Source organism: Rhinolophus hipposideros (assembly GCF_964194185.1).
Source record: "Rhinolophus hipposideros genome assembly, chromosome: 3".
NCBI classification, from domain to species: domain Eukaryota; kingdom Metazoa; phylum Chordata; class Mammalia; order Chiroptera; family Rhinolophidae; genus Rhinolophus; species Rhinolophus hipposideros.
In genome coordinates, this window is record NC_138049.1 from 18,338,470 (window position 1) to 18,482,648 (window position 144,179).

General features: G+C 38.0%; 1 protein-coding gene across 6 annotated transcripts; it reads left to right on the forward strand.

The window, feature by feature from the left end:
- Nucleotides 1-6,343: 6,343 nt before the first annotated feature.
- Nucleotides 6,344-120,694, forward strand: EPM2A (EPM2A glucan phosphatase, laforin). Of its 6 annotated transcripts, XM_081045155.1 has the most exons (5): nucleotides 25,883-26,312; nucleotides 55,661-55,835; nucleotides 88,862-89,103; nucleotides 115,325-115,393; nucleotides 117,420-120,694. In XM_081045155.1, the coding sequence occupies exons 1-5, from the start codon at nucleotides 26,012-26,014 to the stop codon at nucleotides 117,722-117,724; spliced, it is 1,092 nt and encodes a 363-aa protein (XP_080901281.1). In that variant the 5' UTR covers nucleotides 25,883-26,011; the 3' UTR covers nucleotides 117,725-120,694. The 6 variants fall into 6 exon arrangements, with proteins under 6 accessions (XP_080901280.1, XP_080901283.1, XP_080901281.1 ...); XM_081045154.1 differs by lacking the exons at nucleotides 25,883-26,312; nucleotides 115,325-115,393; nucleotides 117,420-120,694 and adding exons at nucleotides 6,344-6,436; nucleotides 96,861-101,744; XM_081045157.1 differs by lacking the exons at nucleotides 25,883-26,312; nucleotides 115,325-115,393; nucleotides 117,420-120,694 and adding exons at nucleotides 25,471-25,521; nucleotides 96,861-101,744.
- The last annotated feature ends 23,485 nt before the right edge of the window (nucleotides 120,695-144,179 follow it).

Sequence of the window (144,179 nt, forward strand, 5' to 3'; positions counted from 1 at the left end):
CTTCTTTTAAAAGGCAGCTCACAAAGGTGTAATATTGAAAAACAAGTGTCATCATTCAGGTTTGACCACATTATTTGATTAAAAGAAATCAAACTAGAAATGGAAACCATAATAAGTATTACATCTGTTCAAGAGTAGAATTACCCAGTGAATACTTAATTATATTAACTGGATGTCTTTTATATCAATTGATAACTTTTAAAAATTGTTACCTGTATTAGAACGAGATTGGAAATGGAGAATAGTATTGATTCCCTACAACATTCCAACAGCTTTGCAATGAAAGCTGTGATGTATAAAAATAAATTGGTTTTAATGATTGATAGTTTGGTGGGCATGAATTCTAAAGATTTTTATGCTGCATTTCAATTGTTACAAATCTGTGTTGTTCATTTGATCAGTGTTTAAGCACCATTCAGTCCTGAAAACTTGAATTGCATTCTGAAAGGTAATTGCACTGACTCACTCACTTACCTCAGATATCATTTAGTTTCCAAGGTGTCTTCTTTTTTCATGATTTACTTTAATAGTTTTTCTTTCCTTAAATATGAAAGGAAAAATGTATTTCTTGAAAAACATGCTAAGTAAAAGAAGCTAGACACAAAAGGCCACATATTGTATGACTCCGTTTATATGAAATACCTAGAATAGGCAAGTCCATCAAGACAGAAATCAGATTAATGGTTGATAGGGGCTGGGGAAGAGGGGATAGTGGGAAGTGACTGTTTAAATGGGTACTGGTTTCCTTCCAGTGATGAAAATACACTAGAACAAGACGGTTGATTGCACAATGTTGTGAACATACTAAATGCCACTGAATTGTACAACTGACTGAGTAATTGGCTTCAATGTCAATGTTCAATTTTCACCTTTTACATCTTCTTACGATGACTTGTGGCACATCTCAATTACACTTTTTAAAGGTCCGTATTTAATATCACACTTCGCAAAAAATGTATATACTTTTCAGGATTATTTTTACAGTTTTATACTTTGTGTTCCTTTTAAACAGCAAGTACAATGATATGTTGGATAAGACTAAATTAATAAATTGAACTAATGTGTACATTTTGTATTCTTTCGTGTTGTCTCATGGGAAAAACGTTTGAATCTTGGGATTGGTAGGTACTTTAATGATCATTTAATTTCTCATTTTATGTTTGGAGTGTGTTTGTTCATTCAACAAGCATTTACTGAGCACTCAGGCCAGACACTCTGGGCTTGATTCTGGAAGGTTGTGACATGCCTAAAGTTATGCAGGAGTTACTAATGCTTCCTTCCTTTCCCCTTTCCCTTCCCCTCCCCTTCCCTTTTCCCTCTCCCTCCTTCTCCTCTTCCTCCTCTCCCTCCTCCTTCTACTGTTTACCGGGTTACTATGCCAGGTACATGAACAAATGGACAAGTTCCAGAGAAGGAACTGTAGGCGGAGGTTTACTTTAAATGGTTCTTCACCTAACTCTTCCCTAAACACTTTAAAGATATGTTCTTTGGGACAGTAAAAAACACATGAACATAAATAGTTTATTACTTGAATGCATTTATTAATTTACCTTTATGATCTTGGTAAGAGGAAATTACAGATTTCCCCTGCCATCCAAAAGTAGAGGTTCCTGTGAAAACTTTCTCACCAGCCGAAGTGAAGATGCAATTACCATTAATTTATATGGAAAAATGTTGGAGCATTCCCAGATCCAAATAAATAACGTACTACCAAATCATAGTAGCAAATAACACATACAACCTAAAATAACACTATCATATGGTAAAATGATCAATACACAGCCTGTAAAAGTAAAAATACTGTATATACAGTTTTCACTTGTTAAAAAGACTGACCAATTTCTCTTTAAATATATGACAATGGAACACAGTGCTTTATACACATCTGTAAGGGCTTATACAACACAGAATGCTATTATCATTTTTCACTTTTTTTCATAAAAGCGAAAATCCTCCATATTTCTTTTGGTTAGCGGAAACAGGTACTAACATGGGTCTTGTGTAAAACTGAAGTGGTATAACAAACTTTCAAAAAGTGGGAGATACCTGTATTTTAAAACAATTATTTTTCCACTTTGTTCTTAGCAGCTGACTTTGAAAGTTATTATTTAAAACCAATGTAAAAAAAAGTTAAATTGCTTTGCAAATAACTGTACCTTTCACATCATTGGGGATATATATGCCAATTTAGGTTTGTGTATGCTCCAACTTGAATGACATTAAGTATAATTAAATGAGTATAAGTAGAATGGGGCTCATGGTGTGAACTAAACTACTATCAGGATAAACACGGAGTCAGTAAGAGGAGACTTGCACTCCAATCAATAGCTTTACTTACTGCGACAGGGTCCAAAGTCAAAGAATGGGAGGAAGGGAAATTTGATCATTTGTACTCTGACGAGTTTGTTGTGATTTTTCACTTTAGAGATTTCTTCTTTACTTCATTTTGTGATATTTCTACAATAGTTAGGACTTCTTTCCGAATAGGTTATTTGAACCATATTTTCTCTTTTTTGTTATTTCTTTATTTTTTAGAGTGCAAAATGGGAGCATGAGAGCACCTTACTGTTTTAATAGTGCAAAAGCAAGAACATACAACATTCATTTATCCGCACTTTAAATAGTCGTTTGTGTGGTGGGTAAATGCCATTTAAAAACATTTTCATTAGAAAAATCATTTATAAATCAGTTTACAGAAGATTAAAAACATCAGGGTTTTTAATACCAACTTTAGCTATAAATAACTAAAAAGAAAACAAAATGTTCCCTAGCCTGTTTTTGCTTCAACATCTATGTCTTCTCCTTGCCTTTCAGAGAAAAGACTGCATTGTAAGGCTGCCGTCTTTGGAGGAGGGCAGGGGTCAAGATCTTCCTTAACGTAACCTCTTTCCTTACAAGTCTGAGTAGAAGGAAAACCAACTTCCCAGAAATTCTCTGGTGTGTTGGGTGGAATGTAGTGGAACCGGTGTGTTGAACAGGAAGCCAACTTCTTTTCCTTCTGCTGGAATATCTGCATGATAAATTTCACATTCCTTACATGTATGTCCGAGAGCGAGAACCATATTTTCTTAATCATCACTTCACACCCTTGCGGGCTACAACACTTTGTATTCTTTTCTGTCTCTGAGCCTTTACATAGGCTTTTCCCTTTGACTAGAATGCCCTCCCCCATCTTATTTGCTGGTAAACTTCAGTTAATTGCGGAGGATCCAATTCTGATGTCATCTGTTATTTTCCTAGACCATCCCAAGCCAATGAGTCACCTATGTCCCCATTTTTCTTTTTGGATCATACCTTTTTTCATTATTCACCGACTTCACTGCCATTACCGATGTGCTAGTATCTGTACACTCTATCAGGATGGGGGCCCCTCTAGGTCAAAACGGTGTTGTATTTGACTGGATCCCTGTACCTAGCCAAGGGCCTCACACACGGATGGCCGCAGTAGGTATCTGTTGAACTAATCATAAGAAATGAATACTTCTAATGTTGTTTCAGTTAGCTTTTGCTACATAACATGCCACCCCAAAACGTCATGGCTTGGAACAAGTTTAATTAGCTCATGATTAGTTGGCTGGGTTATTCTGGTCTGGCCTGGCTTGGCTGATCTCTGCCTAGTTGGCTTACACATCCATAGTCAGCTGATGGGTCAGCTGGAGGTTAGATAACCTAAGACAGACTTTCTGACACACTGGACAGTTGGCGGGGTGTTGGCTGGGGTGATGAGAACCATTAGGCCACGTCTCTCATCATCCATAAGGCTAGCCCAGGCTTATTTACATGGTGGTAGCAAGAACAGCAGGAATAAGCCCCAACTTGCAAGCACTTTCCAAGCCACTCCTTGTCACATTTGCTAATGTCCCATTTTCCAAATGGCCAACCTCAAGCCTCATGAGATGGAGCAGTAGACTACCTCTCAAAAGGAGGAGCAGTAAAGTCATCTTGCAAATGAGTGTGTGTATGGGAGACTCATGTCCTTTGAAATCTACCCCAAATGCCTGGGAAACTTCCAAATTTGATAGTCCCTCCTCCCTTCTTTATATTTGTCTAACAAAACCCCCTGAGTATTAAAAACTAAGGCCAATTCAAAATCAGAATTATCTTCTTTTTTTTTTCTTTTTTCAAATTGGAAAGAGTAAAAAAGTAATGAATTCTTTCTCCAGAAAATTTTCATAAGTATTGCTTGAGAGAAATGGAGTCAGAATAAAAGAATTACATTCTTGAAGGCCTCTGTGTTTGGGGTTCAGGGAGGAGAGGAAGGTATCAGATGCTGTAGCTTTTCCATAGTGGTTCCGTGTGATGCAGAAATGGTGGCAAGATTTTCTCTCAAGGATACTTGCTGGAGTAGTAGTGGGCAAAAATGCAAGGCATGGAAAAACGATACCAGAGTTGGGGAGTGAGGGAAAGTTTGGGAAAGAGAACTGGGGAGGAGAAAAAAGGTTGTTTTGAGCACTATCTATGTAGCTTATGATGCGGAATCCTTGTTTTTTGGAAAAGATAAATCAAGCTCGAAATTCTTGTTCTAAAGACACTTTGGCCCATGAGTTATGTTTCCTTGAATATAACTCAAGGAAAGTATAGGGTCTGAGCCACAGGGAACACCAATTAACTTTTAGTTTAAAATTCGAATAATAGCCCTGATGATACAACATTGATGAATTAGGTGTGATGACTCAACTCATTGATGTGATGAGTTGGAGAATTTTATACCCCAAATTCATGCGTGCAGCTATGTAGTCTAGTGGCAGTGTAGTCTAGGTGAGAGAACATTCCTGTAGGCTGCTTTGACAGCTGCAAAGGGTGGGGAGCGTAACATGCTGCAAGGACGGCAAAGTGGAGACAAGACAAGGAGAGGGGCGACCAGGGTAGCACTTCAGTGGAAAGTGATTCCTTACTGTGCTTTAGTGTTTACAGGATCTGCAGTCAGGGCCCACCTTTCATTGTTCGTATTGGTCATTTGTGTATTCTTTGTTGTTTTTCTTTACTACTTTTGATAGGGGTTTATGCATTTACTATTTTTTTCAAAGAACCTACTTTGCCTTCATTAATTTTCTCCCTTGTTTGTCTACTACATGTCATTGATTTTTGCCTTTTCTCATTACTTCCTTTGTTTCTACCTTGTTTAATTTGCTCTTTACCAGCTTCTTACTGTGGAAAGTTGATTTGATTTTATTTTATATATAACATATAATTATTTATATATTATATATTATTTATATATTATATATTTATATATTACATATATTTATATATGTATATAAACATAGTTTTTCAATTACAGTTGACATACAATATTATATTAGTTTCAGGTGTACAACACAGTAGATGATTACTTTTAAATCCTTTTTCCTTTTATAATATAGACATTTAAAGATATAAATTTCCCTCTAATTACTGCCTCAGTTACACTCCATATGTTTTGATATGTTGTATTTCATTATCATTCAGTTCAAAATATTTTTGGATTCCTCCTCTGATTTTTCCTCTTATTTATTTAAAAGTTATTGAATTTCCAGATTAAGAGAATTTTATAGATAGTAGTTGTTACTGATTTCTAATTCCATTGTGTTGAGAGAATATACTCTATGATTTCAACCTTTTGAAATTTATGATGACTTTTATTTTGTGGGTCAGCTTGTGGCCCCTCTTGAAAAATCTGTGTGCACTTGAGCAGAATGTGGGTTCTGCAGTTGGGGCTATCCCATTTAGTAAATGTCAGTCAGATGTTACGTATCCTTACTGATTTCTTTTGCACTTGCCCTATCAATGATTGAGAAGGGATGTTCAGAGCTCCAACTATGATTGTGGATTTGTTTCTGTTTTCAGTTTTGTGAGTTTTTGCTTCAGGTATTTTATAACTTGTAATCGGTGTATGTCCCTTTATTATTATGTCTTCCTGATGAACTGACTTTTTTTATCTTTAGGAAATGTTCTCTTTTATCACTGGTAAAAGATATGCTATGGGAAGGAAATGATGTGGAAAATAAAGAAAAGCTAGGAGAAAGAGGATTCAGGAAGGAGGGAGTGAGAGGCAGCTTGCAATTTTTAAAAGGGATCAGAATAAGTCTCTTTAAGAATTAAATCGTGTTAACCCTTTCTGACTAGACTACATCTTAACAGATATTGTACGTATGGTACTTTTAATACTTTTTAAAACACATAATGACAGAGGATACAAATAACATGAAAAATTATACCTCCAGTTGATTCAAATCTCTCTCTCATTTAGTCATCAGCCTCAACTCGATCTTCATGAAATGTGTAATCGCAGCAACTTAGGAAAAGTGGAAGGTCAATTTGAGTTTTATATCTTTTGCTTTTGTTTTCCTCTTTCTAGTAAAGGTTCATGTGAACAATGAAATGGTAAAATTGAAGAGCATCAGGAAAGAGAGAAGAACAGCAAGAGACCTTGTCATTCACAAAATAAATATAATGTGTAAGTAACATGTACTAGTAGAATAATAAACATAAATAAATTTATTTCATTATTTAAAATTTCAAAATATGGGGGTGACATTATCGCGAATGGCAGAGTAAGGACCTGAAGTAGCATTTTCGCCATAAAAGCAATGAGAATAATGGCAAATATAGTCAAAACGAACTTTTTTTCAAAACTCAGGAAAATAACCAAAGACTTGTAACAATCCAGGGAATATTTATTCAAGAAAAATGGCTGTATCTTGGTAAGAGGAGCAAGCATTGTGGCATTTTAACTTACCTCAATCTCATCTCCCTCTCTCAAGTTCCATGGAAACCATGAAAACCAACAGCTTGCAATTGTGTTGAAAACCTGCAGTTTCGCAGCAACCATAGGGGTCAGAATGGGTTTAAAGGTTTTCCAAACACTCATTCTCAGAGAAATGTAATTATTTCATCTGGCAGTTTCCTGGAAAACTCTACTTGTAATGCATGTCTTTATTTGACTTGATTCACAGCTCACCTAATGTGAACAGCCTTCATCCAGGGGCATTTACTTTATAATTAGTGGTAGTTGTTTAACTTTGCAGCTATGTGAGACAGTAGGGCAAACAATAGTTTAATGAAAAAAATTTAAAAGGAAAAGCTAAGGACCTCTATGTCCATAGGGGGCTTTGTAAAGCTCTGATACATTATTGGGAATCTATAAATTTATGTGCACACATAGGGCTGTACGCATGCTTAGGAAAGACCTGCATACAGGTCTTTCCCTTAGATCTGTCTGACTTGGAGGCTTTGTGCAAGAAGGCTCTAATGAAGTCATGTCCCAACACACACACACACACACACACACACACACACACACTCACACACACACACAGACTTTTGAGAAAGAGTGCACCTTTCAGAAAGAACCTAGACAGTAACTCAAATCCACAAGAAGAGATAAAGTGTACTAGCAAGGGTAACTACATAGGTAAATATGAAAGACAGTAATTCTTGCTTGTAACTTCTTATTCCTCCTAAGAGACAAATGTATAAAGCAATAATTGTAAATCTGTGTTCATGAACATACAATGTATAAAGATGTGATTTATGCAATAATAACAGCACAATGGAAAGGGAGGGAAAGGAGATATATAAGAGCACAGCTTTTCTATAGATTACTTGGTGTTAATCTGAACCAGATTGTGATAAATTAAGATGATGTATTAGTTTCCTAGGATTTTCATATCCAATGACCACAAACTGAGTGGCTTAAAAAATAGGAATTTATTCTTTCATGGTTCTGCAGTCTAGAAGTTGGAAATCAAGGTGTCAGGAGCGCCACGCTCCCTCTCAAGTCTTTAAGGGAGAATGCTTTCTTGCTTCTTCAGAGCTTTTGGTGGTTTCTGACAACCCTTGGGATTCCTTGGCTTGGAGCCACCTCCCTCTGGTCCCTGCCTCTGCATAACATGGCCTTCTTCCATGTCTATGTCTGTGGGTCCTCTTCTCTTCCTACAAAGACAGTGGTCATTGAATTTAGGACCCGCCCTCATTCAGTTTGACATCCTCTTTGTTTGTCAATGAATAAACAACATGTGGTATATCCATACAATGCAATGTTATTTGGCAATAAAAAAAGAATGAAGAATTGATGCATTCTATGACTTGGTTGAACCTTAAAACACTGTGCTATGTGAAAGAAGCCAGACAAAAAAGGCTACATATTACATCATTCTATTTACATGAAATGTTCAGGATAGGCAAGTCTAGCGAAGGAAAGTTGATTAGTGGTTTCCAAGGCTGAGGTAAAAGGAATATGGGGAGTTATTATTTATGGGCATGGGGCTTCTTTTTGAGGTGGTGAAAATATTTTGTGAATGTACTAAAAAGCAGTGAATTTTACACTTAAAAGGGGTGATTTTTATGGCATAAGTTATCCTTCAATTTAAAATGTATAATATATAAAATTCACAGAGTTCATCATTAACCTAAACAGGGTTTTGCAATTTTCACCCATGCTTTATTTGATCAGATTGTGATTTGATCAACATTGTGCGTTGTAACAAACAGAAATGTTCCGAGCATTAATCTCCTGTATGTGCTTCAGACTAGACCTACCACTCACAATTTCCTCATTTATCTTTGCTTTCTTCTGCATTAAAAATTCACCCATGCGTAAAATTAAAAATAAAACAAAACTGATTACAGCGTCATAACTCATAAGCACTTTCAATAATTCATAATCATGCAGCAGTAAACTGTTCAGCAGTGATGGTCACCCATTAATAATGAGTGTGGCACAGAGATACACTTGGGTTATTTGCCATTCTCTCCACGTTGATTCTAACATCCCCTTCTTTCTCCCCTACTCCACCAAACATTTCTGGAAAGCCAGTGAGTGGAAATGATGCTTGTGTAGGGAGGAACTCTAAATGGTACATTATTGTCAAACTTTGGATTTGGGGCATTAATATCAAATTAGTTATAAGAGAGATAGGAAGTGAGAACTGGAGGACAGTGCAAGGGTTAGGTTACTGAAACATTTTCCTCCGACCAGTTCTCTGGATTCCATCTTTCTCTCCTGCCCCTTAGGAGCAGTGCTGGGGCAGCCTCCACTCTGGTGCTGCTAACAAGTGATCAGTGCAACATTCCTGTAGATCTAAAGGAGTGCTTTGGAAAGGGAAGGTGAGGAGAGTTCAACTGCGGTACTTGCAGACCATCCGGGAGATGTTAACTGGAAGGTAATTGGGCCAATCACTGTGGAGTTGAAAAGCGGTTTAGATTTGGAAGTCATCAAATCTGGTTTGCCTACAGGTGAGAAGTAAATGTGATTGTCCAGTTTGAGTGGAGAAGAGGGCCTTGGATGAAATGCTGGTGTGCCCTGGTGTGAAAGAAGAGCCCTGAGATGGAGAAGGAGCATTTATTCATTCATTTGACAAATATTTGCGTGTCTTCTCTAGATGATGAAATGAACTTGGTAATGGGAAGATGAATAAGATGTGGTTCATGCCTTGGGAAGTCTGGTTAAAGTCAGCTCCCCCAAAAAACTGAAAGGAAAAGTAGGAGGAAATAGTATAAGGGAAGATGTAGGAAGCAAGTTTTGAGTGTCACAGAGTTTGTGATAGATAAGTACCGAAAAGTATCCCAATGGAAATTAATTAGCAGCTCTCAATTGTCAGGAGCTGGCAACGTGATTGTAATGTAAACTTATTACATTTGTGCTTGATAAGTTTTAAAACTTTTTGATGCTTAAAAATCTCTAGATAAATAGATACTTACATAAGTATTTATTTTTATGTTATAGTACATACGTGGCAAAAGGAAATTTTTTCTCTCTTTTCTCCAAATTTTTTCACCTACTGGTACACACACACACACACACACACACACACACACACACACACTCCTTCCCTACTAATCCATTCAGGCTCTGGTCCATCCCAAACTAGAATATTCAAAGAGGAAATATTAGGCTTTGGCAAAGCAGAGAAAGCATTCAGATTAGGCTATAAAAAGCAGTCAATGAGTAAGGAAAATGTTTCTCTGTACCATGCTTGTCTCTCTTTGAGAACCAAAGGAACTGAAGCACCTCCCACGTAGATTCCATCAAGATATACTGTAAATTGTATCAAAGAAGGATGAACAGTAAGTAGAAGGAGATGTGAGAAAAAGAGGTTTAACGGGTGAACCTTAAGATGCAATAGTAGCATAAGTGATCCAGTGAAGACAGAAAAATCGGGGACGCAGGGGAGAGAGGGGAGAATCGCTTCAGTGATGCCCTTGAGTAGATGAGAGGAGGTGAGATCAGGTAGAGATGGAGGAGTGAGCCTTACACGGGAGGACTGGCACGCAGTATGAGAGAAGGAAGGCAGAGTGTATGAGTCCAGGTATGTTTTACTGGGTAGAGGTAGAGGTGAGAGCTTGTACAAGTTCCCTTGTGATTATATTTTCAATAAAAATGTCTTCAAGTTCACTTCTTCATATGACGCTATGTAGGTTGACATAAAAGAGCAATTTGTGTCAGAAATTTGTAGGAAGTTTAGAAAAATTACTACTTGTCTAGCGCAGTGCTTCTCAATGAGGTGTGATATTACCCCGCAGGGGACATTTGGTGACATCTGGGGACATATTGATTGGCACAACTGCAACTGGTATTTAGTGGGTAGAGGCCACTGACGCCGCTAAACATCCTACAGTGCACAGGAAAGCCCCACAAATAACTATGCGGCTCAAAATGCCAGAAGTGCTGAGGTTGAGAAACCCTGGTCTAGACTAGCAATGAGCAAACCTTTTCTTAAAGGATAAGATAGTCAACATTTTAGGCTCGGAGGTCATTTGGTTTCTGTTGCATCTACTGAACTCGGCTGTTGTGTGAAAGCAGCTACACAGTGGGCCTGCCTGCGTCCCAAAAAACTTCCTTTATGAAAGCAGGGGACCAGTTTGCTGACCCCTAGAGGAATCCTTGTCTCTTTCTGTGACCCCTGAAGAAATAGAAGCAGAGTTTGAACTACTTATAAGTAGTAACCACGATTAAAACTTCTGCATTTCTGATGAATATTGGTGCTTTGATATGCTGGCTTTGTACCTAGCTGATGCTTGGTGAATACTTTTAAACCCAGACTTAAACATTGTAAGTCAGTAAGGTACCTGTCTTTTTAGTTTAAACATTAAATATCCTCCTGTCATTTTTTTTCCCACTGAGGTATTCTCCTAGTAGCCACTGTTTCTGTCTATATCCTTGTGATTTGGGGCTGATCATCACTGCTTCTTCCTATAACTAAAGTGATCTCTGTCCTCCATCCCCAGGCTCACTGTGCTCCTAAATGCGCACACACACACACACACACACACACACACACACAGCCACGCTACATTGAAAGGTCATTATTTATTATCTTTGGTTAATTTTTCTTCTATTATTATTAATCAGCACACACATATACTAAACAGAGCATGTTTTTGCCATTTTATTGGAAAAAATAACTCACTAATTCTCTTTAGGATTTGACAATCCCAAACCTTATGATATTATAATTCAACCAAATTTAAAAGTCATCAAAATCAAATTTTCACTGGTCAGGCATTGAAACAATATTCCTTTTGCAGAACTATACAATTAAGTTTGTTACTTTGGAATTTTCAGAAATCAAGAAAAATGTGACCTAGTATCTCTTTTTAGAATAATATAAGTTTCTCAGAAATCTATCATTCTTGATTTTGGTACACTAAGTTAGTAATGTTGCCCAGAGTTCCCTTCATTTGTTATTTTTAGCTTAGCTAGCAATAAAAGAATCATATCTAGAGTCACTAGGAAATTATCTTGACATTTTTAATATTTTCCACTGAAGATATGGCTTGTGTTACATTTGGGAACTTATATGTAATTTGACTATTGAAAAAAATTTTTCTTATACCATAGTAGTTAACTTTGTATTTTTTTCTCAGCAGGACAAAAGTTTATAATGAATGTACATCTTTAACACACTACCTTTTCTTCCCAGTAAAGAATCACTTTTGATAGGCTGTGAAGAAGGAAAAATAGCTATCCTGGGTCAGCCAAAGGGTAAGAAGATTAGAGGAAAATGGTGACTAACTTATGAAAATTAAAAAGAAAGGAGAAAATGGAAGAGAATAATATTCCTGTGCATAATGGGCAATGAGAAAAACAATGAAAAAATAGTAATTTTTGAAACTTCTATTTTCAATGCATCTCGAGAAGGTTAGGTTACACAGGAGCATTTTTCCAGTGGTTTCAAGTTTTCTGCCTCAGAATAGTATCAAACTCACACAAAATGAGTTAAAAATTCATCTACCAAAGTGAACTTGTGTTATAGCAAAAATTGGATGGACTTAAGAGGCAACCAGAACAAATATCTTACCTCTGTGGATTTGGGAGCTAAATTCCTCCCACTTGCTTATTGACATTATTGTATTAATGGATACATATTTTGTTTCTAAATTGACATTGTTTAAATTGACTTCCCAAGAATGAATGAAATGCAATATTTTCAAATAGTATTTTTTTTCTTCTTAGCTTAAGTTAATTTCTTGGGTGCTTAAATATGAATAAATTTAAATTTATTTTTAGTTTAGTCATATATTTTCAATGAAGATATAGCTTCTTTTCTTAAACTAGGCCTCCAAATCTCTCTTGAATTTTTTTCATTACTTAATATCCTCACCAGTATATTTTCTGTCTCAATTAATTTAATGTCATTTGAACTGTAGCATCTTTTATGAGGTAGCAAATAAAATTGAAGCCTCTGAATAGTTTATAAAAAGTATGAGGCCTTTTGAGTCAAATTGCCTTCAGTTCAAATATCAGCTCAACCACTGCTAACTTGGAACACAGAAAAAATTCACTTCACCACTTAAGCTTCAGTATTTTAATCAGGAAAGTGAAATAACAATTTCTAGTTAGCAAAATTAAGGGGACTTTATTAGATAGTGTAACCATAGTGGAACCGCCACAAGGTAGCTCTCTTCTGTTATTATTACCAAACTATTTGAGCAAATCTAAGTATGAGGCAGTTAGACTTTTACGAAACATTTTGCTTTTTTATTCAGATTTTTTGCTTATCTAAACAATGAGATGTATTATAGACTGTTATGTACAGGTCAGACAATTAAATTTGAGAACTCATCCTAGAAAAAGTGCTCCATACCTCATTGCTGAATATCACTATGGTCACCTTTGAAGTACTCCCCTTGGGAAGCTATGCACTGATGCCAGTGCCTACTCCACCCTTCAAAGCAATTTTGGAACTCTTTTTCTGGAATGGCCATCAGAGCTGTTATCATATTAGCCTTGATGTTTCGAATGTCATCAAAATGTTTTCCTTTCAATATTTCCTTTATCTTCGGGTAAAGAAAGAAGTCATTGAGGGCTAGATCAGCGAGTAGGGTGGGTGTTCCTATACAGTTATGTGTTTACTGGCTAAAAGCTCCCTCACAGACAGTGCTGTGTGAGCTGGTACATTGTTATGATGCAAGAGCCATGTATTGTTGGCAAAAATTCCAGTCATTTTCATCTAAGTTTTTCATGCAGCCTTTTCAGCACCTCCAAATAGTAATCTTAGCTATTTGTCCAGTTGGTACAAATTCATAATGAATAATCCCTCTGATATCAAAAGTTTAGCAATATTTTTGCAACAAGTTCTCCAACTTAATTGTCAGATCTCATATAAACAAATGCTAACCCTGTGAAATTTTTTTGTGTCTAAAATAGTTTTGTTTTGCATATTTTTGCTTGTAGAAAAATTTCACACTTTCAACTTTCTAAGTATAAATTGTCAAACAGATCTTATGTAAAAGAGAACTGTTTTCTGAAGCCAGTAAATACAAGGGAAGTTAGTAAAAATTTTCCCTATTTCACTTTCTTTCCCATCGTTACTTAGCAACCAGCTCAATCTCCTTTGAATACTAAATTATCATTAAGATTTGTGTCTGTTGCTAAATTGAAGATCAAATATGCAGTAACAGTTTCCCTAAACGACACAGTTGAAACCTAGGTAATATTACCTCATTGCCAGTAAGAGACCAATGTTTTGACCTTCCTGTTGAGGGATATCATTATGTGTTGTTACTTTTGCATAATAAATTCATAATAAAGTCTCGGAGACTGGGTTGTAAGTTAAAATGTGTCATGTATCCAACCACCCCCTTTAATACTTGATATGAGCCAGTCCTCCAGAAGCATTCCTTATTTGCTCTGAGAACACACACATGAAGTGTGACATGAATACGGTAACAGTACAATTTGCTTTGCCTGGGATGGATCTAGTTTACATCTATTGTAAGTCAATTAAAACTGATTTTAACACTTCTTTTCATTCTCAAAATTGACCTGCTTTGAACAATAAGTTACATGGTGACCCTGGATGTGAAAAATTTGGAGGCAGTCCAAAATTTGGAGGCAGAGAAGAAAATAATTAAATCTAAGAAAAATAACTAAAGGAATTGGGTTTATTTACTTGTTGTAGAAAAGAGAATACTTAGGGAGATCGCACTACTTAAATATAGGAGATACTTTAAAAAGAAAAAAAATGTCTCTGCCTTCTTTCACACCCAGGGCCGCATTGAACTAAATCCTTATACTGGAGATACACTGTGTAGGAAGCAGAGATTAGCAAGATGTAACCACTGGGTCACACCCCTAGTAAAGGTTATTGTTTCCTATTTTGAATATTCTTTAAAGAACACATAGGATATTGTAGGGACAGAGTCCCAGAGAGCAGTTTCCAGGCTCTCAGCCTCACGTGGAAAGGTGCTGGCTCGGGTAGTAGATGGCCATCAGCTGTGACTAGTTGGCCATCAGCTGTTACCGGTTAGCCATTAGCCACTAATATAACTGCCGAGGCTATGTCGGTTGGTTGGTTGATTGGCAGAGAAGCAGATGGCAGGTTGCAGATCATGTGGCTGCTGCTTCCTGTGTCTCCAACCCAGCCGCCAGCGAGACTATAGTGGTATGACTCCCCTATCTATGGCTCCGTGGGTGTTCCTTTTTGGCCTCACCATGTCCTGCGTTCTTGTGCAGGGAGCGAGACGAGAGACCCAGCATGACAAATATGTTCATATTTTATGTTTAGCAATTCTACTTCTAAGTATATACCCTAAAGAAACTTGTGCAAATATATATACATCAAGATGTACATAACAGGCTGTTAATAGCTTCACTGTTTGTAATAGGACCACAGTGAAAATAACTCTTCTATCCATTAACAGTAAAATTTGAGATATTCAAATGATGAAACATGCTATAAACAAAAATTACTGAAACATATATAGTTACAGGCCACGATATGTATTTCAAAACACAATGTTGAGTGAAAGACATAAGTTACAAAAGAATAATGCAGTATGGTTTTATTTATACAAAATTCAAAAAATAAGTAAAACTTATTTTCTTAGTATGAATGCCCCAAAAGGAGATCCTCAGTCAAAGATTCAAGTTCAAATATTAAGTTGAAACTTGAAACTAGTGATATTCAATCATTTTTCACCTATAAAAATGGTAAATCTGGTTCAATCTTATAGTTTACTTGAGAGGGGAAATAGTAGTAGAAGTGGGGAAATAGATAAGAAGCATATTATCGGGTGCATTCTCAAGTCAGTTAGCACTGTGGATGACTAGCTTAATCCCATTAGGGAAACTCAAGGGACCCAGTAAAAATCACGCACCAGAATTAACTTATTTAGGGCAAAGAAGTTGAGATATTCATACACAATTCTCTGTCAATTTTTGTTGGAGAGCTGCGCCAGGGTTTGCACATGCTCCCCACAACACCGCTCTCTTCCTTGAACATCTCTAGCTTGATGGGATCAGCTGGGATATATATTCCAAAAAAGCATGTCACGTGTACCACAGGCTGGAACTGCTGCCAAGCCCTCTTTTGTTCTGGGCCCTCAACTGGTAGTTCTCTAAATTACCTAACAAATGGATTTGAGGCACAGTTCCCAAGTGTAGTTAGTATACGTTCTCCAAAATCCAAAGAGGCTAACTAATGTCTCTATGTCTTCCTTAGTTGTAGGAATTGCAAGGTACAATAACTTGTCCTTCACTCCCAAGAAGCTACGCTGGCATACCCCTGACCGCTGAATCTCTGAGCACTCTATCTGTGTTGCAGGCCCTTGAATCTTTGACAGGATTTTTTTCCCAACACGCTGTGTGTATTTGCCTTACTAGGGTATCCAGAGCATTACAACTTTTTGATCTTTAGTTCCAATTATTATGCCATCTAGTATAGTTGCTTGGTGTGCTGTTCTGAGAGATATTCGGATGATTGAGGTTCTGATGGGCTGCATTGTGATCAAGGTCAGGAAAGTTATCATAGTCCTGGGAAGACTGTGATGTAGTCTGCCATCAGTCTGTCATGATTCATATGGTTTTTGCAAGGGCTGAATTGGTGAATTAAGTGGAGCTATGATGGAGACATGCCCCTGTATCCTTGAAACTTTGAAGGGCGACACTAATCTCTGCCATTCCATCCTGGATGAGAGTCTGTCTTGCCTAAAAGGGAAGGCAGTTTGAACGAGGTCCACTATTTAACAGATGAAAACAAACAGATGAGAAACTTAAAGAAAATGGTTTTGTTTCCTTTGTTTATCAAAAAGAGGAATGGAAGCAGAGGTCTTTCTGACTCTTAAAATTCCACAGTTTCAAACACAATAGTTCTTTCTTTGAATTTTCTAACTCAGGCAATGTGGTAAACTAACTATTATGAAATTGACTGATATTAAAGGCATTCATCTAGTAAAATAAATTATAGTTTCATTTATTCTCTGCAGGAATTTCTAAATTGAATCATAGAATCAATTGCTACTCCATCTGAGACATACAAACTTAATTAAACCACATAATTTTTTCTTTCCAGGTGAACTTAGTGGTCCTACAGTGACTATATCAGAGGTAAACATTTATCGAAAATTAAAGATTCTGGAAAAACAGTCCTTTCCTGAAAGTAATATAAATCACATTTTCTAAAAAGGATGTTTTACATCCCAAAAATATTCACTTAAAAGAGCAGTCTTATATACTTAACCTATATTTCAAAAAGTTTGATAACTGAATGAGATTATTACGTTAGCCTTGCTATACTTAACATTGTTTGCCTAGTAAGCTGTGGGTGGTACACTCATATACTCACTGCTGAAGATAATGAGTAAATAGATGATAACAACTGACAATGCACTAGTTTCTGCTGCTCTGAATGAAATAGCATGACTGAGCTCACCTCTTCTTGTGGGATTAAGGCGTATAAAGTGGTTCACCTTTTGATTTCAGTAAGTTTGATAGTCTCTCTTTGAACATTAAACATGTAAGACATCTTCTTCTGTCTTTTATGTTCCATTTCTTCTTTATAGAACTACCACAACATGCTTGTCTCTTTATCCATTATTTTAATTTCAAATTGCCATATGTGAAGCATATAAGCTAAAGTGCATAATTAACCCAAAATGTAATTAAGGCAAATATATATGTTTGTAGTATAATTATGTTAGAAAACCACTTTCTGAGATCTTTATCCTTTGTTAAAGTTGCTTTACCTTAAATGATATTCTCTGAGATTTTCTGCCTCTCTGCTTTTGTCAATGCAGTTCCCTGACCTGGAATACCAGTGACCCCTCATTTCCATCTCTCTTTTGTTTTTTGTCTATTCCAAGTTCTGATTTCAAGTCTTTCAGGACCTGATATCAGACCCAACCTGTCCAGGTCCCAGGTGCTCAGTCCTCTTCTGACCTTTACGGTGACTGTCCCTCATTGTTAGCCATTGCTCTGTGACAAGTGATTGAGTATTGTTAAATTAAAAAAAAACATTTTTGTGTGTCTGCTGTAATTCAACTGTTCATGTGTATTTCTCTCCAACGACTACACCATAAACTCCTTGTGGGCAATGATCACATATTTGTTTATGAGTTCCTCATCACCGAACCCAATGCTCTATATTTCAAAAATATTTGTTTATTGTCAGGTGTGAAATAGTTGTCTTTTTTTGAAAGATTTGAAAAAAATAAAAAGGTTATACTTCCCATTCACCATGGCAAAGTGCAAATCAGTACCTTAGTATATGCTAAAGGGAGCAAATTTCCTCTTCTAGATTCTTAGGAATCAGATTTATGTGTATTTTCCTTTGAAAAGCAGAGGTTCAAAACTCAAATGACTTAAAGGGTCTGCACAAGCTGGTGTAATAATTAATTTGCTTTTTTTGGGGGGAAACAGCCTTATTGAGATATAATTTATACACCATACAAATCATCCATTTAAAGAGTACGAATCAATGGTTTTTACCGTATCACAGATTTATGCCACCATTATCACAAGTCGCTTGTAGATCATTTTCAACATTTCCCCCACAAATCCCATAACTTTTACCAGTCATTCCCTATTTTCCCCAGTCTCCCTCACCCCGAGGGAGGCACTAATCTACTTTCTATCATTGTAGGTTTGCCTATTCTGGACATTTCATTCAAATGGAATCATACAATACGTGGTCTTCTGGCTTCTTTCACTTAACATGATGTTTTCAAGGTCCAGCTATGTTGTAGCATTTATTAGTACTACATTTCTTTTTAAGGCTGAATCATATTCCATTGTTATGGATATACCACATTTTATTGATCCAATCATCAGTTGGATAGACATTTGGATTGTTTCCACTATTTGCTGTACTGAATGATGTTACTTTGAATATTCACATATAAGTTTTTATACGGACATATGTTTTTATTTCTCATGGAGGAGTGAAATTGCTGGGTCATATAGTAACTCTATTGTGGGGACAGAGTCTCAGAGAGCAGTTTCCAGGCTCTCGGCTTCACGTGGAAAGGTGCTGGCTCGGGTAGTAAATGGCTGTCAGCTGTAACTGGTTGGCCATCAGCTGTTACCGGTTAGCCATTAGCCACTAATGTAACTCCTGTGGCTGAGATAGCAAGCGCGGATTGCAACTAGCAAGTGGGGGTTAGTTGGTTGGCAGAGAAGCAGACGACGGATTGCAGCTAGCAAGTGAGATCGGTTGACAGAGAAGCAGACGACAGATTGTGTGGCTTCTGCTTCCTGTGTCTCCAACCCAGCCGCCAGCGAGAATATAGTGGTATGACTCCCCTATCTATGGCTCCGGGGGTGTTGCTTTTTGGCCTCACCATATCCCGCGTTCTTATGCGGGGAGCTGGAGCTGAGACCTCGCATGACACCCCACATGACATCTATGTTTAATCTTTTTGAGGAACTGTCAAATCATTTTCCAAAGTGGCTGTGCTATTTCACATTCTCACCAATACCACCAACAAATGAGGGTTCCAGTATCTCCATATCCTTGCTACTTACTTTTTAATGCTATTGTGAAAAACTAACAGACACACAAAAACTCGTGGAGGGTAAGGATAAACAGCAACTTGGCCTCAATTTCAAGGAGATAATTCTAGTGGGGTGGAGACCTGAAGGTCAGGAGTTCAAGCCCATCCAAAGGGAAGGCAGCCTCCAGCTTCAGTCTGTTGTGCCTTTCAAGGCTGTGGCCCCTTCTTGCCAAGTCTGGGTTTTTAAGAGAGGACAAAAATTTGGATGTTTTTTGTGAAATTATCCGATTTTTAATTTTTTTTTTGGCAACTACTTAAATAAAAGTTCATGTGTACCCGTCAGGAATGGTCTGCTGTTTTATAACCTCGGTGACAGAGAATACCAATAGTTTCTAAGATCACAGACTCATGATATTAAGTCACTGTGGTTACTGCCCTCAGAAGGACCAACAGTTGCTGCTGTTACAATGCTTCCATCCAATGCAGCACCCCCGCCCCATCCCTCTGCGTCCCATACAATGACGAGGAATTCTGCAAGCGTTTTTTTGTGTGATGGCATGGAGAATAGCACCTCGCTTCAGTGGGTCTCATTTCTAGCTGAAACTGTGTTCAGCGAAATGTGTTCAGTCAGGTTAAGAAAACTGTTTCCCTCATCCTAGCCTACTCTGGCCTCCTTTCAAGGAAGGAAGCATTAGAATTTTGGTTTCCTGTCTCACTCATTCGAGTTCCCTGAGCTACAGAAAGGCGGTGAGTTCCTGTGATTCTCCTGCTGAACTAGGTCTTAGCAGATCCCCAAAGACAATGTCATCATAGCGAACGTATGTAAAGTTTAGACTACTGTTCTGAATCTAGTTAGATGCATTTGTATTTATCCAGGCTGATAAATGTAACCTGCCAACAGCAGCAATTTTGTTAAGGATCTGTCCCAATGCGTAAAAATATTGAGATTTGCCAAACTGTGTCTAAACATTTATCATTTCAATGTTTTTATATTTTTGGAGTCAGGGCTTCAGCTTAGCGAATGCCTTTGGGGGACCTGGGAGTGGTGAAATATGTCATCCTTGGACGCTCGCCACCCCCAGGGCTTTCTAAAGATTTTCCCTGTGGTATAGGTTGACTAGGGAGTATTTGATGGGAAGGAAAAGGCATTCAGAGCAAAAGGCTTTGCAAGTGGAGCGTGGGCTGAGTTTCAGCCCCCACTGTGCCTCCGCCTAGTGCTTCGTACGGAGTATGAGCTACACGGCGATATGCGGAGCAGCTGGCCGGAGAGGCCACTGGGTCAGCCAGTCCTGGATGGAAATCCTGCTTCTGTCACTTAGTAGCTATATGACTTTAGGCAAATTAGTTAATGTTTCAAAAACTTGGGTCCTTCTCCTGTTTCATGAAGAGCATAATTATGTCATAGAACTAGGGAGAGGATTAAATAAAATATGTGAGAAAACCAGTAAGGCGTTTAGACACGGTTGGTAGATAGAAACTCAACAGATGGGAACTTTTTATTGTTATAAAACGTTGTTTAGGAAAAGTCTCCTAGACTTAGAACTAAGGGGCAAGATTTACTGCCTGTCCTACAGGCTGGGGCAGTGTCCACCTGGCCCTGTTGAGAATGATTATCTCTAAGATTATTCATGCCTTCGTTTATCTGACTGTTTACAAAGTTCCATACTGCATCTTGTAGGGCTGTATCTATTAAACATACCAGTGAATTTCTGTCTGGTAGAAGAGATAAACCCAAAGGTCACCGTTTTATGGTCCAGTAGGAAATGAATCAATTTTGTATTTAATTTAGTCATCTTCTATTATTCTTTCAGTGTCTATGTACATTGCATCTTGAATTCTTTTGGAACTATCTTTACCATCCTGCTGGTTCCCTCATTAATTTATATGAGATTCATTTGGGAAAATTATACTTTGACAACATCCACAGTGCATATTTTTGAATAGGTGGCTGGTTCCGTGACTTAAGATATGAGTACACTTTTTCTTCCTAAACTATTTCTGCATTTCCAGAGCATCTCTGAGTTCCTAGTAAGAGCTCTCGAGCTGGAGGAAGCCCAAGGCCTTTACTTAGCTCCTGATTTGTCCTTTTTTTCCTGTCGAAGGTCAATGGGGTTTCACTAAAGTTCCCCCTTTCCAGTTACCATTGACCCTTACCTTCCTCTCTGGGGGCCTCTTCTTCAACTAACTGATGAGTAAAAGAATGTTTGCCAACCAACCCTCTGCCTAACTTCCTGTCCCCATTTCAGAAACAAGCACCCCTAAATAGTTTTATGTTTAAAATATTTTGAATATAAACACATTCAATGGCTAGGAAAAATAAGGAAAGGGAAAATTACAGTGTTCAAATTCTTAAAAGCACCTGTCAGGTTTGTTCCCACCCCACTCCTGTCCTTCTCCCCGACCTCAGTCTCCATTCTCCATTTAAGTATAAATGAGCCAGCTCTGCTTTCAGCTAACCTCTTTTCTTTTTACCAAACTATCCTCAAGTTCCCTTGAGAATTTCAAATCATCCCTTCCAGTCACTACTCTTTTATTCCTAGGAGTTGCATTATCAAGCCCTCTACCCTCTTGGAGAAAGGGGTTAACTAGCCTGCCATTCAGCTTACCCCAGACCTGGGAGGATCTTTTTACAACTGAAGGAAGCCCTAAGCTGGTGTTTCTAACCTTGAGGTCCAGCCACCTGGCTTGGCCCTCTACTTTCCCTAGGAAAAGTCAGTTGAGGTCATTGCTGAACAGAAAGCCCAGGATTGACTGACCTGTTAAGGAGAAGTTCTCAACTGAGAACTGTGAGAGGAAGTGTGGATTTCACAATGCTGAGTGTTGGATGGGATGTGTAAGAGAAGGGGCAGTACGATGCTTTTGAAAAGGTATATGCCTCAGGGTAATTTTATCCTTGGAGCATTTTTAAAAACTACTATTTTTATTGTATAAGTTACAGAGAAAAAAGCATGACAAAACTGGCTGTTGGTGATGAACTGAAAATGCTGTACTTCTCTATGGCGGGATGGAGTGGGAAGTGGAATTATTGGAATCTCCTGGAGATAGGAGACTTTTATATGTACCAAAAAAGGATATGTTTTTTTTTTAATAGTTGAGAAATGTGGGGATTTTGGACAGAGCCTTGGTACAGCTCAAATCCTTCTACTGCTCCAGATTCTCAAAGGGATTTCAGGTAGTCTAACCTACAATCTTCCAACCCAGGAAAGTCAGCTGCAATACGCAAAAGATTCTAAGCTGTATTCAAATTCTCTCTGGAAGGTTTTGTTTTTGTTTTTTGTTTTTTACTCTACAAAATTGGAAATAGTATATGTGACACATTAAACTCTTAGATATGTTCTGACAAGTAATAAACTAATAGTTATAATGGTCCCTGAACTATTTGGATGAAATATGGTTTACATCAGTGGGTATGTGTACACATATACAATATTATAAGGAAAGATTTATGATGTCTCATTGACAGCGAAAGATTGCTTCAGAAAACATAAATCACAAGAAATCTAAATAATAGCTTTCCCAGAGGGGGCTTCGAAAGAATTAACATTTGAATTGGATCCTGAAACTCTAAATTTGAACTTACCCATTCTTCAAGAAAGATTGCAGTTATATACAAGATAGCACTTTAGAAATGAAACTCAAAGAAAACAAATTGATCCTTAAAATATGTTGCCAGATTTCTGTCACTCTACTGAGCTGATGCTTACTTTAAATTCAGAGTGTCCTCAATAGCATCAAGAATCTGACTTCAAATGGATTTCAGAAATAATCCCTTTAATAGATATCATAATTCTTTGAGATGTAGAAAGAAATCTTACATGGAGAACTCAATGAGGAAAAAGAGCTGGGCATAACACAGCTTAATAATTGGCAAAATTCTTCACCTTTCCTTCTTAAATCTGTGTTTCCATTACCAACAAGATAGGCATATAAAGGCATAAAATGACCATTTTCTAGGACCTGAGGTTAAACCCACTTTAAACACCAAGATATTTATGTCTTGTGGACTCATTGATAAGTTTAGATTGCCACTTATGATTCATGTGTTCCATCATTCCTAAGGATGAAATTAGTTACAGGAAACAATGACAGGAAATTATTTATTGAGAGCTAATAGAGAATAACTCATTTAAATATGTTGGGATTTAAATGCATTCTGTAAATGATTTTCCTTATTAGAAATCAAATTATATGTATATAATTTTATATGTGTATGTATACATATACACACAAACTTATATATTATATATATCTTTAACTATAAGCTAAATAGATGACTTTTAGCACTGGCTCTGTCCCTTCCTTGCTGTGGGCTATTTACTGGACCTTTCTGTACCTGTTTCCTCACATATAATAATGGGGATAACAATAATAGTTACCTCCTAGGGTTGGTGAGAGAATGAAATGAAATAATATAAGTATGAAAACCATGTGCTTGACACATGATAAGGGCTCAGTGGCTGTTATAATTTTCATGGAGAATAAATTCAAATGGTCGACAAAATATGATTGAGACTTTGCAGTATGTCCTTTCATCCAGATTTTGGTCTTGCTCTTCTTTTTAGTTGCATTTTATTTGGTACACGATGTAGCCATAACATTTGTATTACATTTAAATCCATGCCTTAAAATAAGCAATTACATATTTTGTTTAGAGACTTAAAGGGGTACTTCTGGCAGTTAAAATTACTCAATTTCTTTATGATGAGAGAAGAGGAATATTGTGTGTTGAAAAAATATATTGTTTTCTTTTTTTGTTAGTGTTTTATCTATAGAATGGTGTGAAAGAATTTCAATCTAAAAATGGAAATTTTGTTTATGGTTTCCAGAGACATGAACAACTGACCCAGGTCGGTTGATGTCGCAAAATAAGCTGAATTGAATTTTGATTGACTGGACTGTTTTATTCAAAGCTTGTCTCTGTTTGTTTTTGGAAGGCAGCTATGCTCACCACTATACCACCAACGCACACCCTCTGTTTGTTTTTGATTTTGAGAGTCTAATGGAACTCTCTTTACATTCCCTGCCCGTAAATACAGCCCACCCACCCAAACCCTTAGTGGACTGGCCTGTAGCTTGCTACAGTTTGCATTTCCTGAATTGCAATTCCTCTGCTATTCCTCAATAAACTCATCTTTTTGACAATTTTGAGCTTGCCTCAGTTTACCTCTTTATTTAGTTTGACAATGGACAGAACTCACTTTGGAAGAGCTGGTGGAAATGAATGCTATTTGGAAAGTATATAACACAGGCAGTATGGCAGAACACACGAAAGTCCTGAATTGTCAGCTCCCAGGGTCCTTGCATGGACAAATGACTCAATTTCCTAAAATTAGGCTAAGAATATTCTGTAAGAGCAGTTGGGATAAACAGACTCACATGCCACTGTGATTTAATGTCTGCTTTGCTAATGAATCAGCTGTGTTTGGCCAGCCTTCCTGTCTTCACGTTTTTGTGTTCACCCTTAAGCTTAGCAACCAACCAAACATTGAGTGGAATATTAATATTTAAGAGTAAGACATAGTATTAGTTTACTGACTGTGCCACAGAAAGACTGAGTTTTTGTGGATATTTTTGTACTTTTTTCTGTTTTACTTATGATATTCTGCGTGCACAAAATTTTGGCTTCTTCCCACACTATTTCTAAGCTTTTGAATACTGGTAAAAATATGCCTTTGTGTGTTGTTTGGTCACATAAGAGGCTGTTACGTTACAAGTTGATAAATACACAAATGTAAGAACACGAGAGCAATTTTATTAAAAAAATCAAAAAGTAACTATGTAAACAGGACGTCTGATCACCTTACATCAATGACAAAAATCAAAGCTGCCCCCAATGTAGTTTTCTTTTGATCAAATAGCCACAAACCTGTTTCTTGACACAATAATACTTTTTACGTTGAAAAAATAGTTCTGACTTTTCCTGAAAGCCTATTTTAAACAAAAGGTTTTATTTTTATGTCTTTAAAAATTATGAATGTCTCACATTTATGATCACAGAATTACAGTTTTCGTTTTGTTTTACCTTGGAATTTGAAAATATTTACTCCCAACCCCTTTTACACGTACTAAAAATATTTATTTATTTTTTCTTTGAAAAAAGAAAGTGATCAGCTGTCATTTCAGGCCTCGAATTGCACTCCACAACGGAAAAGTACTAAGAGTTTTTGTATAAGCTCTGGGCTGGGAATGGCGCCTCTTCCACCAATCAGAGAAACCTTAGAGCAGGGTCTTTCAATGAGGTCTTAACACCTTCACTTTAAAGATAAAGGATCGGAGGCCCAGAAAGAGCAAGAGACCCGTTAAGGTCCGCAGCTCTCCAGGCACTGGGTCCGGAATCGTTCCCACCTTCACTATTTCGGAGGCTGCCTTTCTACATGCCATTCCCTTTTTCTTTAGGGACCTCACACACGTAACTTCGTCGTTTGGAAAGATGCCTAGAAAACCGCAGGCCTCATGAAATATTTTCCTCCCTTTCCGAACCCCGTTTCCCTTCCTTTCGCCGCGTCCCCGGCCGCCCGGTGGAGCCGCGGGGCAGGAAGCGGCGGCTGGGCGGGGACCAGCCTGCGTCTCCGGGACAGGCGCGTGGCGGCGCCCCGTCACCCCTGCCCGCGGCCGTAGGTCCCGGCCGGGCGGAGACCGTGCCTCCTGGGCCGCGTGATGCAACCCAAACAGGTGCCGCGTCGCACGTGTCCCCGCTGGAGCCCCGGCCTCTCGCCCGCAGGCCTCTCGCCGCCCAATCGCCGCGCCCGTCTCGCGCCCCGGCCGCGTCCGCGGGCCGCGGGGACGCCGGGGATCGGGAGCCGCGCCGCGCGCCGCCATGCGGTTCCGGTTCGGGGTGGTGGTGCCGCCCGCGGTGGCCGGGGCCCGGCCGGAGCTGCTGGTCGTGGGGTCGCGGCCCGAGCTGGGGCGCTGGGAGCCGCCGGGGGGCGTGCGCCTTAGGCCGGCGGGCGCGGGCGCGGGCGCGGGGGCGCCGGCGCTGCAGGAGCCGGGCCTGTGGCTCGGGGAGGTGGAGCTGGCGCCCGGAGAGGCGGCGCAGGACGGGGCGGAGCCGGCCCGCGTGGACACGTTCTGGTACAAGTTCCTGAAGCGGGAGCCGGGAGGAGCGCTCTCCTGGGAAGGTACTGGCAGCGGGCGCCGTCCCGGGGCGCAGCGGGGACCCCGCCTCAGGCCGCCCCGTATCCCCGTTGCGTCCTTCGGGCGCTTTGCCCGTCCCACGGCCTTCGCAAGCCGCCCGGACTCCCCGGACTCCCCGAGATGACCCACCTCTGCTGGCCAGACTGTCCTCGCCAGTCGCGCCTCCGGCTCCAGACCGGTCCCTAGATTTATGTTGTGTCCCCGCCCTCCGCCCCCTTGGGTCGTCAGCCTCCGACCTCTTTCCCGCACACCCAGGACCCGGTTCCTTTCCTGCGTCGTGGCCGGTGCCCTTGGTCTCCGACACCCCAGGTGTCCTTCCTCGTCCGCGTCCTCCCTGCGCCGCTGCCCGGACTGCCTGGTGGTCGGATTTTTTTTTTTTTTTTTTTTTTTTTAAATCTCAAATCTATGACCGTGGAGGCATGCCCTGATTTCTTAAAAGTACGTGCTGGTTGAAAAAAAAAAAATCAAATAAATAGAGGAATCACACACTTTATGCCCACTGCTCACTGTCCAGTATGTGTGTATCTATGACACTTTTAAGTGTCCCTTGGTATACCGTAGATGGATCTCAATTTTTAAATGGCCACAAAATATTCTGCATGAGCCTATGTGCATTTAGGTTGTTTTCATTTTCCTCCGTCGTTAACAGTAATAGCCAAATTGAAAATCTTTGTATAGAGTTATCTTTGAGCCTTTGGACGTGTTTCTGTAGGGTAGAGTCTGAGAAGTGAACGTGTTAGGTCACAGGGTAGCCCTATTTTACATGTCAGTGAGGACTGCCAAATTACACCCTGAAAAGGTTCCTACCCTGTAGACTCCTGCTAGTGAGAAGGATGTAGGCAGCTCTTTCTTTAAATGAAATGTGCAAGGTGAAGGACTGATTGGAGTGTGTGATACGGAACGGTTGTCGAAAGCCAATGGAATGATGTCCTTTTAGAAGTTTATATGACAAAGATGGGCCATTGGGTCCAGCATGATGTGGAAACAGAATCAGCAAAGAAGATGAGTATCCTGTAATATACTGTATATTATCCTCGTTCCTCTTTTTGAACCCCACTGGGTTTTATGGTCTGGTAGCACTTATTGTCCTGCCGGAACTGGAAGGGGCCCTCCTAAGTTTATGCCCTTGTTTACAGAATACTGTTATTAATAGCAGTATATAATTATTTTTTCATAATAAAATATATTTTTAATAAAAATTAAAACGGTTAAAAAGCAAGATCTTCCCAGTCCCCTTCCTTTTCTATTTTTAGCTTTTCTGATATTCCTCCAAAAGTTCTGAATAATTTGCTAATATTGCTATTTCTCAATGTATCAACTTTAACTTTTCTGTTGTCAGATTTACTGAGTCACCATATAAATTATATTTTATTAAAATTAGACAATATCTATTGACAGCTGCTCTATAGCCATAAAATCAACCTTGATACTTGCTATGAAATATGAGGAATTTAGCTCAAGTTCATTATCTCTCTCCCCCTGCTGAATTTTATATTATTTTAAATTATATATAATTTTATGTATGTTTATTATAATATATGTAACATATATTGTTACGTTCTATATAATTTGTATTCTGTTTTGTATGTTACTTTGCCTTCCTATTTTAGATTGATAGGTTGATTCTAAGAATTCTAAGTTAACAAAGAGTGTTATGAGAAGTGATGCAAACAGTGTTTAGGAGCAAGAATTCTAGAGCCAGAATGCCTGGGTTCACTAACCATTGTGCCACCTTGGGCAAATCATTTAGCCTCATTGTGCTGTTGCTGAACTGGCGAATACATTTAAAGGACTTAGAATAGGACATATATTAAGTGTTAAGTAAGTGCTAGTTATTTTACTATTATGATTAGTAAATGATTACTTATTGCAGAACCAAGTAGTTCAAGTAGACTCATAGAAAAGGAAATATAATTCTGTGACATAGAACCTGTGCCACTTAGAAGGAAAAAGTCTTTTCTTTTTTACTGTATAAATCATGCTCAGATTTTACTTAAAATGACACCAGAATTTGTTTTACTTCATATTAGCATGGCAGTGTTCTTCTACAACTTGTTTTAAAGTTTCTAGTTATTTATTTATTTATTTTTAACAGGAGAAACACACTGATCCTGAAAATTTCCTAAGTTAATTGTGTTATTTGATGAATGCACATTACTTACTTTTTGAAAACATTTTTTTCCTTAAAGAATTGGGATTTTTATTCTAATTTTCACTAATATACAGCGTTCTGAGCATAGCTATCAGGGACTTTTTTTTTTTTTTTAATTGAACTGTGTTAGTTGTGTTGTTGTGGATTCTGTTGTTCCTCTTTCTTGAATATCTTAACAATTTTGTTGGATTGTATCCTCAAATAATTTTCTAGAAGCAGTAAATGGGAGATAAAATATCTGAGTCCTTGATGCCTGAAAATGTTTTTGTTTTGCCCTCACACGTGGTTCATTATTTGTTAGAATATTCTAGTCTCTTTCCCTTTGAAGGTTTTGCCACTGTACTTTCTAGCACCTATTGTAGTTGATAATTCTGATGTGAAAATAAAATAAGCCAATTTTTTGTAGGCAATCTTTTTTTCTTTCTCTTTTGAAGGTTTTAAACTTTTCCTTATGTTATTTCACCAGGATATATCTGAGTTTTTGTTATGTTTTTCTGTTCATACCACTTGGCAATTGGTTGGCTCTTTCAATTATAGGAATTGTTTCTTTCAACTCAGGAAAGTTTTCTATTATGTATTTCTTTGTTTTCTCCTCTCCGTTTTCTCTATTCTTTCCCCTGAAATGTCTGTTGGCTATATATTGTATCTTCTGTTTATATATTTAGCATCTCTTAACTTTTCTCTGGTATTTTCCATTTTTTTCTGCGTGGATGGGTTTCCCTGACTGTGTTTCTCAGACCACTCTCTGTTTTTTTTTTTTTATACTAGTCATTCCATAATTTAGTCCTTACACTGGACTTTTCATTCTTGGCAATCATATTTTTAATCTCCCACATTTTTCTGTTATTTTCTGATTGTTTTTATTTCCAGAACTACTTGTTCTTCCTATATGGATGCAATTTGTATTTGAATATTTCTGAGGACATTAAATTGAATTGGTTAAAAGTTGTTTTTTGTCTCGCATTAACTTTTTTTCCTTTGTAGTCAATTGAGGTTTTTTTTTTTTTTTTTAAAGATTTTATTGGGGAAGGGGAACAGGACTTTATTGGGGAACAGTGTGTACTTCCAGGACTGTCTTCCAAGTCAGGTTGTTGTCCTTTCAATCTTAGTTATGGAGGGCGCAGCTCAGCTGCAGGTCCAGTTGCTGTTGCTAGTTGCAGGGGGCGCAGCCCACCATCCCTTGCGGGAGTTGAAACCGGCAACCTTGTGGTTGAGAGGATGTGCTCCAACCAACTGAGCCATCCAGGAGTTCAGTGGCAACTCAGCTCAAGGTGCCGTGTTCAATCTTAGTTGCAGGGGGCGGAGCCCATCATCCCTTGCGGGACTTGAGGAATCCCGCAAGGCAACCTTGTGGTTGAGAGCCCACTGGCCCATGTGGGAATCGAACCAGCAGCCTTTGGAATTAGGAGCATGGAGCTCTAACCGCCTGAGCCACCAGGCCGGCCCCCACCCAACTGAGTTTTTCATGATGATTTTTTTCATCCTATGGATTTTTCTCAAATATATGGTAATCCTCGGATGGCCATTCATTTTCATGAATGAAAGATATGTTGATTAGTTTAGAGCAGCTATGCTGGTTTTCTGTTGCAATTACTTGTTTTTATCCACAATCCCCTCTAAATGGGAGGGCACTCATCGGATACTGTGTAATTTAGCATATTTTGTGAAGGGGAAAGTTTCTCTCGTTAGGGTGTATGGCTGGGGAATCAGCAGGTTCCAGGTCCCTATCACTAGTAAATTTAAAACAAAACAAAACAAAACAATTTTACTATGGGGTTCAATATTTTAGTATATTTTCTTCCTGAATGGCTTTGCCTTTTTCTTTTACCTTTCAGGTCTGTTGGGATATCTCAGTATCTGTTCTGCCTAGATCTCTAGCCCTTATCCCTATGCCAGGACCGTTTCCCAGCAAACCTTTCCCCACTATGTGTTTAGAGCACACTTATTTCATGTTGGGATAGGGTGGGTTGGAAGAAGGCAGGTGGTAAACCTTTCCTTCAGCTCTGCTCCAGGCTGGCATATGTTTATTTGTTAGGTCTCCTCTTACATATTGCACTTTTACCTAACTGCCTTCTTATTTTTTCTCATAGCACCTGTTCCTTTCCTTATACCTCTTATTACAGTATAAAATCACATTAGTTAATTGGCTTGGACTCTTTGGTTGTAAGTAGTAGCAACTGAATGTGAACCAGCCTAAAAAAGGAATTACTATTAACATATAACCAAACTCAAAGAAGCATGGGGTCCAATCTCTCCTCACTTGCTCTCTAACTCTCTCTCCCTTCCCCTTGGATTTACTTTACTCAGGCATTGGCTTGTTATTTCAAGCTAACTGATTCAACCAAGCTAGACTTCCCCATGGTGAACTCCAGGCTTACATACATAAAGCCTTTATCAGAATGTAATATAACCATATTACATTACATTAGAACCATATAGTGTATGAACCAAAAGTATAGACGTTTCAGATAGGCTTCTTTCACTTAGCAACATGATTTAAGATCTACCCATCTCTTTTTGTGGCTTGTTAGCTCTTTTGTTTTTTATTGCTGAATAATATTCCATTATAGGATGTACCACAGTTTTTTTAATCCATTCACCTATTGAAGGACATCTTGGTTGCTTTCAGGTTTGGTAATTATGAATAAAGCTGCTGTAAACATCGATGGGCAAGTTTTTGTGTAGACATATGTTTTCAAATCAGTTGGGTCAATACCTAGGATTGGGTTTGCTGGATCATGTGATAAGATTTATTTAGCGTTATAAGAAACTACTAAACCATTTTTCAGAGTGCCATAGCATTTTTCATTTCTACCAGCAATGAATGAGAATTTCTGTTGCTCCATAGTCTCATCAATGATTGATATTGTTTTTTTTGGATTTTAACTTTTCTAATAGGTGTGTAATGGTATCTCATTGTTTTAATTTGCAATTCCCTAATGATAAATGATGTTGAGCATCTTTTCATATACTATTTGCCATCAGTATATCTTGTTTAATATACAGATGTTATATTTGAATGTCTGCTCAGATCTTTTCTCCATTTTTAAATTGGGTTGTTTGTTTTCTTACTGCTGACTTTTAAGAGTTCTTTGTGTATTTTTTTGTACAAGTTCTAAAGTGATATGTGATTTGCAAAGATTTCCTCCCAGTCTGTGACTTGTCTTTTCAAATTATCTTAATAGTGTCTTTCTCAGTGCAGAACTTTTAATAAAACCCACCTTACAAATTTTTTCCTTTCATGGACTGTGTTTTTGGACCCAAATCCAAGGTCACCTAGATTTTCTCCTGTTATTTTCTCAAATTTTTATAGTTTTGTACTTTATGTTTAGGTCTATAACTCATTTTGTGTTAATTTTTATGTATGATGTAAGGTCTGTATATAGGTTCTTTTCTTTTGGTATTTTTGTATACAGACATCCAATTGTTTCAGGAGCATTTATTGAAAATACTATCCTTCCTTTTTCGAATTGCCTTTATAAAAAATTAGTTCACTATGTTTGCATTGTATGGGCTCTTTTCTAGGCTCTGTATTTAGTCCCACTGATTTGTGTGTCTCTTCTTTCACCAAAATCATACTGTGTCGATGACTTTATACTAGCTTTATACTAATCTTGAAATAGTGGAGTGTGATTTGTTTTCCCACTTTGTTCTTCTTCAGTATTGTATTGGCTCTTCTTGGACCTTTGCCTTTACAAATACATTTTAGAATCAATCTGTTATTATCCACAAAATAGCTTGTTATGGTTTTAATTTGGATTGCATTGAATTGATCAAATTTAGAAGAATTGACATCTTAATAATACTGAGTCTTTCAATCTATGAATGTGGAATTTATCTCTATTGAATTAAGTCTTTTTTGATATTTTTCCTTAGTGTTTTGTAGTTTTCCATGTGCAGACCCTGTACATATTTTGTTAGATTTATATATAAGGATTTTTTTGTACTATTTTAAGAATTATATTGTTTTTAAATTTCCGTTTTAAATTTCAATTGTTCATTGCTGGTATGTAGGAAATAAGTTGACTTTTGTGTCTATTGATTTTTGTTTGGATGTCGGACATTTTGGTTTTACATTGTTTCAAAGAGTTTGAATTTTTTTTCCTTCTGACAGTTATTTGTGGATTAGCTAGTTCCTTTAGAGGTTTATCCTGAAGGTTTATAAGGGAAGGTCTATAATAACTCTTACTGTAGGCCTAAATTAGCCGCACTGCTAAGCCAGGAGCTTTCTAGGTTCTCTACTGAATGCTCCATGTATCAAACAAGGTCTCCTCAGTCTGTTTGATGGAAACTCAAATGTGTTCCAGTTCTGTGTGAGCTCTGTATTTTTCTTGTCATTTGTTTTCATAGCTCTCACTAATTCCCCCTTATGCATCCACAGATTGGATGCAGCCAAAGAGTATAGGAGACCTTTATACAGATTTATAGACCTCTTTCTCTGCATAGCCTTAACATCTCTGAAATTTGGCTCTACAAATTCCAGTCGCTTTTTTCTAGATTTGGATTTCTATTTCCTCAATCATGAGACTATTGGGCTCAATCTTTTTGGGATCCCTTCCCTGTGTCATGGTTCAGAAATTCCCTACAGATAGAAATGCATGGCATTCATATTGTTCACTTTGTTTATATTCCTTCTCTCAGGGTTTGCAGTGCTGCACAACCTTAGTTGATATCTAAAAACTGTTGTTTCATATATTGTGACATTTTTCTAGTTGTTGCTTTTATAGGCAGGAGAAAAAGTCACTGACTGATTTTTAAAAGTTTGCAGGTAGATATTTTTCCAGCATATTTAAAAAATTGTTGCAAAGTAATTCCTGATTTTGTTGTTTATTTCTAATATTTTTAATGTACATATGTGTATATGTACATATATACCAGACACACAGAATCACACATGTAGAATATATCTTTCTTGCTAAAATGAGATTTTCTTTGAGAATATCTTTTTTCATTCTGAATTTCCTTAACTCTTAAATTATGACCTTCTGTTAAATTTTGTCCCCACCCAGCAAAACTCTGGATCAGGCTTTATAGTCTTAGATTGTAATGGCCATAAATTCAATGTTCAAATTATCATTTTTTTACAACACTCTTATTTCTGCTACACAAACTGTAACTTATCTTCATATCACCTTTTGTGCAAGAACAGTGATTGTGTTAGAGTAGAACTAATATGAAAATTTTGAATTCTTAAATAAATCATTATTACTATTTAAGAGGATTAAACATCAACATGCAACTTTATATCTTTAAGGTAATATATTAGTTTGCTAGAGCTGTATTACAAAGTAACACAGACTGGATGACTTAAACAGTAAAAATTTATTGTCTCACAGTTCTGAAGGCCAGAAATCCAAAATCAAAACATCAGCAGAGTTGGTTTCTTCTAAGGATCTGCCCTAGTCCTCTCTCCTTGGCTTGTAGATGGCTGTCTTCTCCACATGTCTTCATATCATCTTCTCTATATGTGCCTCTCTGTCCAAATTTCCTTTTTTTAATTTTTAATTTTTATAAGGACAATAGTCATTGAATTAAGGCTCAACCCAGTGACCTCATTTTAACTTGAGTACTGCTGTTAAACTTCTCTCTCCAAATAAGGTTACATTCTGAAGAACTGGGGAATCATGTCTTCAAAATACAAATTTTGGGGGGACACAATCAATCCATAAAAGACAGTAAATCTTTTCCAATATTTATTTCATTCATTAAATTGTTCTTAACAATCTAAGTTATTAGCTGCTACCAGTTGTCTTTGAGTGGAAAAACTTGCCCTGTAACTACTTCGTTATTGTCTATATTCTAGACAAAAGGCATCTCTTCTGAGGGCAGCATGAAGAGACCACTGTCCAGTGAAGGGAATAAATGTTTGGAATAAGATAAACCCAGATTAGACCAAATTCTGCCATAGACTTGTTGTATAACCTTACACCAATTACTGAACCCAGTGTGTTTGTTCCTTCCTTTCTACAAAGGAGTGATGAGCATCCCCACTGGGGTTGTTGTAAGGACTAGTTTATAAAGTGTCGAGAACAAAGTAGTAGCTATAACTTTAAAATACCCAACAGTTTTAGGTAGCTTAATCACCTCTGCCTTTCCATTTTTACTAAGATGAACTTGATTGATCTTAAAGACAATATCTGTATGTATGTTCATAGAGGCATTAGTTTTATGTTATATTGGATTATGCCATACACTGACTCCAAATTATAGCAATATTACCTGTATATTCTCGGCCATGCTGCAGCCTTCAGTAAACACTTGTACCCATTTCTGCTCATGATTCTACTTTGCACTGTGCCTTGGTGAAGACTGTGTAGGAGTAAAGGATAGATGGATATGTACTGCATTAGGGGTGTCATTCACATTCCAGCCAAATTTTGTGAATACAGTGCACCCAATTTTAATTAGATAAACTGAGTAGAAGAAAGGTCTCCTAAATGTAACCTTGGTCCTTTGTTTCATCCATTATGAAGTAAGAGTGTTTCAAGAGCACAGCTATGCTTACTACATGCAAAGGAACCATCAAAGGAGTCATTGGAAAGATGAGCTGAGACCCTTCCAACCAGTCTTTTCTCTTGACAATCTCTTACCCTCCTGTCCTCACTTTCTTTCTTCCTAACATTCATTTAATGTGTTGTTTCAGTCAAAACAACACAAAGTTTAGAAAATATTATCAAGAAGGACATTTGAATAAAAATGAAAAGCATTGTTTTCCCACTCTTGTATCAAAGCATAGTCTGCCATGTATCCAAACAAATTGTGCTGGACTAAATTATAAAACTAAAATAATCCAGGAGTAGATAGTGTTGTAGTTTCTCATTCTATCTTCCCCAATACCTGATCCTCATCCTTTGCCAAAAAGTCAATGGGAGCTGAAATGAAAATATTTGCTGCTTTTAGATGACTTGTTCATGTCACCTAGAAACAGAGTGAGGTTCTCATTTTAGGGAAATTAAAGAAAATATTGTTGCAGGCTGGCGCTGTGGGGAGGGAGAAGAGTTACGAAACTCTTTGCTTTCAAAAGGTGGTAGAACAAGTACAATCTTAAAAGTGTTCCTTGGTGTTCTTATGGAGACAAAACAATAAGCTCAATAAAGCTTTAATATAAACCAGGAGAACATATTCTGTGGTGCTTAGGAAAATATAATACATGTGGTGGAGATTTTATACTTCATTAGATATGTTTCTTTGTGTAAAGATAATGCTTATGAGTGTTTGGGATTTGAGGATGAATGAGAAAAAGATTTATAAATTGGATCTGTAGAAAGCGGGGGGAATGGAGAGCTTAATGAGGTGAGGGAAGTCTGAGGAGATTTCAGCTTTCTGGGAAAGAGACCAGTTCAGCCGGCAGGTCAAGTCTGACTAGCTGGGCTTCCAGTAGGTGTGAGAGATGGCTCTATGTCTTGGCACCAGCATTGGTTCTGGGGCTTCTGTAACAGTAAGCTCATTAAAATGTTTTGTTATTCCAACACCATAAAAATTTGAATTTTGATAATTTGGAAAATTTTCTCAGTTTTCTGCTCTGATACGATCCTGGGCTGTGTCCAACTAGCTCGGGCCTGTAGAATAGCTAGTATACACTGGAGTGAAAAGCTTAACATTTTCAAGTGCATGACCTTCATGTTTTTAAATGTTAAATCATAATGTCACATTAACATAGAGCTTTATCCTGAATTTTAGCAATTAAATTATAGAGAACCAGAGGAATGGTTACTGTGAAATGATTTTCTTTTTCAGGTTTAGTTGTAGAAAACCATACTGTTTCCATGAGCAAAGATAATTTTTACCATCATTTGCTCTCTTATTGCCATGATTTCTGGATGTTATGTTTGTAGATTTTATGAACTATTTGTACCTTTGGAATAAGTTAATATAATATTTACATTCATGTCTTTTGCCATAATTACCAATATATTACTTTCTTCACTAACTGAAATCACTAAAAATCTATGTATCTGATGAGTGCTACAATCGTACAGACCAATTTCAGAACTGGAATAATTCAGACTCACATATGCAGAAAACTGTGGGGGTTACACTGTTATTTTTGTAATCTCAGATTCAGAACTATTCTAAATGTCTTCTATTGAATTCTGAGGTTGTGTAAATACTGAATGTTGTGTAAAAAGACATTGGTTCATAGTGTAGCTTTAACACTTACTAAATCAGAATAATTATGAGGAACAGTTGAGTTATATATATGAACATTCTTTGTAAATGGGATGTACTGAAATTTTTGATTGAAGATTTTTGTCATTGGATTATTTGTTTATTATTTTTTGATAATATCTCAGCTTTTATATGCAATGAACGGGTATTCCATAAAAAAATTTTATTAAAAAGTACTTTACTCCAGTACTTTTAATGTATTTTTTTATTAAAAAATACATTTTTACACAGACTTGTCTTTACTTAATCTATTTAGAAATATGAATCTAAAATTTTTGCTTGGTAATATTTTCTTTCGATTGCGATTGAAGAGGCTTTATTATTTCTCAAAGAGATATACTTAGAATTCATTAATGAATCAATGTAATTAGGTATGGGGAATGTAGAGAGACATAATCCAAATGAAATTTAACAAAAGTCACTCTTCTAGGTAATCTGCCATTACCAAGGGGAAAAATGCCCTGAAAATAAAAATATATTAATTTCATTAAACCTCACATTTCAGTATTGTTTAAAACCTTATTTTGGTATTAGCCGTTGAGAAAGGATTTCTATTACTTTCCTTCCCTCAATTAAAAAAAATCACAACACCCTAAAACAACAACAACAACAAAACACACACACACAAAACACCCTAACATGAGAATCAGTATTTGATTCATTTATTCAGTTCATTTAACAAACAATTTTGAGGCTCAGTTATCCACCTGGAATTGTGATACGTGCTTGGATACAAAGATTAAAAACTCACAACCCTTGAGTTTAAGAAACTCATATTCTAGCTGAGAAAAAACAAAGTATGTTAATCAAGTACGGATTAGAATGGAAGTCTGAAAATCTGTGTGCAATGTAGGAACAAAGTTCATCCTGGTGGGAATTCAGGACGGGGAGGTGGGGTTTAGAGAGGGGATAATATTTTGAACTTAGTATTTAAAGAAGAATTGGATCTTTCCTATTTACTGTCTTTCTATAATTATGGAAATAAAAAGAAAACCAAAATTGTTTTTAGAAAACTGTCTGAGATGAACCCAAGAGGAAGTGGGTGCTCTGTCTTTACCTTCCACAAGTGAGAGTCATGAGTAAGGCTGGTTTTATTAAAGTGACAAAGAAAGAAGCAAAATCTGAGGATTCAAAGCACTTCAGCTTGTGTGGTAGTCCTGCGATAGAGTGGGAGGGGGGCCCTGTATGTGTGGGGGCAAGCTGTATGAGGGAGAGACTGCTGTGGGACCGCTGGTGAAGAGGGTGGGATGGGGGCGAGCTGGAGGCTGGGAGGGCCTGTGCCGTGGGGTGGGGTGGGAGGGTGGGGAGGTGGGGGGGGGTGGGGGCCAGGCTTGCCTTGTTGGGGCCCAGAGGATGTGGGCCCGGATAGCCTCCTGGCTGCATTGCTTATCTTGAGTCATCTCTGTTGGCATCTCATGTAACTCGAGTAACTTGCAAGTGAATTGTGTGGGTACAGAAGTTATTCCCCAACCTGCTTGTACATTAGGATCACCTAGGGAGCTTTTTAAAAAATATAACCAAAAACTTTTTAAAATTATAGTTGATCTAAAATATTATATTAGTTTCAGGTGTACAACATAGTGATTAGACAATTATATACCTATGAAGTGATCACCATATTAAGTGTAGTATAAGAGTAGCATCATATGGTACCGTACATGTGATAGCTATAATGATGTTTTTGACTATATTACACATGCTGTACTTTACATTCCTGTGTCTATTTTTGTAACTGACAACTTGTGCTTCTTAATCCTTTTCATCTCTTTTACCCTTCTCTTAACCCCCCTCCCATCTGGCAACCATCAGTTTATTCTCTGTATCTATGAGTTGATTTCTGTTTTGTGTGTTCATTTATTTGTTTTTTAGATTCCACATGTAAGTGAAATCATATAGTATTTATCTGGAGTTTTCTCAAAAAATTAAAAATAGAACTACCATATGACCCAGCTTTTCCACTTCTGGCCATTTATCTGAAGAAATCCAAAACGTTAATTCGAAAAGATATATGTTCATTGCATCATTATTTACAGTAATGAAGATACGGAACAAGCTAGATGTCCATCAATAGATGAATGGATACAGAAGATGCAGTACATATATACGATGGAATATTACTCGGCCGTAAAAAAGAATGAAATATTGCCATTTGTGATAACAAGGATGGGCACTGCGGGGATTATTCTGAATGAAATACACAGACAGGGAGCTTTTTAAATGCACCCACTCTTGGGTCAATCAGGGATTTACAGTATAGAGCTCCCACCATAGACCTCTCTCCTCTGTGTTACTCAAAATCGCCTTTTCTCTGTATGTTTGGAAACGTTGGGGTGTTGCAGACTGTTAACTGTTTACTGATACCCATGTCCTCTCCCCACGGGAGGACTATTCTTTGCCCCGTTGAAGAAGTATACCTTTATCTTTGTCACGTGGCTAGCTTTGGTCAATAAAACGTGACAGGAAATGATGTGTGTCATTTCCTGTTCTGCGTCACTCTTCTCTCTGCCAATAGATTACTGTTGATGATCTAAATAGTGATTGCTCTGTCTATGGTCCCAGCATGAAGATGAGGACAATGTGAAGAAGAGCCCTGAGCCAATCTGTAGTAAATCCTAGCATGGGAGAGAAGTAAAACTTTGTTTTCCTATGCCACTGATAATTTGGGGTTGTTTGTTACCACAACATGTCCCAGGCCCTAAAACAATGCCTGGCATTTGGTAAATAAATGACCTTGAGCACATCACTTTCCAATGTGTCAAACTGGAACTCTCATACTCCCCATCTTCCAGCCCTGCAGTGTGGTCCTGGGCTAGTGAGTTGGTAGCACAGGAGAGAGACGCACCATTGTCTTAAAGCAACAATTTTTCTAAAAGACATTTGAGGAAACAAAGCCACATTTTATAATTAAAATACAAAGGTATGTGATACGGAATAGAATGCTAATCGTACACAACTTTTTCAAGGAAAAATACAAGTCTTCCAAGAATTTTCAGTAGGGCACTGCTTCAAGCTGTATTCTCAAGACGCCTTGGAAATGTTTGAGAAGCTTTGATAATCTCTGAGTCTTAGTTTTCCCCCTCTATGAAATACAGGGTTTTGGACGAGAGTCGAGACGTCCAAGGCTCCGTGGTATGAGTAGGAGTGGACTGGGCCCCAGCAGCCTTGGGCTCCATTGCTTGCTTTGCTACTAAATAAACATAGAACCCTGTCAGGTCATTTAATCAGCTATAACCTCAGAATCAGGAAAAGATATACTCACACTTCTGCTATCTGTCCCACTGGATTTTTTTAAGGAATAATATTTTTGAAAGTATTTTGAAAATTATTAAGCTGTCACGCAGGGGACCCTGCTCGCTGCGCCATTTGTCGTGCAGGGTCTCAGCTCCCACTCCCCGCCCAAGAACGCAGGACACGGTAAGGCCAAAAAGGAACACCCATGGAGCCATAAGTAGGGGAGTCAAACCAATATATTCTCGCTGGCGGCTGGGCTGGAGATACAGGAAGCAGGATCTACATAATCTGCCTAAGAGCAGTCCGCGCTTGCCAGCCACCATCTTCTTGCTAGCCCCCATTCCATTCCTGCTAGCGTAGCCACAGCCGTTATATTAGTGGCCAATGGCTTACGGGTTACAGCTGACGGCCAACTAGCCACAGCTGCTGGCATCTGATCACAGTTGATGGCCATTTACTACCCGAGCCAGCACCTTTCTATGTGAGGCCGAGAGCCTGGAAACTGCTTTTTGGGGTTTTGTCCCCACATAAGCTCTTTTATTCTAATTGAAAAGTGATAGGAAATTTTACAGTTTTCAAATTTTGAAGATTGTATTTATATTATGATTCCACTGGGTGGCAGTATTTCACTTGTACTCCACTATAATTTTACTGTTTGTATATAAGGTCATAGAAAATAATTTAATTGGCATTTTATTCTCTCCCATCCTTATCTTTCCCCTTCCCCAATCCATGGTCTACCTCCCAATAAAATAATTCTGAGAAAGCATTACCATTAATTTAAAAAAGAGTTAATGACTTAAATGTGGGGACAGTCTCCCTAAGACTTAGCAATTTATCCCAAACTTCTGCTTCATCTGGGAAGTGTTAGATAGCTTAATTTTGCTCAGATGTGAGCAAATTACTTTGATGTAGGTAATTAAAGTCAGTTTAAAATCACCTACAAAAATCTTGCCATTGAGTTTTTGGTGAGTGCTTTAACAATTAATTTTTCAATAAACTTATGTAGATATTTTTGACTGATAATACTAGTGATACTTTTTAATCATATATATCGAAAGATCATAAAGTTATGCTGAATCCTTTGATGTCTAGGACATGTTGGAGAAACATTTTATCATGCTTTCATATTAGTTTACTTTGTGTCAGAATTTCTTAGAGAACAAATTCCACAAAATGAGTTAAGTAAAAAAGTATACTTGTAAAGCTTTGTATAAGTGATTACTTGCTAACTTCTGTTGATACTAAGGTTTCAATATAAGTAATAGCCTAGGTCTATTAGAATACTCTTGTCCTGTAACATGGGAAAAAATTAGAAATCTGTAGCAATGTAATGGATTGCTTGTTTTTGCTTGTAATGAGACCGTAGATGCAATTTGTAAATTGCCACAGTTAGTTACTACATTCTTTGCACGAGAAAGCTGCTTTGAAAAATTAGGCTATTGAAAAGTTGTTTATAAAACTTCTTGTACATAGAGAAATCTTTATTTTTAATTGGGTGACACTAGATAGAACATTTAAATTGTTTTGTGCGAAATAAACCTTTGCTGTTTTCAGGGAGGAAGAAAAGAAAAAGTTGTTTAAAAAATGGATGTCTAATTTTTGAAAGAAATTGAAGAAGACACAAAGAAATGGAAAGACATTCCGTGCTCATGGATTGGAAGAATCAACATAGTTAAAATGGCCATATTACCCAAAGCCATATACAGATTTAATGCAATCCCCATTAAAATCCCAATGGCATTTTTTAAAGAAATAGAACAAAAAATCATCAGATTTGTTTGGAACCACAAAAGACCCCGAATAGCCAAAGCAATATTAAAAAAAAAGAACAATACTGGAGGTATCACACTCCCTGATTTTTCCTTGTACTACAGGGCTACAATAATCAAAACAGCTTGGTATTGGCGGAAAAACAGACACATAGACCAATGGAATAGAATTGAGAACCCAGAAATAAAACCACATAAATATGGACAGATAATTTTTGACAAAGAAGCTAAAAACATACAATGGACGAAAGACAGCCTCTTCAATAAATGGTGCTGGCAGAATTGGATAGCTACGTGCAAAAGAATGAAACTGGACTGCTATCTGTCACCATGTACCAAAATTAATTCAAAATGGATCAGACTTAAGCATAAGACCTGACACAATAAACTGCATTGAAGAAAACATAGGTACTAAACTCATGGACCTTGGGTTCAAAGAGCATTTTATGAATTTGACTCCAAAGGCAATGGAAGTAAAAACTAAAATAAACAAATGGGATTATATGAAACTGAAAAGCTTCTGCACAGCAAAAGAAACTATTGACAAAATAATGAGGCAACCAACTGAATGGGAGAAGATTTTTGCAAACAGTTCCTCTGATAAGGGGCTAATATCCAAAATATACAAGGAACTCATGAAACTCAACAACAAAAAAACAAACAACCCAATTGAAAAATGGACAGAGGACCTGAAGAGACATTTCTCCAAAGAGGACATACAAATGGCAAATAGACATATGAAAAAATGCTCAACATCGCTAATCATGAGAGAAATGCAAATGAAAACCACAATGAGATATCATCTCACCCCAGTCAGAATGGCTTTCATCAACAAAACAAATAGTAACAAGTGTTGGAGAGGCTGTGGAGAAAAAGGAACTCTCATACACTGTTGGTGGGAATGCAGACTGGTGCAGCCGCTATGGAAGGCAGTGTGGAGGTTCCTCAAGAAATTACGAATAGAATTACCATATGACCCAGCAATCGCTCTCCTGGGTATCTACCCCAAAAATATAAAAGCATTTCTCTATAGAGACACGTGTACGCCAATGTTCATTGCAGCTTTGTTTACGGTGGCCAAGACATGGAAACAACCAAAATGTCCTTTGATAGATGAATGGATAAAGAAGTTGTGGTACATATACACAATGGAATACTATTCGGCATTAAGGAAAGATGATATAGGAGCATTTGTGACAACATGGATGGATCTTGAGAGTATAATGCTAAGTGAAATAAGTCAGACAGAAAAAGCAGAGAACCCTATGATTTCACTGATATGTGGTATATAAACCAAAAAGAACAAGACAATCAAATTAGAAACAAAAACTCATAGACACAGACAATAATTTAGTGGTTACCAGAGGGTAAGGGGGAGGGAGGTGGGTGATGAGGGTAAAGGGGATCAAATATATGGTGATGGAAGGAGAACTGACTCTGGGTGGTGAACACACAATGGGATTTATAGACGATGTAATACAGAATTGTACACCTGAAATCTATGTAAATTTACTAACAATTGTCACCCCAATAAATTTAATTAAAAAAAATGGATGTCTAAACTTGATTGCTATGTTAATGAAAATTTCATCTCTTTCTCTTATGGTCATAATTATGCACCACATTTTCTCTCTTCTAGTATATGGAATAATGATAAGCTGTATGCACTGTGTGCATGACATTTAAAAAAACTGGGGGGAGGATGATCCATAGGTTTTTTTCTGATTTTCAAAGGGACTTGTGACCCACACAAAGTAAAAAGACCCTGATATTTTATCATTTCATATTTTTGAAGTAGGTTTAAAAAATGCTTTAGAAGTTTTTAACCTTATCAAATATGAGTCATTTATACAAGGGGGAAAATAGAGGAATAGTGTATCTTAGTTTCAGTGAAGGACTTGAGAAAAATCTCACAAATTCTTTGTGCACAAATTAGAAAGCAACTAATAGATTAGTTAGTTGGGTTCATTGCAAGATGAGCAACTGAATCTAAAGTGCTCTGATTAATAAACCAGGAAGAACACTCGGTGAATGCAAATAGCATGTCAGGTCACTTGTCTAGGTGCTTTCCTGCAGAATTTTTGTATCAGTGATTCGGGAATCATGCTTATCCTATTTGCTGACAGGAGAAAACTGGGAGAGAGAGCTGCTGTTTTGTTTGAGAGAAGCAGTATTCAAAATATTAAGTCCCAAAGATAGGAATGAACCAACAAGAAGAAATTAATAAAGGTTGTCTTGTATTTATAATAATAACTTATTTTTTAAAAATAGAGAAATTTGTCTTGATAACAATTCAGAGGGAAAAGATTTTGGAGATTTTCAATTGGTTTAGGGAGAAGTTAGCACAGTTTGGACAGAGATTAGTCAGAATTTTAACCTAGGTGAGTTGCTGGAAAAATCAGTGGTCTTATCTTTGGAACACATGAGCCCAGGTGAAGTAACTATTACTGTGATTCTTGTCTTGAAGCATATAGGTCTGAACAAAGCTGTTGTTAAAAACAATTTGAGTTCTTTTAGTGGTTTACCTGTTTTGCAAGTTATCGTGCAGTTTTGCAAACAGGTTGGAGGCACTGGAAGAATGTAAGAGAAGAATAGTAGCTAAGAGTTGTTATTGAACACCAACCTTAGTAGGTCCCCTGTTTATCCCTTTAAATGGATTATCAAATTGAATTCTCTACAGCAACTCTCTTGTAAGTAATAAAGAGTACAACTGGGAATGGAATCTCAGTCTATATGTGGAGCCCATGATCTTAGGTGCTATAATACACTGCCTTCCAGGAGAAGAGAATTATGGAGCCAACAGATAGTGAGCGTTATCCTGAAGTGCTGCCGGCAGGTAAAGGAAGGTAAAAAACGAACCTGACAGTTAGGAGATGAGTTCATTTCAAGTTTTTTTCAGTGGAGTGTGGAGGGCAGATGTCAAAATGTAGTGCACGGAAGACTGAATAAGGAAATGAGGTGGTTCGGTGAGGACAGGGCCAGTTAGAGGAAGGATGAGGTTATGCGAGATGATGGCAGGGCAGAGACGACAGGAAAGCCAGAGGAGGAAGGATTTAGGGAGGTTCAAGGCTAGAAATAGAAGGGGGAGATTCTGTGTCCTAGCAAAACAAGCCAAACAATCAAGCACTAGGTAAATAGCCTGTTTCTCTCTCTCTCTCCCTCCCTCTCCCCTCCTTCTCTCCTTCACTCCCTCCTTTCTTCCCTCCCTCCTTCCTTCTCCTATCTCTCTCATCTATCATCTGTCTGTCTTTCTTTCTGGCAATTTTCAAGTTTTTTTAGTAAGTTAAAATGCTTTTAGTTTTGCTATTGATTTATATAAAAATAATTTACAGTTAATGTAATACATTGGGTACTTTTGAATGAAATCAGGGTAGAGACGTGAAAACTAAAGAAATGTGTTGATCTTCCACAGTGATTTGCTGGAGAAAGATGATGTGTTCCAACCCATCACAATCACCATCTGTGGTCTAATTAACATCGTTCTCTCCACTTTCCTTGGCTAACAGAATCCTGACTTATTTTGGTAGAGGTGGATGAGTCCTCATCCACCTTTAACTAGTATGGTAATCCTACTTCTTGGCTGGCAGTTGCTCTAAGGATGGCTTTGTCCCCTAGTTCTGGCTAATGAGAGGTAAGACGTCATTTGGGTGAGGCTCCCAGGAAAGCTTTCCGTTTTCTCATGAGAAGGAGCTGAGGCACTTCCCCCTTCTCCGTGCGTAGGAGTCCAGACATGATGCCCAGAGGTCACCCTCTGAATGTGAGGTGACCTGCATGCCCACAGAGCCAATGTGTGAAGTTTGGCAAAGCAGACACTTAGAAAGCACTTGTTTGTGTGTCACTAGTTCTGGGCTACCTGGCTTTGCACCTCTTTTTATGTGAGAGACAGACCTGTATTTTTAAAGTCACTGTTAGATTTCCTATTGCTTGCAACTGGACATAGTCCTAAAGAGAAGCAAAATCCTTCTTCAGCTGTTTCTTACACTCGTACATGTGTAGTTTATGGCTATGGTAAATTTTAAGATAATCTCCATAATTGACTCTTTAATTTTTACAGCCTATAATGTCTCATTAAAAGGATTTAAAACAATCTGGCTTATCAACTTCAGAAACAATTAGTCTTTAAAAATTATGTTTGACCACTCTATCCTCTCTCTCAATCAATTGGACGTTTTCTACTTTCTTTCCAGTCACTAGAGCAGTGCCTATATAATGTTCACATCAGCTGTGTCTCCGTGATGTCTATAAAATATTTTTGTCTTGGAAGAAAACAAAGCATGGAGCCATCATAGATGGATATCACATCACAACTGGATCAAACTAGATCAGTTCAGAGGAATATTTGATTAAACCATTTAGTCCACATTCTAAAAAGTCTTAGCTGAAGAGAGGTTTCATGCCCAAACATTTACTTACTGTATACAACTGCTAAAATGTATGTCTGCTGTGCTACTTGGGTTAGGAGTTAAATGTAAAATAATCTTCAATGTTCTTCAGAGTTCCTGGGATGAATCTGATTATTCTGTGTTCTTTGCATCTGACTGTTGGACACTCTTGAGATATGGCTGCTAAGGAAGATATTGTCTTCTGCCTCAGCATTATTTGACTTAAAGTACACAAAGATAGGTGACATGGGAGCTTTTGTTGTGGGCTTCAAGGTATGTCAAAGGAAGTAGTGAAATCTGGTTAGTGGAATTTGCTTTTGGTAGTGAGTCTAATACTGATATAAAAACTTTATCAGTTTTTATAGTGTGACTTGGATTTGTGTTCAGTTGATGAAACACAATGAAATCTCTAGTCAAGTCTGGAAGTACTGTGGAGAGAAAAAAATTACCTGCTGATTTAACAACCAAAGTCTAGACACTACTATAAAAAATGTTTACGTGACAGTAGGAAAATCAACATTAAAATTATTAGAGCAATTAGATAAAATTTATTGAAACGTGAATTGCATGTGACATAGAAAGTGAATGTGGTAACCAGCAAATATATCTAATTATGCAGAGATGGAGCATTTTATTATCCTGATCTTTTTGTTTGATCCCGTGAGTGATGATGTAATTAGCTACCAAAGGATTTGATCATTTCAAATCAGGTGGTCAAATCTTCAACTTCACTCTAGATTATCATCACATTGAATGAATTATTAATAATTAGTCTTGGTGCTTTGAGTCAAGCTCATTAAGTTTTAGATTTTCTCTAAAAATTACATAAGAAGGAGAGCTCTGCTACTGTACTCAATTTTAAATGGAAGCTGGGTATTGCCATTGTTTGGGATGTTTTTAAAGAGAATCATCAATCTTTGAGATGCTTCCCATTTTGAGATGTGTGTATCATCATGAATCACTAATTAATATAAATCTTCTGTATGTAAAAAATATGTGACTTAAATAATAGTTAGAGAAGTGGTAATTCTCTGCTTTTCCAGTTTATGAAATCCAGTTGTTTTGCAGTACTTGCTTTAGAATTTGATAAGTTATATGGATCTCCTGTGTGTCTGTTTTCACTCTGATTTGCACCCACCGAAATAAGCAGATTTGTTCTTATCTATTCCCTGCTTTGAATCATACCCATTCATACATTTTTGTGCTGTTTGTTATGTATCTAAAGCATATCCCATTGTCAGTCACAGTTTGAGACCCGTCCCCTCTATCACAAATCCTTTCTCAGTAATTGCTCACACAGACAGAACCATCTACTTTTTCAGTTTTCTGCATCTGTGTACATACCACAAATCTATCATAGTTTTCTTTCCTAGTGAGCCCATTGCTCCTTAAAATACACCGTAATATAGCATTCCAGTTACATACATTAAAAATGGTGCTGAATATGAAACCTGTTTCCAATCTTTGAATAATCTGTTCATGTGTCGATATCTTATAGGTTTAAAATTATTTTCATCATTTAGTTTTGTTTCATTCACTAATTGCTTTGTGTAACCTTTGTCTCATCAACAATGTCCATTCATTTTGGGGATCATGTTTTAAATTTTATTTGTCCACCTCAGTCTACCACAGGACTGGATATATAGCAAGCTCTCAATGATACTTGGTTACTGACTGGATTAAACTCTAGACTATTTCATATATGTGAGTATATTAGTCTGACTGGGCTACTATAACAAAATATCATAGACGGTGTGGCTTAAATGACAGAAATTTATTTTCTCACAATTTCAGGAAGCAGGAAGTCCTAGATCAGGGGGCCAGCAGATTTGGTTTCTGGTGAGGACTCTTTTCCTGGCTTGCTGATGGCTGCCTTCTTGCTGTGTCTTCACTTGGCCTTTCCTCTCTGTCTGCATGGAGAGAGAGGTCTCTGGTGTGTCTTCCAGTTCTTATGAGGACACCAATCCTATTGGGTTAGGGCCTCAGCGTTATGCTCTCATTTAACCCTCATTTCCTAATTACCTGAAAGTCCTATCTCCAAATACAGTCACATTGGGAGTTAGAGTTTCAACATACAAATTTTGGGAGAACAAAATTTAGTTCATAACAATGAGATATTAAATTATTAGTACATCTTTTAAGAAAAGAGCTGTTGAACTTTGCTTTTCTCACAAGTTTTTTTCCTATTATGTTTATTCAGTGTAGTTTGATCTAAGCCTCCATTTCACCCATATCTTTCTCTAATCACGGAAGTTTTTCCTTCTAATATTTTCTGTTCTCTATGGTGTGGCAGGTGTTAATTAAGTCTCCTTAAACTTCTTAACTGGAACTGATCAAGGATCTTCTGCGAGTTTCACCTAAAAGACCCCTCTGCAGGTCTGGCAGAGAGTGAATCCAAGACTAAGCTTTATTAGTAACTCCTGCTGTTCCTCTTTTCCGCACATCTCAGGCTCATCTGTGAGAGGACCAACACATCACACCTGGCTACTAAACATCTGTCTGGAGGACTTTTGTTGGTTATTTAATAGAATTTGAAGCATATGTGAATGGTCTTAACTCCTTATTAATGAGACTGAATGAGGCCATATACCCATTATGTACAAAGGTATGAGCCCATTGATAATTCTATCATGTAATTGGCGTAGGCTGTAGTGGCTCATTTTTAACTAAAAGCTGACAAGTTTATGTATTCTGTACCGATGTACAGAAAGCTTGATGCTTATGTGCCCCACGTTTCAACTTACTGTTTGCCATAAAGGTAGCAGTCACCTATAATAATCAGTTGTTTTTTTAATTTATTGGGTGACAATTGTTAGTGAAATTACATAGATTTCAGGTGTACAGTTCTGTAATACATCGTCTATAAATCCCATTGTGTGTTCACCACCCAGAGTCAGTTCTCCTTCCATCACCATATATTTGATCCCCCTTACCCTCATCTCCCTCCCCCCAAACCCCTTACCTTCTGGTAACCACTAAACTATTGTCTGTGTCTATGAGTTTTTGTTTCTCATTTGTTTGTCTTGTTCTTTTGTTGTTTTTGGTTTATATACCACATATCAGTGAAATCATAGGGTTCTCTGCTTTTTCTGTCTGACTTATTTCGCTTAGCATTTCACTCTCAAGATCCATCCATGTTGTCACAAATGTTCCTATATCATCTTTCCTTAATGCCGAATAGTATTCCATGGTGTATATATACCACAACTTCTTTATCCATTCATCTATCGAAGGACATTTTGGTTGTTTCCATGTCTTGGCCACCGTAAACAAAGCTGCATGGTGCTGGGAGAATTGGAAAGCCACCTGCAAAAGAATGAAACTGGACTGCCATCTGACCATGTACCAAAATTAATTCAAAATGGATCAAAGACTTAAGCATAAGACCTGACACAATAAACTGCATAGAAGAAAACATAGGTACTAAACTTATGGACCTTGGGTTCAAAGAGCATTTTATGAGTTTGACACCAAAGGCAATGGAAGTAAAAGCTAAAATAAACAAATGGGATTATATGAAACTGAAAAGCTTCTGCACAGCAAAAGAAACCATCGACAAAATAAACAGGCAACCAACTGAATGGGAGAAGATTTTTGCAAACAGTGCCTCTGACAAGGGGCTAATATCCAAAATATACAAAGAACTCATGAAACTCAACAACAAAAAAACAAAGAACCCAATTGAAAAATGGGCAGAGGACCTGAAGAGACATTTCTCCAAAGAGGACATACAAATGGCAAATAGACATATGAAAAAATGCTCAACATCACTAATCATCAGAGAAATGCAAATGAAAACCACAATGAGATATCACCTCACCCCAGTCAGAATGGCTATAATCAACAAGACAAATAGGAGCAAGTGTTGGAGAGGCTGTGGAGAAAAAGGAACCCTCATACACTGTTGGTGGGAATGCAGACTGGTGCAGCTGCTATGGAAGGCAGTGTGGAGGTTCCTCAAGAAATTACGAATAGAATTACCATATGACCCAGCAATCGCTCTCCTGGGTATCTACCCAAAAATATCTGAAAACATTTATACATAAAGACACGTATACTCCAATAATCAGTTTTCGACCTTGAAAGACACATACACATATATGTATGACACACATGCATGCCCACACGCACATGCGTGCGCGCGCACACACACACACACACACACACACACCGGAGCCAGATGTTTGATTCCTTATCATAATTACCCATCATGTTTGACATTTTCTGGCCCTGAAAAGTCCAGCCTCCTTGACAAATAATACTATCACATCTATTGTAGAGTAACCTCATAATCTCTAAATCTAGTTCCTGTTTTCATCATTGCTAAGTGGGCCACTGATTTGTCTTTGTAGTCATCATTATTGATCAAAACCCTTGGAGTCTTTCCTGAATTTGTTGGGTGGTTCTGTGTTGGCTTTTGACGTGGAGTTATTTTCGCTGTAACTCTAGGCATAGCACTCTTTACTATCTAAACTTCCCGTTATTTTAATGAAATATTGTATAACAGGAACTGGGCTTTGGTCACCTTTAGTATAGAATGGTTTTCATACCCTTGGGTAGTCATTGATTCCCTAATTTTCATTAGCCAGATTTTTATTATTTCTGACATTAGGATGAAGTGTTGTCTACTTATATTTAAGATTTGTGCATTCTTCTAATCAAATGAGATTTAAAAAAAGTCTTATAAAGATGCGTAAAAATGTTCTATGTGAGCCTGGAATTATTTATCATTTTATTATTAGATCTGATAGTTTTCTTTCTTAACATTGTGTTCTGTTGTGTGTATGCAGATTCTGAAGGCTTGTGAATGTCGCATAGGTTAGATTTTAACCGTGGTCTTCCTTCTTCTAATGTGTGTGTGTGTTTGTGTGTGTACTTTTAGGCCCTGTTTCTATAAATTGGGGGGCTAGAACCCTTTCTAAGGTGCTTGCAGCAGGGGAGGCTTATATGTGTCCTCCTGGGTAGCCTTGACTTCGTCTTCCCGCTTCTGCTCTGCTCAGCACACGCACCTGCGTGTGCTCCTGCTTATGTCGCTGTGTTCTGCATGAAGTCAACGGAGGCCGGAAATTCAGTTTTTAAAGATACTTTCATTAGCAGACCGTCTTCTCTCTCTCCACACAAGAAATCTGTGGGTGAGTGTAGTAGGTGACATTGAAGGTTGGAGAGGTGAATAAAAGAGGAATATTACAGAAGGGCAAACAGCTTCAAATTAAATATTGCTCTTTGGTGGTCTCATGACCTAGGTGTTTGCTTATCCACTTTACCGTCGCAATTTGCCAGATGGATCTTCTTTCTCCTCTTTCTCCACTTCACTTTTCCTTCTCCTTGGTCTTCACACTCTTTTCCCTATTCTCTCCTTCTTTGATGGCATCCACGTATTCTATGTACAATTCTGTGATGCAGGATAGTTTAGCTGTCTCCATCACGACCCTCCAACTCAGCTGTTTTCTACCTTTGCACATTGCAATTTATCAAAATGCTCAACCTGAACAGGGTCCTCCCTCTCAAAGACGCAGTTGGTTGAACAAAAATACTTTTTGTGTGTGTTTTGTTTCGTTTTTGCCTTTAGAACAGAATATCTAAATGCCAAAGAGTTGGTAATGATTATACTATATTGGTACAACTTTATGCACCAATAGCGTCTGAGGTAGTAACAAATGGAGCATGAGAGAGATCCAATTTGGGTGAATTACTGGCTAAAATTAGAGATTAGTGTTTTAGGTTCAGAATTTATGTTCATGTGCTAGCAATAAAAACTGTACAGTAATTAAACTCCAAAGAGGATAGAGTCAAGTAAAATAACATATGAATAATTGGAATTTTAAGTATTTTAAGTAGATTACACTATCCAATAGATATTGCTTGTCAAATATAATTTCAAAACTTATGACTTTATATAAAAAAATTTATTTTAACCTGAACTTTCAAACTTATAGAACTATTTAAATTAATGCATTAGTTTTGATTTTTTACATTCTGAGGTTTTTTATTTCTCTGGCCTTAATTGGAGTTCCAGAAAGCAGGACTTTTGTTCCTTCACATTTACTCACTTGATTTTAACTTACCTAACTTAAATTTTTTTCATTCAGTTTGAGATCTTTGTGATTCTTTCTAATGAAACCTTGGCATTTTGAGGGTTGTATAATGAGACTCTGGATCTTATTTACTCCTTCTGTTTTAACTGGATTCCTCTAAGACTGCACCAGCAGGAAAGTCAGGGTGTCACCTCGTTACTCAGGTTCCCCATCTAGTCTCCACTGACAACTGAAGTGATTGGACTCATTCCTACTGAGTGGGGTGGGAGTTCCAGCTCTCCACCAGGCCTCCACAGATGCCTCCGTGGCTGAGAGAGATAAATGTGCCTTGTTATCTCTTCCCACATGGCTTCCACCGACAGGGGTGGTGGGAGGGATCCCACATCTGTGGGAAGGGGTGGGCACCTTGTTACTGCTATGTGGAGGCAGAAGTCTACCTCCCTACCTGGCCTCCACTGGTACTGCCAAGGGAGGTGCTAAAAGTCTTGCTTTCTTTGACACCCCAGCCTGAGGAGGGTGGAAGTCTAGGTTCTCCACTTGCCTTTTGCTTGTGTGGGGCCACAGATTTCTTCAGTGGTGTTGGGCTGGGGTAGAGCAGTCATTGTCTAAAAGCTTTCTGCTTTGCAACTCTGCCCCTTTCCTTTATCTTTGGCTAGAAAGAACTGACTGTTGGGTTTTGTTTTGTCTCTTCTCGTTGGTAGTACTGGGTTGCTAGCTTCTTCAGATCCAAGTCTGGGATACACAAGGCAAAACTCACAAACAAACAACTCAGGGAGCTCACTACTGTGGAGTTCCTTAGTCCTCATGTCCCCGGATGGTCTGCCTTCTTCTCCTTGCCTTTTGTACTCTTCTTATACTTGTGTTTATATATATATATATATAACATCCATGTGCATTGTGGGAGGGATAGGGAAAAGTACACTTACTCCGTAGTCCCAGATACAAAAGTCCTTAAAAAGAAGACTTGTTTTATTGTTCATTTTTGCTGTTTTCTTTAAACTAAAGTCAAAACACAATGACCAGCCCTCTGAAGACACTGACTAGAAAAGAATTTGCATAACCCAGATTACTATATATGAAAGACTCCTTTAAAAGTTACCTAAAACGTGTGTGTAAAAATGAGTAATTAGAGAAAATGATTCTAGGACTGAAGAATTCTTAGAAGTTGATGTTACGTAAATAGTTTGTCATGGACATTATAATTTATGTATATTTGAAATCCTCAATAATTATATGTATTTGTTTTATCATTTAATTTGTTATAAGTCTGTTGTTTTAAATAGTGGGAGCCATCGATATTAATTCTTTTATTAAACTAAAAAAGTCATACCTGCTTTTTGTAACAAATCCAATGAATTCAGAAGAGTTTAGAGTAAAATAGTACCCCCACCCCATTTCCATTCTCCAGATGTAACTGCTCTTTACAGCCAGACATGCATCAACCCATCCAGCTTTCAGTGTGTTTATACTTTTAATCATGCCCCCCTCCCCCCCCCCCCCCCCCGGCCCGTTTCCTCCTGGTTTTCCTCTCCAGCTTCTCTTTCTGTGTATCCTTTGTAAGCTCATCCATCTTTATCCGGCTGTTAAATGTTTGAGTGCTTTCACACTTAGTTCTAGAATTATTTTCTTCTCAATCCATATTGTTTTTCTTGGGGACTCATCTATATCCTTGTTTCAATTGCCATTTACACTCAGATGACTCATAAATTTATTTTCCTACTTTAGATCTCTGGTCTGAGTGTCAAACCAATAACTCCAACTTTCTATTTGACATCCCTTTTTGGATATCCAGACGGTACCCCAAACCCAGCATGTCAAGCCAGACTGATGATCCATTCCAACCTTTTGTAGATTTCGCATCTCAGTGAATGGAACCACTGTATATTGAGTTATGTTTGCTAGAAGCTTATTGATTTCCTTTATCTTTCACCTCCCATATCTAATGGATCAACAAGTCATGTGACTTTTGCCTCCTGAATCTGCCCATTTCTTTCCATGTCTGTCTTCGGGCTTTCATCATCTCCTACCTGGGCTAATGCGGTGGTTTCTTAAATGGACTTTCTGCTTCTAATCTAATTGTGCTTGAATTAATTTTTTACTCTGTAATCAGAGAGATCTTTTCAAAATACAAATTTGGTCATGTTAGCTGCCTGCTTAAACTATTGCAATTTTTTTATTGCTCCCATGTAAATACCTAAATGTTTAACATGACTTAGCACAGTGCCTGTCATACAGTTGACACTCCAATATTGGTAATAGAATATATAGATGAACTTATGTAGTTTACAGTATTTACTATTAAAGTAGTATTGCCACACACACATCTCTGCACATATCTTTCTTTCCTCTTAATATTTCTGTTAGATATATTTGTAGAAGTGGGACTGCTAGTATAGTTTTCATCTATTAAATATCAATGTTAATAGAGCAGTTGGTGTAATGCCTTGTAGTTATCAAGAGAAAAAGAGTAGTCTGATCTAGGAATATCAGTGGTGATTTATTAAGGAAGCCATCCTGTACCTTATATGTGATGAAAGGAATTACATCCTTAAAGAATTGCCCAATTATTTAAGGATGTTTTTTTTGGAGATTTTTATGCCAAGTAACGTCAGATTAAATATTTAGTAATACATAGCAAGGAACAAGTGAGTCTAAATTTTATATTCATAACAAATGTGACTTATTTCTATTTTTATTTTGCTTATAGGTTTTTTATTAATGGCAAATTATGGAAATTAGGTAATTTAAGGAAAGGAATAATTTGAAAATGGGGTGGTGACATAAGGGCTAATAAAAATAATGATGATTTGTAATTTTCATAGAAGTAAAGATCTATTTACTATTGTAGTTGGTACTGGGCAGCTAGATTTTTTCAGAGACATATTCTTCTATCTCTGCCTCTTTTGCTCTACTCCCTGGAAAGAGGATGGTGTGTGCAGTGCTTGTGAAATAGGCAGAAAACAGAATGAAGGTATCAGATGTCTGAAAGGTGGGCAACTAGCTCTGCATTTACTAGCTCTGTGACCCTGGGCAAGCTAGTTAATCTCTGTGATACCTAGTTTCCCAATCTGAAAGCAGTACTATAACCACTGATTTACATGCAAACTAGATTGGATGTGATCATTTGTTATTTATTAATGTATTTATTTTTTTTAAATATATTGTTTAAAGTGATACTAAAACGCTTTATTACTGATTTTAGTCGTGAATTTGTGTATGAGAAAATTAAAAGTATGTAATACAGGAACATTAATGGCTTTAAGAGCTGTTTTCAGCAGCTTATCGGGCTGTAAAATAATTCACAAGAGGCTCTTAAGGCACTGAGAAGTACCATGAAATTCTGAAAGAGTTAATACGCTTTTGGAATACCCACGTACTCAAAGGGAACACAGAACTCTATGACATTCATAACTAACTTTTTTATAGATTTCTACTGTTTTCCCTTTCACTCTCGTCTGTTTATTTATACTGAAATGTGTAGATTAAGCAGCTTTATATTTTTCATCTTACTATTAATTTTGTGTCAGCTACTTTGTGGCTGTTTAAACAAAACCTTGATTTAATTGCTCTGTTTGTCATTTCTTCTTGTAGGCAATGGGCCTCACCACGACCGTTGTTGTACTTACAATGAAAACAACTTGGTGGATGGTGTTTATTGTCTCCCAATAGGACACTGGATTGAGGCCACCGGGCACACCAACGAGATGAAGCACACAACAGACTTCTATTTTAATATTGCAGGCCACCAAGCCATGCATTATTCAAGGTAAAAATAGTGCCGTGTTTACAAGCATAGAAATAGTACAAGAGGTAGCGTTAGGACAATGGAAGTATTTACTGTGTTCACAGCTGCAGTGTCTCCCTTCAGAGGGCTGTCTAGGTCTTCAGTTCTTTGAGGAGATAAATTTCTGTGAATCAGTGTGGGAGCTTTCCTGGTTCTGGATGTGAAGCACCCTTTTTATAGAATTCTTTGATTAAATGCGTACCCTGGCATCAACGTAATTTGACTGGACAGTAGTTAACCAATCTTTGTATTTAGTGGATTAAAAATAAAAACTGGATGAAAATATCCTGTATCAGTATTTATATCTTTTATGCTACTGACCAACAGTAAAACAAAAATGGGTATGACCTTATAAAATCTTATTCAAATAAACATGAGTGAAAATGTAGACATAAAACTAGATTGGATGTCACCATGTGCTCTATTACTTATTATTATATTCATTTTTATTTGTTTATTTAATTACTGTTCAAGCAGTATATACCCTATTAAAAATTTAAACCCAAGAGGATGCTAAATGTAAAGTAAGGTTCACTATACTTTGTTCCCACTCATCACACCTAACTCTATTTAAACATTTATGGTTAGTTTTTCTGGAGGTTAAATCCAAGTATTAAATAATATGCATATACTTTGTTATTAATTTAAAAATAGCTATTGATTCCCGTCTATGAGATGAGAAATTCAGTTCACTTGTACTTGTCTTCTCTTCCACTCCCAATCCGTACCAGGCTCATTAAAATGTTTTTGTTATTTAACTTAATAAAAATTCTGTTTCTTGACCCATACATTTTTGACAGTGCCTCCGATTTCCTACTGCATAAGATCAGAGATTTATTGCCCCTATATTGTCCTTCATATCTACTTCTACCTATTAACTTCTGGTTTTTTCATTACTTTTACATTTTCAAGGTTTATGGAATTTACATTTAATTTAGTATATATAAATAGTCTTTCATACTTTGATGATTTCCAGTTTCAACCAATATCCAACATATGCAATAGTATGTATATACTATTTACCGTAGAACATGCAGTGTTTGTACCATAAACAAAGAGATGCATTCTCATGTTTTTAAAAATGGTATTGTTTTGAATGAGAGAGAATTAATTATAATAGGGTTGTGATAGGTAGGAGAGAGAGAGAGAGAAGGCCAATGTGATCATAGTGTTAGGGATCAGTATTCTTCCTGGACACACCTTCCTTACCAATTCATGCTAGATGCTGGTCTTGCAGATAGGAGGCAAAGCAAGAGGAACAGATTGGTTAAGTGTGACTCATGATTTTATGGCCTGAGCAACTGGATTAATGATGTTGCTATTTACTGAGATGGAGAAAAGTAGGAGATGAGCAATTTGGAATAGGAGTTGAGATAAAAATTATGTTTTAGACATTATTACAATTGAAAAGTATGTTAGACTGTAGAAAGGTAATCCATTTAATGTGTGAAGTTTTGGGGAGAGTTTGGAAATGGAGAGATAAAATAGATGACATTCAAAGTGATGAGTCTAGAGGAGCTCACTTAGCAGTTGAGTGCAATATAGAAGAGAAGAAGTGAAAATACCACAATTGAGAGGATCCAGAGAAAAGAATGAGAAGGAGCACCCCTTGAGATGTTCTCACACTTAATGAGGACGTGTTTACGGGTGATTTTTCACTTATCCTGAACCACATTTGCTGAACCCTTTTATCTGAAAAGTCATGTCTTAGGCTGTAGGGCTTTTCTTCTATTATTTGATTATTTCTTCCCCTCTATTGTCTTTGTTCTGTCAAAAAAGACATTCCTTAGATGGTTGTTGGATTTCATGGATTTATATCATATTCTAGACTTTTAAAAAATGTTTTTCACCTGGTTTTATTTCTTTACATTTTGTGGTCACTTCAATTTTTTCCCCCCAACTCAACTAATTTTTTTTTCTTATTTTTGATAATTGTATTCTTAAGTTTCATGAATTCTGATTTATTCTGTTATTCCCTTTTTGTATATTAATTTGCTTTAGTTTATGAATGGACATATTCTTTAATCCTTCATAGGTTACTGTGGCGAATTATTTAAAAATTCTCATGTCTTATAGAACTAGCTTGTTTTCTCCTGGATCAGTTGTTCTCTATTCATTTGATATTTCTCTTTTGTCATGTTCGTTTTTAAAATAACTGGTAATTCTTAGTTTTTCGTGTTTCTTATATTGAAAGACCAAGTTATTATATGTGGCTGGCGTGAGTTACCTTGGCTGCTACTAGCTTCTATACCTATGAGAGGGTTGGTATAAGCTGTGTGCATATGGGCAGGTAATGTCTCCCTGTGTAGACCGGAAGCAGACAACCCACCTGGGCGCTCCTGCCACTCCACCCCAAATGAAAAGCGGAGGACTTTTGTGGCGCAGGCCTCTCACTCAGAGATGCTTTGCTCCTCAAGTAGGTGTTCAATTTCTAAAGAAAGGGACTATAATTTCTATATCTTGAAAAAGGCTTATTGCCAATTAAACACATTTTAAGAGACATAAATCAGACTTTTTATAAACATCACACTTTATACTGTTTTGAAAAGGTTACAGTTTAAAAATGTAAGGGCATGCTTAAACTTTGCAGCCCCTTTAGCTTATAAAGAAAAGATACACAGTAATTTTCAAAACTCAAAATTATTTTAAACACTGTAGAATAATAACTTTGCACATTTTAAAATACGATTTTATCTAGCACATTTTCCAAAATGAATGAAATTAATCACTTTTGAGAGAAAACAAGGTACTTGGGTGCCAGCCCAGCTCTTTTCTTTACTGCTGGGTAACCATGGGACAGTCCTGTAGCAGTTGGAGATTTCAGTTTCCTGATTTGCAGTGACCTGGTTGAACTAGATAATACTAAAGGCAGTTCTGGAAATAATCAAGGAGTAAAGTTAAGTGAAAAAAACAAAACCAAAAAACTGAGGCGTATGTGACATTTTGTTAATATGTTATATTGACCTAACACTGACTATACTTTATAATCAGCTTCTCTGTTTCAGACCCAGGGACCAATGTCTGCGATCTACCAGTGCTACCTCTAGGTGGCACTCTCTTTCATTTTTGTAGCCTAGGACTTACAGTCAGCCCAACTTTACAGTAGCTGTATTTGGAAATACAAATTTTATAGCCATTATACAAATACATCTTTAATAGTATGTATATGTTTCTTATAAAATGATATTTTTACATTGGTCATATTTGTAATCAAACTTTGACAGGAAATCTCTTTTGGAGTAAATAGAGAATGGCCATAAAATTCTGTGTGCAGTAGCACCTAATTACATTGTCCTACTTCTATAGATCAGAATCAAGACGTTATTGGCCAAAAGAAGAATCTGCTTTCAATTGGCCATTATATCTGATTGAATTATTTGAGAGTTTTAAAAAACATAAATACCAAGATTATAATTATTCATGCCAGTGTAGGAAAGAAAAACAGCATGATCCTACTTCTTGTTGAGTTCTTCTGATTGGACAATGATTTTTATTGAGTATTAATTGAATGTGAGAGATTCGTTGAAGAGTTCCTCTCCCTATATAAATAACACTCTTCCTATTTTATAAGGTCAAGATAATTGATGGATAACCTCTGTTTCTTATGATTAAAATACATATTTTATATGAAAGACTTAAATATATTAGATAAATAGATTGCATATTTCATATTATATATAATTATATAGAGATGATTTATTTTCAACATCGTATCAAAAATATTAGTGTTAGATATTAGCATCCTAATAGTAATATGGACAAATGCACACCTACCCTTTAATTCTTGTTTCTTAGGAGTCATTTAAAACATGCCTGTTAAAGTTCATGGGAAAAACAGTTTTTGCCAATAGTGCTGTTGTGGAATCCGTACAATTATAAAGGAAGCAGCTGTGTTCTGTGCTGCCTTGTATGTTATCAACAACATTGTCATTTAAATGATGATTAAAATATCTTGGTCACAAGTGAATGAGAGAGAAGTGTAACTGAAGGACAGAGTTTGATTGTCAGGTCTCAGGTTGTGTCTATAAGAATGGTAGTAAGGAAGAGGAAATAGTCTATCATATGAATTAAGAAAATTGGATTTCTAAATCATTATGTGGGTGAAAGATAGCAATTTTACTATAAAATGTGGATTTTTACTACAAAAGAGCAGAAAAATGAGGAAATGTAGGGTAGGGGAAGGTAATTTATAAAATGGCAGCTATTACAGAATGTTTTGATGTTAATGAAAATGATCCCATAGAGTTGAGAAAAGTTAATGATTAACAAAGGGAAAGGGAGAATTGTAGGAGCAAAATCTTTGTGCAACAGTGAACTGAATCCAGGAGAACAAACTGTTCATTCACGGGCGTTGGAAGAAGGCGGAGCATTTGGGCATGGATGCAGGTAGGTCAGTGTAGTCGTGACAGCATGTGGAAGTTCAGTTTTTGATTTCATCTTTTTCTCAGTGAAATAAGAAGCAGTGTCATCAGATGAGAATTAGAGGACAGAGGAGTTTTATGTTTGAATGAGATATGTAGATGGGATAACTAGTGGAATGTACGTATACTGACTCACGAATTTTAATATTTACAAGACTCTCCCAATTCCAATATTGCAATAGCCAATGCAACCAAAGAAGAGTTATTCTCACCTGTTAAATGAACACAGAAGACAGAATATTTTTGACAAGCTACTGTTTTCTGTGTGAAACTAAGAGCAGGGGTGTCCAAACTGCGGCCCACGGGCCAACTGCGGACCATGATCCATTGTTAATTGGCCCGCAGCAAATTCCAAAAATATATTTAGTTTACTTAAATAAACCAGGTGAGGCAATACGTACTTCACCTCGAGTGAGTGGCCCGGCTGTTTGTGTATTTTACTGCATATGGCCCTTGGTGAAAAACGTTGAAAAAAGTTTGGACACCCCTGCTCTAGACAGATTAGAAAGAAGTCTGAGTAACGTGCTAAAATGAAGTTTTGGTAGCCTGGGAATTAGGCACCATGTTTTTCAGAGTTAGAATTAAATTCATTATGCTAGCCACTATGGAAGGTCCACTTCAGGAAGACCCATGTGGATCTATTTATATTAGAGTCAGTGAAGACATCCGGGGATGTTCCTATCTTGTTTCCACAGGCTTGATATATTTATATCACGTTGCAATCATTAATTGTGACCATTTAAGTTGGCTTAAAAGGACTAATTTCTTAGAGCATAGTCTCACCTTTGGCTGAACAAACTGGAAGGATTATCAAAACCACGGGGGATGGATCAATCAGAAAAGAGTAGTCAGAATGTGTATGTTCCTTACTATGTATGAAAATCAGTTTGCTTTTCGCTATTTGTGTGTCATAAAGGCCCTGTTACGACTTTTCTGTTCACAGACTTGTTTTTGAAAAGTGAGATCTTTATTTTCATTTTTTGATAAGTTGTAAAATGCCTTTCCCATTCTTTTACTAAGTCCTTTTAACTTTCTCTTTGAATGTAGACTTATGTTCCTGATAATTGAATCAGTAGTGAGGAAAATAATAACTTAATTAATTAGCATGTGTAAACATTACTCTGAAAAAACACTGGCTGTATCACACATGCACAGAAACACACAGACACACACACAGACACAGACACACACACACACACACACACACACTGATAACATTTACTTGTACAGTTTCTCCATTTTATAACAAAAGGATTGTTTTCCACCCACAGGCCCCATGAGGTGTTTGACAGAGTGTTAGGGCAGGACTCTAGGATCTGGGCTAATGAAAGCAGGGAGTAGATTTTAGATGTCGTGCAAGGGTTATATTGGGCAAGTAAAACCACAATATTGCTTTATAACCTTCATCTACTTCTGACTGTCAGAGGAAAGGAATCTTACACAGCATCGCCTCCTGTTGTAGAGAAGCTAACCTGGAAGCAAGGTACTAATCTGAGGTAATACCAGCTCATAAGGCCAGCAGCCTCCATTCCCAGGTCCCCCGCCATGTGTCTCTATTTGTTCCTCGTAAGACGGGGCCTCCATTTTCTTGTAACACTGCATTCTATGATCAAAACACACATCTCGACACAAACAAATGACAAAATAATCCTACTTATTTTCACTAATCAAATTTTAAAAGTGATTATATAGTTTTACATATTCTAAGACATATTAGTATAGACTTATATAACTTATATAAGTTTAGATAAGTTGGGTTAAGTATAAGGATTGGAAACCTTTTTTTCTCTTCTGGAGCTTTCATGCCATTTTTTAAAAAGTTATATTTATTCAGGCTTTTGCCTTGCAGTTTAACTTGCCTGGCTATCCTTCCCACCTTATAATCTTGAACCACTGTATTCATTGCTTATCTCACTTCCCTATTCTCTAGATTGCAGATGGTGTTGAAATACCTTTTTCTTCCCTAAGATTCCCGTTTGGCTGTTTTGTTTTTTTGAGACAATTATTATTAATCTTCTTAATGTTTTGCTTGCATTTCCATAACTGTGCCATATCCTCAGGCCTGCTTATTGCATCTGCAATATGAATAGGCATGTGGATGTTAGATGAAGGCATTTTATGAGAGGATCTTTCAGTATAAACCACATCACATTGTTTTTCTGCTGCTACTCCAGCTTAGTTACACTCAGCGTGACTCCTCATGCGAAGTTTTATGGAAGCTTAATATATGAAGTCCCAAAGCTCAGAGTCATATTTGCATTAAGAAGGAAGTCACCAGAGAATTTATTTAAATGGTGACTTCCTCAAGGATTTAAGAGTTTATTTCCAGACTGTTTTGTTTGTTTGTTTGTTTGTTTGTTTGTTTAGTTGTAGGAGGGAAGAGAAACCTAACACTAAAATTAATGATCAATCAACAATGAAAATAAAGCATGTCAAAAATGATAAATTGATGAGAAGCATGATCAATTTGTTATACAAATAATAGGTTTATACAAAGTATCAGGAACCATTTTGTTCACAGTGAAATATATCTGTAGCCATTAAGCTACTTGTATGTTTACAGTTGGTTCTTAGTCATATCCTAGAAATGTGAGAAAGAAAGAAAAAAAGAGAAAGACAGAGAAAAAAGTGTCAAGAATGAAGGAACACTGACTTCTTTTCTGGACTTAGCCAGTTTTTGTTCAGCTCTTCTATGGTAGCAGGTGGTGACATGGATAATTTTTTAAATCCTACGTCTTTGTGAAGCATGCTCTGTCCCTTGAAAATTCACTCTGAATAATCTGTTGTTTGTGATGTTACCAGAGGTGTGGAAATAGGGCCCCTTGTGTGTCTCATTGCTTAGGGGCATGAAGGTGAATTTTTGTTACTTCTGAGCTTTTCAAAGAAAACAAAGCCCAGGGATGCAGTGACAGTGAAAGAACTGTTCTGAGATTAGCAATGCATTGATCAGTGGCCCTCAGCCACAACAATAGCTGTTTACAGTTGATGGGGTTTTGAGAGCTGTACTTTAATTCAAGATATTCGAATCAGATATTGTTAATTAAGTCAAGACGAGGAAAAAGGATGATACAAATCGTATCATGGAAGCTGGAAATAGGTGTAATTAATTGATTATAGAAATAGATTTGAACACCAGAATGCCAAGTTTCAAAATGCCCTTTTCATAAGATTAACACTATTCCCTATTTAAAACTAAACAAACTTAAAAAACTTAATTTAGAAGTATGTATCATTTTGATTCTATACCATGTGCCCTGTATTATGTTGGATATTGTTAGAATTTTTCAACTTAAATAATAATGAAATTACATGGTATTTATTTATATAACAAAGTGTTCTTCACTTTGTGAAAGGATTCCTTCATCTAGAGGACTAGACATTCCCAGGAAAGAGCTGAGAGGCAGGATCTCTCCCTGCCCGAATTAATAATACCTGAGGAGTGTTTCTGTCCTGGCAACTGCCACAGTGACGAGGAAAAATGAAGAATAGGAAAAGAAGAAACAAAACAAAACCATGAACAGTAATTAACTAGCTAATTCACATTTCAGTGATGAGTAATGAGAAGTTTAAAATTCACGAACTGCAGATTGTGGAATGGCATTTATAAAATATTACCTACAAATACACCTTTATTTATCAGGTTTTGTTCTTATTCTTTGCCACCTTTTCTATTTTTCTACCTTTTTTCTGTATTTCTAGGCTACTTCTCTCTCTCTCACCTCCAATGCCATCCCTTTGTCTTCCACTGTCTCTGATGTTGTGCCTCTATTTCCCTGTCTGTTTCTTACCATCCCTCAGGCTTTTCTTGTCCCCTCGTTCCTCTTAATGTCCTTTCCCCCTTTCTTTATTTTCTGCTTGATACTTTACTGTGTGGCCACAATGTGAGATTGAATTCCATATCTAAACACATATTTAAAATATTTTGTACTTTCTGTTCTTAATATGGTAATCAGGTGACTTTGGTGTGTTTATTCCATTCACTGATTCATTAATTCAGTCAACTGTTGAGTACCTACTTTTTGCCAGAAACTAGATACTAGGGGCACAAATTTAAGCATGACCTAGTGTTTCTTCTTCAGAAGCTATGATAATCTTTACTGTGATATTACTATCATGTTACTATGATAATCTTAATCCAATTAAATTACTTTTTACTTCTCTGTGACTTCTTAACTTATTTTCTTTAAGTGGCCTTGAATGAATTTAGGTCTTGAATTCCTGTTGAAATTTCTCTACATTTTGAAAATTACTTTGCTTATCAAAATTTAGTTATTTAATTTTTAGGAACATTTTTTTTTTTAAAATAGGGAGAGACCATGGTATTTAAAATGTTTTTTTTATTAGTTTCAGGGGCACAAAACAATGATTAGACATTTACACCCCTCACAAAGTGATAGCCCCCCACATGTCTCCTACCCCTCTGACAACATACATAGCTATTACAATACCATTGACTATATTCCCTATGCTGTACTTTACGTCCCATGATTATATATATTTTTATTTTTTGTAATTATAGTTGGCATTCAATATTGTTTTATATTAGTTTCAAGTGTACAGTGCAGTGGTATTTACATAATTTATGAAATGATCTCCCCCATAAGCCTGGTACCCAACTGACACCATACATAGTTTTTACATTATTGACTATATTCTCCATACTGTATTTCATATCCCTATGACTAATTTGTGACTACCAATTTGTACTTCCTAATCTCTTCACCTTTCTGACCCATCCCCCCAATGCCCCTCCTGTATCTATGAGTCTATTTCTGTTCTCTGTATCTATGAGTTTATTTCTGTTTTGTTTGTTTATTCTGTTCTTTAGATTCCACATATAAGTGAGATCATATGGTATTTGTCTTTCTCAGTATGATTTATTTCACTTAGCATAATATTCTCTAGGTCCATGCATGTTGTTGCAAATGGTTAAGATTTCATTTTTTTATGGCAGAGTAATACTCCATTGTATATATGGAGTATTTAGAAGAAATTATACCACACTTTTTTTATCTAGTCATCTATTGATGAGCATTTCAGTTGTTTCCATATCTTAGCTATTGTGAATGGTGCTGAAATAAACATAGGGATGTATATATTTTTTCAAATTAATGTTTTGGATTTCTTTGGATAAATACCCAGGAGTGGAATTGCTGGGTCATAAGATAGTTCTAATTTAAATTTTTTGAGGAAACTCCATACCGTTTTCCTTAGTGGTTATACCAATTTGCAATCCCAGCAACAGCACACAAGGGTTCCCTTGTTGATTATGATCATTTTGATGGGAGTGAGGTGGTATCTCATTGTGTTTTTATTTGCATTTCTCTGATGATAGTGATGTTGAGCATCTTTTCATATGTCTATTAACCATCTGTATGTGCTCTTTGGAGAAATGTCTATTCATGTCCTCTGCCCATTTTTTAAATTGGGTTGTTTGTTTTTTTGGTGTTGAGTTGTATGAGTTTTCTTTTTTTAAATTTTGAATATTAATCCCTTATCAGATATATCATTAACAAATATCTTATCCTATTCAGTAGGATGTCTTTTTGTTTATTGATGTTTTTTTTGCTGTGCAAAACTTTTTAATTTAATGTAGTCCTACTTGTTTATTTTCTTTCTTTTGTTCCCCTTACTCAAGGAGCTATATCAGTAGAAATATTACTAAAGATAATGTCTGCAAGTTTACTTGTGCCAGTGCCCAGCCTGTGACCACTTTGTCAAATACCCTTAGAACACTGCAGCTAGCCACCGCTCACCATCTGAATGGTACTCAAGAGAGGCTGCAGAGCAGGATATGGCTCACTGCCTAACACCAAAAGTTTCCTAGGCTGCCGCGGGCTTTCTGCTTCTGTGAAGGTCTTCCGCAGCTTGTGGGGCGGGGCTGGGCACTCAGTCCAGAGTGCCCCAGGCAAAGCAGCACTAGCTGGGTGGGGCAGGGACCCAGGGCATCACCAAGGTCGTGTACATGTGTGGAGTTTACCAGACTAATTTGGTCTCAGATTTGGCCCTTTGGGGGAGGGCACAACATAAGAAAGATGGCACCCTTCTGTAGATTACACTTGAGTCAGGCTCCACACAGGGATAATGGCGGCTGTCTCTCTATCCCTTGTCTTGAAGCCACAGAACTCAGTCTGTCCTCATATGTCTCTGGTGCCTTTCAAGTTGCTGCCCCTCCACCAGAGACTGTGTGTGGGCTCTCTAAGAGGGTGCCTAGGTTTCCAGCTGCCTTTTGTCTCACAGGGATGGGGAGACAAGAATCTTCGCTGATTTTCACTGCCAGATGTTGTGGAAACTCTCCTGGCATTGGACCCCTGGGCTGGGGAGCCCATGGTGGGGCTGGGAACCCTCTCTCCTCTGGGGGGACCTTCACCACTGAGGTGTCCCTCCCTGGGTTCAACCACCCTGTGGGTTTGGCGTCAGCCCATCTTGCGACTCTGCCCCTCCTACCAGTGTCAATGTGGCCTCGTCTTTATAACCTTAGTTATAGTAGTTCTGTTCAGCTAGTCTTCAGATTATTCCTGAGGTTGGTTGTCCTATAATTTATTTGTAATTTTGGTGTGATCCTGGGATACAGCAGGCATAGCGTTTACCTAATCTGCCATCTTGGACCTTCCTTAAAATTTTATGAAGTAAGGAAATTAATAAAAGTTTTATTTATGTCACATTCTTATTTTCTCATCCTACTAAAATCTTTTCAATAATTGTACTGTTGAATTACAAAAAATGCCTTCTGGGTAAAGTACAACATTATCTTTAAAACTGTGCTTTAGATTTTCATCATTATTAAAAAATAAAATTTCATAGAGGGTAGGGTACAGGACTGTTGCCTGGCACAAGTCCAGAACGTACGATTATAGAGTCTTTATGTGACCCCTTCCTCCACTTGTTCTGTGCAGTGCAAGGCCTGCCTTGCTCTATGTGGGGAGCCTGGTTGAGTCATAATTTTAGATCCATACAGAAATCTTGTTGGCATTGCAATCTTTTGGATTGACAGATACTTAAAAATTTTATAGTAGATTTTTGACCCAAGACATAGTAATGTCTAAGAAATTACCCATAGTAACCTTTTTTAGCTTGTAAGTCAAGTGACTGATATTCTATCGCATCTCCTTTGGGACTCAGAGTGAGTTAAGGTCTCTCATGATTTTTAATCTTCAAGCATATCCGACTTCACAGTGACGGGGTTAGAACATGCTACCCCAAAATATGGCCCTTTGGGACATTGAATATTTTAAGCTGAGGGTTAATTTGAGAAACAGTACTTAAGGAAGGACTTTATGACCTCCCCCTAAAGCAGGTAATAAAACCCTCATGTTAGAGATGCCCTCCCTATAACTGGACGACAGGCACACCCTTACCTCCAAAGACTGAGAGGAACCCAAATTCACAGGCTTTCACAAGTTTCTCCCATTTTACTGCCCTTAGTTTATATCCTTTTGTCCTATTGCATTTTTCCACACTTCATCAAAGCTGGTATAAAAATGCTCAGATTTAACTGCTTCTCATCCTCATTTCCTTATGAAGGCTCCTATATCATGTAAACTTATATTAAATAAATATATATTATTGGGCTGGCCCAGTGGCTCAGGTGGTTGGAGCGCCTTGCTCCTAACGCCGAGGTCCCCAGTTTGATTCCCGCATAGGCCAATGAGCTGCACCCTCTACAGCTAAGATTGTGAACAACAGCTCTCTCTGGAGCTGGGCTGCCTTGAGTGGCCGGTGGCCAGTGTGAGTGGCCGTCAGCCAGCGGGTGTGGCCGGCACCCATCATGAGCTGCTGTATTCTGCCATGAGTTACTGTGTGCTGCTGTGGGCTGTTGCAGATAAGCCTGTAAACTTACAAAAAAATCCTACAGAGCACAGAACAGGTCAGATATTTAATGAAACATATCGATAGATAAAGTGCAAAATAAAGAGAGGGTGAAATATGACTGCATGCTTGGAGAGATGCAAACAGTATTTAATATCCAACTTTGGCTTAAAGTGTCTCATCTTGTTGACTGGACTACTTTAACTTATTTAAAAATATTTGTCATGGGCTGCTTTCTTGCTAGTACAAAAAGCTTTTTTGGGAAAAATCAAAATAGTAAATATAGAGTGCATATAAAGGTAGCTAGTATACTAAGAAAAATTAAGGAAATGAAGTTTTATTCCAGAGAGTGGAGGGAACAAACACAGTCTTAGGATCTACTAAGCTGATGGAATTCAGTATTATCAGTCTAGGACATAGCTGAAGGGCAAACCGATGAGATGTATCACCTGAGTGCCTGTATGTCTGAGTTCAGCAGACTCTGGGGACAGGGATTGTAAATCTTCTGCTGTTTTAAGAGTGAAATGACAGTCTTGATTACAGCATGAAATTGGTCCTTAAAATGAACTTGAAAATTTTAACAAAGGCTGCTCCGTGTTCCTAAAGTTGTAATAAAAAGCTGTCCTATAGCAGCTTCAGACCCCAATTGACCAAACCAGTTGTTACAAATATGCCACTTATATTGGAAGTCAGATCTCAGATTATGAATCAAGTGCGTAAGAGAAGCTAGCATAGAAGGAGAAGGAACGAAGGAAGGAAGGGAACAGGGAAGAACGTACACGAGAAAAAACAAAGGTCAGAAAGAAAAACTGAACACAACCTAATGATAAGAATAAATCCTGTTGGATAGGAAGCATAGCTTCCTAAAAAAATTAAAACCCATGGCTGAAAAAAAAAAGAATCAGAAGGATTAAATTTCTCAAATTAAAAAAATAAAAATAATGAAGGATTTATTTTGTTTATTGTAGTTTCTCACTCTTCAAATTTTATTGTTGATTCTAAACCTATTACAGACATTCTTTATAATGAATCCACCTTATTTTATTAGTGGACACCAAAAAAAATTATAGCGTTTCCTAAAAGATAAGCTAATAAACATAAGACCCAAGAGAATATTTTGCCCTTGGCACTACAACATTGAATTTTGGCCATTTTTATCTACAAGATTGGGGAAATGTCGTGCTGCCAGGCTATCAAAGTAGCCTTGTAAAGCAGGGATTTTTTTTAAGACTTCAAATACTGTGCATGGCATTCTGTTGAATAAGAGCACAAATAGTTAAAAGGGGTCAGGAAATTATCCCATACAGTTTCATAGAGAGTCTTTGGCAACAGCACTGTAACAACAGCATTGGTTTTCCATGATGTTGGCCTCATGTCATCATGTTGACATACCTGGATATTGACCAAGCCCCTTCTCCCATGGATCCTTCTCTGGCAATGAGAGTAAAGACCCTGTCTGTTACATTCACTGTTGTCTTCCCTGCTTGGTGCCTGCACTTTGATATGTAACCAGTCACTTCTTATTTTATAGGAAAGTTATTTAAATGAGGCATCTTAACTGTCCCATAAGAAGACTATAAACTTCAGTACAGGATATATGTCTGTTCAGTTCATATTTATACACTGCTTTTAGTACAATGCCTTGCACATAACTGATGGTTATGTGTGCAGATTGAACTTTATGAAATTGAATGGCTCATTATTATTTGCCATCTAGGGACTTATCCAAAACTTTTAGAACTCATGGGTAGGTCTTGTGTGGTGGCAGGGGGTCAGGTGGAAGAAATGACAACTGAATTGCTATGAAGTTGTAGCTTGGCTACCCTCAGGCACAATGACTTCTTTCCTCTTTCGTTCTCTGGGGTACCAAAGAGTCTGACCATGTATTGTTGGCAATCAGAGGGAACATTCTTCAGAAGTAACTAATTGTCAGGAGTATAATTTTCAGTGGACAGAATGGGCAGGCAGGTGGCAGTAGAGAAAGGTGAAGAAATCTAAATGATAAAAACCTTTAGTAATTTAGAATTGTGGTGGCATATTATAGGGTCAATTGATCTCAAATTGTAGTGGGAATCTTAGATCAAGGTGGCTGAATGTTTCATGTTCACTGTGCAGAAAAATGTTAGAGCAGGCCTGAGATTTCCTAGTCTTAGAAAAGCCTTTTTGCAAAGTTGGCTTTTCTGCTGTTTTCTGGGAACTTGGCTAGGAAATGGTCCCCTGTACTGATATATAACTATCCCAAAATAATAATGTCTCACTGTGCCTCAACTGTGCAAAGAATGTGTTTATGCTTAACACGGGCCTTCCTTCTGGGAGTCTAGACTTTTGGTACTTGCTAAGCAGCCCTCAATAAAAACAGTGTCTAATGAGCTACCAGCCCTCAATAAAAACAGTATCTAATGAGCTACCCTGGTGGACAACACTTTCTGTGTATTGTCACGACTTGTTGCTGGAGGAATTAAATTAAGCAGTCCTGGTGCAATTTCACAAGGAGGGGATTCTCTTGGAAGCTTGCAGCTGATTTTATCTGGACTTTTCCCATGTACCTTTTCCTGTTGCTGATTTTGTTTTGTATCCTTTTATTGATTGAATCGCAGCTGTGAGTATAACCATATGCTGAGTCCTATGGGATCTTCTAGCAAATCGCTGAACCAGAAGTGGTCTCGAGGAACCCTGACATATCCACGTTAGAGGAATCAGCCCAACTAATGTCTTGAGCTAATCCTGCGCAGGACTGTAGGCTCTCAGAGGCTTGTCACCAATCAGTACGGGTGCAGATAGCCTTTTTGCCTTGGACCACTATTTGGTCAGCCTGATGTACATCAGGCTGTGTGTGCCTGTTTTGTGTGGGTGGTTTCCTTTTGTTTTGTTTAGTTTTGTTTATTTGCTGTATTTACCAATTAATTTCAGTTTATATAATGTAGTCCTTAAAAGCATGTGCTCTGAGTTGAACTGTCAAGGTGTTAATTCCAGCTGTACCACTTCCTAGCAGTAGGATTTTTGGTACATTACCTAATTGCTGTGAAATATCTCTATATCTGTAAGTTAAAGATAATAATAAAACTTACCTTAATAGACTATTGCCATGTTTAAATGAGATACATTAATGTGCTGATTCTTTTGATTTGGTTCAAATGATTTTATTAATACAATTTGACCACTTCTTGAGATTAGTAGTATGAATTGAGTTCTTCTATTAGTTGCAGATGTGGTGATACATTCTTCACTGTTTTGACTTTATGTATGTGTATTTGGTTTTGGGAGGCAGGTTTTTCCAGCCTGTCGATACTGTCATTTTTTCTGGAAATGAATTTACTTTTAGTCGTTGAAAATTTTAAATGGAACTATAAGATGCTAATATTTACTTAGGCTTTTATTGTTTATGTATTTTTCCTAGTCGTAGGTAGCAGGGAAACACTTGAAAACACCAACATTGTAAGAAAGTAAATAAAATTTTATTGAGCATCTACTAGCTACTAGTTGCTTATGCTAAGTAACTACTTGCACTAATTCATGTTATTCTCCCAACACTCTGTAATAAGGTGTTAATAATCCATTTTAATGATGAGGAAACTAAACCATAGAGAAGTTAAATCCATTCACCACACTAACATAGTAAGTGGCAGAACTGAGACTCAAACACAGGACTGTTTGATTTTAGGGACTGTTGTCCAAGTATTATGCTGTTTCATTATAAAAAAAATAATGAAAATAAAGACTAATTATCAGAAATTAAAATTAGGGGATGTGGAAGAAGACTCCTATATTTACTACATATACTTTTTTGAAAGTGTATTGGGCACATGAACATGGCCAAATTAGACATACTTTCTGAAATTTCTGCAGCAGAATTTATTGAGTTTTCTTTGGCTGCATTTTTATCAGCATTATCGATTTTTGATACTTAATGCTTTAACTGAAAACTTCCCTACACTTTTTCATGTTAGTAGATTTCTGGATTTGCTCTGAACATTTCCTTTTCCAATATTGCCAGAAAAACAGGTCTAAGCTGAACCCTCAGACTGCATTTTTGGTTCAAAAACCTAAAGATATCCAGTAATAGTGACTCTTAAAAAAACCTTCTCAACACTAAGGACTAAACTTGTTTACTGCTTTGTAACATAGTAGTTAATTTCAATGTCACAAATTTATGTATTTGTAACTTAAAAAACAGTTTTTGAATCAGTGAATGCCAACTGTGCTTTCCTCTTCCTTATTATTATTATTTATTTTAGCAGTTTTTTTGGTTTCATGGGAACCACTTCAATAGAAATACCAACCAAAAGATTTTTACCTATGCCAGTCCCTAACAAAATTGAAATTCTTTTCTAAACCTTTAGGGAAATCTAAAGCCTAATCAGAAATATCCTCATCAAGTACTATATTTCTTGCAAATTTGGGTCCTTTAGATCTTAACATTATTATTATTGAAGTCATTATGTTTTGTGAATTTGAAAATAAATTATGGCTCCTACCTCTCAGATATTATCTTGGAGGGCTGGTGTCACTTTTCTGTGAGTTTTTCTATAGTAGGAACTATATCTTATTTACCTTTATACCCTTCAACATATTTCAAAGCCTGGGTGCTGAGTACATGCTCCCAAACTACTGAAGAGTTCTTTGGATTGTTTTTGTACTTGATCATAGAAGCTATGACTTGAGCGGGGGGGAAAAAAATCACCCTAAAGATTGTCATGTATCTCTTGTCTTACTTGTTTTTCCTGTGTTTAATCTGCCTTCCTGGATGAGGAGCTCCTAGAGATCAGTGGAGACAGTATCAAAGGTCTTATTTGGATAAAGACTCAGGGGGAGTATCTTTTAATTCTTATGTTTCAAGCTTTAATATGCAAAATCACTTTAATATGCAAAAATGGTAGTCTTGTCATATGGATCTCTCTTTTGTCTGGTTTTAGAAAGGCTTTAAGAGATAACAGGCAACTGTGGAAAGAGTATTCGATGAAAAGTCTAGACTTTGTTCTTCAAGAGTTGCATGGCATTATACAAATTGCCCCATGTCTCCAGGTCTCTGTTTCTTGCTTGTAGATTAAGCAAGATAATACAAGTTCATGAACCCACCCAAATAGGCAAAATTCCTCTATGTGTTATAAATCCAGACAGTGGTTCTCCTTGTAATGACTAGAAAGGAGTAGAAGGAGGAATTCTGTGTGTGGATCTGAGTGCTAGCTAGATGGATATATTCAGTTTATAAGAGATTTATTTCTATTTTTAAAGTATATTATGTTTCAGTAGAAAGTTTTTTAAATTTCATGTGCTCAGTTTTGCGGAATCTTTTAAAACATTGATAGAGCACAAAAATCCTAATGTGTTACAAAGATAAACAACCAAAATAACTTCTTGCAGCATTTCCCTTCAATAGTTTCCATCAGAAAATTATTGAAGACAAACAAAAAGGGATGGTAAAGTATATGCAAAGAAAAACAAATTTCTTTGAATTCCATTAACTGATTTTCTGTGGATCCACCTAAATTGAGTTTTAGATCTCTGGTACTATACTTATTTTCCTTGTTGATGTTCATTTCGAGAATGCAATAAGACCAGATGGTTGTATTGGTGGAAGTTCTTTTTGATGTTTGTTAAAACAGGATGGAAAAGCTAAGTAATAAAAGTATAAAAGGAACAAGTAAAGACTCTGAAAAGTATATTTGAAGCTTCACAGCTTTTAGTTGGAAAATAGAATTATTTAGTGTTTCAATAAAGCGATGGAATCATCCTCCTTTTGTGAATCATAAGTATCATGCCAGCCGCCTACTTTTAATATCAATGAGAAGAGGATGGATAGAATTTTCATATGCACGGTAGGTGTTGGAAACAATAAAACATACACAATATTTTCTGCAGATCCCCTTTGACCTATTTAATAAAATAACAGAATCCAAAATTAGGAGATTTTTTTAAAAAGCATCTGAATAGCTAAGGGACATCCTTAATGCAGGTGTGTTGGTCAAGAGGGCGGCTATCAGTGTAACTCAGCTCTTTCCTCATGGCCATACCCGCGCTTCTCTTTTGCTTGTTTTATATGCATGACCATTCTCTCTCCTTATATTAAAAACACACCATTTAATTCCTGTTTGCTGGATAGAGAAGGCAATTCATTAATACGTCACTCAGTATTTCTGGTTGCAGAAATGCTTATCTATGCATTGCTAAGCAGAGGACAGGGAAAGCTTCCTTTACATTGATAGAAACAGGTGTTCTCTTTTAGTTGTCAAGTCAGCTCCCTTCTGAGAATCTCAGATAAGTGGCCCAAATTACATCTAAGAGGAAAATTCGCCAAAGCATAATTACTTTTCATCAGGGTGCCACAAATAATGAAAAGAAAAGAACACTGGATGTATATTGTAGTCTACTTAATCACCCTCATTTTAAAAAGCTGATGGAGAATTCCTTCCTTCAAGACAAATTGTGTAGCTTTGGTGGTAAATTAGGCATATTTTCTAAACACTAAATTATATTTCTTCTAATTCACATTTGGCTGAGAAAAGCTGACTAGTCTTTGTAGCTCTGGAATATAAGAGATAAGGTTTGCAGCTGCCATTTCAAACAGTGCATTTTTGTCTATTCTTCCATCACTTCCTGTGTTTCTATTCATATTGAATGAGTCCCCTTCTTTATTTTTTTTTTTTTTGGTGAGATAAATTTCATCAGTGTTGCTATCTATGCAGGATGCGGGCAGATCCCTTATCTCACCTTGCCTTCCCTTTTCTCCCCCAATCCCCCCAAACTTGTGTATTGGTCTAAACTTGTGTAGACCAATAGATTATTAGTATGGGTAGAAATAGTAAAGCTTTGTCCAATGATAAACAATTATCTGATATAGTGCATAAGATATCCTGGTCATCAGATTTTTGTAGCATTTCTCTGCATTTAAGAGAAGTTCTAGAACTGAAAAACTTCAGTTGAGGCATAATGGCATATCTGAGACAATAAAACTAGGTTTGTCTACAAGCTCAACATTTGATATGGGGAAATTGCTTAAACCCCATATGCCTTGGTTTATTCATCTATAAAATAAGAGTAATGATACCTATCCTATAAGAAAATCAAATAGCATGACACAACAATTTTTCTAGAATTGTATTTGATTAATAATTGTAATTATAAAGGAAATCTCATAGTTTTGGGAGGGTGTATAGACTTTTAGGGAGTTGATGGGAGAAAGTGCCTATCTTATATCAGCACCTTTAACCAAGGTAAGACCTTTAGATTTCCTTCTGTTTTCCCAATTTTCTGTTTTTTCCCTATCAGCAGCTCTTCCTCTGTGATCCTCACTGTATCCTTTCCAGCCCATATCATCAAGAACTTCTCACCACCACAGCCACTCTGCCTTTACATCCCACACTGAGACTGTTTCCTTTCTCCCTCCAACTAGCAAGGTCACCAGAATAGACATGCCCACTCATAAAATAAGATGTGTCTTGATGATTAAGTTACTATGGGGAAGAGCTATAGGCTTTCCAGTACATTACACATCTAAGGAAGGGACTGGCAAACTTTTTCAGTAAAGGGTCTGACAGGATATACGAGTACTTTAAGCTTTGTGGGCCATATGCTTTCTCTTATGACTATTTGTTTACCTCCTTTGTTGTAGTGTGAAAGTAGATATATGTAAACAAATGAGCATGGCAGTGTTCCGTGAAGACTTTATTTACAAAAACAGATGGTGGACTGGATTTAGCCTGTGGGTCATAGTTTTTGAGCCTCTAAGACATCGAGATGAATCATAGCAGTCATGTAGTCCAGCTTCTCCAAAGTCTGCTCCGTAGAGAGCTGTCACCCTGCAACCAAATGTTAACTGGTCAAATGCATTTTTGAAATGCTATACGGTATGTCCCTTACATAGAAGCTCGTCAACACAGCATACTCAAGAACCTGAGTTTTTTGGGGGGTGTAATATTAATCATTAGAATAATAACTGATGCTTTAATAGTTCTTACTATGTCCCCAGAACTGTTTTAAATCCTTTTTCATATATGATTTTACTTAATCTCACAACCCTATGAGGTGTTAGTATTCTTAAAGCCATTTTATAGTTGTGAAACTGAGGCACTGAAAGGTTAATTAATCTTCCCCAGGTAACATAATTAGTGGAGCCAGGATTAAAATTTAGGCAGCCCAGCTCCAGGATCTGTGCCCTTAGCCACCCTTCCACCTCCTCATAACATCTGGACACCTCTGTGAAATAGTGTGAGTTGAGAAAGTGCTTCTTTAATCCCGTTCTCTTAGTTTACACATTAGAAAAGTGAAGTCTAGAGGGATTACAGTGACTTTGCAAAGATCACAAGTGTAATTATTAACTGAGATTAAGTCTACAAATCAATTAAATCACTAGCTAGTACTTGAAAAAAATGCTCAAATTAATCCTTTATAAAGACAGAAAATCCTTTAAAAAATGAGTGATCACTTCTAATTTCCCCTTTTAAGTTCTGATTGTATAACCAATTGCACTTAATGGGGTAAATGTACAGTTTGATTTTTTAAAAGATGGAATTATTTTTACTTTTAAAAATCTGTTAGGCAGTCCTTTATCAAGGGAAAGATGACAAATCTTTACCTCCAACTCTGACCTCGCTTTCAGGCTCAAAATCAGTGATCACTAGACCTTAATGTACATTAGAATCACTTGGGATGCTTGGAAAAATGATGCTGGGTCCAACCCTATGGCCTCAGAATTCTGTATTAATTGAGGATCTGGAATAAATATTTCTAAAGACACCTCCAAGAGATTCTAGTATTAGCCAAGGTTGTGAATCACTGCTGTAGAACCACATTTGTTATTGTCTGCTAAATTTGTCCACTTGCGTTAACAACTAACATTTAAAATACTAAATGTCATGAAACAAAACTTACGACTATGGTTCATGGGTTATAATTAATAAAAATGTGAGCACATTCCAAGCATGGCTGTAACTTTATTATTGCAGGTAAATTGTACCGGCGGCTATAATATTCAATCAGTTTTATGTGAGTGGTACTTGAAGATTGACATACACAGAATCAGACTGATCAAAAAACTCAGGGATTCTGATAGGTTGCGACAAGTCGATATGGCTCAGACAGATTCTGGTCTATACCTTTTATATGGCTGCTTACTGCCTGGGACCTACGGTGGAAGAAACAATTATTTTGGAGGATTAAGCACCATCCTCTACCTACTTACAAGTATTATAATAATATATAACAGAAGAATGTAGAAAAGAAATCATGTGTAGTAGAAGAATTTAGTATAGAAATAGACCATCTATGAGAGCAAATGGGATAGAAATTGTCAGGGACTTGAGACGGTCTAATTACTACTATAGAACACAAAATTTGCCTTCAAATTTTCTGGCAGTTAAAGCAAAAAAGGAAACAAGTTGAGTGATGTAATTTATATTCTGGCTAAAAAGAGCTTTCACATTTGTCTGCAGAGAAAATTGTTATTTTGAACTATTTTCAACGAGTAATTTAACATATGAGTATATATCCTTGGGATAACAGTTGAAAATATCTGTACCACAGTTTCTCAAAAGTCACAGAAATGCTGTTCAGTTGATGATAGTTGAATGAACCAAATATCTTGAGTCAAGACATTTCTGTGGTTGTTCATTCATTTATTTATTCAATTACCTATTTACTTTTTTTTATTTTGTTTTAGTGGGGAATATTGGGGAACAATGTGTTTTTCCAGGACCCATCACCTCCAGGTCAAGTCGTCATTTTTTTTGTTTTGTTTTGTTTTGGTTTTTTTCAATCTAGTTGTGGAGGATGCAGCTCACTGGCCCATATGTGAATCGAACCAGCGACCCTGGTGTTATGAGCACTGTGCTCTAACCACTGACGCAACCACCCCTCCCCCATTTACCTTTAAGTGCTAACTACATGCTGGATATGATGTTAAGTTCTGGGAACATGGTGATCAATAAGATATCATTTTTCTTCTCAAGGAGCTCACAGTACAGAGGAGGAAATGCTCAGGAAAACCAACATTTCAGAGTGAGAAAGGCCAGAGTGAAATAAAAGGGTGTGGTCATTAGTATATGTTATAGGAACACAAAGAAGGAGGAGCTAAGTGAGACATGGGGGGATCAGGGAAGGTCGAGTAGGCTTATTCAGAGAGGTGAGCAGTGAAAATGCATTCCAAGAGGTGGAACAGCAGGGAAGGGAGAGTATGTGGCACGTCAGGAGAATTACAAATATCTCTCCTAAATTGGAGAGTGGGAGTCCTATGGGAATGCAGAAGTAGAGACATAGGTAGGTGTTATATTCCAAAGATTCAGGCCAAAAACTCAAGACTTCATGTGAAAGTGATGGGTAGTCGCTTCAGTATTTTAGGTAGTGGAGTCATATGATCAGATTTGTGTTTTGGAAAGATCAGTCTAGCTATGTGGTGGAAGAGAGACGGACTGTGAAATCACTTAGGAGGCTCTTGGTGTAATTCACCCGGTAAGTGTTGAGGATCTGAAGAAAAGCAATAGTAATGGAGAACCGGATAGATTCTACAGCCATTTCGGAGATTGACTTATGTGACTGCATTAACGAATGGAGAGAAGAAGAGGAAAGAACTAAGAAAAATCTCCTGGTTTTGGTGTCTGGGTGGCTTGTGGCACAATTTAGGAGATCAAGAATGATAGAGGAGAATTAGGTTTGTGGGTAGGGAACACGAGAGAAGAAGATGGTGAAAGAGGAGTTTGGTTGATTACTTGAGTGGAGAATTCCAATAGAGCTTTGGGATCTGAGCTAAGATAATAGGTTTGTAACTTACCAGCATGTAGATGGCAATGCATATTAGTGAGATCATGTAAGAGTTTATAAATTGAATAGAGACCAGAGTATGGAACTCTGTGAAACATCACACTTAAAAAGCTTGTGGAGGACACTGAGCTTATAAAGGAAACAGAAGCTTAGTAACAGTAAACTAGGAGTATATAGGCTAATGGAAGTGATTAATAGGATACATGCTCCCATACACATGGGACAGTAATGTAATTTGAGACAGAGATAGAAAGTGTACATCAAACTGTCTCTGTGAAATATAAGTTGTGTCAGATGGGACTTGATAGATGTTGGGTCTCGGACTGCTGGACTGAATTCTCTTACTAGGAGCCTGTAGATATTATTTAAGGGACAGATGATTTAGATGTCTGATAAGTTTCAAAAGTTTGGCATCCAAACATTTCCCCACACACTTAAGCCCAACTGTGAAGGCGAATAACTTTCCTGAAAAATCTTGACCATATCTAAGCACTTGCATAGCACAAGGTGAGGATGACAATACCCAGGGCAGTGAGACATGGAAGAGGCAATTTTAGCTTAAAAAATTTAAGACCAATTTGTACCAATTAAACACTTCAATGAATAGAAGCTAAGTATGCTCAGTGGAATGGGTGATCTTAAATAAAACGGTATTGTGAAGGTCTTGCCAGAATGACTTAACTGCATGTAAGAGTACCATAAAACTCAATGCAATCTCACGGTGATTAGGGTTATTTGAGATTTACCACTTTAAATATGACAGTTATCGTTTGAATATGATTGGTACTTATTTCTCCTTGTGAATTGTATTGGAATACATGTCCAACTGTTTACTGAAGACCTAGTTAGAAATAACATAACTAGGCCAAGTATCACTGAACATGGCCTATTCTCATAGATCTATGGACCCTTAGGATCTGTGGTAACTTAGAGAAAACAGAAGTCTTTTTGATCTGCACACCCTCGCGACTTCTCTCTGGACATTGTAAAATAGACTGTGCCCTGACTCCAGGCTGAATGAAAGAAGCAAAACTTCCCAGGGATTTTGTAGGTCCCAATATTCCAATACTTTTCATTCTGCATTTCTTTGTCCCCGACATCCTCATGACTCCCATCTCCTAGGGGAGAGGAGATGTTTATTGTTGGTCGGTCTGGAACCTAATTTCTGACACCCCTGAATGCAACACTGCTCATTGCATCAGAGTTCTTAACTATTTAAATTCCTTGATATCCCACAAATTTCAAGCCCTTGTGTGTATTTTCCCCAATTTTCAGCATCATATGTAAAATATCAGACTGCATACTTTAAAGTATAAAACAAAAGGGAATTTTAGGTTGCCATCAAGAAGCCAGTGAGCACTGTAAACAAAGAGAAAAGAGGAATGTTCTAGAACCAACGAAAGTCAGTAGGTAAACAGCTACTTGGCTCCCTGCAGATGGGAAATCAAGGAAGAAGGCTAAAGAGACTTTTGAAGTTTTCTGTAGTTAGCAGAATTTTTTTAAATAGCCCGGTTAACATTAGGCCTCTTATGTTATGCGTCTGAGAGACTGTGCTCTTATGAATTTCAGGTGATTCTCCATTGAGGTACATTCTCTGAAAGCCAAGCAAAGGGGCCCGAGACTACTGTATTTAGCAAAACTAGACATCTCAGAGCTTTAGACCTGAGTTATTAGGCCAGGAAGGAAGCCAAATGTCCACTTGGGCCTGTTGATTTCTTCTGCCATCTTGGAGGTGCCCAGGTGATAGACTGAGAGATATGAGTAGGAAGGAGTGTGGGTAGTATTGTGTATAAGAGGACAATTTGAGCACCACAATCAAACGTTAGGTATATTTGTAGAATTCCAGACATCAGGATGGAAGGTGAAAATATCTGTTAAAATGCTTTCCTTTAAGTTCACCTGATGCATGGATATTTGAAGAGTCTAGACGATTGAATGTATGTATTTTAGGTCTGAGTGTTTAGACCCTGTATTCATCTCCTGGGGTTGCTATAACAAAGTCCACGAATTGGGTGGGTGGCTTAAACCACAGAAAGTTCTTGTCTCACAGTTCTGGAGGCTAAATGTCTGAGATCAAGGTGTCTTCAGGGTTGATTCATTCTGCGAGCTGTGAGGGAAGGGTCTGTTCCAGGCCTCTGTCCTTGCCTTGTAGATGGCTGTCTTCTTTATTTTCATATTGTCTTCTCTCTGTACATGTCTTTGTCCAAATGTCCCCTTTTTATAAGGACACCAGTCATATTGGCTTAAGGCCCACCCTAATGGCTTCATTTTAACTTGATACCTCTATGGAGACCCTCTCCATGAATAAGGTCACATTCTGAGGTGCTGGGGGTTAGGACTTCAACAAAGAAATTTTGGGGAAACAATTCAATCTGTAGCAGATCTTCATAATTAATTATATGGCATTTTATGGTGTAGAAAATAAAAGAACATGTCAAAAATATTTGGTTCACATGGTTATAAACTACATAGCACATCAAAAAATATTAAAAGAAATGAACTACATGTATAGAAATTAACATGTGCTCTATATACACTATAGTCTATGTGCAAACTGTAATAAAACTACTTTTTGGTAAAGAAGTTAATTTGTATCACTCTCTAAATTGGAATTTGTCTTTGAGCAAGTTATTCAGCCTTAGCTGGAGTCTGTTACAAGCGCCCTTTTGGGTTAGAAATTTGGCATTAATAACTTAAAACTTGACACCAGAGAACAAATTTTCTGCAGAAGGAACTGTATGTGCTAATGAAGCTTGGAGCTTTATTGGAGGTTGACTGTAATGTTTCTCTTGCTTCCCCACTAATGAGATCCAAATTTTAAGACTGATGGACTTTTTTATTTACCCATTATTTAAAAGCCAGATCACTTTTCAATTTCACATTGAATTGCCCTAAAATATTAAATAAGGTAAATGCAGACAACTTAAGAACTGTGCTAATCATTTTTTTGCTCCTAAATTCTTAGCTGGATTTTGTGAAGAACCTCAGCAAAATCCATTTTCTCCATCTTTGAAATGGTGCTGTGTTTGTATGGCTAAGGAGAGGGCACTGCAATTCAGTAGTTGTGGTTTCTTGGTGTGATAAGCAATAAACAAAAGCCGGTGTTTATACAGTGTCATCATTCCTGTGGTTTTCCTATGGACAAAAATTAGTGCTAATTTTTACCTTCAGGAATAAGTTATTCTGCCATTGCTCATGGCCATTAATGATGGAACCTGCGATGTGGGTTCTATATAATGGTCTCATTTCCTGATATCGCTTCTCTTTTCCATGCCCTCCTCCTGCCAATAGCCTGTGGTGTTTTCTGCAAAGTGTGTGGATGCGCATTCTGCCTGTTGTACTCACTGTTGCCAGGGAGGCCTCCGTTGACTGACAGCTGAGATCCAGCGAGCTGGCTCTGATGCATGCGCTTCAGTAGCCGTGGTACCACGGGCTCCGGCCTGATAGGTGAAGCGGGTGGTGTAGCACTGTGATGTGACTGTGGATCTGCAAATCCGGATTCACGCTTGTGAATGAATGTGACTTTGATTTGCAGTCGAAGAAAGTAAGGTTCCAGAAATAGCAGCCACGCGTTTCTTTCCCCAGGTCTTTAGCTAACTTATAATGTTCCTAGGATGGATTTTATTTAAATCCAATCTTGTTAAATTTTAGTGGCAATAGTCAAAACCCGGGTTAGTAAACTTTTTTGTTTTCCTGCAGAAGTACATTCTTAATGGATGTAACTATATTGAATATTTATGTAACTATATTAAATATGACTCAGACGTAGATTTAGTTTTGACTTTTTAGAAGAAACTATGCGTTAAACACATGGGCACGCATTCTCAAAACAACTCTTTCATAACAGATAGTTTCCCATTCCTCACTCTCTGTCCAGGAATCATTTGCAGTCTTGAAACTGGGGATAAAGGTAAGGACTTAATGTTATATGTACATGGGCAGAACTGAGCAAGTCCACGTCCTCTTATTTCCATATTTTTTACTGCTATTAAAAGGAATTGCAATCTATATACTAAGCTTCTCCTACATGTTTATTTGGGATCTGCTAGGCCAGTGGTTTTGGAATCTGGCTGCATATCTAATATACGTAATCTGGTTAATTTCTAAGAAAAATTAATCCACGGAATTTTAGGCCTCACTCCAGATCCACTTTATGAGTATCCGTGAGTAGATCCTGCTAATGGATCTATAAAAGCAACACATGGGACTCGAATGCAAAACCAGGTTTGGGAACTTCTGTGCTGGGTGGGCTGTCAGTAGCCAGTTGGTACCGTGGTTTCTCTTTGACCTTTCCAAGTAATCGATAGCAGGGCCGCCAGCCAGCTCTGATATAACTCACAATTGACAGTGAGTTATTCGTAAATAATTCTCTGGAAGTTTTACAGTGTAATTTATAATATAAGCTATATTTTTATTCCATTATTATATCTTTGAAGTTTGATATGCCTTTTATTAAAACTGCCTTTGCAAAAGATTTTGATTCCCTAGATCTTATATTTCAATAAGTGTCTTTTCACCTTTAAAAAAAAGTCCTGATTTTTAAAATTGTTTGAAGTATCATCGACACCAAAAGAAGATTAAAACTAAGATGAGATGAGTAAAAATTGATTTTTAATGGTGCCAAATTATTCTCTTTTGAATGGATAAGTGAAAGTTGAATTACTGTTTGGAAAATACATCTTGCATCTTACTACTTTTAATGTATCATATAACTAGAAATATCTCACCTACTATTAAAGAAAATAAACTGAAATGAGATGTATATAAAGGGCACTTTAGCTGTCTGACTAATCAATCCATTGATTTGTGTGTTTCTAACAAGCCCACTATTTTGTCTCCGTATCCCATATAATTAATGGTTCAATAAATTTACTTTATAACTTTAATTCTCTGTCTTTCAATACAGTGCTCGTTTTCAGAATTTGTCTTTAGTTACCTATCTCCTAGGTTCAGAATATCTTGCTTAAGGAATCAGGAATTGTTTTATACTCATTTCATAAACATGGACTCTGATTTCTGGCATTTCCAGAGGAATAATTAATTATGTTACCAAAAAAGAAATAACCTGATACAGAGACTGGTGTTTATATGTGTGGGTGAACATTTCAAGGGTTTATTTCTATTAGAAAATTGCTGTAGGAAATATATATGTTAAGGTACCAATTTTGGGCTTGTTTGTCTTTGACTTTTTCTGAATTTCCTGAGGTTCCCAGTAGTTTAAATATATTGAAGGCTAGGGCTGAATGAGATGATAGAATAACACCTTTTTTAGCAACAAAATGTAATTCTGTGTACTGATTCTGGTTTGGGATTCTGATTTCTTATTCCGTAGGCTCAAATGTCCTGGTTTACACTTTGCGTGTATCGCTATGAACTATTCTTTGGTCTTTATGCCAATCTTACATGCTAGACACTTTATTTTGGCGTTTATTTACGAGCTAAATAGTTAAATCTACCCATTCAAAGAATACTCAAATGAATGCTTTAGCTTGCCTGTCATGACTATTCATTTTAATATTTTACCTGTCTACTTCAACAATTTGCCAGTAAAATTCCATTGTTATTCAAAAGGCTACACTGCTTGGTTATATAACTGAGGTGTCCACTCTCCTCTTTTCCAACTTGGGGTCCTTTTAATATGCTCAGTTAAACCGCAGAGTTTAGGTATGGCAGCCCAGCACAACAACCTGCTAGGCATCCAGCAGGTTGTTGAAGGAGGAATTTTAAAGCAATAATGGAAGGAAGGATGGAACATCTAGATAGAGGTAGGTTTCTATTCTCCATAGCCAGAGGGAAGGGATGGTACTCCAGTGGGTGTGAAGTTTCTACTCCTGCAAAGACTGAATGCTCAGATACCAGTGTCCTGTTCAAGCACAGCTCGTGGGGACTTGAAAGTGTCCCTGTTGATGGTCTTTGTCTCAGCGCACTGGGTCTAATGGTGCATCTGGGAATTCTTTGGGGTCAGCAATGAAAGTGCAAGGCCTTTGGATTCTGTGCCCCTCTTGACAGCACCATAAAATCTTTCCTGGGTTTCTAACTTTTCTCTTTATTTTAAATTATATTCACTGTATTTTTCTATAATAATCCTTAGTCACCCACAAGGAAATACCTAACAACTCATTAGACTTAGAACACAAGCAACAATAAAAAATTGATTTATCTTCTCCTGGAGGATAAGTAGGATTCAAGTTTTAGAAAGACAATGCTGGATCTTGTAAGATATTTCCATTGAGGATGTGTAATACCCACATTTGAGACTTAGTCAGCTGGCTTCGTATATTAACACCAATAATGACACTAGCCAAAAGGAAAAAAAACAAGTTTTATATGAAAACTGATTTCATATAAAAATAAGTTGAATATTTTATACTCATTTGCATTTAAATGAAAGATACATTTAGCAATGGAATATCTGAATAGTCATTGCAATACAAAATAAATTACTAAAATCAATAAATTGTAATAACTAGACATAAACTCCACTTGCATTTATTAAGCATTCACTAGTGTCAGTCCTATTCTAATACTTTATTTAATTTTGTTTACTCCTTACTAAATTCCTGTGAATTATTTTTAGAATCATTTTAAAGAGGAGCACACCAAAGGCTCAGAGATGATAAGTAAGTTGGCCTAGTGTCAGACAGTTATTACCAAGCGCTTTTAAAAATATTGTGCTAGGATTGGCATTTGAACTCAGTTTTCCTGGCTTGTGTTGAGTGCCTTTTCCATTTTACCACACTAAAAATGTTGTCATGCTGTGCAACTACCTAATATTAGGATTTTGCTTCATTTTATAGCTCTTCTACAAACTTATGTACATACATATTTTAAAACATGACATGGAATATTATCAGAATAACATAACTGATGAGCCACAAACTCTGTGTCAGATATGGTGGTCTTACTCCTGCTCTACATTCCCTTTTTCCCTACAAATAGTAAGGAGTTCCATTCCACTTTTATTCTCCTAAACCAAGGCTTCCTAACCTCGGCACTATTGCCATTTGGGAATACATAATTCTGTGTTGTGGGGAGCCGTCCTGTGCTTTGTACTGTTGTTGGCAGCACCCCTGGTCTCAAGCTACTAGATGCCAATAACACCACCCAGTGTAACAATAAAAAATGTCTCCATAAGCATTGCCAAATATCCTTTGGGAAGCAAAATTGTTCTCAGTTGAGAATGACTGGTACAAACTCAAAATGAAAGTGACTAAATAAAATTGTAGTCCCCCTGCTCTATTTCTTTCCTGCGTATTAGAGGCTTTAAGCAATTAATTACTTAAGCTTTGTATTGGAACAAGTCAGGTTATGCTGTGGTAACAAGCGATGCCCAAAGTGACTTAACACAATAAGCCATTAGCTCTTGGAGGCCGCGGTCCTCCCTGAAGTAGCTTAACATTCCGGCTACTTCAGTCTTCCAGCTGCTTAGCATCCATATGTGTTTTCATGATCTTTACAGCAGGGAAAGAGACAGCGTGGAGAATCATGCATGATTCTCTTAAAATATGTCTTAAAATATGTTCCTCTGAAAGTGACACACGCCCGTTCAGCTCACATTTTATTGACAAAAGCAAGTCACATGGCCATGTTCAACATTGAGGAGAGAAAGGAACTTAGTCCTCCATGCTAAAAGGGGATACCTGGGAGCACTGGGGAGCATTCGTGAGATCTACCATCCTCATTCCGACAGCTACTGTCTGAATGTCCTGTAATGAACCTAGTCAAGTTCTAGGTGGCACGATTCAAGTCAAGTTTGAAACAAAGTATTTGCCCATTAGTTCTGGAGTGAACGTACACATGTGAAATAATTGGTGAGCAAGGCAATGCAAACTACATACAATAGATTATAATAATATGCATTACATTTATATATTTGGAAAATATTTACATTTTATGATATTTACATTTTATAATTTTAAGTCTTCCAATTAAAGAGCATGATGTGTTTTTTGGGTTCTGGGACCCAATTCCACCATGTGAGGGAGAGGGGGTTTCCCCACACATCCAAGCAATTTTCTAGGCATCAGATTGGTGTCTTATAATTCAACTCAATTCTAATGCTATCTACCCGGAGATAGCATCAGATTCCACAGGTTAAAGGCTCAGTCCTACAAGACTGTCCACCCCACACCCCCCTCCCCACCTGTACCACTTCAGATGCCAGTCACAAGTGCAGATTGTTACCTGTACTTCTGACCTACTCCCTGTAAATCAGAGGTTCTCATGACCTCCTTCCTTGAGTTTGATTAATTTTCTAGAGCAATTCACAGAAGTCAGAGAAACATTTTACTTATTAGATCAACAGTTTATTATAAATGGATGTAACTCAGGAACAGCCAGATGGAAGAGACACATAGGGCAAGGCATGCCCTTTCCAAACACACCCCTTTCTGTAATCTCCAAGTGTTTACTAACCCAGAAGCTCTCAGACCCCATCCTTTTAGGTTTTTATGGAGGCTTCTTTACATACGGTGGTTCCCTGAAAATAAGACCTAGCCAGACAATCAGCTCTAATATGTCGATGGGAGCAAAAATTAATATAAGACCCGGTCTTACATTATATTATGTGAGACCTGATGTTATATTTAGTAAACAAGACCAAATCTTATATTAGTTTTTGCTCTGAAAGATGCATTAGAGCTGATTGTCCGGCTAGGTCTTATTTTCGGGGAAACACGGTAGGTATGAGTGATTAAATCATTGGTCTCTGGGGATTGATTCAAGCACCATCCCCTCTCCTCCCCAGGAGGTTGAGGTGGGACTGAAAGTTCCAATCCTCTAATCACCTGGTTGAGTCTGCTGGCAACTAACCCACATCCTTAGGGTGGCTCCAAAAGTCACATCATTCACATAGCAAAAGACACCTTTACATCTCTCAACACTTGGGAAATTCCAGGGGTTTTGGGCTCTGTGCCAGAACCCAGGGAGGAAGACCAAATACCAGAGGTGCTAAAAAAATGTATACACATGACTTACATTCATCTTTTGTTACTGGTATATATTGAGTCTTACAATTTTAATACAGTTTTTTCCCTTTCTTAAAATGTGTATACACTTTTTTGGCACCCTCTGTGTATATTTCACATTATAAATCACAATATCACAATGTGTCTTTCTGTTTATTTGTTGGTGTTTAATGTCCTCCAATAGAATTTCATAGTTCTTTTTGATTAAATGTATTCCTAGATTTTTAAAAATTTTGTTATTATTTTTGAATGAGATTCCTCTAATCCTATGCCACTGCATTTCTACCTGGCTATTGCTTGTACGGAGAAAACTGATTTTTCTATATTTTCCCTCATCCAGATATCTTAATATGTTTAATACTTTGCACAGTTGAATTTCTTAGGGAGTGGTTCTCAAGATTTGGCCCCTGAATTAGGATATTTAGATATAGAATCATACTTGAAAAAAATAATTATAATGCTTTCTCTTTTTTATAGGTAGTTATAGTTCCTTCTGCTTGTAGCATTAGATGAAACATAGAACAGTATTGGGTACTAATGGAAATAATCTTTACTTTGATTTTATTTAAAAGACTGTTGGTTTCTGGTACTCAGCGTGTTTAAAAGGTCTCATACTATTTGAAATTTTTATGTAGGGTTTTAAACAGGAATGATTGCTGAGCTTTAGCAAATGTTTTCCAGAATTTATTGGTATAACTACAGGAGTTTTGCCTTTAATTTGTTGGTATTTATGTTGATGGGTTTCCTAATATAGAACCACATATATATATATATTCATGGAATAAGTATAACTTGGTACACTTATTTTTTACATATTGCTAGATTTGGTTTGCTAATGCCTATTCGTGGCTTTTTACTTAATTGAATTATTTGTTTCCCCCCCCAAACACCACCACCAGTATTTTTTTTCTTTCAATAATAATGATTCTCATATTCTTTATATTGCTGTTCCTGTGTCAGATTTAAAAATTAGTTGAATTTTAATACTATGTGTTGTATGAAGCTCCTCCAATCTCAAATCATAATAATAGTAATAGTTGACTCCATATGTTCTTATCAGAATTCTACCAAATATCTGGCTGGGTAGCTGTCCTCGCCAAGTGGAACACGTAACCATCAAACTGAAGCACGAATTGGGGATTACAGCTGTAATGAATTTCCAGACTGAATGCGATATTGTACAGAATTCCTCAGGCTGTAACCGCTACCCAGAACCCATGACTTCAGATACTATGATTAAGCTATACAAGGAAGAAGGCTTAGTCTACATCTGGATGCCGACGCCAGATATGAGCACCGAAGGTAAGCATCAGAAGTAGCTTTTTGGCTCCTTGTGGAATATATGTATGTATGTGTGTATGTATGTATGTCTACCTACCTACTGCATACCTATCTGTCTACCTTTCTGTCTAATTGAATGACCTAACGTCGAATGATAGAATAAAGATAAGGGTTTAGGTTTAATATATTTAACATATATCGTTTCACAGCTTTGCTAAAATTCTGTTTAATATGTGTCCTTTGATTTGTTTATTCATTAAACGTGTATTTATTGTGTATCTACTATGCATGTGGCATTATGCTGGTGGCTGGAAATACAACAGTGACGAAAGGCAGACACAACTGTCCTTGTGGAGTTTATAATCCTAGAGGGAAGACAAGCATTAATCAAATGACTACAAATAGAAATTTAAAATTGTGATGAGTTTTTGTTGTTGTTGTTAGAAAGATACATAGGATACTGGCATAGAATTAACCCCTGGCCATTTGCAGAATGTGAAAGAATTCACAGACTCAAAAGGAATAGAAGTTAGAAGATTATTTAAGAAGAAAGGCGCCGGCAAAGAAGCTGCCTACTGGAGGCAGAGTCTCGAGTGGACAGCTGCACCTAACTTTAGGTTAGCTTTTTCTTATATAGGAAATGGGGGAGTCGGGAGTCGGTCAGGCAGGCTTGAGGGCTGACATCACTTGCTGGGGTCTGGTCTGTTGGAAGATAATATTATCTCCAGACTCTGGACTTGGACTCGGCCTTGGGCTTTAAGAGACAACAGTAAAAACTGTAAGGGAGTTGCAAGTTGCATTCTGGTGTCTGGGTGCCTGAGGCTTAAGAAATTGCTCTTTTTCTGACTCATCACATAGATATTGCTATGAGAGCATACACAGGCAAATCAGACCTAGGAAAGGGGGTGGTGTTCTTGGGAAATAATGTTTGAATTAAGATCTGAAGAGAGAGTTGGGGTTGGGAGTGAGATGAGAAAGAGGCTGCCAGGCAGAGGGAGCAGCTTGAGTGGAATCCCCATTGCAGGAGAGCATAGAGGGTTGGAGGAACTGAAAGTAGGCCAGTGTAACTGCAGGTCGGAGAGAATGAAGGAAGCGAGTCTTGCAGGATTGGGGGCACAATAAGGATTTTAAACTTTATCCTAAAGTGGTAAGAAGCAGTTGAAAGAGTGGGAGGCTGAGAGTTGCCAAGATAGCCATTTCCCCCCCTCTGCAAGTGCACTTTGATTGCTGCATAGAGAATGAATTGGGGTGGGCCCAGAGTGGGTCTGGGGACACCAGTTAGGAGGTGACTGCACTGTTATTAAAGTGAGAGATAATGAGAAAGATAATGTAATAGTGAGGCGGTGTTTACAATGACCGGCTGAGCATGTCTCTGTGAAGAGAGAATTGTGGTGAGACTTGGATGCTGTTGGGAAACAGAGACAGGAAAGGCATAGTTTTGATCTAATAGTCAGAGGCAGTCAGACAAGTCCAAAACTAACTACGGTGCAGAGAAGAAGGAGTCATGTGCTCTAGGAGGGCGATGTGGGTGCAGTACTTTCTGTGGCGGCTACGTGAGTGTCGTGGCATTTGAGCTGGGCATGACAGGTCAGTGTGGAGGGGTGAAAGTCATGCCAGGTGCAATAAACAGCACAGGCTGAGGCACAGAGTCGTGCGATTTTAGAAGAATGATCTACATTTCAGCCTCGCTGTAGTATAGGGTGTTTGCAGGAAAGGGTTTGGAGGCATCTGAAGCCAAAAGAACCGTTACGCTAATAGTATCAATTAGCTGTCAGCAGGGGGCAGCAGAGAGCTATAGGAATGGCACAGGCTAAGGGAGTTTGGGCAAACTGCAAGTTATATTGGGGGGAAAGAAGGAAGACAGTGATGCCTAAGGAGGATACGTTCTATTATTAACCCTCTTCTCCTAATAGTATCAAACACTATTCTTAGAAATGGCATGCATTAATTAATTTAATTCTCTCAACAACAATCTGGGCAGATGTTGTAGTTATCTCCATCTTGTAGAGAAAAAGACGGAGGTACAAAAAATTTAAGTAGCCTGGACAAGGTAAATAAGAGAGCTATAGAGTGGATTTCATCGCAGGCAGTCAGACTCCAGACACTACACATGCTCACGTGGACTGTTCGGGCCACTACACTTTCAATCTATCATATTCATCATCAGCTGGATTTTGGCAAAGTCATGAGTTTCCAAGGAGGTAGCTTGTCTCCCTGGAGTCAATAGTCCAAGGAGTGGGCGGTGACAAGGAGACCTTGATCATCACAGGTTGCCTGGCCCTGGGCCACCTCGGCTCTTTATGAATCTCGGGTAGTCTGGCTGGCTGGGCTGGGCCCTTGGTGGGTCTGTGTCTGAACTATCACTGGGGATGAGGTATGATTTTTGTTCCTTAAGGAGAGTATAGTTTGGTTACTCCTCTTGGTCACGCTGATCCAAAGGAGCTTGATTTAGCCATAAGAAGTGTCTTTTTTCAAGAAAGAAAGAAAAAAAAACCCGAACCCTTATTTGCACTGGTTGAATCTAAATTTATTTGTCCTGTCCAGCTTGTCTCTCTGGTTTCAAAACAGAGAAAATTGTTAGGATAGTGTGTCTATAGCTTCCAGAGGGTGTTTGGATTTTTGCTTCTTTGATCCTGGTTTTGTAGTGTTGTCTTCCCTTTGGAGAATATGTGAGACGAGGTGCAGAGAAAGTGAAATAAGTGGGCATGCATTCCATTCATCTTCATGCACTGACTACTGAAAGCCCTGCTCACTAATCAGCAATTTGCTCGATAGTGTTGGGGGTACGCAGAATCCTGAGGGGAAAGTATCCCCAAAGACCCACTGTAGTTGTATTAAAACCTTTTGGGGGGGCTACCCGGTCCTAGTCACAACAGTGGAACTTCTTCTACACTGAGGCAGTTTGGCAACGCGAAATGACAGCAAATGAAAGCATCTACGTTGAAAAGGCCGACTCCCAAGACTGGATAGAGGGTTTCTTTGGCTCCGCATAACCTGGGGAGTAATCAAAGGGTTAATGACCATGCTGGAGTTGCTGAGGAAGTTTGTACCAATAGATCAATCTATGTGGCTCATAATATTAGCACAGTGAAGATATAGATTAATTCTGCTGAATATTTTTAGAACTCCAGAGAAAAATCCATCGGATGTGTCATGAGCCTGCAGCATAATGCTGTCAGATAAAGTCTGAGAAAGAAGACAGTTTGTTAGGACCGACTGTCACCTCTGGTTGTCACAGACTTGGTGCGATCAATTGTGCCATCGATCCTTATCTTGTACATTTTGTCCTATGCAGAGGGGTGGGTTAGGTGTTTTCTTCCTTTTTCTGAAATTTTGGTATCTTTCACCCGAGAAACAAAAAGCTCCCAAATCTAGCAGTCACCTGAAAAATACCAAATCTGTTAAGATTCAGGTTTCCTTCACATAGGAAGCACTCGGGTTGTTTTTTGCCCTCTGTCACAGCAGTGCTTGGGTAAGAAATGGTGCCTCTTGGCCGTTCAAACAGTGAATGTGCTCCAGAGTCCTCAGCTACCCCTTGGTTGTCACAATCTGAGTTATTTTTTCTGACTCAACACAGCGAATTCAGCTCTGCCGTGAGGCAGAGACTCTGACCTTGGAGCCATAGAGCAGCTGGGCTTGAGCCTCGTCCCCACTGCGTGGCTGGCTGTGTGATTCTGGGCAGGCTGGTTCCTGCACTTGGAAAATGGGGATAATTATTTCTGCCTTACGGAATTATAACAATAGAACAAGATGATGGATATGAAAGCACTTCGAAAATCACAGAATTGGGAATATATGATTAGTCCCACCCAAGTCCTTAAGTTTCTACCAAAGGATGTTATAGATAATAGGACCCTTATCTACATGACATTGCAAATTAATGTGCTGTAGATAAGGTTCGTATTATCAAAGGTGGGAAAGAAGATATGCTCAAATAAAATCATAAAATAAGATATTCAGCTATAAATCTGCCCCTGGATGAAGAGAGGGAAGACATGTGCATGCGCACGCACATGTGTATGTGTGTACGTGTCGGTAAGGCTGAAAGTTGTGCCAGGAATGCTTTCTTTCAGGGTTAGCCTTAGGTAAACCTTAGGTGTCCTTAGGGCCCGTCCTCCCCCACTCATGCCTCAGGGTGACCCATCATACCCTTGTCCTTCTCACCGCGTCTGTTTGTTCGTTTCATGCTTCCATGTAATCATTGAAAATGATTATAAGGAAGTTCTTAATCATTGCAGAGTTAGATTAGCCTGGAGGACATGGCACCAGAAGTTAGGAGAGAGGGGTTCAGTCGGGACTCAGATCAAATTGATATTGTGTTTAGTTTTATCTTGTTTTAATTCATGTGCTTAATTAATGTGTTTGAGCATCTATTGAGAGCCAAGACCAGCTTGAAATCCAAAGTAAGAGTTATAAACAGTAGAGTGTTTTGTTGGACCTGCACAGGGTTTCTAATTTTCAACTTAGTTGCCAACATTTAGAATTTGGACTGCTTTACATAAAATAAATAAATAAATAAATCTGCATTTCTGTCTTGCCCTGAGGTATTACTTTTTTTTTTTTTAAGAATGTAAACTTTCTGTCAAATTCTATACGAAGCCTAAATATATGAAACATAAAAAGTAGGGGCTCTGGTTGACGGTGGCTTTATTGTGTGAGCCTTGACCCTGGGGACCCTCATTTTATTTTTGGTGGGTCACATATTATTAGCTCAGGCTTCCTAGCATGGTTTTTCAAGCAGAGGGACTTGGGCATGTTAGGCACATATGGCCCCTCTAGGGAAGGGGCAGAGGTGCTAAAACCCAGGCCAGATGTTACTCTTACACAGGGGTGAAAGCAGAGCATAAGTGGGGTGCAGGAACTGACTGATACTCAGATTGACAGCATGGGGCGAGCAGGTACCATTGGCCAGGCAGGTCACGGATGGACGGTAGTACCCAGGTTAAGACCACAGGCTTTGGAGTCTGGCTGGCTGGGTTTGAATCACCATTAGGGATTAACCTTGGGAAAATCTGTGTGCCTCAGTTTCCTGATATATCAGATATCAGATATAACAGGATAATAATAGTACCGACCTAAGAGTTGCTGAAAGGTGGTTATAAAGGAGCTATTGCATGCACAGTGCTTAAAACAGCACTTGGCAGGTGGAAAAGGCTCAGCAAATGTGAGCTGTCATCAAAGCAGTCCCTAGAGATCAAAATAAACGAGGGCTCCAGCTGAGGCCAGGCTGGACCTGCTACTGCTCTAGTGCCCCTTTTTATTGTTGGTCCGTTCTTTATGTTATTTAAATATTTGTTTGACAGTTCTTAAGTGGGATGGCTGAGTGATGCTAGAAGGCCATTGGTGGCTAGAAACTGTGCTTAAAGTAGGAGGCTTCTGGAGCCTCTGTGTGGCAGCTGACATTTACCTTCCAGGATTGCGTGTCTGAGATCACAGAACCTCTAATGAACACACATCACATTTCAACGTCTAAACTGTGTGCATGCCTGTTGAAGACTCTTTTACAGATCAAGAGGCCAGGGGGAGATGTGATGTCCTTTGGGCCATGTGGTGCAGACCTTCCTCGGGGAAGCTCTGGCCAGAGAGAAGGGCCGGGAAGGGACCCCACGGGGCCATGGGAGCCTGGCTTGGGCAGGCCAGCTGCACGGGCCATGCGACCTGACTGCAGCAGTTCCTACTGCCTGTGGCCACTGTGGTCTGTTGGGACATTTGGCATTTGATGAAAATCCACATTAGAAATATTTCCATTTATTTCCTGGCAGTGTGCATGGTAGCTGGAGAGGCAGACAGCATCAAGGGATGACGCAGGAAGGAGCAGGAGGATCCCACGCTTCCTGGACCCATCGGTGGCAGTTCCTTTCCCCACAAGATCACAGGGAGGAAACCCCTTACCACCCTGTCAGCCATCAAAAGCCTTGCACTTGGGCCAGCCTCACCGTCACCCCAGCAGGGTTGTCCAAACAAACTTTGGAGGTTTTGCTTCCCCTGATCCTCCAACTCACATAGTGGATCACTGACACAGTACTCTCCTGGGGACACAGGGAGACGTCGCTCTGGTACATATGATGGTCCACCCCTTATTACATTTCCAGTGATGTTTTACTCCCTCTAGGTGAGTGCCGCGAAGAAGTAACTATGTGGCAGGCCCACTTCAGAGCACCCTAAAACCAAACACAGAGGTATAAATCCTTTCAAGTTCATGGCTCAGTTTGGAATTTGGGAAACCAAGCACCCACATAGGACCCAGTGTGTCTCCATCCAGATGCCCTCTGGCACTAGGGAGAGATGCAGCCTCGGGAAACTGCAGTGTGCCCTGCCTAAAGAAGTCCAGTAGAAACCGTCTCTAAACTACTGTGTGGGGCCTGAGGCTTTAGATCCCGCAGTAAGAGAGGGCTTGACAGAGCGCCAGCAGCAGCATGAGAATATTATCCTGCCTTTCATGTTGCTGCTCCCATCTCACGGCAGGCGAGTCTGAAGCTAAGGCAAACCCCTGGCTGGAGCGTAACTGACAGGACCTTAAACCACCATGAGGTCTCCAGGACCACCTTCCTTTCTCAGGTGCCGGCCCCTTCAGGGCACTGGCATTGTAAAGAGGAGATCTAAAGAGGAAAGACTAGTCACTTGAGTGACTCTCCTGGGAGAATTCTGGGCCTCCCTGAAGACCTGCAGTGAAATCATTTGAGGGAGGGGCCTTTTTCCACCCACCTCTCCAGTCATCCAGTGGGCTGGCAATGTGAAGGCTGTGGCCGTTGTATCGGAGGGTCCTTCCTGGGCCATCGTATCTCTGTGTGGTTGAGGACAGAGAGTAGCTAGAGGACGTCAAATCAGAGGCACAGAGTTTTAATCCAGGACTCTGTAGTTTCCCTCTTTTATCTCCCTTTTTTATCTCAAGGTCATTTACACTGACCATCCTCCACCCTCCCTCCCCCAAAACCACTAAATATCTGCTCTGAGAACCTGTGAGTAGAAGAAACTCTTGCTGCCCAGGAGTTGACGATTTTAGGGGGATCTCTTCCCTTAGAATGAAAGAGGGGGCTGGTGAACAGGCTTCAGCAGAGCACGCATATCCTCTGCGTATGATGAGAAGACATTTGAATCACCTAATAATCGAAATAGGAGTCACGAAACTATAATAACTATAATCATAATTTTCCAATAAAGGAGAAACTGAATCAGTTTTAATACTCACTGCATTATGAGGGAATGAATGAACAATTGGTTATCCCACCCATGTGCGTTAATTAATACGTTAGCCATTCCGTCGGACAGAGGCAGGTTAGCATATGTTGAATGAATAAGACTGAATTCTTTAATCAATGTGGACTAATTCTGTTTTCCATTTACCTGAAAGATCCTTTTGGATCATAGGAAATTCAGGTGACAGGACCTGTCAGGTTCTCTTTGAAATCGTCTGAACCTCTGCGGGATCTTGTACAAACCATTCTGACAGAAGGAAAAATCCGTTCTTCTGAGGATAAGCAACAGTGAACTTTTCTTTTAAGGGAAATTGGCACCACACCGAAGGCACTCAAAGGAGCAGCCAGATCAAGCGCCAGTACCGCGCCGACCCATTGCGTCTGCAGGGCTCCTTCCACTTTATTATTAGCAGCTTTTGATACTGTCTCACTTTTTTCTTCCAAAGGGATGAAGCCGGCTCGAATGCCCCCCGCCTCTCGTGGAGCGGGGCTGTGATTTCACGGGGCGCTGGAGGAGTTATTATCAGAGGCGACATGGGGTTTCCTTATTCATGTGTCTGTGCTGTGCTTTCTCGATCCCAGGCCGAGTACAGATGCTGCCCCAGGCGGTGTGTCTCCTGCACGCGCTGCTCGAGAATGGACACACCGTGTACGTTCACTGCAACGCCGGGGTGGGCCGGTCCACGGCGGCCGTGTGCGGCTGGCTCCGGTACGTGATGGGCTGGAATCTGAGGAAGGTGCAGTACTTCCTCGTGGCCAAAAGGCCAGCTGTGTACATTGACGAAGACGCCTTGGCCCGGGCAGAAGAAGACTTTTTTCAGAAATTTGGGAAGGTTCGTTCTTCCATATGCAGTGTGTAAGAGGCCGGAGTGGAGGCATCCACTCCCCTCCCAGTTTCCTTAGAAAGCTGGGGTGATGGTAATGCAATGACCTAGAAACCAAGATTCTACCTGAAAAGACTCGTTGCTGGCTTCTTCCCCAACCCACCTTCTTTAGTCTGAGGCTGACTTTCTGTCATGCTTTGGTTGAGCTGTATCATCTTTGAAATATTTTACACCAAGGAAGCTGTGACTGACGCATGAGAAAAAGCCACAAGTAGTTGGGCTGTGCAGTGTTGTTCTAGCATCAGACAGAGAGGTAATGCATGCAGCTCCTGCTTCCTGCAAGCAGACCAGCTCTTCGCTTTACAGACACTGCATTTGTTGTATTATGAATTCACGACTGCACTTTCTTACTGCCTTGTAATGTGACATCCAGAAGAAAAGATAGGGAGTTGTGTAGATTCCATCACTTGAGTACGTGCGCGCACGCGCGCGCACACACACACACATACACACACACATTTTCTGCTGAAATTATAAAATGAGAGCTAGTCAGTTGCCAAAAAGGAAATATGGACTAAACATGACCCAAACCAATGGCTTTCTAGACCTTGTTTCTGCATCCTGCTTCACAGTTGTTCAAGTCTGTTCCAAGGGACCCTCCTTATCTATCTACCCACAACCCTGTGACACCCAGTCAATTGTAATAATCTCTTTGTTTTAGCTGAGGCTCAGTGAGCATAGGTAGCCTGCCCAAGGTCTCGGTTAGTTGGAAACCAGCTGGAGTTTGACTCAGTGCTTTTTTGACACTACTTGTTTTGTCAGCAAACTGTAGCGCATTCAGTTTCTCTCTCTCAGAGTAAAGCTGATGTTTCTGCTGCAGTTTCTATAGTGGGAAATGGAACATTGTTCTTGTCAGTTGCCAAAGAATTTAGGAAAGTTGTTGTATTTTGTACAAGCTATTTTAAAATGTGGTGGGCTGTCTCCAGGCCAAAGTGGTCTGTGCCATAGCTCAGAAGAGGAGCTATATTACCAGAAGAGCCCCAAACCATAGATAATTGTTCCGTAGCTCGGGAATGATCCTGGTTCCATGCTCAGTTGAATACAATCCTCAGTTACTGTGCCTCCAGAACGTGCAACTCCCTACCTTCCCCTCGATTCTACAGGAAACACAAAGAGGAACAAGACCTTGCCTTCAAGACTCTCATAGACTAGAAACAGCCCTGTGTTCAATCAAGTATAATGCAGGATAGAACTGTGAAAGACATGCTAGAATGGGGAAGGTGTGGTAACTTTTGTTGGGTGTTTCTTATACACTAGGTGCTTTACAATCTTATCCAATTTAATCTTCGCAGTACCCTATGAGGGATGTTTCATCATCTCCACTATATAGATGAGGAAACTAAGGCTCAGAGAGGTTAAATCAACTGTCCAGGAACACATGGTGAGTCAGTTGATGAAATGAGATACAAAGCTAGCTTTGTCTGACTCAAAGCTCATACTTTTCCTATTAAACTATGATGCTTATTTAATTTTCTGATCCTTCTTCTCTTCCATAAATATTTATTGATAGATACAAGAGGCTCTGATTTAGGAAGTATGGAGGATAAGAAGAATGCAAAATGGGTTCCAGTGGAGTTCAGAGGAGGAAAAGATGTCTTACAGCTGTGGGACTCAGAGGAGACGACATTTGATTTGGGCAGTGAAAGCTAGACAAGGCACATTTCTCTCACAGTTTTACAAAGTTAAATTTATAAGCCAGGATTGAGTAATATGAAGTCCAGCTCCCTTGCTAAGAATAAATAGAGAGAACTATTATATTAAAGTAACCCCTTTATAGTCATAATGTGTTGCGTAGTATTTAATCTTAAAAGTGGAATATTTCTAATCAATTATGTACGTGTGTGTGTGTGTGTGTGTGTGTGTTTATTTTCTTAATGTCGAAGAAGTCAAGTTACATAATTTCCACTACAGGAAACACTTTTTAGGTGGGTTTTTTTTTTTTTTTCGCTCTGAGAAGCAAAATAATTTCAGGGCTATTTAAAAATGTGTTGGAATAACCTCTCTTGTTTTCAATGAATGGGATGTCCAATGTCTTTCAAAATCACTTGGAAGTTTTGCTGGATAGAAGCATTAAAAATGACTTCTGTGTACAGGATTTTAAAAAAACAATGTTATTAATTGTGTCTGAAATCCAGAAAAACAAACTGTCTTTTTCTTATTTGTAATCTAGTTTATTCCTTTATTTTTCAAAGGAGCAAACCAAGACCCAGAGACATCAAATGATGCTTTTACAGCAAAGAGTTTTAATTGAGGGTCAGAGGAAAGGGATGAGCTAGGAAGATTTGTCAGGAGATTTATTGTGTTCAGGAGTCATTGGAGAATTGATGGGAATGAGAGCAGACAGTGCTAGTGGGAAAGAACTGGTGGGAGGATGAATGGAAATTGGAGTCAGTGGAAGAAAAATGGCTCAAATGAGAAAAAGCAAAGACAAGTGAAATTTCTGAAAGAAGAAGCAGGTGTACCCTTTTAGAAGGACAGTATTGGGAGGATCGTGAAGGAAGGTGTGACTGTGGGAACAGACAAGGTTATGCTCCCCGGAGAAATGGTCATGCTACGTATTCACTGCAGTAGGAAAGGCAGCTCCATGTAATGTGCTGACCAAGTAGGAGGGTAGACTGTGCGGTGGCTTATTACCTGCTAGGAAGAAAAAAAGGAGGTCTGATAGGAGATGGGACTAAGGATAAAGAGGAAAAGACTGCTGAAGCTACCTCTCATTAAAACAATAACAATGGCACGATCATAAGTGGAAGAGGAAGAACAAAAATAACAACTTCGTTCTTTCCTTCCCTAATCCATTACTCCAAAAGTCTTTCCCAATTTAGTTAATGGAAACGTACTTCCAGTTGCTCAGGTTCCAAACCTCAGAGTCACTTTTACCTCTTCTCTTCCTTTCAAACATCACATATATTCCATCAGGAAAATCTGTCACCTCTCCTGTCAAAATATCTGTAGCCTGACTATGTTTTACCTCCTCCACAGAACAAACCTGGTTAGCGCTTAGTTAGTGATCTCCTGACTGACCTTTAGAAGTCGCCTCCTAACTGGTCTCCCCTCCTGTCCTTCCCTCTTAGTCAGCCCCTACAACTGCCATCCATACCTACTCGTACCCAGTGGCCAGGGTGATCATATACAAATAGACGTCAGATCATGCCAATCCTGTGTTCACAGAAGCCTCCAGTGACTTGCCATGTCACTCAGGGTGACAGCCGACGCCCTTCAAGGACCCACACATCCTGGTCCTCTGTCGGTCTCTGACCTCGTCTCCTACTGCCTTCTGCCTCCTTCTGCTCTAGACATCTTGCTCTTTGAGTATTCTGGCCAGGCTCCTTCTTCGGGGCACTTACTGTCTCTGCCTGGAATGCTCTTTTCCAGGTAGCCATGTGGCTCTCAGCCATACTTCCTTCAGTGAGCCCTTTCTGGACCACCCAACCCCAATTGCAACATAGCACCCGCAGGCCTCCCTTTCCTCCTTCTCTGCTTCATTTCTCTCCTTGGACCTCATTACTGGCCAATATACTACATAATTCACTTATTTGTTTTATTATCTGCATTCTCTCACTACTATGTAAACTTCAGAAAGGTAAACATCTATGTCTGTTTTGTTTGGTGATGTGCTAGAGCACCTGTGATGGAGTCTGGCATATAGTTCAGTGAGTGAAGGACAAGAATAGCTAATAACTGTCGAGAACTTACGTGTTCCATGTGCTGTTCTCTACAGGCTTTACAGGTATTAGCTGATTTAGTCTCCCTAACAGTTCTAGGAGGCAGACGTTATTGTTATCATTCCTAGTGTACAGATGAAGAAAACTAGAGGCATAGAAAAAGGATGACCTTATTCTAAAGCAAGAAAGGCAATTTCCCTCCTGGTTTGCTAGAGTAAGCTCCTAACAAACCACCCTGTATAAACTCTGCATGTATTAGTGTGCTAGGGCAGCTGTCAATAAGTACCACAAACTGGGTGGCTTAAATACCAGAAATTTATTGTTCCACAGTTCTAGAAGCAGGAAGTACAAAATCGAGGTGTCAGCAGGGTTGGTTCTTTCTGAGGGATGTGAGGAAGGATCTGTTGCAGGCCTCTCACCTGGTTTCTGGTGGTTTCCTGGCAATCTTTGGCATTCCTTGGTTTGTAGAGGCATCTGTCCAACCTCTGCCTTCATCTTCACATGGTCTCTCCCTCTCTCTCCCAATCTGAGAGTGTGTGTATCCAAATATCTCCTTGTTAAGGGTACCAATCATATTGGATTAGTGCTCTACCCTGCTCCAGTATGACCTCATCTTAATTATATCCTGGAGATTAGGACTTCAACATGTGAATTTTAGAGGACACAGTTCAAACCATAACACTACAGAAAACAACTACCTGAAGACTACAGAGAGTGAAAAAAGCAGGCAGATCTGAGGCGAGTGTAAATTTGGAAGATGGGACTTGATTGGGCTGTTTCCCATTTTACAGGTTTACCCTGAGGTCAGGCCACAGTCAATGTTGCTGAGACAGGTAAAACGCTGACAGGAAACCCTCTCATCCTTGGTTCAGGAACCTAGAGTTGAGCAAAATCAAACATTTCTCTTGTGATAGAGATTAGTTCAGGAAAAAAAACACAAAAAACATGTGACTTAACATGAGCCCCTAAAATACATGAAGAATTTCTGGGGGTTCCGGGTAAAGCTTTCTCACTCTTAAGAAAGAACAGGCAGAGATGCTCTTTTATTTGGTTGTTGTTTTGTGTTGATACGTGATCCAGACTAGTGGAACCCTCTTCTGACTAGCCTTAGAATAAAACCAACACAAAAGATAGAGAAAAGAGAACTGAAGTTGCTATGAGTTAAGTTAACCTGAAGTCTCTCCAACTTTTTGATTGTCAGTTGTGTATGAGTTCATGCTTGTTTGTGTTTAAGCCAATGAGAGTTGGGTCATCCATTTCTTACAGCTGAAGGCATTGTAATTGCTACACTGCCAATACATAAGTTCTAGTTTTAAAAATAGTGTTTATTTTTGCCATAATTTGTGGCATTAACGTGTATTGTGATTTCCTGTATCATTTAAAGAACTTATGTTTTATGTTTGCTTCTACTGGAACAGTGCCCAATGGTGGCTTCTCTCCCACTGGGTTTCAGAGGATTGTTCTTAAAAGGAAGATGGAAGCTCTCGAATGATGATCTGTAAATTAAAATTGCGTGTCAGAGAAAAGTAACTTATAGCGGATCTATTAGAATTCGGAACATTTATATTTTTGTGATTTCCAGTTATTTTCATTTGAGCAGTGAATCCAAAGTGGAAGATACTGAAAACTCTCCATTTTTTTTGGCAATAAACAAGTACACTGCAAAGAATTACACCTTTGGGTAATCTCCAAGCCTTACGTGAACCAGGTAATCTTAATATCCATCCAAGTAGCTAGTAAAAAATGGATGGATTGGGCCAGTTTGAAGTTTATGACTTCTTTTCCCTACCTCTAGACAGAAATCATACTGAGTATAAAGATCTTTAAAAAAAGAGAGAAAAAGAAACATAAGAAAAAAGTAGCATGTAGAAGCAAAAGCAGTAAAAATAATGGACTTTTCACAAATGGAATCATTAGCCCCTGAATATGTGAATTGGGTTTTTTACATCTTAAAAGTAGAATTCTCAAGTAGAAATTTAAATGAGAGAGACTTTAAAAGATGATTCATATGGCAATGTTTGGTATTTCTAGCTTTATACTTATAACCCTAGACCAAGTTTTTATCTAATGAAATGTATGTTCAAAGCTCTTAACACAAAACATATTGAAAATATTCTTTGGTTGAATAATTAGCTATTTTTTCTCACGTGAGGTCATTCAGAGTTTGCTAAAAGTGTATTTGTATATTCCATATCATTTGTCTTCTACTGAGCAGCCCTTTTATCGTCTTCTAAAGATGTCCCTTTAATCTTTTTTGTTTGTTTATCTTTGATTCCTTAGCGTTAATTTAGTATCGACATACAATATGCGGTTAGTATATATTCCAGTAGACTTGGAATAGTTAGACGGTTAAGTCCTGGGCTCCTGGAGCTAGAGAATATGATAGGATAGCCAAGAATCTGTGCAATGCAGAAAAAGCTCTAAGCTCAAATGCAATCTGGAAGTTATCATTTGGCCCAAAGGAAAGAAACCCAAGCACAAAGTCCAGAGACAAATGAAAGAATAGTTGGAGGCAGATACAAAATGTGGGGCCGTTTAGATAAAAAACGGGGAATTCCTATGCTGTGATTGTATCAGGCATTACACTAATATTACTAAAGGGAATACTGCTTAGCATTCAGTGAATAAGATTGCTGAACTATCTGATTTAAAACCTGAACTATAAACAATTAGTATTAAAGCATCTGGCATAACATCAGAATCGTATGGATTTCAAAGGAGAAAGTCAGAAGAAACCGGACAGTGAAAGAATGAAGAGCTGGACCTAGAATAGAACAGAACCGGTAAGTGTCATTATCACACCTGTCAAGGCTTTCATCAATTTCTAGTGAGAGAAAAACTCAGAACTTACTGAATATAATTTAGCTTGCTGAATATAATTAAGAAAATGAAATATATTTTTTATTCAATAAAGATCCTTATTGTTGCCTTCTTAAAGTTAAATAACAAACCCAAAGATGGATTTATGGTCCAGACAATTTCAGTGAAGATTTCACATCCCTTGTGGACAACCAAGGTCAACATCCCCCATATCTAACAGAATGGTGTTCAAACAAACGTATGCCTGCCCTGCACCAGTCGTGTTTCCTGGGCATAAGTCATTTCTGTTTATTGTGACTACTGATATATTTGGACTTTCCCCCCTCTTTGTTTAGTTATTCTTTCATAATTATTACTTCCTCCTTACAAGGAAAGAACGTTAACATTGACTTATATTCCCTGGTCTTTGTCTCTCCTTCATGTTGACATTATTATAATTATGAGTTGTTTTAGATATACTTTCTCTTTTTCTTTTTGTGTTCCTACCTTTAGAAAAGTTGTTAGGGAGGGCAAAGAGAATGTTGGTGAGGACAGTCTCTTCATTGCCAGACTTACAATTACCACCCCATCCATTTTTGCTTTCTTACGTCTCTCAACTTCCATTGTAATTGAGAACGTTAAGCCCACTGACTCCCAAGGTTCCAATGAGCCTATTATTGTTCACTTCCCTGCAGTACTGCGTCTCCTCTTGAGGTGTTCTGAGCCACAGATTCCTTTCCTTTACTTCATCCATCAACACATTCTTTCATCCTGCAATATCTTCTTCTTTCATGCTAAAATATCTGCTGGTGATTTTTCTTACCTTTCTGTTAATTGTTGTAGGTGGATTTCTATCTTCAAATTTTATATTATAACTTCCATGCAGATGTCAGGAGAAATGAATAGTATGTTTGTCATTTTAAATCAGAACTTTCTCAATCATCATCTATATTAAGGACACCCAAATCTCAATCTCAATTCTAAAGCTCTTTCTTGAGTGTGAGGCCTATGCAGCAAAACTTTTTTTCTGAATATTTTTATTTGGCCATCTCCCAGGGTATCTCCCAAACTCAGTGAACCACAAACTGAAGTTTCCTTTATTTTGCCAAATTGCCCATATTTTCTGTTGGGCAGACAGTGGCAACACCTTTCCCCCAGGTGCTCAAGTCAAAACCCTGAGTGTCATGTTTGCCACCCCCCCCATCACTCAACCACCTTCCTAATCACTCAACAAGTTCTTTCAATTATACCTCCTAAATATCTCTTAAATATGTCTATTCCCAGCTATCAGCTCTGCCACAGATGATGAAAACGGTCTGACTTGTCTTCCTATTACTATTCTTACCCCCTTCCAGACCATTCTTTATATTGCTACCAGGGAAACCTTTCTGAAATTCAAATATGATACTCTGTCTTCCTTGCTCAGCACTTCTCAATGGCTCCTTGTGTTCTTGGGGGGAAAAGTTAAAAAGTTCATACTGAGACATTTAAGGACCTTTATGATCTAGGCCATGCCTTTCTCTCCAGTCTCTCATCATTCCTATAGCTGTCCCCCAAGAGTACACTCTGGTCACAGTGAATTACTTAAATATCCTATGATGTTTCTTGCCTTCTGCTTTTTGCACATACTCTTTCCTCTGCCTGGAATCCTCTTTCCTCCCATCTGTGTCTGGCCAGCATCGACTCATCCTTTGGGTCTCCAAGGCCACCCTCCGTGAAATACCTTCTTGAGTCCTTAAAGTTGCTCCTCCCAGACATTTTCATGGCACCCCACATTTGCTGCTCTGGAAGCACTTCTCTCTGGCACTAGAGTGTCTTCAGGTAGGATTGATTGTAAGTGGTGCTGAGCACGTAAGCTTTTGCATATTCTCAGAAATTATTTAAGCCAAATCCTTCTTTGGACCCTGTGCTCAGATATAATGTATGTTTTAATCTAAGAGAAATGTGAAGAAAACATTTCATGAGAACTTTTTGTTTCATGTAAGTTAATGATTAGGGTAATTCACTTAATTAAAGTACTATCAAAGGCTTCCTTTTGCTCTGTTTTAAGCATTTTAACAGCTTTTTATGTATACTAGTATTTAGTGATATTAAATTATCAATATCTTATATCCATATCAGAAAGCCATAATCCTGTGAAAGGTTCTGTTGCATTTTCAACCCAGTCTCTTGCTGTATATTGCATTTATTCAGTCCCCCTTTGCTTTGCCATCGTATGCTAATACTGATGGCCTTAAAAAAAGGACAGCCTTATGAAATACATTGCTATGTGTACCGAGAATATTGTCGATTATACTACATTGCACCGTATTCTCCCACTGAGTGATCTCGTGGACGAAATTTCCTTCTGGTCAAAGGATTAAACAAAGTTGTTGTTTTCCTGAGCAATAAAAAATACTTTCTGTAGCTGCAAAGCTTACAAGTAATTTTGTGTTCTGCTTCTCAGTAACAATTAGCATTCTGTAGTACAAGTGTTTTGAACTAACTTTACTCCTTGGTCTGCTTTTTATTTCTACCCATTTTTCCCCATTGCCTCATGTTTCTAAGTTATTTTAAATTTGATTTTCATTTTGCTGTATTGTTTGGTCCATTGTAAAATGTTGTGTTTAATTCCTTTTGGACAAAGAGAGGCACAAATAGACACAAGGAAAAAGTTGCCATGTGAAGCCCTTGTACAGTATAGAGGCTGACGTAATTTATCCCGTTGTTACAAATCTCAAAAACGGGGGGAAGGTCATGAAATGTAATGTATGTTTCAGGGTAAAATTCTATCTTTTGGACATGAAGATACTCTAAAAATAGTCTCATCATTCACATCCCGTACACAAATATAAGAGGATTGTCTCAAACCTACATACTGTTTCTGTGCGTGTGTGTTGCTCTGACTGATAGATGCATTCTCACGATTAAGCAAGAATGACCTAAAATTCAGGTCATCGTCATGTCTCCTGTACATCTGAAATTTTACGGACAGAGGAATATGGTTTTCTTTTCTTCTTTTTCTGATCAATCCAACAATTTGCCTAGTCTCTAAAATTTATAATCAGTGGAGTAAGAAGCAGATGTGGCCACCTGTTGTTTCTCCATGTAGTCTGTTGAGCATATAAACAGCTGCAGGCCTCAGAAAGTCATAGATAAAACCCACAACATTTCAGATGTCTGAACAGTGGAATTCTCTCTCCCAGAGAGAACTGCAGGCTGCATAGTCAGTATTGTTATTACATCAGCAGTATTCCCTTTTGAAGTTAACGTCGTTTTAGTTTTTCCTACTTATAGTATATTATTTTCTTTAAAGGTAATCAAAATTTAACTCATTACTTTAAAAGATTCATATTTCTTTTTTTTTAAATTAAAGTTTATTAGGGTGACAATTGTTAGTGAAATTATATAGATTTCAGGTGTGCAATTCTGTATTACATCATCTATAAACCCCATTGTGTGTTCACCATCCAGAGTCAGTTCTCCTTCCATCACCCTATATTTGATCCCCCTTACCCTCATCTCCCTCCCACTACCCCCCTTACCCTCTGGTAACCACTAAACTATTGTCTGTGTCTATGAGTTTTTGCTTCTCATTTGTTTGTCTTGTTCTTTTGTTGTTTTTGGTTTATATACCACATATCAGTGAAATCATAGGGTTCTCTGCTTTTTCTGTCTGACTTATTTCGCTTAGCATTATACTCTGAAGATCCATCCATGTTGTCACAAATGTTACTGTATCATCTTTTCTTACTGCTGAATAGTATTCCATTGTGTATATATACCACAACTTCTTTATCCATTCATCTATCGAAGGACATTTTGGGTGTTTCCATGTCTTGGCCACCGTAAACAAAGCTGCAATGAACATTGGAGCACACGTGTCTTTATGGATAAATGTTTTCAGATTTTTTGGGTAGATACCCAGGAAATGGATTGCTGGGTCATATGGTAATTCTATTCTTAAGTGTGGAGGAACCTCCACACTGCCTTCCATAGTGGCTGCACCAGTCTGCATTCCCACCAACAGTGTATGAGGGTTCCTTTTTCTCCACAGCCTCTCCAACACTTGTTACTGTTTGTCTTGTTGATGATAGCCATTCTGACTGGGGTGAGGTGATATCTCATTGTGGTTTTCATTTGCATTTCTCTGATGATTAGTGATGTTGAGCATTTTTTCATATGTCTATTTGCCATTTGTATGTCCTCTATGGAGAAATGTCTCTTCAGGTCCTCTGCCCATTTTTCAATTGGGTTCTTTGTTTATTTGTTATTGAGCTGCATGAGTTCCTTGTATATTTTGGATATTAGCCTCTTATCAGAGGCACTGTTTACAAAAATCTTCTCCCATTCAGTTGGTTGCCTGTTTATTTTGTCGATGGTTTCTTTTGCTGTGCAGAAGCTTTTAAGTTTCATATAGTCCCATTCATTTATTTTAGCTTTTACTTCCATTGCCTTTGGAATCAAATTCATAAAATGCTCTTTGAACCCAGGGTCCATAAGTTTAGTAACTATGTTTTCTTCTGTGCAGTTTATTGTTTCCAGTCTTATGCTTAAGTCTTTGACCCATTTTGAATTTATTTTGGTACATGGTGACAGATAGCAGTCCAGTTTCATTCTTTTGCAGGTGGCTTTCCAATTCTCCCAGCACCATTTATTGAAGAGGCTGTCTTTCCTCCATTGTATGTTTTTAGCTTCTTTGTCAAAAATTATCTTTCCATATTTATGTGGTTTTATTTCTGGGTTCTCAATTCTATTCCATTGGTCTATGTGTCTGTTTTTCTGCCAATACCATGCTGTTTTGATTATTGTAGCCCTGTAGTACAAGCTAAAGTCAGGGAGTGTGATACCTTCAGTATTGTTCTTTTTTCTTAAGATTGCTTTGGATATTCAGTGCCTTTTGTGGTTCCAAACAAATCTGATGATTTTTTGTTCTATTTCTTTAAAAAATGCCATTGGGATTTTGATGGGGATTGCATTAAATCTGTATATTGCTTTGGGTAACATGGCCATTTTAACTATGTTGATTCTTCCAATCCATGAGCACGGAATGTCTTTCCATTTCTTTGTGTTTCTTCAATTTCTTTTAAAAATGTCTTATAGTTTTCAGCATATAGGTCTTTCACATCCTTGGTTAAGTTTATTCCTAGGTATTTTATTCTTTTTGCTGCAATTGCAAAAGGAGTTGTTTTTTTTTATTTCTTTTTCTGAGATTTCATTGTTAGTAGATAGGAATGCAATGGACTTTTGTACGTTGATTTTGTAGCCAGCAACTTTATTGTATTCGTTGATTGTTTCTAATGCTTTTTGGTGGAGTCTTTAGGGTTTTCTATATATAGCATCATGTTATCTGCAAAGAGTGACAGTTTAACTTCGTCATTCCCAATTTGGATGCCTTTTATTTCTTTCTCTTGCCTGATTGCTCTGGCGAGGACTTCCAACACTATGTTGAAAAGCAGAGGTGATAGGGGACAGCCCTGTCATGTTCCTGAACGTAGAGCAAAGGGTTTCAGTTTTTTACCATTAATTATGAGATTAGCTGAAGGCTTGTCATAGATGGCCTTTATTATATTAAGGTATTTTCCTTCTATACCTATTTTATTAAGTGTTTTAATCATAAATGGATGTTGTATCTTGTCAAATGCTTTTTCTGCATCATTGATATAATCATGTGGTTTTTGTCCTTTATTTTGTTTATATGATGTATCACATTGATGGATTTGCGGATATTGAACCATCCTTGTGCCCCGGGGATGAACCCTACTTGGTTGTGATGAATAATCTTTTTAATGCATTATTGCATTCGATTTGCCAGAATTTTGTTTAGGAGTTTTGCATCTGTATTCATCAGAGATATTGGTCTGTAGTTCTCTTTATTTGTGTTGTCCTTACCAGGTTTTGGTATCAGGACAATGTTGGCCTCATAAAATAAGTTAGGGAGTACTGTCTCTTCTTCAATTTTTTGGAAGAGTTTGAGCAGGATTGGTATTAGATCCTCTTTGAAGGTTTGGTAGAATTCACTAGTGAAGCCATCTGGTCCTGGACTTTTGCTTTTGGGAAGGTTTTGGATGACTGATTCAATTTCATTACTGGTGATCGGTCTGTTTAGATTTTCAATACTTCTATACACAGAAAATTTTTGAGTATTTTTAATATTTTAAGCTGGTGATTTGAAAATGGAGATGACATTCTTTGGAAGATATTGAATCATTACATATATAAACCAATTAGGTAAAGAAGCCTTATATAACACTCGTAATCACTGGCAAGCAATAATTTGGAGTTGGGTAAAGAAAATTTGTTTTATTATTTAGGTATTTAAGTAGTTCTGGATATGCATTAGGAATAACAATTGATATAAAAGAAATCTCTTTTGCCAGGTGATTTTCAAGTGTCTATAAGCAAATGTCCTTTTTTAATTTGAAGCATTTGCCAATATTCTTTCTCCAGAATTGCTTTCACAAAAATATTTGCTTTTAATACAGGATGTATTTTATCCCTCAGTGGTCTATTTTCTTTCAGATCGAAGGAAGAACTTTTTGACCCATGATGTATTTATTCCAGTTATCATTTTTAATGACAGAAATAGAGAACACATAAACTAAATCCACATTTTAGTCATGAGTCATTCTTTCCATAGCTCATAATAGAAGTGTTATCAATAAGATATTTTGCAAAAATAAAAAGGGAGAGAACTGGCTTAGCAATAGTGAAATAGTGAAAATAATCCAGGGTATTTGAATGAGCCAGCCACTTGCTGTTGTTGTTAAAAAGGCTAACAAAATGATGAGGCGTGTATCACACACACACAAACCAGGAGTGCTCAAGCTCTGACTACACAAAGTATAGTGCACACTTCTGTTCTAACCACTAGTCCGGTGAAGGGTTATATTTATTTCTGTCAACACGTTTGAAGTAGAATATTAACATTTATAGATTAGATAGTTTTCCAAAGAGAATTTCTAATTTTCTCAGGAGAATAGATGGAGAAAACAAGACCCAGAGATCTTTTAAACAGTTGGGCAAATGCTGGCTACTTCCAGGTATTGTGTGGGACATTCACTCGTTTAGCACTCACAATGGCTTGTTGGGTGGATGTAATTATCAAAATATATGAAAAGGAGCGTAGGAAGATTCACTTGGAGAAAGGAAGACTATGGAAAGAAATAACACTCTTTAAATATTTGAAGGATTGATGTATTGAGTAAATAAGACAATTAACCTTGCCCTCGCTGCTGCAGAGGGCAGAAGTAAGATCCATGGTTAGGAGTTATAGGGTAGTAGCTTTCATCTTCCTTTAAGAAAGCACTTTCTAAATGAGTTGGAAAATGGTAAAACAGATTGCTTTGTGAGACAATGAGCTCCCTGCCACTAAATGATTTAAAAACAGAAGTTGAAAAACTCTCCTCCAAAAATGTTTTAAAGGCGATCAATTATTGGATGTAAGATTCTATTTTATGACTTTTGAGGTCCTTTCGAAAGTTAACAATCTATGCTTCTAATTATTCATTTATGTTAACTTTTCATTTCTTCTTTTCCTTTGAACATTAAAAGCTACAAATTGGCATTTACCAAGGTAACCAATGGATATGTTAGGGAAGTACAAGTTTTACAATGTTCAGAGAGAAAACTCAGTGCTCAGTGGCTCTGGTCACCCCCAAGTGATTTGGAGAAGATGGGATGAAGAAAATGCACCACCTAAATAAATAAAGGTAAACCTTCTGTAGCTACTCAGGGGATTTCACATTATGTGTGGAGGGAAATGTAATAGACATGCCAGGATTTTATTAACTACCTAGTCTTCTGGTGGAATAGCATCTTCTCTCTCCATTTGGAAGAATGTGCTTCCTTTTTCTGTTTCACAGGACAAAAGCTGTTTGGTGAAAGGATGTCTTTGTCAAGTATATTAAAGAGAAGAATACTTCTTTATGTATGATTTGATTACATTTTGCAAATAATCTCCTGAGTGGTTGTCTTCCTATTTTCCCTGCTGTTTAATTTCTTCCTTTTGACATAATTTGCTGCCTGTTCGGGTAAAGCAGTCAGACACTTGTGTTAATTGGATATTTGCTACCTAACCTGAAGTGGAGGTCTTTAGCTTGTGATTGAAGCTGGCTCTTAGTAACTCTTTTGGCTTTGCTGTTTGCTCTGTGGCACACTTGTATCTGTCTCTTTGGCACTGTGTATGGCTCGCTGCAAATCAGACTTCAATGAGCCCTCAAGAAAGCACTTCTTTTGTACTGTCTGCTGTTTACAAATGTGTTGATTATGTTGTTTTCTTCTTGAGTACCACTGGAGAAGAGAGATGACCAACTAAGGAGGGAATGCAAATATTTCCTTTACTTACCCAGATCTTGAACTATTCATGAGATAATGTGTGTGAAACAAATGGAAGGGGTAACAAGGAGATTTTGTCATATGCGTGAGTGCAGAAAGCAAAATTCATTTTACCGGAGAAAATAACTTGAAATGGATATTAATGAACTAGTTTCTTACGTGTAATTCTGATACTTCTATCTTTTGAAGTATGTGTGTGTGTGTGTGTGTGTGTGTGTGTGTGTCAGTACGTGTATATATAAAACTATTTTTGAATCCTGTGTACTGGCTTGCACCTGCACTCGGATGCAGTGGGAAGAGTGTCCAACCACAAGACAACTAGTAGTGGCAAAGTTTAGGGACAGGAGAGAAGTAGCAAAGAGTTAAGTAGTATGTGTTGGCACCGCATGGTCATAAGCACTTTGAAATACAGACGTAACTTTTCTTTTCCCTCTTGATTTATGTTATCTCAAACATAGGATAAGTTGGGATGGAGAGCCCCTGTCAACTGAAGGTGCAAGAGCAGAGATATGTCTCCCTCCGTAGCCCCTGCTCTACCCCATTGTCAGCCAGAGCGGTTATGTCGTCATTTCTCTGGCATTTCAAGTGACAAACTAGTGCCATTTTCACCTCCTGCAATCTTCATTCTGGTCACACACTTTACTGCTAAACTAAGCTTCATTTGTTTCACGCTTTTCCCTCATATCTGTCCCCAGCCCCAGGTTACTGCCTGTCCCAGCTGTTTTTTGTTTTGTAACTTGATGAACTTCAGGCTCCTTCTGGACTCCCTGCCTACACCTGTTCCACACTTACCATTGTCATCCTGTGGTCAGCACTGTTTTCTTCATCCATCACTTAGCCCCTTAAAGTTCTTCCTAAAATGGCCTTTCTTATCTCGCTTCCAAGCCTCAGAGTGTGTTGTCACTGACTGTGTTCTCCAGAACGCTCAGACCCACATACTGTACATCAGAGCCTGTCAGGGACAAGCCCTGAACTTCATTTCCTTGGTTTCTGTTCTTTGGTTCATGGGTCTTTAATCATGTTAGACAAACTTGTCCCAAATTCCGATGATACAGTCATTCCAGCCCAAATGCCAACCGTTTAAGAAAACAGTATACGTCATAAGCCTAGATCAGGTTCTCCTCCTTCAAACCCACCCAATTATGTCTCTCCTGTCATTAAACGGTCACTGTCACTGCTTTTCCATGGAGCCTTTATAGAGTAACCAGAGGGGAACTGCACTTTCCCTCATGAAATAAACGATTCCCAGTGACTTCCATGGGTCTCTCAGCAGCAGCTTCCAGTTCCCTTTGACCTGTGCCTGATGTCCGCACAGCACATTCAGAGAGGATGTTCTTAGTTGGTCATTGCAGAGTCCTGTACAGGCCACTCTGTTGCAGGGTGTGTGTGTACATGCACGCACATGTGAGTTTGCAGATTTTGAGAGGATTCAATCAATAGACTCACATATATCATATCTAGCAAAGCATCATGTATCAATTAGTACCTAATTAATTCTTTGGAATGATGAAAGCAATACCAGCATATCACACTGGCTGGCAATAGACATAACAATAAGAGGAATATTTTTAAATGAATTGGGTTCCATAACAATTTTTAAAGTAGGTACTATGATTGTTTTCATTTGCTGATGAGGAAACTGAGGTACAGAGAGGTTAATATCTTTTGTAAGGTCACACAGCTTGTAAGTGTTAGAGACAGAATTAAAATCAGGCTTTCTGATACAATAAACCCACTCTGAGCCATTATGCCATATTGTCATAGAGATGATTTATTTATTTTTTATTGTTTAAAAATCTGTCTGAAGACAACCTAAACTATATTCATGTTTTTTAAAATAGAAATATGACATACACAATATTTAGTTAAAAAAACGAAGGAGAAAATATTTATGTTTTGGCATAGCTCAAATGAATTCTGTTTAGCAACTTAGAAATGTTTTTCCCATAAAAGTTTAATATTTGAATATGAAAAAATTAATATAAAATTTAAATACATGCTTTAAAAAGCATAAATTTTTTATTTATACCAGGGTACTGAGTACGATTTTTCCTGTATGTAAGAAATAAAAGTGGGAAAAAGAATGATGATTTCTAAAAAAGGAAAAAAAAACTTACACAGCTAAGAAATGTCAGATTAAATTACTATCCATGTGCGCTGCCTACAGAGGTTCACGCAGGGCACTGAAATAGCTGAATAGGGGACATGAGAACCATAAACAGTTGCTTTCTTTTCATGTGGAGTCAAACTTTTCTGATTTGTTTCTGGATTTGGTTTTCATTTTCTTCTTTTTCTCTTTGGTGGATTTGAAATAGAATAAGAATCTAGAATGTTGGTAAAGGAATTATCAATTGGCAGAAGTAAATTTCCGTAGCTAGTCACCTGGTTTGAGAAGTAGTCATAGGATAAAAAGCTCTGACATGAATAGGTGCGATCACACATGGCTTCTTTATCAGTGAGTCCAAGGTGTGAGGAATCTTTGCTATAGTTTTTTTTTTCTTTTTTCCCACAATTTCTTCCTGACTGTATTAAACGTGTCATTGTTTGATGTGTCACTTTTTGAGTTATTTCTTCTGAGTCTGGTAGCAGATGTTTTTATTTGTTTCTTCTTAACCATGGAGAGTTTTATTACAATTTTTAATCTTCTTCATTTTAAAGGACATAAATGTTAAAATATATAAAAATTTGACATCAAAGAAAACCACGACCTTTTTCTATATGTGCAAAGCAGCACGATAAGCTTATGTGTCTCTCCCTGCTTGACAACACTCTCTTTGGAGTGTCAGTTTTCTTGAACTACAGTGACGTGGGTCTACCTCTGAGCCATAGGTATTCCTTTTTGAGACTTGCAGTCACTTAATCATGCTCCTACCTTTTCCTGTGGATGAACTTCAGAATGAAAGACTCCTGGATAGCACCCCTGTTTCAGAGAAAAGAAGAGGCTACGAGAACAGCCTGAGCTTAGGAGTACACACTCCACAGTACAGCACCAAGTACCAGTGGGGAGTGACATCAAAGTTAGGGCAGTGCCCAAACTGTTCCGAGTACATTTTTCGACATTTCTGTAAAAAATAAGCAACAGGAAAAATAACCCTTTAAATACTCAAGTGAGAACATGCTAAGCCGAAGTGTATTTTACTTACCACCTATGGCATATTGATATACTTGTTAGAAATTCTGAGCAGTCTCTCAAAGGAAAATAAAGTACAGATGAGCAGTTCAAGCCACTCTCTGGTTTTCAGGAGGAACTTCTCAGTAATAAGTAAACCATTAAATATATAATCTGTTCCTAGCATAATTGTAAATATAATTTTTTCCATCCTCTTTCTGTTCCTTTAAGCCTCAATTACTCTTTTCCCATTCCTTCCTCCCTGCCCCACCCCAGTGCTGCCAATAAGCTGCCCTCTGCATACCAAGGATGCCTCCCTCTGGTCTACAGGCCTTCCTTACTCAGGTAAAAGCCATCGGTTCTCATCTGCCAAGTCTGTGTGATGTTCCTTCCTTCTTGGGACTTCCTTTCGTGGTCAGACGATGACTGTATTCTAAGTCTAGAGTCAACGTGATTGAGTAGTAAAAGTTTGGTATATTTAGTGCTCCCACAAAAATTAGACCGCAAAAAGGAACCTGCCTATGTGCTGCAAAGACCTCCATAGAATGACTCTCAACTCATGAAATGTCTGAGACTGTGCGTCCAGGCGATCCTTTGAGGCCAGTGGTCCTCACTGATGTTTTTCAGACTGAGATCTCTTAGCAAACTATCTACATACTTATATTTAAGGCTCCAATGGTCATTTGAAAGAAGAGGGTGAAGGGAGTTCGAGGTAATATGCCTTGTTCTCTTTTTCCAAAAGGAAATAACATTGTTGACTAAGGGACATATTTTGCATGAGAATATGAGACATAAAGCAGATATTCTCATTTGCCCATTTTTCGCAAATTGCCTTCCTTTTCTGTTTCTTTGAAACATCTTGAAGAACTATTTGATTTATGAAAATTATTTGCCATCTCTGGAGCAAATGACATTAAATACTGTACATTTTTCACTAAATTCATGTCTATTAGTTATGTATTTTTAAGACTAATAAAACAGTTAAATGAGGAAAGTTTTCTTCACAGAAAAAAAACATTATTTCCTGTTGAATAGAGTTTTTCAAGATATTCTTTTGTGTCTGGGTTAGATATTTCAGTAGTTGCATTTTAGTAGTTGCAGTAGTAGATTCAATATAAAATTTACATTTTTAAAGAGCAGGATGAAAGATAAAAGTGAATCATTCGAGTATACATATATTTTATTCTTTACCAGAAATTAAATTTGTTAAAAAGGGAGTATCCTCAGTCCAATATGCCCAAATGTCTAACATATATTTTTGAGTATGATAGTAAATTCCTAAAGGAGATTTTTCAAATCTTTGTATACAGTAATATTATCCAGCAGGCATAATAATGTTTATCAAATTCCCAAGAAGTATAAACTGTTTTTCTAAAATGGTAAGTTTAAAAAATACACATATATTTTAGGGATTTTGCTGCATAGCTCCAAAAGAGCATCAACTCTTTATGATTATCCAATTTAGCTTGTGAATAGCTCTGTGAATAAACTGTTTATAATTCTTTGGGGTAAAAATCAAATAATCAACAAACTTCCATCTTACATATTTTAATGAAATTTCTTCCCACATCTTCAAATTTACCCTGAAGGCCTTTTTTCCCCCCACTTAAATTGCTTAATAGATATTGTTAGTGGTTTGAAATATGAGAATATATTTTGCATTTAGTGTCATATAACTTTTAGCTGTTTTACTGGAATGGGTCCTAAGAGATCATTTCTAGAATAACTTCTTCACTCTATAGATAAAAAGTTGAGTCTTAAAGAAGCTAAGTAAGCCATCTGAGATACATGGCAGAAATACTAATTCCCAGTTCAGGGCACTGATCTGTTCAACAAACGTTTACTGAGTACTTACTGGGGATATTTAAATAATTGAGAAATAATGGTGACCTTCTAGGAGCTTATAATCTAATGGAATGTGCAGACATATAAATGGAAACTATAAATGGAATGTGTTAAATATGTTAATAAAGGTGAATGCAGGATAAAAAATGTGAAAGAGGAAGAATTGATTCATTTTGTAAGTGTATTTTTCATGCACTAACGTTTCTGTGGCACCTTCTAATTGTAAGGTGATTAATACTGGTGAACTGAAATGGACATAGTCCCTGATCTCAGGATTCTTAGTCTTTCGGAGGACAGATGTCAATGAACTAATCACATCAAAATTATACAAAAAATTAGAATGTGCTTTGACTGCAGGTCTCCAAAAACACATAACGAAACAACCCGACTGCACTGGGGTTTCGAGAAAGAATTCTGTCTCATCCAATCACTGGGACAACACACAGGTCAAAGGGGTCAGGCTCACTGACTTGAATAGTCAAGTTAAAAGAAAACAAACTTTTTTTTTTTTTTTTTTAATTTCCAGGTAGTTTAATTTGCGCAGGAAAGGAATTCATTAAGGGGTACTTGGCAACTTCACAGGCTTGGGGCAGTCACAACCAGAAATGGCACCGCAGTTATACCACTGGATGGCCCCAGCAGACATGCTGTTCCAAGGCCAAGTGCAGACCCTTGCAGACGCCCTGTCAACATGGGGCAGAGACGCCAGCACGAACAATTCTGTTAGGCTCTGTCTCTGGACCCTTGTCTCTGGGTAGCTCTGCTTACTCTACTGAACTGGATTCCAGGAGGAATCTACTTCTTCATGCTGCTGCCGCCTTCCAAAAATGAAGTCTCAGAAGCAGAGGCAGAATTGTCATGAAGCCACTGAAGCTTAAGCTGCAGTCCCCTCCTTGAATGGTCCCTTCCACAACCCTGGGAATGAACCCAGCAATGGATTCTTTGGTTCACATATTTTTGCTTCTGTGGTACACTGGCAATGTGTGCTTACTGGTATGCTTGAAGGGCCGGGGGTTCTCACGGTGCCACATCACAAAGGGTTTCAATCTGTAGCCTGTGACATTGCCCCCTCCCCCCCCCCCAGCAAGACGGTTAACCCTGTTTTTTTTTTAAAAAAGCCTTGAAACTTGGGATTGACTTGGCCTCCTTCCTTATGGGTGAAAATCCTTTTAGGCATCTGTTTCCAGAATAGGAAGTTTTCATCCATAATGAATATTTGCTCTGACAAGTAATTTTCCTCTACCATCAGCTCATGTAGAGTTTCCAAAAATTCTTCAGCTTCCTTCACATGAGCACTTGCAGACTCACCACTCACTTTCCCATTATGTGATGTATGAGGATTCTTGAATCGTTTACACCACCCAGAGCTAGCAGTAAATTTAGCATCCTAGTTGGGTCTAGCCTTTTCTTGCACAGTGTGTTTGTTTGCGCTGGCATCACCTCAAACATGTGAATAATGCGTTGGGCTACAATGCTGGGCGGCCTACGATGTCACTAGGTAATAGGAATTTTTCAGGTCCATTATAATCTTAGGAGACCATCATCACATGTGGTCCATTGTCATTATGTGCTCAGGACTGTAATCCACTCTTTTCTGTTGGAGCCCTGTTGATGTGCGTTTAGATGTGGGTGGGAGGCAGTGTTCTATAATCTTACGATTAAATCTGAGTCTTTTAATGGGCCTGTGTCCTTGGGCTGTGAACTTCACAAGTGTTGATAGTTTTTTCCTCTATGTAGGTGAACTAGGAGAGCTAGAGGTGTAAAAGATTTTTCCCTTTGTTATGGAGAACATTCGGGGCTTATTTCAATGATTACTCTCCCTTCCTTCCACCAGAGAGGGGAATCTCTCTTAGCTCTTCACCATGAGAATATTATGAGATTCCTGGAGGCAAACTCAGAAAAGGGTGAGGGGTTTCCCTAAAACTGTGGCCCCCAGGAATTTCTCATTCTCATTCTGATCCATATTCAGACTCCAGGAATTTGTCAAAATTACTATTTTAAATGTTCCTGCAGTGAATGGCTCTTGCAACTTCTGCTCTGGGTAAACCGATCTTGGCTGTGGTTTTTGTATTCTTCTGTCTCCCTATATTTCAGCATTTCCATTGCCCTATGACTTCAGTTCTCTGATGGAGGTCATTGATTTTTAGTTTGTTCAGCTTTTTTTCTTATTTTAAGAGTAGGAGGGACAATTTCAAAGCTCTTTTCTTTACATGCCAGAACTGAAACTAGAAGTCGATGTATTTTTTTAAGTTTTATTTTGCTTCTGTCTTGTTTCTTTCTTTTTTACAACTTGAATTGTACAGTAACCATTGCAGTGCTTGAATAACCCAGATATTAGTGGTCTCATCCATTCATGATTCTCTTTTGGCCTGACATCAATCAGGACATGAAACTCAGATCCTTGACTGGTTTCACATGAAATCCTATCGCACTTAAACTATTCATCATCATTCTTTTCCTTTTCTTATTTTTGTAGTCCCTCCTTGAGATTTATCCAGGCACTGGAGAGGGAGACAGTCACACACTATGTGCCATGTCCCTAGACAAAGCCTTGTGAAACACATACGGAAGTCACTCTGTCCCATTGCTACCTCAGATATTCTACTTCACTGTCCCCTGGCCACCCTACATATCCTTTCCAACAATGACACTCGGCTTCCATTTCTCCAATAAAAACTGGAATCTATACCTAAAGTCCCTGTTATTTTGTGGGGATAAGCACATTTGTAAATGAGAAGTGAAATAATGAAATGCTCTGTGCCATTGTACTCTAGGCCATACTTTCTTCACTAGCAGTCTCTTCCAAGTAGCTCTAATCCATCCACACTCTCTCACAATGGTGGGCTGCTTCTGTAAACCAATTCTCGACTACCTAGACGTTCTGTAAACCAGCTCCAGAAACTTGAACTGTTTTTACAGAGCAGTACTGTCCCTTCCCCTCTGGCAAGTCTCTCTGCCACCAGCAGACTTTGTGTCCCTGTCATAGATATTACACCCTTTTTGAAGAGGTCTAGATTTTGGCCTTGGTTAAAGAAAAGTTCCTCTCCTGTCATTAGTTCCCTTATTTTCCACTCTCCCTTGGCCTGGGAGTAGTAGCTTTTGCATTTGCTATCTCTAGACCCATTAGAGTTCCCATGCATCTCTTTTAGTAGTTAACTACATTCTAATAATTAATAATTTCTTATAGTACAATTTCCCTATTCAAATAACAGTGTGGTTTCTGTATCATGATGGACCTGATGCATTTGTCACAGTACATTGTTCCTGAGTCTTCACCTATCTGTTTCCCTCTGATACTACAAGTTTAAGTTTATGAACTATAAAACGTAAGTCATACACTATATTTTATTCATCTTTTAATCTTGAACATCTTGCACTATTTGTAGTAAAAGCAGTAAGAGCTCAAAAAAGTTTGGTAAGTGAATGAATAACGGTGATGATATTTTTTTTTATCAGCAAAGTGGGAATGTTTCTATACATTTATGATACAAAAGGGAAAGCTTAGAACAATGAGTGTCAATTAACATAATTTTTCATAAATTTTCATACTTTAAAATTTTTCCTAAACACTTTTTCCCAAATTTGTATCATTTTTGAACTTGCAGTTAATAATGAAACCTGGAATATAGTTTCCTGAAGAATGTTTCTCAAAAAAAGTGAAAAATAAACAAAAACAAAAAACTCAATTCTCCAAGGTAAGCATGTTCCACATGAGGAATTTTAATTCTGTTCTCTAAGTAATTCATGAATGGCATGATTTGTCCACACTTGTTAAATAAAGAATAAATAGTCCTCTAAAGTAAAACTACTTTGTTTCTCTACAGCGCTCATGATTTTATCAGGTTCTTTTCAATATTAAAAATGTTAAACTGTGAGATTATATTTTTTCCCCAGAAGATGAACATGTCGATAGTATACTCAGTGAGATCTATCTCTGAGATCCTGTATTTGGCAATGGAAACACATTATTAAGGTATTCCAGTTGTCTGTGTAATTCATTATGATTCATCAGAGAAACTCATCCTGAGGTTTTTGGTGTTTATTGTCAGCAATTGATAGCGTCATTTTAATACATTTTGCAGCAGTGAATAACAGCTACATCTATAAGTGGTTTTCCAAACAGACTGCTATCCGATGTGCATGTATAATTTTTTTAATTCAGAAGTTTTATTTATGAGATTTCATCAACATTAATTTTTTAAAAAAATCTTGATAAATTTAAGTATAGAGAACATGATGGATTTAAGAAAAATGGCATGTGGTTTTAGATATTTGGTTGTTTTATACCTCATCAAAATTCCTTTAACCTAAATTCTTACGTTTGTGTTTTTTCCTCCTCTTGGGAATGATATAAGAGTTGGATTAAGTGAGAATGATGGCTTGGTAATGACAATTAGAATGTATCAAATTTGTGTGCTACATTGCAAGGAATTATAAATCATATTTTGGCTCTGGCTTAACCTCTTTGAAGAAAGTGAGTCCCTTCTCTTCCTGACTTGCTGTACTGAGAGAATTCTTATCTACAGAAGTCAAGGAACAGCTGTTTACTAATGGATCACAGCAGGAGAATAAATGCAGCAGTCTGGACAGAGGACATTTTTCATTCTTGTACAAGTTGTTTCTCCATATTTTGTCCTCTGTTGTGGATTATAAAGTGTGTATGTGAGAGTAAACATAAGGTGATCACTCTTCCTCTCCCTGTATGAGGAATAACACTTCGAGGCATATTAGTAATTCATATATTCTGAGCCATGTGCAATGCAGTTCTTTACTGAATACAATAAGTACAAAATAGAAACATGGATTAGGTTTCCTTTTCTCATTAATCACGAGAACAACATACTAAGACGGGAATGTTTCTTCCCAATAGGGCATCCTGATTTGGCTGTTTCTGTATTCTGTTATGTTATTACCAGTGACTGCATACTTTCCATAACCACATGGCTACTCCTCAGTAGTCTAGGTGAGACATGAGAGTGAACCTCAGGAGAAGTGATCAGAATAAGAATATTTCAAGAAGATAAGCATTTTCAAGCATTTCAAATACTTGAAAGAGGTCATATATAAAAAGAAATGGAAAAAACAAAACAAAACCCGACAACACTCAACACTCATTGGATTTGGAAATTAAGAGGTTTTGGTAAAGCTGTAGTGCAATTGGGAGCCACAGTACAAGGGATCAGGATTGATGATAGATTACTCTTTCAAGATTAGCAGTAAGGACCATCAGAATTCATTTGGAGGTTTTATTTAGATAGAGTAAGCAGTAAGCATTTCTTTGAGTTGGAGATATATCTGGAACTATTCCTGTTATCTTAATTTTCAAAATTTTGTGTTTGGAGGTTGGGTTAGATTGTGAAGGATGGTTAGAAATTACCATTAAATAAATAGATAAGATCATTTTGTGGGGCACGGGATCGTCTGCACGTTATACAAAGATCTAAATAAAGGAATGCTTCTTTGACTGTGTATCTTGTGCATAATTTACCACTTTATCTTCAAATATACTAGCATTCACTGTTCTCTTCTTTCATATTAATGTTGCTAAAAAAATAAATGCCTGGACTTTAGACTCAATGACACAGTTAATATAATTTCAAAGCTTAAGCAGTTCTGAAGGGATATTTTGGTGTTTGATAGTACCGCTGTTGTACCTGTGTGCTGCTTCCTTATTCCTTGAGGGCAAGCCCCCGTTCTGAGTGCCAAAGTGTAGCTCAGACAGATGGTCGAAAGAATAAAGTTTCTATAATACTAAAGAATATACAATTTAAAAAAAATTTTTTTTAGAAAAAGGACTGTGAAGATGGTAAAACGGGCAAAAGATTTGCCATCCCACATTAAACAAGCAAAACACGATGAAATAGATGAAAAAAAAAAAGGTTTTCAAGGTGCTATACATCAGGCAATGAAGTACAATGACCCTGAGTGATGAGAAATAAGTGACTTGAGCCCAATTGCTGCCCCAGCTTACAGCCTTAGAAGAGTTTCCAGACTGTCCAGGGAAGGGGAATCTAGGCAGAGCCCAGCACACTCCCCAAGTGAAAAGATGGAGCTAGGATTTGGGTTGACCAGAGCAGCTAGAGTTTGCAGGAAAGAATACTAGAGAGGTGAGAACTAGATAGAGAGAAAAATAAGAGATGTGAAAGTTCCCAGCATTTACACAGGAGTGGGAATTGTGCCTGCTCCTACCGATTAGATTGGAAAACCTAATAATTCATAGAAAATTGGGTAAGTACATAGAAGGGCTTTGCATCAGTAGTGATCAAAATTAGCCTTAGACTACAGGCTGCTCTGATCCTACTTAATATATTTTAAACACAAGATATGAAATGATCAAACTGTCTCCAAGTAACTTATTTGTATGCCAAAACAACATTCAAAAATATTTACAGATAACATATATTATAGTCACGTAGCTGACATGAAGTATTAAAGGAAGTCCTTTAGACATAAGGATCATGATACCAAGTGGAAATGTGGGTCTAACTCGAGGAACAAAGAGTACTGAAAATGGTAAATACTTGGGTAAATTTATAAGGACTTTTTCGTATTATTTAAATATTTAAAGAACACCATTGTCTCTTTAAACAAAAATAATAGCAATGTACTCTGGGGGATTATAATTATGTAAAAGTAAAAAGCTTAAAAACCAAGATGAGAGAAATAAAAGTATAGTATTGTAAAGTTATTATATGTGAAGTGGTATAACTTAAATACAGACTGTTGGAAGTTAGATATGTCTATTATAAGCCTAAGGCAACCACTAAAATAACAATACAGAAAGTTATAGATAATAAACCAACAAAGGTTTATTGAAAATACAATTTAATTAATCCAGAAGACAGAAAAAGAGGGAAAAGAGAAACAAATATGGAAAAAGATAAAAATAATAAATTGCAAGATGCCAGACTTAAACTTAACCATACCGATAATCATAATAAGTGTAAATGGTCTAAATGTTCCATTAAAAGGCAAAGATTATCAGACTCAATTATATACTGCCTACAAGAAAGGCACTTTAAATAGAAAGACATTACTAGGTTAAATGTTAAAATACAGATAAATACATACCATGCTAACATTATCAAAAGAAAGCTGTGGTGGCTGTATTTCTGTCCATCAATGTAGATACTAGAGCCAGTAATATCAGGAGGGGTTAACAGGGTCATTTCATAACGATAAAGGGGTAAATTGGTCAAGAAGGCATTACAATCCTAAATATTTAAGGATATGAAGATGTAGGTTCATAAGAGAACGATACAGGTTCATAAGAGAAAGCTGATATAGGACTGCAAGGAGAAACAGACAAATCCGTAATTATAGTTGGAGATTTCAATATCTGTCTCAACAATAAGATAAGTTGTCAGAAATTCAGCAAGGATATAGAAAACACAAACAACACTACCAACTTGACCTAATTGACATTTATAGATCACTCCACCCAACAATAGCAGAATACACATCCTTTTCAAATGCATATGAATCATTTACCAAGACAGACCATATTCTGGGCCATAAAACAATATCTAGAAGTTAAAGGAGATTCAGTTAATGGAAAGTATGTTCTATGACCACAATGGAATTAAATTAGTCAATAAGAAATCTTTGAGAAATTCCCAAATATTTGGATACACCACACTTCTGAATAACCTATGGGTCAAAGAAGTCAAAAAGGAAATTTGAAAGCATTTTGAATTCATTGAAAATCAAAATACAGTATACCAGAATTTGTGGAATGCCTCTTGAAGTCATACTTTAAAGCAAATGGATAGCACTAAATGTCAGTATTAGAAAAGAAGATCTCATATTAATGACTTCAGCTTCTACTTTAGAAAGCTAGAAACAAAGGAGAAAATTAAACCTAAAGTAAATCGAAGAAAGGAAATAATAGTATTAGAGTGGAAATCAATAAAATGGAAAACAAAATACCATAGGGAAAAACAAACCAGAATTGGTTCCTTGAGAAATCAAGAAATTGATAAACCTCTAGCCAGAGTGATCAGGACAAAAAAAAAAAAAAAAAAAGAATGAAGGAATATAACAAATAAAGCAAAAAGAGGAATGAATGTAGAGAAGACATCACTATAAATTCTACAGATATTAAAAGGATTATAAGGAAATAGTATAAACAACTCTATGCCAATAAATTTGACAAAAGTTCATAACTTTACATATACATGACAACTGATATTCAACAAAGTACAAAGGTGATTCAGGGGAGAACATGTGGTCTTTGCAACAAATGGTGCTGAAACAATTTGGGTGCTTATGGGAAAACAAAACAAAACAAAATAACAAAAAAAACTTTGATCCTTATCTCACATCATACATAAAATTAATTCAAAATGGATAATGGACCAAAAAAATCCTAAATACATAAAACTCCTAGAAGAAAATATTGGAGAAAATCTTTGTGACATTGAGCTAGATAAAGATTCCTTAGGTATGACACCAAATGCACAATTCACAAAAAAGAGAAAAGAGAAATTGGACTTCATCAAAATTTAAAACTTTTGCTCTTTGAAGGACCCTCTTAAGAGAATGAAAAGACAAGACACAAAATAGAAGAAAATATTTTCAAATGTATATGTGATGAAGGACTTCTACTTAGAATAAATAAAGAACACTTAATAAGAAAACAAACAATTTTAAAATGGGCAAAAGTTTTGAACAGACATTTCACCAAAGAAAGTCTCCCAAAGAAGACAGCAAATTAGCACGTGAAAATATGCTCAGTTATCATTTGCCATTAAGAAAGTGAAAGTTAAAACTATAATAAAGCACACACCTATTAGAATGATCAAAATAAAAAGATTGACCATACAAAATGTTGGAGAGGATGTGGAAGAACTGGGACTTTCATAAACTCCTGCTGAAAATATATATGGTACAAACACGTTAGAAAACAATTTGGCATTTCCTTAAAATTTTAAACCTACACCCATGATATGATCCAGTCAGTCCATTCCCAGGTATTTACCCAAGAGGAAGGAAAAACAAAGACATTTACACAAACATTCATAGCAGCTTTGTTTGTAAGAGCTCAAAATGAGAAATAACCCAAATATCCATCAACAGGTAAATGGTTAAACAAACTGGTATATCTATACAATGGAATGCTACTCAGCAATAGAAAGAGTGAACTGTTAGTTATTGGAACTCAAAATAATCATCCTCAGCCAATGAGGCCAGATTAAAAAAAGAGCACATAATACATGATCTATTTCATTTATATAAAATGTTGGAAAATGCAAATAGAAAACAGATGAGTGACTGCCTGAGGATGGGGATAAAGGGTGGGAGGGAAATATTATAAAGAAGAATGAAGAAACTTTTGGGGATGATGGACACATTCATCATTTTTGATTGTGGTGATGGTTTCATGGAGTTTACATCTTTCAAAACATCAAATTGCACACTTTATGTGTAGTTTATTGTATGTCAGTTATACTTCAATAAAGTTGTTTTTCAAAAAGAATTCCTATTTATTTCTGTTCATTGACTTTTAAACTGCCAAGTCTTTACTTTTGGATATTACATAATTTAGAGAACACTGCTGCTGTGTTGTCTTGATGAGGATATTTCTTGCCCCTCAAATTTGACCCCATCTAGGCTCTCCCCAACTAGTGTCTCATTAATTGGGCCACAAAGGAGAAGGAAGTGCAGAACAGAAGAGGGCAGCATTCCCTAAAACTCCATAAATACGTATCAGGGACTAATTCTGTCCTTTCCCCGTCTAGTATTGCTTCTAGGGTCTAGAATAGTAGTTTTCTAGGGAGATCATCTTACAGGACAGAAATTGTGAGACAGGAGAGATAGGGAGGGAATGGAAAGCAGGAGCATATTGGAATCTTTGGAGGGTGGGATGACGTCTATAGTTAACAAAGCAGATCTAGGCCCCATTTATGATTTTTTGGGGGTTGTGGTTCTTAATTTATTTTCATTTTTAAATAACTCTAAAGGGCATAGGATTTTTATGTTCATGAAAGAGAGGAAGATTTATAAGGATTGGGAAGTACTATTTTAAGATAGTCCTATTACTTTTGAGTTAGTGGTTTGTAATTTTTGAAGTTTTGAAAGTCTGAAAATCAATCCACATCTAATGTTTTATAAAAGTGTAAGGGGGTCTACAGAAGCGACCCCAAGTGCTCATGGACTCCAGACTCAGAGCCTGTATCTTCAACCACACTATTTTCAGATGTCTTCAGGACTTTTTCAGGGTACCAGGAGTTCTGGACACAAGGTGTGTTCCTGGGAGTATTTTAAAAAATGAGTCCGACAGGTAAACACTGGGACAGTGAGTCTACACTGGGCTTATAGCCTTTGGAGAGGAAGCAAGAGGTGAGCCTTTGCTGAGAACTTTAGTTTTATTTCCTGCTAGCTGTGTAATCCTGGGTGAAGTACCTAATTTCTCTGAATCTCACTTTTCCTTATTTTAAAATATGGGAAAATACTATCTGTTTGGTCTACTTTAGAGCGTCATGTGAATTCAAACAAGACATTATTAAAATCCGGCTGTATAAGTACAAAAACTCCATTAAATGTAAAGAATTATTATTCTGTATAAAAAGACAGGGACTACATACATCAAAGAGAGATGTGAAACAAGGCATTTGAATTTATGATTACAAATTGAGATGAAAGAGATCTGCTCTGCTTTCCAAAATGATGAAGAGGCTCTGTGAGATTGCAAGAGGCCACAGATGAAAATCGATCCACTCATTTCCTGTAATGCGTCCGCCATTGCCACTGAGGTCGCATGAATTGTTTGGATTCTTCAGCCGCTTTCTGTAATCTGATGCCTGATTCTGCTGCCGCACAGCATGCTGGGATTTACAAGATTCCCTGAGTCCTCGTGAAGGTTCTGTCCCTTCTGTACTAATTGTACCATATCACCTTGAACTACCCAGATGCTGTCATGAATGAGTCTAGTACCAGTGAAAAGGCAAACATGCTTGCAAAATTCACAGTGGCTTAACGAGAGTTTGGTGGGTTTTTTATGTTTTGTTTTGTTTTGTTTTCATGTTTTTAAATACTTGTTTAGGCAACTGTTAGAAAGTGGTGGTGACTACACCCGTCCTGCAGAGTCAGGACAGACTCGGTGCTGCAGTGCCATTTTGCCTTTTTGTTCTCGATGTGTAAAGCTTTTAAAGGAGTGTCCATTTTTCCTGAATAACGTTTCAGCAGTTCCTATAGCAGTTGGGTTTGAAAACTTCATGCCTGTGGCTGCCTCCTCCACCTTCAATTCCACTGTATTGGCTGCAGTGACACCCCCAGTGCAAACTCATTTAGAGTCTGGGCACCAGCTTGAACACCCCACGGGGAAGCAATTATTCCTTCAGAGGCCGCTTGTTGTCCTCGTCATCTCACTAATTTCTGCATGATTTAAATATGCGTTTTCCACTGCCTGTTATTTGCCTGGTGCTGCACCACAGGTGCCATTATCAGTGAGGGCCTGGCTGTCCATCGTTTTCTTCCCTGCAGTGTCACGTTGGTATCCTGACATTTGAAAAGAGAAGGCACGAAGGAGATTAGAATCTCGTTCTTGGCCTGCCCTTCACAAAGCACTTTGCACTGGATAAGAAGTCACAGATCCTGGACTCCTGTTCTGGCTTTGCCGTTTACGGGTCATGTAAACACAGACAAGTCACTCAGTCTCTCTGAGTCTCAGTACCCTGTTTGAGAGTGAGATGACAAAACAAGATTTTCAGCCCGTTGGAGAAGTCTTACATCTGTTCCCTAGATATCATCTCATTCTGGGCCCTTTGGGAATCTCTGAAATGAGGAACAGCTTCATTTATTACAGAGCTATATTAACAAGTTCAATTAACATGATCTTAATGAACATAAAATGACATTAGTTATGTGGCATCCTTCCTTCATGCTGTCAAATTCTTGATCTTTGAGTCTGGAGATACAAATATGAAATGCTTCTAGTCAACAACATGGGTGAATAGCTGGACAGCTTGCCACTAGGCAGTCTCAACACTCAGCCTGTACTGGGGAAAGTGACATATTCTGGGCACTGCACAGAGACAGAGGAGGGCCAGATGTCAGACTGTGGGTGTGACCACTCGGCTCTCTGCAAGGACCAGCTGTTCCTTGGCATGATCTGGCTCTAGGATTCAAATCAGGATGAGGGATGAAATCGTGGTACCTATCTCATCCTTCCAGTCAATGTGCTCGGTTGAGAAAAAAACAGGATGAGGCAGACACTCTGTCCCCTAAGTCCCATGTGCTTTCCTCCTTTTCCCTGGCTCCCCTGCACTCAGTTCAGGGTCTTGTGGCTAGTTCTGAGCAATGAGCTAGGAGCAGGCCTGTTGGTGCCACTTACAGACTCAGGCCATTAGAGCTAGTCCACTCCCACCAAATTTCTTTTATCCTGTCTTGGTAACGTGGTCCAGGTAGTATAGTTCCAAGATGGAGGTGGCTCCCCAACCTGCATTGGACTTTACCCGACCAAGAAATAAACCTTTGTTGTAGTAAGTCATCCAAATTGGGGGGCTTGTCTGTTGCAGGAGCGAGTGTGTTAATTGACACACATTTAAAATGGTAAAAGATATGGGAGGGTGAGAACTCGTATTTGAAAGTTACCTGGAAACAATTTCAGTTCTTAAGGAAGAATATTCCAAAAGACCTTTTCAAGAACAGATTGGTCAAGAAAACAATATTGACCCATCCGATGAGATAATGAGCTCTGTCTGGGTCACCACCATGTTTAGGAAGAACTTGCGTGCAAGGGACACTGTTATGCAGCTGCCGAGGTCTTCCCGTTGCACCCACTGCCCCGGTGCTTGGGAGCCTCTCTAAGATGGCGCCTGGGAAAGGCTACAAGAGAGTAAGACAACATTAATTCATAAATGATGTCTTTATGGAAAGTGTACCGAGCATGTTTCACCTTCGCCAAAGTCAACTCACTCTTTTGTGATGTCTGAAGAGGAAATGACTCCAGGCTCAGGTTATTGGATTTTCACTGTCCTTTTATAGGACCGCTAAACCAGAAAGACTTTAACGTGGGTACCAGGCACATTTCTGTCCTAATAGAAGATTTCTTCAGGTCTTAGGCTACTCTTGCCTTTAGGATTGTTGCCAGGTAACAGTCCAAAGCTGTTGGTCTAAATCACCTCAGAAGAGCTCATCTTTAAAAGAGTAAAACTTTAGTAGTTTCTTTTGACCTCAGGGAAAAACAGAAGATTAACTAGCATTTTGAAAGGTGTCCTGCAGGATCTTTAGAATGTTCTCTGCTGTTGAGGATGTTGGTAATGGCTTTTTACTCTCTTTCTCTGAGGCCACATACAAGCAGCTTACCTTCAATAACCTTCACTGGTTAATGCTCAGGAAAGGATTTGACATGGTGGTCCAGGTGATTACCACTCAGCAGACAATCCAGACGCCTGTTCTCACCTTGAACAGATGCTAGGAGCATCATGTGGGTGCGAGATCAGGCTGGGAGCTGCACAGTGAGATAGAGGAAATTCAAGATAAGTTATGTGCAAACATGACATATCTAAATAAGAGAATTGGTCATCAACAATCCAGGAACTGGCCAGAGGGGTGATTAGCAGTTTTATTTTAAACCAAAACAATTCTTCAGAAGGCAATAGGATGTAATGTTAGTTAAAAAAGAAACTTAGAGCTCTTCTAGTCCAAATTCCCCAATTTTCATGAGGTTGAAAACCAGCAGACAAAAATATGAAGTGGTTTGCCTAATGTCACCTAGTTATTGGCAAATCTAGGACTAAAACTCAAGTATCCCAATTTCCAATCATTGCCTTTTGTATTATACCACTAATATATTCCCTGGAGATGTATTATGCAGATAATTTTTGGTAAAACTCATCCACCTGAGCAAAGGTGACCTCAGGTTGTGGAGTTACTATGGCATTCATTCATTCATTGTTCTTGACCTCAAGGAGCTTCCATTATTACGTGAAAATAATATTCATTGATCCAGACATTGACTTACAGGAAAGATTTGCATATTCCTTTCCATATCAGTGTTTTACAAGGCTCACAAAACACTTAAGAAACCAGCAGTGACCCACAGTGTGTCCCATTCCCGGTCTCTGTTTCCTGAGGTGTAATGGTTAATGCTGGTCTCTTTGCCTCACGAGCAGAGAAGATTCTGCTCACCTATTCCTTCCAGAGCTCCTCAGAGCCAAGGAAGATGGAAAGCCCTTGCAGGATCATTCAGGTGGGTTGACACCACCCTTCTTTCAGGACTCCATGGGTTTCAGAGGGCCCACCTCTTTTCAGGAAAAGCAGTGCTCTCAACCTCAGCAGGGGCTGTTCCTTTCTGGGCCCCGGGGCTTCTGTCAGTCTCAGCGAGCAAACACAGTCTTGTGGTGTAGGCTCTGGCAGCCACCCTGCTTGTGAAAGTTCTTGGATCTGTGAGGGTGGGGGAGCAGGTGCATGTTTTCAGATCACAGTTTCCCAAGAGTCCCAATTTGAATTTAAAATACAGTTCATGTTTTTTTCTTATCTAATCATTTCCTCCCCACTGCCTCATAGTCCCCTCATCGGAGCCCACAGAGAAGGTTCCAGATGCTTGGGGTCCTGCTGTGAGCTCTCATTTGCATCTAGTGTACCACATAATGAATTGTTGCCATGAGCACCAGTTGTTTGTGCCAGTGTTAGGAATGTGACACTTTGGGGGCAAAGCCAAATCGCAGGTAAGTTCAAAAATCATGGGCTCATAAAATGGGCATTCTGCTAGGAAGAGTGGCCAGTCGGAGGGTGCCAAGATGGGAGAGGAGAGAAGGAGGGGGGCGGAGAGAGACAGAGAGAGAGAGAGAATCCATGAGTCAGATGTGCCGGAGGGCCCAAGCTGGAAGACAAGAGGGAGGCAAACGGGAAGCTTGAGGACAAACAGAGAAATCAAAGTTCAGACTAGCTAGAGAAGGAAGACAGGCATGAATCTCCTGTGAGTCCAAGTGTGGTGTTCTAATGCTGTCTTTATCAGTGAACCCTCCTTTAAGACGGAGATGCCCACTGGCAGAGGAAGAGGCTCAGAGCTTCCCAAGGCTTCTATTAAAATACTAGTGGTAGCACAAGCCCTTATCTTGGCACAAACACAGAAATAAGTGTCAGGCAAATTTAAAGGGCTACAGGTGAGCTGGGTCACTTTCCATGGGAGTGTAAGCCCTGGCTCTGATGTCAGTTGGTTACCTCAGTGCCCACTACAAGATTTCCCACCCACAACCCTCAAATATACCCACACATACACATATGAACACACAGAAATATACACACGCACACACACCCTGTGTGTGTGTTATATATATCTGTATGATATATTTCATGTATTATATATGAGTGGTAATATTACAACATCAGTGATAGTTATTTTATATATTATATATGAGTAGTAATATATATACAGAAGGTGCCAAGTATACACATTTTAAGAAAGGAAAAAACTGTATTAAAATTGTAATACTCAATATATACTGATAACAAAAGATGAATACAAGTCACGTTTGACTTCTGCACATACAAGAGGTGCTCAAAGTGGTTACCATCAGCGTAATTTTAATACAGATTTTCCTTTCTTAAAACATTTTTGTATACTTTTTTTTTTTGAGCATCAGTTGTAACATAGTTGTACACACAAAAATAAGTTTTCCATAACCCCGGAGTCCTTTCCAGAGATTGGCTGATTTCTTACTTCATACCCCGCCCCCCCATTCCCATGATGCCTCAGTAACTCACTGTGCCTTGAGCAGTGCCATAGGCTTCGTTCAAACCCTTTAAAGGCCTCCTGTTCCTCAAACTTACCTGTTCAGTGTCCCCTTTCCTAAGTACCCTTTTGGTGGTGTTGGTTCTAATCGAGCTAGTTCCATTTGCCGGTGGCCAATGGCTTACTGTGTTAGATTCTCAGATCATGTACATGCATGTTAACTGGGTCCTTCTGAGCTTCATCCCAGGTGGATTGCTGCCAGGGCTGAGCCAGGGGTGAGGTGGAGAGGAGCCCAGGCTGCACACTGAGAGGAGGCATTTGCAGAGCGCTGAGTGAGTGCTTCCTTAGACTTCGTGCCCCAGGAGCCTCTCCTACCACACCCGAGCTCGGCCTCTGACAACTAGACGGTGGCAGTGAAAGCACTCTGACCAGCAAGAAGAAAATTCTTGGCAGCCCTCAAATCACAGTCCATTGGTATCTGCTTGCTCTAAGGATGAACCCTGGGACACTGTAGATTTTTTTTGCTAAGTCAAAATATCAAATGTCACATAAGTCATATCAGTTTGTCAAGATATTTCTTAATGATTGACAACTTTGAAACATAGCTAGGGATTTGTGGTAGTAACAGAAGGGGGTTGAGCACAAACTGATATTAACTTGGCTCTGAGCTTGTTTTATTTTTATAGAAGTTCTGAAATAGAACTGGTATTAAGGATGAATTTAAGATATAAAATGACACATACTCAGGAAGAATGAAATTTTTAGGTCAAAGACACCAAGTATCTTTCTTAAATAGAGTAATTGCCTTCAAAGGCAAAGTTTACAAGATTCCCAGGGGGCACACAGTGGCATGGTCATATCCTATCACTGAGGTTGATCTCCCCATTTCCAAGTACAAATGGATGAATCTAATGCTGATGTTCAGTGACTTCCTGTCAACTTGCCTAAGTCACAAATGCAAAACACAGATAATAAGGATTGTGTAATTCAATCATTTCGAATGTTCTAGAACTCATTCTGGTCATAAATGTTTTTTGTTTTGTTTTTCCAAATGGAAAATTAAATGAACAGGAAAATATTACATTATATTCTTATTAAAGGCATAGTGGTTTTGAACAACAATTGCTTTTGAAAACAAAGAACAATTATTTCAAGTCTATCACTAACGGCTGACTGTATCTGCAAAAAATAAGTGATGTGAGTTTTGTTGCAGGGTTTCCTGTTGAGGAAGCAATGGTACCTGATTTTCTCTAGCAGGTGCATGCTAATGATCGTCCAGCTTCAGAAACTTCCTTTGCCTTCTAGTCATTCTTCTCGAGGGACACTTAATAGACTGGAGCTAAAAAATGTAACTGCAGAAGGGGACAGAAAAACTGACAAAGCAGTACTGAAACTTGCTGTACTTGTACGTCTTCTCTTCAACATTAAAGAAAGGGTGGTTAAGTGTTTGTTCCTTTTCTATATCATCTAGTTTTAAAAGTATTTTCTATACTCGTGCTTATTATTTATTCAGCACCCATAGAATGTTGAGCTCACCAAGGAGAGAGTGGAGGTGGGGTGGCAGGGAGATTTTTGCAGGAATTCACAGCCTGTCCTAAACCCTAGGCTAAACCCTGTGGTTCAAGAAGGTTAGGTTTATTTGGGTCCAAATAGCTAAATGAATAAAATAATGTTAGAGATGTTCTGTTGATTTGTCTAGTTTTTCCTCTTTCACCATATCCAGATCCCAAGTTTTGTCAAGCTTGCAGTAAAATTCTGGCTTCATTGCTCTGAGCTACAATCATCGATTGATTTCTCATTGCTTTTGCTGTCAAACCCAAACTCATGGCCATGACTTAGGAAGGCCTGTGTGATCTGGCGTCTTTTGGCTCCTCTAATTTTATCTTCCTCTGTTCACCTTGTTCTCAGCACACTGGCCTCTTCTGTCCCTCAAACGTTCGGGCCTTCCACAGCTTTGGGCTTTGTTGTGCATTCCCTCCACCTGGGGTGCTCTTCCTCCAGCTCTTCCTGTGGCTCTTCCAGCCATTGGTCTCAGCTGAAATATCGCCCTTGAAATAGAGTCTGACTCTGTTTTTGATGTTTAACCATAGATAGCGCCTAGCTCTATTCCTACGGGCAAGCCAGTAAGAAAGCTGATCCACTCACACCCTTGGCACAGGGACAAATCAGAAGTTCAAACCACACAGGCCCCAACCCAGGCCTGGGAACCCTTCACCTCGTCCCACCTTCTAACCACAATAAGAAGCAAAGTCACATGCCCCTCTCTTTGCTCAAGTCATTTGAACTGGCTTGGCTGTCTGCTTTGCTCTACCCCCAAACCCTTATTAGATGAGTAATACAACTTTTCGTACTCTCAGTGCCTGTATAACTTCATCAGTTTCCATACTGCAACCAATTTTGAGTGGTAGGTTTGATGTCACCCTCTATGGGGCAATCCCAAAACGTACTTCCTCTGAGAGGTCTTCTCCAACATTTGTCCTAAGATGGCTCTGCCCATCATTGTTTAGCTCAGCACATTTTCCATGACATACCCCTTGAAAAAATCTTTAATGCTTCTTATTGTCTTCAAAATCATTAAAATAGCAGTAATCTGGCATTCAGTGCCTTCCACAAACCGACCACTGCATCTCCAAAAATGTCTGTCCCTGCCCTGTGAGCTCCCAAGGAACTATTCTTTGCATTTCCTAGGATATAACTGTTCCCTCTCCACCTTTTTACTCATTGCAATTCCACTTACTTGGAAAGCCATGACCCTTCTCAACTTGTTCAAGATGGATCCATACATCGTCTCAGATTTAGGACCATTTCTTCCATGAGCCATGCTAAATCACTTCGAAGCTCAGTGATTACTCCCACTTCTAAACTCTTACAGAAATATTTGCTGACAGGTCCCCCCCCCCCCCACACACACACACACTTTCCTCTTTCCCCATTTTAAACAGGTAGTCAGACCCTGAGGAATTTTGCGAGGGAGAAGATAGGAGAAGTCTGAAGTCAACAGCTTTTCCTGTGTTTTGTAAAGACGTAATCCATTGCATTGATTATATTGGTACCCTGGAGCAGTAGGAGAGAGAGAAAAAGGTCTTTGAGAGGAAGCTAGAGAGTGATGCGTGTGCTCTACATGGGACAGGAGAGAGCGAGCTGTGAGGCTTGCCAGAGAGTGGAGACTGGTCAGCAGTTGTAAGATGACATCTCAGGGTTGGGCGCAAGCTCACAGCGGATAGCTGTGGGGTATGCCCCAGGTGCCAGGACTCAGCCTCTCTGAAAACTGTCAAGCCCTAAGTGGACCTTCAGAGTGGCAGAATGCTCGGTCCTGGAAAATCGTGTCTCAACACAATGAGGACAGGTAGGTGACTGGTGGCCTCCCCAGACCTGGATGTTGCATCAGTCGGGGAAGGGAGCCCTGGGCATTGACTCAAGCTGAATTTCCTTTCAATCTGGGCCACAATTAGATTGATATAGAAAAGAAAGATATGGCTCTTCCTTGCACACCTGAGTTTGCGGACTTATTTTTTTATATTTGCTACTATAGGGATTTATTTAACTCGTGAAATTAGCATCATATTCATCACAGACATTCATCCTTCTGTATCTGTTGTATCTCCCAAGCTGCATCAGAAACTCCTGGAGAACCATGTAATTTCAGAGTCTAGCAGAATTTGCTGTGTATAAATAACAACCAGGTTTCTGTGTACAGAAATACTAGGGATACTGTCTGTAATAGAAATTTTAATTAGTCTCTAGGCAATCGTTATCCTTACAAATGGTCTCACATGCATTCAGTAACCCGACAGTTATTATAGAAATGAGAGAAGATGTGAGAGTCAGGGAGTGGGAGACAGAACAGATAGGTCAGCTGTTATGGCTTGTCTGACGCATGGCTGTCATTTATAACAAAAGCTCCTGTTTGTGTGTCCTTATTAGGGCAGGGCTCTGCTGCCATCTCCCCTAGCTTTGTTACAGTGCTTGCTGTATGTTAGTAAAATGAGGAATTCCACATCAAAATCAAATCTACAAAAGAGCTCAATAAAATAAGGTAGGAGACAAAATTGAATATAGCATATTACTCTAATTTTGTTGTTTGTATATCTGTGTATACATGTATTTGGAGAATACACACAGATAAATATTTTTATGGATAGGCATGTAAATATATCCATCTATACTTCTTTCTACATCTGCAAACATTAATCCTGGTTATTTCTAGATGGTGAGATTCCTGATGACTTTTATTATATTGTTTATGGTTTTCTATATTTTTCTAAAATTTCCACAATGAACATGCATTTTTTTAAATCAGAAAAAATAGGAAGTTTTTTGATTTTTTGAAAAGCAAGTGTCTAGAGAGTCAAGATGCATTATTTTTGGCCAATACTTTATTTATAGCAGAATTAACACAGTATTTATCTGCCTGACATAGAACTGAGAAAAGAATAACCACAAAAATTATACGTGTTTTGTTATTGTCATTTCATGACATGTGTTCTTCAGCATACTTTTAGTGAAATATTTTTTGAATTGTTTCACTAAAATCAATTTTAGAAATGAATAACATTAATGTTCAGGAGATATCTCTGTACCTAGCACATGAAGACAAAATTCAGTGGTTATTTCAAAATGAAACCCATGGTCAAGTAAAAATTTTTGACCAAGCTGACTGTTTTTTAAATACATGGTTGTAGTGCTGAGCAAGCATTAATAGTAGAGTCAGTGGTAGAGCTACCCCATGCCTTTCGCTCCCCAAATCTGGCCAACACTCCCATTTGTCCAGGCCCTTGAGGAGAAGGGGAAGTAATATCCCTCAAGCGCGGGCAAGAACCTTATGTGCACCTGAATCCGCATAAGTGCCTTAGCATAAACTGGACAAGAACCAGCAGATGTATCTGATTCGATTTGCTAAGTGTTTTTTTTGCTTGTTTTTTTAATGCTTAAAATAAGAAATGCAATGGGGAAATTTTACATTAAAAAAACAACAACACCAAAACTAGATTTTTAATTTCTTTTGAATTCCAAAGTTTTGGTAAAACTGGGCTCACTGCCCTGCATGGATCACATGGGCCAGATATCATGGTCCTCACCTGCCTTGTTTCACACAGTTCATTTACCAGCCTGGACCCTGTAGGCATTTAAATCTACAACCTATGAAAGTCCTCTAGCCCTAAGACACCAAGATTTGGGACTTTGCTTTAGAATACACATCAAATAGCCTAAAAAGCCAACAGTCCTTCATCTTTAATTGTGACATCCAAATGTTCTAAAAACCAAAAGTTTTTGCAGAACTCATTTGGCAGCTAAATTTGACCTGAACGCCTGTTAACCTTTTATAGCAGTTATCAAGTATTTTAGTCTCAGGACTCCTTTCACTTTTAAAAATAATTGTAAACCCCAATATCTTTTGCTTATATGAGTTGTATCTACCCCTAGTTACCATATTAGATTGAAATGGAAAGTTTAAAAATATTTATGTTTATTTAAAAATAATAATAAGCCCATCACATATTAACATAAATGAGATTTTATAAAGATAACTATATTTTCCCAAACCAAAATTTTAATGAGAGTGGCATGGTTTTATATTCTTGCAAATTTCTTTATAGTCTTGCTTAAGAGAAGACAGCCAGATTCTAATATCTGCTTCTACATTCAATCTACTTTAATATCACCTATCAGGTAGCCCCTTGAAAACTTCACTACCCACTCATAAGAGAATGATAGTGAAAAGGTAAATATCTTAGTATTTTTATGAAAATAATTTTGATTTCATGGAGACACTGAAAAGATTTTGGAAATTCCCTAAATCACACTTGGAGAGCAGTTGATTATTATAATCTTATTTATCCCACTTAATATGAATAGTCATATGTTTGATTATGTAGTGCTGCCCCAGACTTTGAGAGGATGTACTGTATAAACTTTATAAGATATGAAAAATCCCAAATTTCCAAAAATATCTGTCCTTTTGAGATAAGCAATTATGTACCATGTACATGTTCTTAAATAAGTTAGTTCCATGGTAACAACCCAAACTGAAGTAAAGCATATTAATGCACACTGATAATAAAGAAAAATCTCAATATGATACTGTGGCTTCAGAGTTTAAAAAATTTGCAGCATCTGGACATATAGCATGATTGAAGTGCTACTTTTTGATACATTCCTTTCTTCATTCAGCAGTTATCAATCATGTACTATGAGCACCTATGATAATCTTAGCTCTAAATTATTAGTTACTTGAAACTGGTGAAAAAAAAATCACACAGTTGTTTGATAAAGTTTCCAACCAGAGAGACTGATAAATTGGCATTTAATTTTATGGCATGATGCAGATGTTTATATGGATTTTGCAGGGGTTGGTAAAAAATCTATGGCCTGTGGCCCAAATCCTGCCCTCCACCTGTTTTTGTAAACACACAGCCATGTCCTTTCATTTATGTATTGCCCATGACTGCTTTTATGCTGCAAAGGCAGAGAATTGAGTCTGTATGACTTGCATAGCCTAATATCTTTGCTATCTAGCCCTGTACAGAAAAAGTTTGCCCACCCTGATTTAGAGCATTGATTTGAATGTCCCCTGAATAAGTGGGGGAAAAAAATCCAGTCTATAAAATGAGGAGTGCTCTATGACTCATGTTTTGAGACATCTCTGATGATTTTATTAATGGTTCCTAGAAATGTGTGGATTGCATCATCAGTTGCAATCTAAGTTGGTGGAATACATCCTGAACAGAAATGATTTACTAAGAGGGGAGTTACAATTGAAGCAAATTGTCCTGTCTAGATGAATTTCACTGCTGACCTCACTGTTGCCTTCTGGGCTGATTTCCAAGGCCAAGGTCTACCCATACCATCTTGCACCTGTTTGTCTAAGTACCTGATGTGCACAAGCACCGGTGAATAAACTCGAATGTTCCAGAAGTGGCCCTTCTATTGCCTTTCTAACTTCAGGGGTTTCTGTTGCTCAGGGCTGGGACGTTTAATTTAATCTCTCATTGAGAAAACTAGATCAAGCCTGCTACTCCTACTGCTGCTTCTTCCTCTCCTCCTTCTTCTGTTCTTCCTCTTCTGCCTTCTTTTGGCAGAATTACTTAGATGGCAAAGCTAATCCTTGCTTTATGAATTGTACATCTGAATAGTTGGAGTTATGTGACCACAGAGAGTAGGGTGGCTAATGTCATCTTACTGTAATTATTGTGTAAATCAGTCTCAGATTAATTGTGAGGGGATTTGTTTCTTATGAAGTTGGGATCAATTAATGTACCTTATCGATTTGGTGTTTGCTTGTTAAAAGAGCATCCTTTGTAGGGAGAAAGTGAGGCCATCCAAAGGCAAAATTATGAAAGAATAAATTTTTCTTTGTCTCCCTTGTTTAAAACAACCTTCTCTTTCCCAGAGGTGATTATTATTTTTTATTAACATTAATGATACTGAACATAACTGTAATAGTTATTACAAATCATTTAAAATTCTTATAATGTAATCTCCATCCTTTATTTATTTATTTATAGCCGCACATAGGCTTATGCTATCTTTACTAATCACAAATCTATTATTTTGATCATATAAACTGAGAAAGCTAAGGGAATTGGCCCAAATCACATAGTTAAGAAAGTGCAGATTGGGATGAACCCTGGCTTTAGTTCTTTTTCCAGAGCCTCTGCTTCTATTGTCCCTTGGCTTCCTACAACTGTCCACTCAATTCTGGTTCAGTTTTATTTTGTTTTGATACATCCCTAGGCTCTAGGCATGGGCTTCCCACCTTCCCTCTCGATTTTCCATCATAACCAGTTCCCAGATAGATTGCCGATTGGCAGAAACACGGTAATTAATTCACACATGCACTGACAGAGATTGATTCATTTATATATTTTACAAGCCGTTATTGATGACCTCCTTGTCCCACATATTTTGTCTGCCTCGAAACTCTAAAAATAAAGACAACACCTCTGCCCTCAGGGAGCTCCTGGCTCACAGACATAGTACTTATATACTGGACAAATAGTGACCGTAGATTCTCTCTCCTCAGTGACACATCCATTTTAAGAGGAACAGAGTTGTAAAGATGGAACTTTAGGCACCAGCCCACCAGCCTTATAAAAGCACAATAGAGGGTGGCGATGAGGGGCCCAGGGAGCCCCAGGACCTGTGGCAGCAGGACTTCGCTTCTGCATAAGGCTCTCATCCTGTTAGAAAACAGTCCGTTTTAGGCTGTTGCCATGCCTACAATATTAGCAATTCAAAACTTTATCAAGTTTCATCTCTTATTGAAATCTAAATTCTATAATGTAACCTAATAAGATATTTTTCTTCAATGACATCTAGAGTCACAATTTGGATAAAGCAGAAGGAAAGGTGATCCTTTAGTCTTGAGATTTTTATCTCATTTGTCAATGTATCCTATCACTGGAGATAGACTAGAACCCAGGCATATGTGATTTGTTATGAGTGAAATGTCTTCTGTCATGCTTTTTTACATGACTACAGTATTTGTAAATATGTACCACCAGACTTTCTTGAATGATTACTATGAACAAGTATAATTATGAACACAAAAAATTTCAATAAAAATTATTGTAAGTACTTCAATTATATTCAAAGAGGGACTGAAAAATCAGAGACAAACAGTTATATGATATTATATGATAAGGAGAGGAAAGTCAGCTTTCTTCGGCAAACCAGTGATGGTGGTTCCAAGGAGAATACTACCTAATAAGATGAGCTGAGCACTTCAGGCCTGCTTCTCAGAGTTTTCCAGGAAGCCTCACAGAGCCTGAGGCCACAGGCTGCTCTCCAGTAACCAAATGAGCTGACTCTCATTTCCTATACAGTATTACCTAATTTTTTAAGTGCTTCTTTTATTCCTCTTGTCACCTCACTTCTCAGAGCTCTAAATACGTTCTGCCTTCTGAATATTTTCTTATTAACCTTAAAGCTGTGGGGGAGGCCTGCAGGGGAATTTGGAAGGGTTATTCATCTTCTGAGCTCAGAATATTCGGTCACATCTGGGTCACATAACTTTTTCAAGATCTCATCAGAAACAATTTGCACTTTCTGGCTTTGCACAAGGAAATGAGGAAAAAATGAAAATGCGTCAGTAGTAATCACTCCCCCGATCCCCCACTCCCCAAACCCGCCAGAGGAATCTGAAGAGTGTTCTTCAGTTTGTCAGGAAAGTATCTCCGCAAATGCACCATTTGAGGCCTAGGGAATCTTGGCATGCTTTTATATGTTCTATTCACAAGAAGCATTGTTTACATATAAACAATGGGGCTATATAAATACAGCCCTGGATCAAAAACCTAATATGTGAAAATTTAAGTTTTTAAAACAATCTTTTCACTTAATAGCGTGGCTTTAATTGTAGAATACAAAGTGTAAGCAGATTTTTAAAAAGTACTGGAATCTGGAAATAGATTATGTATGCATGAAATTCAATGACAGCCACACACACATACACAAAGGTCAATATGTAACCTAATTAATTTCTTCCATTACAGAGCCTTTGTCTTTGTTAGACTGTGCCTTTATTAGGTAAGCACAAGTTTGAGTTGTTTACATCAGAAAGGTCAGGGAACTACTTATGGGAAAATAAAAGAATCAATCCAGAAGGTGAGAGGAGAGGAAAAAGAAATGAGCTAAGCCAAGGATCAGTTAGAGAAACGGACAGGGCTACTGGCCTATGTTTCCATGTGATACAGAAATACACATATTTATATGTTCTCTGTATAGAAATACACACACACACACTCACAACTATCTGTGTGTGTGTGTGTGTGTGTGTGTGTGTTGAGAGACAGAAAGAAAAGGAATTTCAGAGAATTCATTTGTGAATTAAGAATTTAATTCATCCAATTACTTTCAATTGTATTTTGGATGTTGGCCTGGGGTTTCTTTTTAAACTACACTGATCATGCTACAAAGTAACTTCGTTTTATTAAGCTGAACCAAATGAAGTTGCTGCTTTTTGTATGTCAAAGATGGTCAAATATTGCTGATTTTTCCTGATTCGATGTATTTTATGGGTCACCTTTACATTTGGAGTTAGCTAGTTCATGCACCAAGATGAGTTTAAGTGTTCCAGGCAAAGGAAGACATGTGTGCAAAGCTGGGAGTACAGGAAGGATGGGGAGCCATGGGGACCTCTGCCTTGTGGCTGGTAAGAGGTTACCCAGGAGAGGAGCAGCGATGAGCTAACCCCAGAGGTATAACATGGTGATACCTAGGACGAGCTTTCTTCTGGACAACATGCCAAGCACTGATAGAACACATCTCAGTACAGCCTCACAAGGATCCTGTGAATCAGGTATTTTTATTTTTTGTTATTCTTATTACTGTCGTTTTACTTATGAAGAAATGGGTCTGTGATGGTTATTTTTAGGTGGCAACTTGACTAGGCTACAGTGCCACGTTGACGTGATTAACATATGAACTATTAGACTTTGAATAAAGCATGTGACCCTCCATAGTGTGGGTGGGTCTCATCCAGTCAGTTGAAGACCTTCAGAGAAAACAGTGAAGTACCCTGAGAAAGAAGGAGCTCTGCCTCCAGCCTGCCTTTGGACTCAGGGCTGCAACGCCAACAACTGCTGGAATTTCAATTTCAGACTTGCTAATGCCCACAATCCTGTGAGCTGATTCCTTAAAGACTCTCCCTCCTTCTCTCTCCATCTATCAACTATCTATCTGCTTATCTATCTATCTATCTATCTATCTATCTATCTATCTATCTATCTATCATCTATCTATCTATCTATCTATCTATCTATCTATCTATCTATCATCTATCTATCTATCATCTATCTATCTATCTATCTATCTATCTATCTATCTATCATCTATCTATCATCTATCATCTATCTAATCTATCTCCTATTGGTCCTGCTTCTCTGGAGAATCCCACCAAATACAGAACCTTAGTCAAGAGTCTCAGCCAGTAACTTACAAAGCAGGCACAGGAATCCAGGTTTTACTGGTTACAAAGTCCATACTTTTAATCACTAAGTCATACTACCCCTCCTAGTTTTCATTATAGAAAGTGTCCTCCTGTGCTTCCATTATTTGCTTGTGTGTCTGTTTCCCCTATTAAGCTACAATCTCAAGAGGGCAAGAACTTATGCGTCCTCAGCATCTATTAAAGTGCCTGCCACATGGCTTTGCTCAATACGTATTTGTTTTAGAATTTGAAACAAAAGGTTTATGGTAATGTGCTTTGACAACTGTAAAGCACTATACAAATACGAGACCTTACTATTATGTGGCAAACACATAGTTCTTGTACAATTATTTATAAGAAAATACAGAATGTGTATACCTAAAAGTCAGACTATGTGTATACCTAAGCCAACGTGAACTTGTAAACCAGAATTTTTATTACTTGATGTAATTTTTATCCTTTGCCAGAAATTAGGGGTGAAGGACTATTTCGAGGAATTCCAAAAAAGGAATTGTTATTTCCGTAACAACTGAAGAAAGAAGTAGCAATCACATACCACTTTCCATATAGGATAAAGTCAGCAGCCTTTAAGCTGAGAAAGGCAAGTAGGTTTGATGTTAAATGGTAGCTTTGATTGGTGGTGGCTATCGAGAGCACTTGAGAAGATTGTGAGATTA

Excerpts from the sequence above, each read along its gene's own strand:
- EPM2A (XM_081045155.1), top strand. The coding sequence starts at position 26,012 with ATGCGGTTCCGGTTCGGGGTGGTGGTGCCGCCCGCGGTGGCCGGGGCC. Across the intron at positions 26,313-55,660 it reads AGGAGCGCTCTCCTGGGAAG|GCAATGGGCCTCACCACGAC; the intron begins GTACTGGCAGCG and ends TTCTTCTTGTAG. Across the intron at positions 115,394-117,419 it reads TACAGGCCTTCCTTACTCAG|GTAGTTTAATTTGCGCAGGA; the intron begins GTAAAAGCCATC and ends TTTAATTTCCAG.